The sequence below is a fragment of the Perognathus longimembris genome, chromosome 14 (genome assembly GCF_023159225.1).
Source record: "Perognathus longimembris pacificus isolate PPM17 chromosome 14, ASM2315922v1, whole genome shotgun sequence".
Lineage (NCBI taxonomy): Eukaryota > Metazoa > Chordata > Mammalia > Rodentia > Heteromyidae > Perognathus > Perognathus longimembris.
In genome coordinates, this window is record NC_063174.1 from 56,131,624 (window position 1) to 56,274,895 (window position 143,272).

Sequence of the window (143,272 nt, forward strand, 5' to 3'; positions counted from 1 at the left end):
AGCTCTCATCCCCTGTGTGAAGGTTCCTTTCCTGTTCTAACCTTCTTCTTGTCCTTACTGAACCAGCCCTTCCTGAAGACATGCCCCGAGTGCGAATCCCACCCCCTCCCTGCCCCCCCCCCCCCCGCCCCCAGGGGCCTTGCCATAGCAGGTGACTGCAGGAAGACTGGGAGCCCGGCTTGAGGGAGCGAAGCCCCGGCCAGCTGGGGCCTGCGCAGCTGTGGCTTCTGTGCTGGCCTGGCACCTGCTGCGGCGGGGCGGGGCCGGTTATCACTCCACTGGGGATGCGGGGCTGAGCCACGGACATGTGGGGTCACCCTGGGGACCTGCCTGGGATCCAGCCGTCCCCCGGGGACCCGGAGGCCCAGCGCTCCAGGTGGGCAGCGCCTCCCACGTGTCGGCGGCTTCAGCTGTGCGGAGCTGAGTGACAGACACAACCGCAAGCCGGAAGCGCAGCTCGTGGAGGGTGAACCGGCCCTGCACAACAGAGCAAACCCGCCTGGACCTGGGCTGCCACCCCCCCCCCCCCCCGTGTGCCCTCCCGCCTGGAACAGCACAATCGCATGCTAAGAGCGATGCCCCGCCTGCCCCATTTGCCCAAGGAGCCTCTGGGGAGACCGCGAGGAAAGTGCTGCCCACAACACTTGGGGTGACTCTCGGGCTGGGGCCTGGCTGCCCCGGGACAGATCATGATCTGCCCAGAAGGACGCCAACCTCCTGACGCAGATTCGCCTCGAACCCAGTCGCGGAGCGTCGAGTCCACGCCGGCCGAGGCTCCCGGGCCTCGGTGACGGGAGAGAGGGACTGCGGGCCGGCTGCTCACACCGGACAGGGACAGAGGTGGCCGCGTGCGCTGTTGACAGGGCCGAAGGTCGGCCGCGGGGAGAGGCACGGGCGCTGGCTACGGAGGAGACGAAGCAGCTTTTTCTCTCCACGCAGCAGGTGGACGAGCCTCGCCATTCCCAACTCGCTGCAGTGGCGCCGTACCTCGCAGCAGATGCTGCATGATGCACAGCGGTAAAGGGTCTGATGTTGCCTTCCACAGGGACCGTGGAGCAGGAAGGGGAAGCGGACATGAACGAGAACTCTTGCTCTTTGCTGGACCGGGCAGGGTGTTGATTCAAGGCTTATCTTAGCAAGGCTGGCCTTGAACCAACAGCCCCTTTCCCCAGATGAATCAAGGCTCCTCCTCGTCAGGATGAAGACAGGGAGTGGAGACGGGTTAAGCGGCCCTCCACCCCGTGCTGGGAGCCGGGCCATCCGGCTCCTCCTCCTCTTAGCTGGTCCCAGGCACCTCCGGAAACAACAGGGCTGCTCTTCAGCCCCATGTTCCAGGCAGGGCTTAGCCGCGGTGGACAAAGGAACATGTCACCCGTGGCCAGGGCTCGGGGCCCCGTCATGCGGCCGGAGGCAGGCCCAGAGCCCTCCTCCCCACGCGGAACACGCCTGGCACGCCGGCGAGCGCCAAGGCCGTGGGCGCTGACCGCTCCGCGTTATCCTCCCAGGTCGCCAGCGAGGAAGCAGACCAAGAGAGTCCTGCCTGCCAGGCCTTCCCGCAGTCCCTCCACTGCCCTTCTGCCCCCTGCACGCAGGTGTGAGTGGCTTGCCCAGGTCACCCGGCCCGGGGGACAGTGACGAGCGGGCTCCGGGCAGAGCAGTGCCCAGCCTTCGTGCTGGGGCCATCTGGGGCGGGGCCGCCATGGCTGATGTCCCGTGGGATCGATGTTAAACAGGTCACTCTGGCCACAGAGCAGATCAAGCACGGCCGGTGCCTCACCCCTAGAACCCCGGCGGGCAGGCTGACAGCTGAGCATCACGGTTCAAAGCCAGCCCCACCAAAAAGCTGTACGTGGAGCTGTCGTTCAAGCAGTAAAGCCTTGAACAGAAAAGCTCAGGAACAGCACTCAGGCCCCGAGTTGAAGCCACAGGGCTGGCACACACACATCAAAGGGGGAATCACCGTGTGACCCAGCAGTTCAAGGGGTGGGGGTCAGAGTTTAAGACCACCGAATGTCAGTGTAAGACGCTTTGGAGCCAGAGGGTGCCAACATCGTGCAATAATGTGAGCATACGTCATTCACCGCAGAACAGTTAAATGAGCAACGTTTATGTATTTCTACCACAGAAAGAAAGAAAACAGAGATCTACTACACGTGATCGGTAGCAGCACAGGCAAGTTAGGAGAGCTTGTCTCAGCCATCTTTGCCGAAGGAACAGTACACACCGGAGCTGGCTGGGCCGCAGACAGTAATTCCATCTCAAGCCTGAGTCACGCGTACGGAGCTGTATCCGTGGAACCTTCTAGTTCCATCTGGACTCTTCAGGCACCCCAATCCAATCTGCAAGCGGATTCCAGACGAGGCTATGTTGGTCCCTGCTGGCCTTGGGAGGCTAAGAGAACAGGCTGGACTTGGAGGTGGGATCAATGGCCCCGAGGCCTGGCCTGGACTAAGCAGTGACACCTAGGCAGGCAGCACGCGCCCAGATACGCAGGATTAAAATGCACGCACCTTTCCCCCTGTTTAATTTGAAACAATCAGGAGGGGGGGAAAGGAAGGGACTCGCTTTCACTTACAAAGGAGAGCTTCCATTTCTTCCTCATTGTCAGAGTTCAGCTGGGGGATTCCTCTTAGTGCTTTGTTTACTGACTTAAAAGAAGGGTGGGTGAAGAACTTGAATTCTGGAATAACATACTGGAAATGTGGCCTAAAAGTCTGCCAATGAACTTGCTGTCCACAGTTTCAAAACAAGGCAATTCACGTCAAGCACCTCCCGCACCTCCCGGGGAGCTGACGCCCAGCGTCGCGCGTGAGCACCCACGGGCCCTGCTCGAGTCTGGACGAAGATGGCTGTTCCCAGGCAGGCGGACAGGAGGCAGGACCCGGGAAACAAGATGCTACTAAAGTAACGTGCTGGTGGCTCACTGAATCCTGGCTAGTCCGGAAGCGGGGACCTGAGCGTCTCCACGGGAACCAGCCCAGCCAGGAAAGTCGATGAGATTCCTAGTTCCCACTAAGCACCAAAAAAGGCCCCAAGTGGAGCTAAGGTTCAAGTGGTAGAGAGCCGAACAAAAAGCTCAGGGAAGAAAAAGCATTCCGCCCCAAAGCCTTGCAGCCCCAAGTTCAGACACCAACACTGGCACCCCCTTCCCCCCCCCAAAACAACCATTTTCACATGCCTTGCCACGGAATTAAAGCATTCCAAAGATGCTATCGTGATTTACACGTCACTGCCCTCTTGATTAAAGAAGAAAGAAGTACATGCCAAGTGAACAGACCATACTTTATTGGAGATTTGCTTGGCTACAATTATTACAAAACAAAAACCAAAACCCAAGAAGCCCCCCCGCGGAGGGGGCTGAGACCCCTAAGGTGCAGGCTGCAGCTTGCCCGTGTGCTGGTGGGGAGCCCGGCTGCGTGGGCTCTGTGATCTCCGTCCCCCCCCCCCCCCCCCAAGAGCAGAGCAGGCGGCCTCTCTCCCTCTTCATCTCCATCTGCACTTTGGCTGTGCAACCTGCGGCCACCTCGAACCAAGTGCATCTGCAGAGTTTCAATCATCAAGCACAAACAGTGGTTAGAAAACACTCACAAGCCGGCTGGGAAAAGTCGCCCTCGCGGCCGGCGGACAAGACAACGGCCCCAATGCCGACGCCTCCATTTTATTACGAGCAGAAAAATCATCTGCTTACTCTCGGTCTTAAACGTGTCTTTAAAACTTCTCACGTACCATAGAAAATAAAGGGATTTTATTTGGAAATAATTCAACTCCAGAAAAGCAGTTGGAAAAATATACCTATGTGGGTGTCATTAAAATAACCAGAGGTGACACTCGCGGCCTGAGTCCGAGGACTCAGACACAGCTCCAGGCTGCACGAGGACGCTCAAGTCCCAGGCCGCCCGCGGGCTCCAGTTGTGTGCAAAAGGCTTAGATGCCCTGGCCGAGCAAGAAGGGGAGTGGAAACGAGCAGGGCCTGGGGGCCCGCGAGGCGGCCGTGGGAACAGTGGTGGCGAGAAGCAAACCCGCAGACCCAAGCGGCCGCCGGGGAGCAGCCACGGGGAGAAAGGAAAGGGAGCAGTCTTAGGGGGTCATTACACGAGTGTGAGAGGTCACCCTCCACTTAATCGTTTCACAGAAAGCAAAAGGAGAAATGTAACATTTAAACACATCATTAAGAATTCAGTTCACAAATCTCTGCCATCGTTTCACACATAGTACAAATGCCACAGACAGAAACGACCTATTTCGGTTGTGCAAGTATCCGACACATGGCAGGCGTGACGACGATCTTTTGCAATTCCGGAAGATCAAAACAGCAGCAAGGCCAAACCCCACCCCCCCCCCGCCCCCCGCTCTCAGGTATAATAAGAACTTGTTTTGTTTTCTTGAAATGAGGTAAAGAGTGGAAGCAAGTGCAAGGCCGACCGGTGCCACGTGAACAGAAGAGCGAGGAAAGGCGATGTCAGAGGCAGGAGCGAGGACTGCGGGCAAGGTCATCCAAGACACAAAAGACATTCGCAACGAAGGCTCAAGCCAAGGAGCTGCGCGCGGCCAGCACAAGGAATCCCTGCAGTTGCTTTTTCAGGTTGTGTCCCACCAGTCCTTACACACGGCGGGGCGGGGGGGGGGGGGGGAACCTCAGCGATGGCTCCCCCCTTACATTCTGCCTCCCGCTGGGAGAGGGGCATGCTGAGCGGGGGAGGGGAGATCACACTGCCCTAAAGGAGGGCTCTTCCAGAGAGGGCCATTTCTTTTTTTTCTTAACGGAACCCAGGGAAAAGTCCACAGCATTAACAGCACAACAGAAGCGCTCCGAACCATTTCCTATGTCTAACTCCAACTTGTTATTTTTTAACTTGGTCACCAGGGGATCAGAGAATGTTTCAAACTGTGAGTCAAATTAATTTCAGCTATTTTTTTCTCTGACAAAATACAAGCGTGAAAGAGCTGAAACGTGCAGCTGATAAGACCCTCTGAATGGTAGCAGGAAATTTGCACCACCGAGGATGGATGACCTAATCACATCCGAGTCTGAACTTTTTAATATTAACAACAAAAATTGCTCTTCTTAAAGGTTACAAAATAGATGGAGGCATTTTTCTCCTGCCAGAAATCGTAACTGTGAAACAATCTGATTTTGGTGCCAAGAAGCAAGAGACTCCCTTCCCAGTGAGATAAACGCAGACACAATGCCAAGCCCTTGGCTCCTGGCCTCTGGGGGCTTCTAAATCAAGACCTGTGATGGGCCCACAAGCCCCCCTCACCCACAAAGCCACGTACGTCCTGCCCCTGCGAAACGAGACAGTTATGCAGGTCAAGAATCACTTGGTTTTAACTTGCCGTGATCTCTCATGCTAATGTTGTTTTAAAAATATTTAGACATCTAAAGTTCAAAATTAAAATATTTAAACAATGAATCAGTTATTAATTTGCTAAAAAAGAATCATTTAGTCACTGAGATCTCCACTTAGGTGTCGGATGGGGGACCCCGACCGATCCCCGAGAAGCCCCCCCTCTTCCCGTCCCTCAGGGCAGCCTCGTGTCTCTGCAGGTGCAGAGGCCGCGTGTCGCGGAACACAGAAACGCAGCATCCGTCTCAACTCCAGAAGGGCGCGCGGGCAAACAAGGCCTCGTGGGCTCAGCCCTGCGCTTGCTCCTGGGCTCAGCTTCCTTACACTTCAAGCACAACGAACAGGGCAAATTGCAGCAAGCCTCCACCGGCACAGCTTTCAGAGGGTAAATTAAGAGGTATTATAGTTACAGTGCAAAAAAAAAAAAAAATGAAAATTTCAAGCACAATACATAAACATAGCACCAAACAGGGAAAATGCATGCAAAAGGAAAGAAAAACTGAGGTATTTAAGTGAAGAGTGCCTATGAGTCTAATGAAAGAAACTTAGGCAAAAGCCTAATTTTTGTTTCCTTTTTCTCAAGATGGAAGTAATGAGCTAGTTTAAGTTAGTGACTAAAATCACAGATGTATCAAAATGATGGCAGTTTATGGCAAAGGTTAAAGTTCGTGTCGCTGACCGCACGGCCTGGCTAGCTGAGGTGTGCACGCAGCCTGGCAGAAGCTGGGGGTGAGGGTGGGCCCCCCAGCACAGGCAGGGCAGGGCTCCCCGCTGCGGTCCAGAGAAAGTCTGCAGCATTCTGAGGGGTGATATGTCTACGGGGTACGTGTTAGGGCAACAGCTTACAGGCAAAATTCTTTGCCACAGAAATTCCAGCAGTGGAATTCTCTAGCAGGAATTTTTTGTTTTTTGTAACATAGAATATTTAGCCCAAATTACTTTTTCTATTATGATATCTGCTTTTTAAAATGTCTTCGGTCCACGTGACACATTCTAGCACGATCCCGCAGTATGTTACAAGTGTACAGTGAACTGTCCATCTCGGTCTCAACATCCCAGGCTTAATAAAATCAAGGAGATAGAAAACAACTTGTTCCAAAACTGATCAGAATTAAACAGCCATGAAGTTTTCACTTTTAAGGCAAGGACCTTTTTAGGACTATGTGGCATCAGAAACTCAGTGTCGACTCACCGACTCACCAGGCAGTGGTGGTTCAAGTGTCCCTACTACTACGCCACAGCGACTCACGGGCACAGCCTGGGGGCAGAGGCGACACGGGCCCCGTCTCGCTCCCGGGGCGCGGTGAGCACCGCTCCACAAACTCAGCACGGTCAGGGCTCTGTGGGAGTCTAGGAAGGCGGAGCATTGCGCTCCATGGTCTTCTAACACGAAGCAAAAGCTGACAGAGACAGACGCAAAAGAGAACTAAAAGCAACCCGAGAAACCTGTCCACCAGTCCTTCCAGCACTAGCTAAATGTCATGATTAAAGCACTCTTGTGATTTCAACAAAGCAGGAGTGAGGAAAGAAGACAAGATTGTGTTTGCGCAAAAAACTAAAACTACAATTAGTTCCAAAAATTTTATACATTACGTTAAATGTTTTTATTCTGTTATCTATCCTGTTATCAAACAAGCTTTCGAGTCTGCCTCGGGCTCTCTCCGGTCCGGCCCCTCCTCCGGCGCCCCCGGTCAGCTGGGAAGCTGAGGCTGGTTCGCTTTGAGGCTGCGGAGGGCTCTTCTCGCCGCGGCAGATTTGGCAATCCTGTAACTCCGGCCGACACCTTTAAATTTCCCCTTTCCTACGACTTCCACGGTGACTCTGACCTTCCCGTCGTAAGTTCTCTCGGCCGGGCTGTAAAAAGTCCAGACAGCTTGAATTAGCAGTCAGAAGTATTTATTATGATTGTCAGTCAGCGCGGGGCGGGCGCTCGGGGCCGGAGCCCCACACTCGAGCAGCCGCGGCACAAAGGAAGCGGGCCTCGGGACTAAAGCACGTCACCCACGGGCCCCGGTTTTGTCCCAAACACAGCTCTGCTTTATGAAAACAAAAAGAAGAAACAGAGCAGTCAATCCGAATGAGGGTGGAAATTGGATAAGAGTGTGCCCCAGTGTAAATACTGTTCACAATCACTGCTTGGTGGTACCTTTGAGAACTTCCCGCTTTTGTGCAGGTGGCCCCTCCCCTCCCCTCCCCTCCCCCAATTTTCTCCTTACCTAAATTTGGCCGTTTCTGGTTCCATTTCAAGCAGTTCTCTCACTGGAGAACGAGGCACATTTGCAGAGAACTTTTCTGTAATCAAAATGGAAGAGCGGTGTGAGTGATGGGCGCGGGGCGTCTGGGCTGCGCGGGCCGCGCGGAGCCGCCGTACCTATGAGCGGGCGCATCATGGGGTAGTACACCTGCCACACCGTCTCCAGCGACATGCCGCTGTCCATGTAGATGGCGCCGGCCAGGGACTCGAAGATGTCCCCCATGGCCTTTGGAACTTCAATGTCTTCTTCCTTCTCCTCGTCCTCCTCGGATCTCCTGAGCTGTCACAGAGAGCATGACGTGTAAACACACAGCTCATTTCGAATGACTTTTAACCAATTATTCGTCATTTCTTTAACCATGACAACAATACCAGAATTTGGGGCACCCCTGCTATTCACAAAGAAGAAAAAGTCTCCACTCCCAGTGGTCTAAACCTAGAAAAGGGGAAACAAATGCTTCTAAGTTAAAACACAAGCTAGTGTAAGCCCACTGGAGAGAGAGCGCAACCCGTGTGTGGAAAGCCCCCTTTCCCCTGCACTCCTAACCCGAGGCTCCCAGCACAGCACGGCGCTGCTCTGTTCACGCCTGTGACTGAGCAGTTCCTTCTGGAAGGGTTCCCACCAGGCTTCCTTTTCATTAAATCGCTTAACACATGTTCACTACAATAAAGTGTCTGACACATAATGAACATCCGAATGAGTAGGCTAAAATCTTATGTGGACATCCGTACATAGGAAAAACACTTTTAAAAGTCCACAATTGGTTGAGACTGAAATTCTGTCCCCCAAAACTTCTCTTAGAAAGGTAACTGGATATAGCAATCTACCCAGCACACCTGTACTGGCGGTCACCCATGCCAGCAGTCGTGCCGTCGGGACAGCACACGTAGGAAAAGGGCAGACCGCTGCCCGACACAATTCCCCTCCGCGCCTCGCCTCCCGGCAGCAGCGCCATACATCCCAAGTGCTCAACGTGCTTATTCCTGAGCAAGCCTAATTTGACAACTTCAGTTCATGTGCTGGTTTACTTGTATTTTCTAGCTGAATAACCAGTCTTTGGGAAAGGGATATATAGAGTAGAGGAACATGTTAGCTTTCAACGAATTGCTTAGGCACACCAAGTTGCAATGCTGCCTTAGTGCTCACATCTCACGGTTGGGGAACAGAAAGGAATTCTAGAACTTAAAAAGTGGAATTCTCTCACTTCACAGCTGAGGAATTGAAGACCTGCAACAGAGAGACTTCCTCAAGATCAAATATTGAACTAGGAAAGCCAGACCATGACATTTCCATACATTTTTATAACTTCTACACATCTGTTTATACGAACAAAGAGAAGGAATGAACAAAAGCTCGCAGGCTCAGTATGGCCCCTGGCATCCGAAGAGAACTTAAACCTAATTGTACCAAATCCCTCCCATCCAGAGCTTGGGCTCCCAGAGCCTGACGCCAGCAATGGACAGCGTGAGGGTGGAGTTCCCGGGGGCCTGACCGCTGGCTGTGGAGGAGCGCGAGCTGTGCCCTTCAGTGACATCTGCCCCGCGGTGAAACTCCAAGACCCACAAAAGCCAAAGGACTCCACCACCCCCAGCAACACTTGGGGTACTTAGAGAGAAGTCACAAAGGAACACAAGAGCCATCAGGAATCAATTCTTGAACTCTTTGAAAGAAATCTACAAAAACAAGAAAATAACCTGAGTGCCGTCCTAGTGCCACGAAGGCAGATGAGCACTGAGGAGACCCCCTACCCCCTTCCCTACAAAGCAAAGCGGAGCCCGGGGCACACGCCCACATTAGCTGCTCACCAAAGAACCTTCGGCTCAACTCTCAAGAGATGCCTCTCCGGTTCCAATGGTTTCGAAATGCCATTTCCCCACTTCTAGCAAAGCAGACGGCACACCTGTGATGCTTACCAGAGACACCAGCCAGACTCCAACCCGTCAAACACACGGAGACGGCACACCAGCCAAGGAGGTGCAACGGCCCCATGGGCAAGCGGAGGTGCGCCCATGTGGCTTACCTCTACCCTGGAAGCCTAGCGAGGGCCAAGGACGGGAAGGAACTCAGAAGCCCACTCTTCCTCCTGCCTGAAGGGCCTCGTGGGCCATGGAGTGGGCAGGCAGGTCTCAAGGCCACCTGGGCCCCACACGCGCCTCTCTGTTCCTGACAGCGTGTGAGCTGCAGTCACCGGCCCTGGCCTTCGGTCGTCCCTCTGGTCAGTCATGAAGTCAGAGCTCAGATTACTGAGGCTTCTGGCTGGCTGGCTTCCTTCAACACAGTATTCGGCGTATTTTCAAACAGTACTGACCTCAGAATCCATGCCCTGCATCTCATTCTTCTCCAGCTGGAACTGCACGAAGTCATCGATGACGTGGAAGAGCTCGGGGGAGACGGCTTTGAAGTACTTGTGGTAGTCATACTTCACAGCCAGCGAAGCGAAGATGGTGTTGTTGACCAGAGCGGAGCGCAGGTCGGTCAGGACCCCTGGGGAGTGCTGTCGAGGGTCTTCATAAAGGTGCTTGGTTATGAGGTAGTCCAAAATCGCATCTCCCAGGAATTCTAAGCGCTGGTAACAATCTGCACAGGAGCAGAGACATTACTCAGCCTCGGCAGCCCAGCCTCTCACCCCATCTTCCTCCGTGAGATCACACTCAACAGCTTACTAAAGCCTCTGGAAATCAGGTTCTGCTGTCAACTTATGGACACGCGCATGCATACAAACTAGGGTCAAAAAGCTTCAAGTGACTATTAGGAAAGAAATGATTTTCCAGGTGCCATCTCGACCACACCTCCAGGCAGGCACTGAGAACCACTGGCACGCTGTCACCTTAGTTTACACCACACATGGCACACATGTGGCACACACTCTGCTCTGCTGCTGTCACTACACGGCGTTGTGCTTTGGAATGTGTGGATAAATGATACCATTTCTCACCATGCCTGGCCACACGGGTCACACACAGTGACAGCTGGAAGAAGAGGACCCACTTCCCAGCATGAGCTGAAATACCGACTCTGATACAAACCAAGACACTAAGAAGAGTCACAGAACTCAGCAAGGACCTTGGCAAAAATGGCTGTCAAAATGTGAGAGACTCTCAGAGCTAAGCAACATCTTGCATTTTTCACAGTGATTAGAGGAGGAAACCAAAGCAGGCAGGAAGAGGCTGGGCTCCAGGACTCCAGCAAGGGTAGAGAAGAGGGATGGAAGTTGTGTGCCTGTTCTTCTCCATGAAGAAAAGTAGCCTTTATTTACTCAGTAAGCCGGTTTCCTAACCAGAATCAGAGTCACAGACTTTTGGTTTTATATTTTACAGATCATCTTAGCCTACACTGCTTTTATTCCAGAAACAACAACTCTAGACTTGTTTTGGCATTCTAGATTCAAACATGTACCATCCACATACAGAAAACAAAACCTAGTCACAAGCTGAGGGTAATTTTCAATTGAGGGACTTAGTGCTTCTTGTAATCCTTATGGGTTAGGAGCATATTTAAATGAAGGAAGAAAAGAGAGCACAACAAAAACCTAAACATGAGAGCAGAGCCAGCCTTCCTGTGAAACAGTGTCTACTAACCTTTCCATTTTTAGGTTTACAAACCTCAAAGAGGGACTCTGACTCATCTAGGAGGAACGGAGAGCTGGGGATCGGTGAAGACCCCTGAGCAGCGCTGAATACGCAGGAAGAAGGCATGGGTGGGAGCGCACAGCAAACGTGTGAAATGCCACGGCTTACGTTCCTCCATGGGGCACATCAAATGAAGTCAGGGCAAGCACGCCACATCCCCACACTGCCTAAGCTTCTAAGCAGTTTTTCTCCCCCAAAAGATAGGAAAATAAAGATTTCTCTTTTCTTTAGCTCTCTCCCAACACGCTTGAATTTAGCACTCAGACTGTCCCCACACAAATCATTTTTTCTAAGACCCAAATAATGCGTCTGGCAGCATTTCCGGGTCAGGGCGGGCGTGGCGTGGGCTCCTTACCTGTGATGGTGTTGTAGTGGTACGAGGCGTGTGTGAAGGCCTGCAGAAGGTAAGCCTTGTTCTTGAATCTGTAGCTGATCTTCGTCTCGAAGTTCTCGAAGCCCGATATCAGGTGGTTCAGGGTTTTATCTGCATCTGGGTGGTCAAACATACACCTGGGTGGGATCTTCAGAGAGCCGTACTCCAGGCCCATGCGCCCTGCGGAGCGGGGGCCGGCCGCTGGGGCTGCGGCGGCGGGGCTCCCTGAAGGGCTCCTTTGTTGGCTGCCGCCGAGGTCCCGGGCAGTCTTTTTCATGACCGGGAGCACCTTCAGCCCCAGGGAGCAGAGGAAAAGCTGCGCGGCCCGCTCCCCGCAGCTGGTCAGGTAGCAGCCCAGCAGGGCCTCCACGCAGTCTGCGATGCTCTTGTCGGCGATGCACTGCTCCGTGTGCAGGTCGTAGGAGATCGACTGCTTCCCCGTGTCCACCCCACAGTTCTCTTCGGATGGATTCCAGAACCCCACCACGAAGTCGTCCTCTTCAACAACTTTGCTAGGGTCCAGATAGCACATTGCATCCCAGGAGCTGTAGTCGAAATCCTCCAGGTCGGGGGCAAACGGCATGCTGCCACTCCCTAAGGAGGATTTCTTGGGCATTTTCCATTCATATGCAGAATCCGTGGTGGAAAAGGGAGAGAGAGAAATTTTCTTTACAAAAGCTCCTGACCCCATCAACATGTTGTCTATGAACTGAATATGCTCTTGGTCGTACTCCAGGAAGTCGTCTTCATACTCGGCCTCCTCCTTGGGAGCCCTCCAGGGCAGGTCCTCCTCCTCTTCCTCCTCTTCCTCCTCCTCCTCTTCCTCCTCCTCACAGTCCTCATCCAATTTGCCATTTGCCAGCAGGCGGTCTTTTGTCTGAAATGGGGGGTGAAGAAGGAGGGGAAACATAGCTGCTGTTTTTAAAAGGGTTTGAAACTCAATAAAAGCAAGGGTTATGGATAATTTCAAATGACAACCACAAATACTGAAAGGCAACTTTAAAATCATGACCATTTGTTTTCAATTAACATAAAATAAGTTATTTAATCATATAAACAAAAGTAAAACATGTTCTTTGAATGTTCATTTTCTAGGTTATAAAATGACCTCTGGGCAGTAGAAAGCTGTAAGTTACGAGTCCTGAACAAGGACATAAAGTTCAAATGGACGCCCACGAGGGCAAGTCTCTGGGGGAGTCTGACTCAGGCCCACGCACCGAGGGACCCACAGGTCCCCCACCCACAATCTCCTAAAACCCAGTGGCCTGACTTCCAGAAAGATTTTCAAATGAACAGAATGAAATTCCAGGCAAAGGAGTATTAAATTTTCAAGTAAGAATATAATATTAAAGCAGATGAAATTATCTTCAAAACTTTGTAACACTAAGAATGTGCAGAAGGATTTTATAATAAAAGCTTTCTCTCTCTATTGCCATTGCAAATCACAGGACATTTGCTACATCATAAAACTAAACTATTTTGCCTAAAAATAAAAGTGATCACGGAAGTAAAGCACTGAACTGAGAAGTCACCTTTTCCCTCTGCTCTGAGCTGTAGTGATCAGGGAAGCCCCTTACAGCATAACTGACAAAAACAGGAGAAAACTTACCCTTACATGAAACACGACAACTCAGTTTCTGCCAAAAGATCTTTGCTAATTCCAATTACTTTGACAAAAGCTTATTCATGAATGACAACTTTAATAATGGAGGAGGCTACAGTAATGATAGAACTTTTGTGCAGTTAGAAAGATGCCCAATTTCTGTTACACAGTAAACATATCCTAGGACATGTGTGTGCACATTCAAACACACATCCACAGAGAATACACAATACCACTTTACTTTGGGGAAAAAGCGGGAGAGTATACTTTCAATTTTAACTGTAACAACTTTCCAGAGTATTTGGAAAAAATTATTTTCAAACTTTTTTTCAAGCATTTAAAAAATGGAAAAGTTAATTTTAAACCAGATTCAAAAGAGATTGAAACACTATATTTCTTTGAAAAGAAAATTATAGCAGTGAGGCTAGCCATATAACTATGTATCGTGCACTGTTTTTTAATTAAAAATGAAACTTTTGACGAATAAAGAGGAATACTAAAAGAAACGACAGTGGCAGACCTCAAGGAACTATTTCCTGTCAACCCTCTGTATTTTTCCAAGGTAACATGAGATGGTTTTGACTATTGTTTGGACCTTAAGACCAAATAGGCCAAGTTGCAATTTAAAACCTCAAGCTGTATACTTTATAAAAATTTTAAAAATCCTTAAAAAAATCTCTAGTAAGGTGTGACCAAAACATTTAATGCTGACACAAAGGGATGGTTTTATTGCAAATAAACAGCCTGACCATGGGCAAAGATTTATAAAGCCTAGTTTTCAGAGTCTTCATCCACTAAGGAGTGGGTTCAACCTCACAAAATGAGGTTCTTTCTCCCAGGAGAACTTCATATGCCAAGGTGCCACCAGTATCAATCGCTGAGGAGATAAGCCAGAACAGAAAGGGCACATCAAAACCACTATGGCTTTCCAACAAAATGCAAAGGACCACTGCAGAACCTGTGGCTCCCTAAGTCAGAGTCTGAGCTGTGTTTTCAGTGCATCAAACCAAAGTGCCAAGTCATAGGAACATTAAGAAAAGCAAGAACTCTATACTGCATCTGTACAAATCCACATAAAACCAAACCACATGGCAGTATCACTTTTATGTGATTAATATTTTTGAAGAGTCAACAATATCATGAAATGACATTCATAGATTATTACTGTTATTGGAGTTTTGCTTCAGAGAAATGCAGTAATGTTCAAAATTGACACATTTTCTGAGGTTTTATATATTCTAAATCAATAGCTAATGCCAGTTTTCCAATTTAACTTGCATTTAAATATTATCTTAATGCTTTTCCACGTAAGTTCCATTTCTGTGATAAGTCAAATATGACATGAATTCTATGTTCAACAAGCCAGGCATGGTGGGGTACAACTGGAATCCCACTCAGGAGACTGAGGCAGGAGGATCTCGACTTCAATGTCAGCCAGAGTTACACAGTGGAACTCGGTCTCCAATAACAACAAAAAGGACTAGAGGTAAGGCTCAAGTGGTAGAGGCCCCCTACTCCAAACCCAAGCACTGTCAAACAAGAACAAAAAAGTAAACACGCAAAACACACAAGAACCAGAAAAAACACTCGACAAGCCGGCAGAAGTCAGAATAGAATAGAGTAAGTTACCTGCAAATATTTAAGATTTATCTAGGAGAAGCATGTCAGAAACAAAGGAAATACTATTTAGAAAAGACAACATTTCTTTGGAACTGAAGTAGCACAAGCCAATTTTTCATGCGCTCCAAGTGAACCCGGGCAAGCAAGCTGCCAGAAGGATGGCTGCGAGCTCGTTCTACCTCAGGACGGCGGGTCAGCGAGGCAGAGGCCTCCCGGCTGCCCCCTGGCGGCCTCCGGACAAGACGAAGGGAAGCAGCGCTGCTAATACGCTAAGTCTTCCCAAGCCATTAGCAAGGCTGAAGTTATTTCCACGAGACTACAACAGAGGAGAGGCGGTTCCTTCAGATCATAGGAGGAGAAGCAGTCCCCAGAAAGCCCTGAACTAGCAAAGCTGGCTGGTACTGAAATGAATTATTTTAGCCATGGCCTGGCAATAACAAGTCAGGGAAAAGTCGTTTCATTCAACAGAACTAATAGGAAAAGAAAGGAAACTGGGGGAGGTTGGCTTTTCTTTTTAAATCAAAACATAACATCTGCCTCTGAAAAAGGACGGTAACAAAAGAAATCATCCTCTACCAAAATGATACTAAATCTAAATTCAAAGAAAAGACAGTCTACTTAAATTATTCAATATACCAAACATCTTCTGTATTGTAAACATACCATGGAAGGGAGACAACCAAAAAAAAAAAAATCAAACAAAACAAGTTATCTTTAGTTACCCCCAAACCTACTATTTCATCTTTTCCCCACTTATCTGTATTACTTTTGTCTTGATTTACAATGCAACTAGGGAAAACTTACCATCTCATCTTTCCCCCACTTATCAGAGTTACTTCTGTCTTGATTTACCACATAGCCAGGGGGAAGCCAATTCACAGGGGGGTCAAATATGGACACCACCATGCGGCTGGGCAGTCCCTTCTTCTTGCCAAGGCGATACAGGTTACAGTTGCTGACCTTTAGCAGAAAAAAAAAATGCACAAGACACTTAGCCATAATCGGTCTAGCAGACCATGCATGGCCACTTAGTGTAGTCTAAATGTTCTTCATTATAATGGCCATGCTGTTTTTCTACATATGTGTGATGGGGTAAGAAGTTCAAATTCCCAAGTATTCTATATCTTATAGTGTTTCTGAATATAAAATGTAGTCCATAAAACTCTATTACACACAGATATATAATAAGTAATTTAGAAGGAACAATTCAATTTCAAAGTCTGCAAACAACTTGATGATGTATGATACAAACTGCTAGCTGAAACTACCAAAGAAGACAGGAAGAATCCACACCAATAAAATTGAGATATCACAATATTATCAATGAAAGGAGGGGTAATCTCTACTTACAAATTTCTAGTTATAAATGCTATCAACTCTAATTACAGATTTTCTAGGAAAAATTGGCAATGCACAGAACTACAACAATTTCATTACCCTAGAATCTACGACACAAATGCAATTTTAATTGTAACATTCTCTCTAAAACTATTCTTTTGTTTTGGACAGCTTTTTATGACATTGTTGTTGAACCATTTTTAAATGGAACAAAAGCTAATAAAGAGCATTTGTTTATTCACATCAATGAAACAGTCTTATTGTGTATCCTCTGGTAATTTCAATTTTCTTTTCCTAAGCCTCTATCCCTTCCCTAATTTTCTCCAAACACTGTATTTCTGTCTAGTGTTTTTCTAGGAGACTCCGGTCTAGAACTGTTGACCTCATTTCCATTTTCTCAGACTTGCTATTGAAGTATTCATGAGTTCTCTTCCCCGGAACTCAGCGGCTGCCTGCTGGGGGGGGGGGGATGGGGGGGTGAGCACATGCTGGTGGGTGGCCCTAGGCTAGGAATCCCAGCAGGAACCAGTCAGAGGTGTAGAGGAGCACATAGTGGGCTGTCAGAAAGAGAGCCTGTGGGAATCAGCACTCAGTGCTAAAGCACTCTCCTAGCTGCCTAAAGAGGAACTGACCCAAGGAAGTGCTGGGTTCCCTCATGCTATGAGAACAAAGCACCCCAAGGAAGAAAAGCAGGTTCAAAGCTGGTGGAAATGGGGCAGAACAGAGAGTGTAGGGGCTTGGTAATAGACAAAACTCACAGCAGGCAGAAAGAATCTAGCAGGTGAGAGATGAGCATCAGCGAAGGCAGTGGGCTGGGCGTGGACAGGGCAAAGCAGAGAGTGGGTGTTTAACTAAGTAAGGGGAGCAGGCAGAGTGTGGTCAGAGCCTGCCCGCGGGACGAGCCCTCAGAAGGGCAGAGGCAGGCCCAGTTATTCTGCAGAAAAGCAGGCAGGCTGGCCAGATGAATGAACAAACTTTGTCAATGAAAGGTACTGCCTTTCTAACCAAACAGACTATTCCTACTGAACAGTGTTGTTTCTATCTTTGTACTCCTGCAACCAGCTCCGTGAAAACAAACTCACCTAAGTTAAGGAGACCTACCTTCCAAAACCAAACTGACTCCTAAATTCGCAATTACCTGAATGGCTAACACGATATTCCCAGAGGTCTAAAACCGCCAACCCTAAACAATTTCCCAATTCCTCCCACTGTTGCTGTCCCCAGCTTTCCAGCACCACACAGAATCCTGGGCAGCCCCAGCCCCAGCCTGTCCTGGCTTCTCTGGGGTGAAAGTGCACTGCAGCCTCTGGCCCGGGCCAGCGCCTGCCCTCCCATAAGCTCAGCACACTTCGCAGGAAGCCATCACCATCTGTGTAAAATGGGGCTGTGGTATCAGCCCCTCGGAGCCCAGCTTGGAGGAAGTCACAGAGGACGCTTGTACAGGGCCCCGAGCTATGCCTGGGGCTGGACAGAACCAGAAGTGAACATGAAGCTCTTCACAGCAGCACTGGGCTGGGTCCCAGCCCTGCCCCCGGCTGGCCATGCGCCCTGGGGCCGGGCAGGGCAAGTCTCCAACCTCACCGTCCAGTCTCTGCCCTGGGGTAATGAAAGCATACAGCTCTCCAAACGGTTAGCTCAAGTTGTTTTTGCTGTGGCCACCACATACCTCTGCCCCTTCCTCATTTACAGAATTTACATTCTGCCTCTGCCTCTGCCTCTGCCTGGTGTGTTCCGGTGTCCAATCTGATACCACACTAATATTTCAAGAGATCATTTCACTAATATTTACAGTTCTGTGTTCAAACGTCCTTCAGGAGTGCCACAGCATTCACCCTAGGTACAAGTCCTCGCATGGCCCCACTCAGTCCACATGCTCCGGGTCTACACTCAGCTCCCATAGGGTGGGGGTCCCACCGAAAACTCTAAGCCTTCATCCTCCATGGCCCTCTGTGACTCTCAGGTAACGCTCCTTCCTCTATGTGATGGGTGGGTAGTGTTGGCTAAGGGGGCTCCAGCACCTCTTTTATTCATTATTCTGCCATACTAGGTTTAAGAGCACAGCTTTCTTTGGAACTACCAGCAATTGCTCCACTGTGGCTTCTTCCTCTGCTCCCAACACCAGGTAACTGTACTCTCTGAAGCCTGGGACTCCCCCTTGCAGGAATCTTGGAACGTGGTAGAGCTTTGCCAAAAAAGATGGCGTCTTACTACTGAGTCTACCTGGCCTTTCTCCCCGCTCCCCAGTTTACTTCTGTGCCCCAGGATCCGGGCACCACAAGCACTTGTACCATGAACTACAAGTCCATTGAAGTGAACTCCTGTCAATAAGTAAGCTGTAAACATAAATATTTACAGTAAGAAATAAGTATCTGTAAATATATCAGCTAGCCTCCAAGCCCGAGCTGTTATCAGCAGAAAGCACTCATCCCCTGGGGGAGGCTTAACTTCAACTGGTCTGGTGGAAGGGCAGCACAGCGCACGCACGTGGCCTGAGCAATCTCTGTGGGTGGCAGCACACCCCCCAACCCCCTTCTTGGGAAGTTCCTCAACCCTTCCAACCACTTTCAGGCCCATGAAGAATTACCTGCTCAGGCAGAGAGCACCATGTCTTACCTTTTTGCTTCTCATGTATGAAAGGCGGCCCTCGTGAGCATCGGGGTAAGTGCAAAAGAGATAGGTGGTGATGGCGTGCTTTAAGAAGGAGTCACCAAGCATTTCAAGCCGCTCCAGGTTGAACCCATCACTGGCGTTTGACAGAGTCAAAGCCTGAAGAATAAGCCCAGGATTGGGGCCAAGCGTCCTCGAGGAGAGCCCAGCAGGCGGGCCCTGCTCCCGGTCCATCCTATCCTTGAGTGCATCAACAGCGTCAGGCGTACCAGTGCCAGGCCTCGCGGCCCCCGCGGGACTTCCATCTGAGGTAGATTTGTTAGCATTTCCACCAAGGTATTTATTACTCAGTAGAGGACATTCATCGCTGGGCTTGGGCTGGTTCTCATAATTGTATAAATTCTGAATGGGATATGAGGTAGTTGGTTGTACAGGTATTTCCTGCTTGTAGTAATTCAGCTGATTTCCTTGGCAAAAGTCTCTGTTAGCTAAATCATAATTGCCATTGGCAAGGTTTTTATTGTAAGAAAGACCATTAATTGCTGTCAGATCTGTGGAGACTTCAATCTGGAGCTTACCAGGTGACCCACCGAGTAGCGCTCTGCAGGGCACAGACATTTGGTCGTGGTTTCCTAAGGAGGTTCTATTAGCACCTTGATGTGCAGCATTTCCAGGGACTATAATTGTGCTGTGCTTACAGTAATTATCGTTTTCAGCCGAAGAGGAGTTAGAAATTGAGATGAAGGATTTGCTGTCGATCGATTTTTTCCACCCAAAGTCTAAGTTGGGGTACCTGCAAAGACATTTTTATAACTTTTCAAAAGGGCTAGGGTTAGAAAGTGATAGCATTTTGAACTAAAAAACAACTCTATGAGAGATACTCCCTAGTTCAGAAAAGAAAACGAATTCCAAGTCAGAACAGGACATCGTTTGGAATTCTGCACTAGGTCAATTGTAATAAGCAGGGCTTTGCTGCTTTAATGGCTGCCCCAGAGCACAGCACAGTGGTTGAGCAGATCAGGCTTGAAGGTAGCCAGCAGGACCCGGAGGCACGGACTTTACGGTGGAATCCAGGCCTCTGTCAATCAGATGAGCAATTCTGGGCAACTCTCATTGCTACTTGGCCTCAGCCTCTGCTTGTATAAAGCAGCCAGCAGCAACTACCACACCGGACTATTCTGAGAAGTCAATGAGTTAATACAGGAATGTTATTTGAACTGGTGTTTCACACGGTATCAAGTACAAATAACAGACCTGTGATTATTCACATTGTGTTCAAAGTCCCTTCAATCCCTAGAGCCATCTGGTTTTTCTACTGGGTAAATGAAGTTAATCTGAATGGAAAAGCAAAAAAATTCCCAAAATAAGAGTCTACTAATGGGAAGAAAACAATGAAGACAAAAATAGACACGACACACTGTTTTATTTTCTTTAACTATATATATATATTTTTTGCCTTTTCTTTTTTGGTACTGGGGATCGAACCCAGGATGTTGTATTTGCTATGCAAGCAAAGCAAGCACCCTGACAGTGAGCTACATCCCAGCCAAACCCAAGTGGTGTGTATATATTTAGAAGAGAAAGGCAGTCTTAACTGTTTGCACTCTCATTTCAATATCACCAGTGAAGAAAGAAATTCATTTTGCCTACCTCTCACTTTCAAGAACAGAGGGCCCAGTGACCCAGTATGCTGGTGTTTACAACATGCCAAAGAATGTGTTCTTCCATGTATTAGACATCTGGTGTTTTCTTTCAGTAATTTAGGACAACAGAAAAGTAAAATTTGCACTTAATTCCATTCTGTTGCAAACAGGATTTCACAACCCATGGTCTTTCTGACTGCAGCACGCGCATACCTGAAATCCGCAGGAAGGGATCTGACTCCCACGCCAGCGTCGCTGGCTGTCTGCGCTCTTAGCTCCTCTGCAGTGAGAAGGCAGTGAAGGCGGTACAGGATGCTGGGGAGACAAACTGCTTTTCTCCACAGTGATGCTGGAATTGGATGTATAGCACAGAGTTCTGGAACCAGGATCTTTGAGTAAGGAAACAAGTGAGTAGATAAATACAAAGTGTGATCACACATGATCAAGTGTGTGGACACAAAAATAAAAGAAAATTAAGGTTATTTCACACAAATTGATAAAGATAAAAATAATAAATGCTATAAAAGCTAATTTTAGAAAGAATTTTAAAATAGTAATCCTTCCTCCAAATGGAACTTAGCCTAGGATTTATGGGGAATGGTCCAAGGATAAAGCAAAACTTTCAAAACTTAACTGAAGATGGCATGAAATAAAGTCTAAGGGTTGGGCAGCTTCCCCCAAATTGTAAATCACCCAGATAATTTGATAGTGTATCACTGAAACAGGTCTTTAAAAATCTTAGTAAGCAAGCTGAGCAGCAGTGGCTCTCACTGTAATCCTGGCTACTTGGGAAGCTGGCACAGGGAGGATCGTAGTTCATGAGACGCTTGTCAGCCAAGCACTAGGCCCAATGGCATGTGTGTGTTGTTCTAGCTACGGAAGGAAGCTGCAAATAGGCAGATCACCACCCTGCCCCTGGCATGTGTTGGACAAGCAAGTAGCCAGCACAAAAGGGGCTGGACGTGTGGCTCACCAGAAGAGTGCCCGAGTTCAAACCCTCAGCCCCAGTACCAACACAAAAAAAAAAAAAAAAGCATGCCAGTAAAAATTCATTACCTGTTTATTCTGCAGACTTTCCCATTTGGCTTTCCTCTTTTCAGCGCTGCTTAGAGGAAGTGCTTTTCCCTTCTGATTCAAATGCCGAGGTGTCAAGAGATTAAGTCTGTAAAGGTCAAAGTGAATTCATCAAGACAGATAGAAAATAAGTCAATCTATCTAACTATCTATCTTCTCTCACAGCTTTCCAGCTGTGCCTACAAATCACAGCTAGCATAATGGCAGACTCCCTGGACTAGTTTGGACAAAGGCACTCTGCGAAGAACACCTCAAGCACAGTGGAAATGGTGCTCCTGGAGCTCTTACCTGGAAGATGTGTGGTCCACATCCAACAGTGGCTGGTTGAGATTGGTCAGGTCAAGGTTATACTTTGTTTTATAATATTCTGCAAAAGTTTCATATTCGGGGGAAGGAAATTTACTGAGAGGGGTAAGATCAGTGTACACATCAGCTACATAAAATCGGTGAGGCTGATCAAAATTGCGGTATCTAAAAGAGAAAATCAATCGGTTGCTTTTTCCTTTAAATCAGCTATTCCTAAAACAAAACTGTTTTAACATGGAAACACAAATCATGATTGAGAATTTAACAAAAGGTTAAATAAAAAGAGCACTAGTAAAAACTTCAATTCCAAAGGTGGTATTTTAAGCGTATCTGAGACAATAAAAACTGTATATGAATCAGGTAAAAACTGACTTGCATTCTCCCCTACTCTATTCTCCTTCTTCGAAATACCTATACTTTGCTAACACATGAAAGCTAAATGGTATCTTAACATGTCTGACCATCAAAACAAAGCAATACAGAAGGCTTAGAATATCCAAATATTTGAGTAAATACTTTGAATGTTACTAATGCTAAACATGAGGCACTGAATACTTGCCACATAAGATGTATTAAAGCATCTGTAACAATGACAGTCTAGTGATAATTAATGTCTGAAACAATTGAAGAAAGATCCTACTGCACCCACTACTCTAATGCTTGGAAAAGTGCTTGTATTTAATTTTATGGCTCAAACCCCGAAAGTTTTATTGCCTTTTTTTTTTTTTTAGAAAATAAGATAGTATTATTATCCCTATTGAGTTCAGTAACATTATTTCTTATAGAAACTTTAAGAAACAAAATTATTACTCATGATCGAATTCTATAATAGTTTAGGGATTAAAAGGAGAAGATTTTAAGAAGAAAGACTGAGTATTATTTTGCTGATCTGACCCGTACCTTCAAGGTTCTGGGTTTGTTTCTTAGGTGAGTAAATCACAGAGAACAGCCCAGCAGGAATCATGCCAATGTCTATCAATGCTGCCCTAGGAAAGCTGAAGTCACCACTCACCTACAGGCCCCCATCAACAAAGTAGCTTTGAAAACACAATGTCAACACCATGTTCCTTCCTGTTTAAGCACCTACCTGAGGTGTGGATGGCTGGAGGCTTGGCTCAAGTGGTAGAGCGCCTGTCCAGCAAGCACGGAGGCCCTGAGTTCAATACTCAATAGCACCAACATAATAATCTTGGTAATCATGGTAATACAGACCTACCTTGGAATGATAACTGCATCTTGGTAATCTTCCAATTTAAAAACAAAAGGTGTTTCTTTTGAATACTTTGTACTGGGAATGCCTATTCGTGCTTCAGATTTCTCAATATCTTCCATGAATTTAAAGTCAATATCCAAAGTGCTGGAGTCATTAACTTAGGGGGGAAAAAAAGACTCTTTAACTGGTTAAAATACAATAAGGATAAGATTCCTATTTAGGGTACACTGACACGTGTCTGATTTAGTTATCACAGGAGGAGACTTTCCTAGTGTACACTGTAAGATGGCGTGTGCTCTGTGACTACTATGAAGGGACACTGGACCGCCGGACACTTCTTACCGACATTGAGAGGTAGAACACAGTATGCTGAGTCGGCATCTGTAGGCTTAAATTCTAGTGCGGGTTTTTCAAGCCGAAGAATATGCGAGAATATATACTGGTGAAGCCTTGTAATAAGCTCAAGCATTTGGAGAGACAGTGTGAAACCAGACTTCTTCAGCTCGATGGATATGGTCACCTCTCCAGAGCGTGTATACACAGGAAAGTGAGGAATCTTGGACAAAAGAAAAAGAAAGCAGCCATCAGTCAGCAGGCATCTTATTTCTATCAACACAGTAAACTTGAGAAGACAAGGATGACCGCTTCTTGGCCTTTTGGCTGAGATCAAATGCAGAGAGCAAGCTGTTTTCTACCAGGATAGAAGAGAAGCTGCATGGACTCAGGTGACCGATGGAGGTGAGAGGCCTCCGGAGTAGGCAGGGCCTACCTGAGGTATAGGCTTGGCAGTAAGTATCCCAAAACATCTTGTGGTATCTTCCGGGGGATAGAGCTTCCGCCTTCTGAAGTTGAGCTCATCAGGTAAGGGGGTAGTTAACACCATTCCAATCACGTACAAGTAGCAGGGCTCATCAGGTTTAGGGTAACTATCCCTCAAGCACTCAGGAATCTACAGTTGAAAAGAAAAATTAAGCATCATGCTCAACTACAAATAGCCTCTAAGGCAAATTTTTGCAAGAAAAGAAAGGAAATGTATTCCTAGTCATATAAAAGGTAAGAATGTACAGGGGCGGGGGGGGGGGGCGGGGAGAAGAACTCTCAATTATGTCACTCGGCCATCTGCTGCCAAAGTCTGAGTTTCTCACGTTCACTTTGCCTATTTCTTCTGATTAGGAAACTCTTCTGCCTTGGATTTAATTTATTTTCTCACTATAAAATAACAGACTTTATACAAAGATGAACACATTTTTTAAAAATCACTGCACTCAAAGAGAACCTCACTAATGTTTTAATATATTGTACAATCTCTTCACCTTTTCATCCTATATAAATGTATGTAGACATTACATACACAATCACACAGGACAGACTAGTATATATCTGTGTGTGTCTCTGTATTTGAGGTAAGTGGAATTTTATCTCTGGTTACTTTAATAAGACTATCTTTCACTGACTTGATACCATCATTTTTATTGACTGTCACATTACCTGAGTAGTTACATGATCTCAAGTTGTTTCTATGCTTTCAATATTAATACACCCTACAGCTTAGGGACCTGCAGTTTCTAAGAGGCAATGACAAATCACAGCATCCAGAGCACTGGGCCCGAGGCAGCTTTGATTAGCAGTCTACCAAGGAAGCCAGAATGCGTGAGCAGGAGGTGGGCAGCCTGGGTTTCTCCCAACACTGGCTGGCAGCAGTGGTGCTGGTCCTTTAAAAACAGTTGAATAGGAACACTGAATAGGAAGGAAAGAAGCATTTCACCAAAAAAGTCATTTCTTTTTTTTAACAGAGAGCTTGGGACTCAGCTCAAATGGTAGAGCACCTGCCTGGCAAGTACATGGTCCTAAATTCAACCCCCAGCACTGCAAGGAGAAAAGCACGAGAGAGAGAGAGAGAGAGAGAGAGACAGAGAGACAGAGAGACAGAGAGACAGAGAGAGACAGACAGACAGACAGACAGAGAGAGACAGACAGACAGAGAGAGACAGAGAGAGGAGTGAGAGAGAGACAGAAAGAAGGAGGAGGAGGAAGAGGAGGGAGGGAGAGAGAGGCAAGGAGCAGGGAGGGAGGGAGGGGGATTTGAATACTGAAAATGCTTAGCTTGGTGCATTATTTTAAAAGAAACAACTGAGAAAGACAAAGCCCCCGCATTTATGCTAAGGGCACAGCAAAATCTTGCCTTTGGGGTTCTTATTGGTAGAAAATATTAACAAATTGTTTGAAAACAAATTCTTAAGCCAAGTATGACTAGGACTGAAGAGAGATTCAGAGGTGTTCTGTTTTGACTTGCAGCATGGGATGGGCCTATCTCCAGGGCTGGGGGGACAGGCATACCCACCACCGAGAGCATCTTCCACACCCACACAAAGGCTCCTGTCCTAGCCACTGGTAAAATGAATGGAAGAAAAACTATCTATTCAAGTGAAATAAACCCATTTTGTGTGGAATCTGATAGATGAGTCCACAACTCCTATGGGGGAAGGGAGGGCGAGAGGGGAGAAAGTAAACAACATTTGAAATGTGAGTGAAAGGGCAGATGTGGGAGGAGTTGTGGACCGGAGAGCTGACTGCGGCCCAGGCAGGAATCTGGAAAGCACCCAGGCAGAGAGCCAGGCTGGACTTGCACTCCGCTCTAAGCAATACTAACGGCTTTGGGGTAGCACTGCCTCCGCTTGGTGGAGCCCGGTCTTCCAGGCACACTGGTCTCTTCCTCGTCGTGCAAATCCAGCTCTTCTTCATACTTAACTGTCTCTTTCCCAACGGGCATTAAATGTTCATCCAGCTCACCTAACAGACACAGAATGACAATTACTATAAACAACCCTAATTTTGTCTCTCAAATTAGTAAGTACTCTAGAGAGCACCAAGTTTGAAGCAGAGAAGAGTAATGCAACCTACAGCACTTCCGCCTGCAATACTGCAAGAGTGCACATAGTCTACTCTGGCATTTATATTGTCAATATGAACAAGAATGCAATTTTTTTTTCTTTTGTCAGGCAAGGGGCTTGAACTCAGGACCTGAGTGTTGTCCCTGAGCTCTTCTGCTCAAGACTAGCACCCTACCACTTTGAGCCACAATATCAATTCCAGTTTTCTGTTGTTAAATTGGAGATAAGAGTCTCACAGACTTTCCTGCCTGGGCTGGCTTTGAACCATGACCCTCAGATCTCAGCCTCCTGAGTAGCTAGGATGACAGGCATGAGCCACTAGCACCCGGTGGAATGCAAATTCTGGTCTAAGATTAAAAATTTTGGGCTGGGGATATAGCCTAGTGGCAAGAGTGCCTGCCTCGGATACACGAGGCCCTAGGTTCGATTCCCCAGCACCACATATACAGAAAACGGCCAGAAGCGGCGCTGTGGCTCAAGTGGCAGAGTGCTAGCCTTGAGCGGGAAGAAGCCAGGGACAGTGCTCAGGCCCTTAATCCAAGGCCCAGGACTGGCAAAAAAAAAAAAAAAATTTTATTTAAATCTCAAGAGCATATAGCATATATCCCTTCTAAACAAGAAGGCAGAAAGAAAGCCTTCTCATACACACACATACATATGTGTGTGTGCATATGTACATGATATAGACACACATATTGCATAAATACACACTATTAGAGACTAACCTGACAAACTAATACATCAAAAGGAAATGTTTAGGACCTGACCTAACTCATGGTGGGACCCTTCAGTTATACAATGTTTACATCTGAATGCACTAAAAGACAACAACAACAGCACATTTCCAGCCCTACAAAACCCCTCAGAACCTGGAAAGTCCTTGAGATACTACTGTTTTATCTACAAGTGTTTCCCAAACCCATTTACTTACCAATTTTATGCAGTTTTTCACAGCAAATCAGAGCCACAACTCTTTCAGCCAGGCGTACACAGCTCATCGGTGGGCCCTGAAACAAAGCCTTCAATCACAGGCCTGCAGCTTCAGACCACAGCACATCATCTCTGAGCCTCGACTTTAGAGTCTTTAAAGCTCAATTCACCAAGACCAAGATCGATCCTGATTTAAGATTTTTAAAAATCCAACCTTCCATATTTGAAACAGTCCTCCTTCTTTTCCGTGGTGGTGCTGGGGTGGAAGTCAGGCCTCAAACCTGCTAGGGAAGTGTTGTCACTGAGCTGCATCCTAGGCCCTGAGTCCCGCCTTTAAAAACCCTGCCCAGAAAGTTGGGCACCAGTGGCTCGTGTCTATAATCCTAGCTACTCTGGAGGATGAATCTGAGGATCAAGGTTCAAAGCCTGTCCAGGGCAGGAAAGTTCTAAGAGTCTATCTCCAATTAACCACCAAAAAGCCAGACATGAAACTGTGCCTCAGTGGTAGAGCATTAGCCTTGAGCAAAAGAAGCTCAGGGACAGCACCCAGGCCTTGAGTCAAAGCCACAGGTCCGACACACACACACACACACACACACACACACACACACACACACACACACACACACACACGGCCCAGCAAAGAACTAAGCTATAAAGAAGAGTTTACAATTTTGATAAATATATATTTCAGCAAGATTTTAAAGAATTTTATTCTCATTAATCCACAGACATACAACAAAAAAGATGCTTTACTGGTCGATAACTAACTCAGACTCAAATACTGAGCAGCTTTCTATGCACCACAGAAACTGCTCATCTGCAGAAATGCAGGTTAGTGCTGGGATCAAAGAAAGGACAAGAGCTACAAAAGCAATGTTTGATTTGTCAATAATGCAGTGAGAACAGTTCAATTATATGTAATGACTTCTTTTTATTTTGCCAGTCCTGGGGCCTGAACTCAGGGCCTGAAAACTGTCGCTGGCTTCTTTTTGCTCAAGGCTAGCACTCTACCACTTGAGCCACAGCGCCACTTCTGGCCTTTTCTGTTTATGTGGTGCTGAGGAATCAAACCTAGGGCTTCATGCATGCCAGGCAAGTACTCTACTGCTAAGCCATATTCCCAGCCCACGTGTAATGACTTTTATGTTATTATTTATGTATCAAAGCCACAACTGAATGAGAAATGTCAGGTCATTCAGCCCTATTACAAGAGTGTGAAAAATTACACAGTCTATTAAAATCTGAACATGTAGCTGATTACAAGATAAAAATCTAGTTTCTAAAATAGATTTCAAAATCAACTTTATAATTTGCATGTACTAGAAAAAATGATAACAATCCATAAGTAATAAACTAAGATGCACAATCATTTCTTTTCCACACTTACAACAATGGAGGCGCGAAGGGGCGAGTTAATGGGCAGATAAAGGGTTGAGCAGAATGTACCATCGAGCAACTCCTGGGTTCTACATTTGGGAGCTAGGTGAGTGAATGGATCACTTGGTAGTCTAGCACAGTATCTATGAAGAAAAAAAGAAAAATATGGGACCCAAGTGAAGGAAGGGGTGACAGTGTCCAAGAAAAGAAATATATTCATTACTTGACTTATGAAATGGCAAGCCCTCTGTACAATATCATCATCATCATAATAATAATAATAATAATATATAACAGTCATCAATTAGGTAAGAACCACCAATGGCTATGTGGCAGTGGTCACCCTGGGAAAAGGAGTACATCTTACATAGTCCCAGTCTCTCCTTACAGCATAAGGAAATGGTCACTTCAGAATAGCAAGTTTTCAGACCTTACTCAAGTGGCATAGAAGGGCATAAGCCCCATGGTAGGACAGGCTAAGAACAAAGCATCACTCAGCCACGTGTTAGCCTGAACTGTAGAACCTAGACTCACATAAGGTTGACAACCTCGTATAAACTCCAGTGAAGAGGCAGACCACAAACTAACTAACCCACAGCTTTCACAAGTTTCAAGTCAGAGCCAAATGTGTCTGGTGATTCATTCTTGTAATCTCAGCACTCAGGAGGAGGGAGGAAGACCTCAAGTTTGAGGCCAGCTTGGTCTACACAGAAAGATTCCATCTCAAAATAACCAATTAAAACAACAACAACAACAACAACAACAAAAACCCCTTTCAAGGTGAAGGCTGAAGAGTGGCTCCTGGCTGAAGGAGACCAGGGAGGTAGACCACAGTACTGGGGTTTCCTACACCAAGTTGAAGATTGCTGTCATTACATCAGTTTTTCTGTGCCCATTTGGCCATGTACTTGTGTTTTGTTGATATTTTCATCTTATTTAGACTGACCTTAGAGATACAGCCCAGCAAGCGGGTATGAGCCAGAAATGACCATTGTTAATAATTTATGTAATATTGCTTTTTTTGGGGAAGATTTCTTAGGATTGCTATTCTTGATGAATATTTTTCAGGTACTTAGGAAGTTTCAAGACAAGGTTAAAGAAAATCCTATACTAGCTCTATGAGTTTGCCCCTGAATAAAATTCATCTTGATATACAAACTAGATATGTAAATGTCTTTTCTTCTATGAAATGTTAGCTCAGAACAAAATAAATTAGAACATAATAAAAATACAAATTAATTTATAATCATCTTAGTTCATTTGCTAATAAAAATTCAGTATTATCCAAAATTTATGGAGCAAATAAAAAACACCACCATTTGGGGTTGTAAAAATAAGTCGAACTACAAGAAGGATGAGGACATCATGCCAGCTTTGTCAGTAAGTACCAGACATTGGCTACTGCCCAAATGCTACGTCTCATGAAAAATGCCACTTTTCTTTCATCAAAATAAAGAGTGGTGACAGTGTAATGTAAGCAACAACACTGACAAGTTTTGCAATACCAGTCTTTCCACAGCAGTTCCAGCTACTTTACCTATTGATATGCCCAATGGCTGTGTTGATTGTGACCCTCGGGCCCCCGTCATCAGGCCTCAGCACGTACGGTGGGAAAATGTCATCATCGTCCACAATGGGGTCCACATCATTCTCGCCAGTATCCACTGACTTGGAACACTTGTTTCTCAAAATCTGGAAGTATGAAAACAGAGCTTTAGATGAGAATAAATCCCTGCTTTGCCATACATTAGCTGTACCTACAGAAAAAGCTCTTTCAGCTAGGCGCGGTGGTGCACACCTGTAATCCCAGCACTGGGAAGGCTGAGGCAGGAAGATGCAAAGTTCAAAGCTACACAGTGAGACCCAGTGTCAAAAAAGAAATGGAAGTTCTTTTGACAGGACGTACCTACTTCTCCTAAACACACTTTTGGAACTCCACAGTCACCTGCTGCAGAAAACTGCAAGCACAGAATCCTCCCGGCTCCTGTCACGTGGAGACACCTGGCGTACAGTTCAAGGTATACACTGCCTTGCACATGTGCATGCACACATACACACACCCTTCAGTCCTGCCCAAGTATAACAATGTCACCACACTCCCTCCACAACACAAGCACATCAATAGCCACTCCACCACCCAAACTTAGGGGCCCTTCTCACAATCCCTGTGGCTATTTACACACTACTATATCAACAGTGCAAGCATTTTGCAAACTGTTGTTGGGCTCTGTGACACACCTCAGCATCCTGACGAAAGTCTGTGATGCACATTTATTGGGACTCCTATGTGGGAAAAGTGTTCCTATCTATTTCCACGCACACAAACAACAATGAAGAGTGTACCTTTTCAATAGCTTTGTAGGTTTTCAGGTCTTCTTCAAAACTTTTGATTTTGTCTGTGTCTGCTAACATTATGTAATTAGAGATCGGGGCCCTTGCTCTTCCTTTAGACTGAACATAGGATCGATATTCTGTGGGCAAATCAAAACGAACCACCAAGTTGCATTTTGGTATATCAACACCCTCTTCTACAATACTTGTTGCAATAAGCAGGTTGGTCTCATGTGCTCGAAACTTCCTAAGTACCTGAAAAATATTCATCAAGAATAGCAATCCTAAGAAATCTGCCAAAAAAAAAGCAATATTATATAAATTATTAACAATGGTCATTTCTGGCTCATACCTGCTTGCTGGGCTGTATCTCTAAGGTCAGCCTAAATAAGATGAAAATATCAACAAAACACAAGTACATGGCCAAATGGGCACAGAAAAACTGATGTAATGACAGCAATCTTCAACTCGGTGTAGGAAACCCCAGTACTTCTACTTTACAGAGGCGCCATAGCCCACATCACAGAAAGCCACATGCTCAAAGGGCTGTATAACATCCAACCAAGCAGGTGAGCAAACAAAGCCACTCCTGGGGGCCTATCCCTTCAATGATGCCAAAACTCTATCACTAACATCCCCAAGGCACGTGAAATTAAAAATAACAAGCAGAACGTTGCTTGGGCCTCGAAACTTCAGAAATTTTCAAAAAGCCAGAATTCAAACAAAATAAAAGCTTTCAACACAAAAATCTAAGGTCACGTTATTCCACAATACAGAGTACTTTTTTAGACAGTCACATCTTCTAGAGCAGTTTACCCCAAAGCTGGAATACTATCAAAACACTGTAGAAAATTCCTTTACCAGGAATTAATTTTGCCAATTTTAAGTTAAATAACCAACTTCCAACAGAAGGTTTTACATGCAAGTCAGAACATTATTTTAGCTCTGAGCATTTTTATAATGCTATAATGTATAAGCTTTAAAAAGCAAGGGAAAATGGCAAAATTAGGCTAGGTGTAGTGGCACACACCTTTAATCCTAGCCACTTGGGAGGCAGAGATTGAGAATATTGCAGTTCAAGGCTAGCCTAGGCAAAAACAAAAATTAGCAATACTCAACCAATAAACCAGCTGTGGTGGTATATATCTATAATCTCAACTATTTAGGAGACAGGACAGAAGGACTGTGGTCTAAGGCTAGCCCTAAACAAAAATATGACAACTTATTGTTAAAATAAAGAAAAAAGGGCTGACGGCAGGGCTCAAGTGGTAGGGTTCCTATCAAGCAAGAATGGGGCTCTGAATTTCAATTCTAATTCTGCTATCTGACCCTCGTAAAACAAACCTTACAAACCATAGTATTTTCAAGAAGTATCCGACCAATGAGGGCCTTTAAAGAAAAAAAATTCTAAGAAGAGATTTCAGCACGTTGGTCTGTAGCCACACGGTCCTATTTTTCTATGAGATATAGTTGTATGACACAGGGAAATCAACTGCTTAAAAATCAAATCCATTTATCTAATAGCCACTTTAATTCTGAGCTTCTATAACTACAGTCACCTCATGAGACAGCCAGTCTATACATGAACAAGTACCTTAGAGAGGGAGAGAGAGAGGGAGGGAGGGAGGGAGGGAGGGAGGGAGGGAGGGAGGGAGGGAGGGAGGGGAGTAGGGAGGGAGGAAGGAGAGGGGAGAGGAGGATAGAGGTCTGAGGAGATTAACTGCTAGGTCCCAAGAGTAGAGTCTGGTCCCCCGGGGCAGCTAGTCAGTTCACGTTCGGGAGACGGCGATCCCAGTCACTGAGAATTGAGTTACCTCTTCCTGTTTTCTGAACTCTGCTTCCATCTGTTTGTTACGAGGCTGATTCTTTCCAATGCCATGTCCAGTTATAAAGTTGCTGCTGATATAAGCCAGCTCTGGATCCTGTTTGCCAGCTTCCTTTATCAATCTAGGAAAATTATACACATTGGGAAGTTAAATGCTGTGAAGGGAAACACATTTATTAAACTGTTTTTAAGGTCTCTATTTAAAATTCAAATACATGTACAGTGGGTTTTTTGGTTGTTCTTGTTGTCTTGGGTTTTGTTGTTGTTTTGCCTATATCTATATACCTAACGAAGGCCTTGGTCTCTTTTTTCTTCCCTATCACGCTCCAAAAGAAATCACAGCTTTGTTTTGGCAAACAGATCTTACCAAATACAATCTTGCCAAATATAAGGCCGAGTGACACTGTGCAGTGAAATGTTTGCATTGCCTCCAACTCTTGAGGTGGCAATGGGGACCTAGAAACGTGGCCCAGGATGGGAGCACGTGAGCTACAAGCGCGGTCCTCACTCACCTTGGCCTCAGAAACCACTACAATCTCTTACATGGTCACACTGACACAGAAAAGGAGGGATGATCCTGATGCCCAGGGGAACATCTGCCCCCATCCACAGGGAAGAAAGCAGGCCAGCTGCTTGTGACACACAGCAGCTGTTTCTCTCACCTCACCCAGCACCTTGTATCACGGGGTACAAGCAGAGCCCTTGGGAAAGAAGTGCAGTACTAATACTTTCTGCTCCAGGCTGCTAACCAGAGTTCAGCAGAGTATGGATTTCAGCACTACAGTGTCACAAAATTCCCACCAATCCAGTCATGAGAAAAGTTACCCAGGGCTGCAGCCCCTTCCTGCCTGCTCCTCTGTATTAACCCAGGGTGCCAGAAAACCTAGCATGGCCTTCTGGCTGAGACATGGAAAAGAGCTACAGGACAGGATCACATTACACGGAGGCCGAAGGGTAACAGTTAGCGCTGCCATTACAGCTATTTTGGAAAGCCCCTCAGTGGAGAACTCAGCACACAGGATAAATGGTTCCACACCTGACTTAAATGATCCCACATGGTTTCTCTGAAGTCACGCCACACCGTATAAATTCCTAATGGAAAATTGCATTCTTAAGTCAAACCACTTTTTCCTTTTGAATACATGAAACAGGCTAATATCAAAGCACCAGGTCTCTGCTGCCCTTAAATCGGCAGAACACTGGCGTATCCAGGCTTGCTGGCGAGTACTCACCCTGTCAGAACCAGACAGCGCCTCATGTCCCTGGTCTTTCATTATCACAGTGGATGTGTGATGTCAGTAACAGAAAACGGAATTACATGCAAACAAATAATATGCCCTAATGCCTAAAACCCAAAACAGATCACCTTAGAAACAAGATGGACTTCCAAATTTAAATATGCATTAATTTGAATGTAAAAGAGGGTTTTTTTTAAACAGATTTCAAATTACTTGTAACTAAAGCAAAGACTTCACCAAAACGTTCTATCTTGTCCTTCCAAGTAGCTGAGAAATGGAAACAGGTTCCAGTGCTGGTGTGTTTCTCCTGCACAACACAGGTCTCACACGACAAGGCAGACACATCACAGAGGACAGTGGAAGTGACTAAGTTGAATGCCTGCCCCATCATTTCCTTACCGGATGGATTCAGGGGGTACATAGCCATGCCCCAAGACAAAGCCACAGGCGGTGGTGGAAGTGAAGTCTGTGCCTACCACCGCAAGGAATTTTACAAAACAAATACAAATACGGGCACATTCCTGGTACCATGAAATGGCTCAAAGAAAACCTTGTCTCCTGATAGAGGAATTATTCCACAGAAAGCTGTTTGGTACATTGTCCTGCTCCCTAATGTACAGTGCTTCTCATCCTATCTACAGACAACCAAGTTACAAAACAACAACAACAACAACAACAACAAACCTTCCATGCATCAGAAACCAATTGTAAACTTTTACAAAAATGTGAAATGCCCAGATCAGTGCTCATCAAAACCAAGCAAAGACAGAGAAACTCTTAGAGGGAAGCGGAGACTGAGGGGCAGGAGAGCAATGAGATGTGATCCCTGGGATCAAAGAGCGGACAGGAAAAACAGAAAAGGGAGCAGCAGAATCGAGCATGGTAATCCTAGCACAAGGGAGCTGTAGCAGGACCACCATAAGTTCAAAACCAGCCTGGGCTATACAGCAAGACTCTTGTTTCCAAAACAACTAGGAAATAGGAGTGGGGGAGAAAAAAATGGCAAATTGATATAAGGGCTGGAGTGTAGTCAGTGCATTATGCGATGCTAAGGTTTCTTAGCTGACTTACAGAGTGACATGATGTAAGCCATAGGGGGGCTGGGGAAGGACCTATGGCAAGGCTGGGCTATCTTTCCAGCTTATCCAAAAGTCTGAAGTTATTCCAGAAGAAAATGATATTTAGGAGAAGAATATCTTTTAGATAGAGACAGGAAGTGAACTCAGGCTTGCTCAACATCAATTTCAAACACCACTAATAAATCACCCAGTGATAAGACAAGGTGTCTGGGAGCCTTTTCTGACACCTGACATCTGCAAATCTGGCTGGGTCACAGACTGAGTGCATCCCTGTCTGTCTGCACGCATACCTGAGCTTCCGATAACCCCATGGGGTGAAGGGTGCGGCAAACATGAGCACACAACCCACACTACACTACACACACACACACACACACACACACGCGCGCGCGCGCGCGCGCGCACACACACACTGCAATTGATCCTTTATTTCATCAGGAGAGGAGAGAACAGCCATGCACTGTAAGGCTTACACCCCCACAAAACTGCCCCTTTAACTAAGGGAAGGAAAGAATGTGGATTTCAGGAAGTTTTTCTAAGCTTATTAGAAAGCTTACTGGAACAGGACTTCTATTGTATGTGTAATTAGCTGCCCATAAAGTCAACCCTTAGACTGCTCTAGATTCGTTCTGGAACACTAAATGCCAGACACATTTATGAAAGCTGATCACAATTAATCTGATCCTTAAAGTCAATAGGAAGTAGCTGATTGATTTTAGATAAACCTTTTTGGGCTAATAACCCTGCTATGAAAACTGAAACGACTCTCCATCCACATGCATAAAGATCAACCCCCAGAATGGAGGGGAGCATTCAGAAACCTGGAGGAAAGAAAGAAAATCAACTCTTATACTCCCCAAATGCCTGAATATTCGGATCCTTATGCCATCCTTTATGCCCATAGCTGGACTTAGAACTATGCTGTTTTTTAAGTGTTTGTGTTATTATAAAGACGGTGTACAGACTGTGCCAAGTTTTCCAACCTCTGAAATGCCTTTCTCCTTCTAAGAAACAAGGCCTCTGCTGCCCTAGCTCCTGGCCTCCACTGGCAGCTTCCCAAGGCAAAGCACTGCCTTCCAGCGCTCAGAGATGCCCGAGGGTATTGTGAGAACAAAAAGAAATGGACACTGGGGGTTAGGATGTTGTTAGGATTCTAGAACTATCCCTGACACTAACTAGTAATTCAACTCAGAGCAAACCATTTTGTGTCCACGGCACTCTCTCTTTTTGTTATAAAAATAAGTGGCTTGGACTAGACAGTCTTTAGGGTTCCCTTCCAACTTCCAATTTGATTTGAAGGTCATTCCGCACCTGACGTTATTTTATATCATAGTCGTCAGAAGGTTCAGGCTCAATGACTATGAAAATTACCAGACTGAAAACTGCCAGACCACTACCCTCGAGTCTAATTTCCCCTTACTCAAAAAAAAAAAAAAATGTTGAAACTACTAAACATTCAAAAGCAGTTAAGGAGGATAAAAATTACCCAGGAAACAAAGCTTAATTTCCTCAGAGATCACTATTTTCAGAAAAGGCTCTTAGAGATCAACTTTGACCAATTAACAGATCTCACTGAAAAGTACATCGTCTGTAAGTATAAAATATGGACCCTTTCTCGGCAAAAAGTAATAGGACATCCAACCCACAAACCCAAAGGACTATACATTAAGTGATAATTTGCTACAAACTGAAAGTATAGCTCCTTGGCTAGGACTACAGTCAGGGAAAAATAAGCCTTTATTGAAGATGTGGACCATCACCTCTGCAAATGCTCTCTTCCCATTCAGCAAGTGGTAATATACAGTCTATGAACCAATCAAATGCAAGCCTTGTAGCTCCTAAGATTTTTCCCATTCAGCCTTGACAACGTGAATTCAGTAACAAGGATGCTGGAAAATCCTTCCTCTGCACTGGAACCACAACAATCACCTCAGAAGACTTCTGTGACTTGGAAAGGTCTCAGGATTTCCTGCAGCAAGCAAGCAAACCAGCCTGTACCTGCTGGATGTTTTCTAGTTTAAACAATTCTAACGCTATCTACATGGAGATTATGAGATCTCAAAGGTCAATCAATCCACTTTCTTGTGCCAACTGCTACTTCCTGAGATGCTTGCTCACCAGATGCCAATCACAAACCCTAAGTGAAATCAGGCTTCCCAGACCTGCTTCTCAGGTTTCCTTAAGTTGCCAGAGTGGCCCCAGTCCTGTGGGCTAACCATGGTTGATTCAGACATACTGATTTCTGATAATCAACTCACCTTCAGCCTCCTCCCCTCTTCTAATTCTGTCCTAATCGGTCCAGTGACCCAACAACCCATCCAGAAGCAATCCAGTGGTTACTAGCCACAAATTGACTCATTAACACACAAAAGACATCACCTTGAGGAATCTAAGGATTTTAGGAGTGTGATGCTAGACATAAAAACAAATAGACAATTCACAATATCACAATTTGGAGAAAAATTGCAAAAGAAATTAGCTACAATACTCAAGATAAAATGTATCTAATAAGGAAAAAGCTTTGTGTAAAATGCTTATAGCACAATACCTAACATATAAAGGCTAATAAATACTTGAGTCGAATCTAGTGACAGAATACAAAACAAGCAATGCTTCACTTGAATGTAACTTAATGTTTCTATACTTGTTCTCTATTTTAGAACAAATAAAATGGATCCGTGTCCTTCTGAGGTAAAAATGTTAGTCATGTCAAAATTTGCCTTAGGGAGAGTACATGTTTCCATAGCCTCCCTTGTCATAAGCCTCAGTTCACTGAGGAAGGAACCATGTAAATGACACGGACGGGCACGCGCCCCCCTACGGCGGCGGCTTTTATAGCCTACTGCTTCACAACAAAAGCTGCCTTGTTCCCAGTGCAAACAGACATTAACCTCAGACACTTACCTGTTTAGGACAACTGCTGTGTATCTTCTCTCCACAAAAATAATTCCACAGAGAATATTGGTAAATGGAGAAGGAAAATTAGTCTCTGGCTTTTCTTTTTCTTCAATTTCTTCATCTTCATCGTCATCCTCGGAGTCACTCCAAGAAACGTAATTATCCTGATTCCTATTATTATACCACTCAACACTTTCAAACTGCTGCCGCTCATATGGTTTATATTTGCGCAAGATCTCAAGCAGTTTTATTACTTTAGGGGTTACGAATTTCAGGTCAAGGGAGGCAGGTGAGAAGTGCTCTTCACACAGTGCATGGATTTTCCTCAGGAAAGTGTCTGTAAACAGCAAGAATTTCCGGTGCAGTTCTTCCTGTTCATGTTTGATATACTTCTGAAGCTCTCTTACCATCATCCCAGCCACTTTATCTGCACACCAGGGTCCCAGAACCACCAGCACTTCGCGGCAGTCTGACAGTATCTACAAAGAAAAGTGGAGGAAAGCCAGTGCTCGCTGACAGCTCACTCCACATGCTTTAGCTGCTGCTCCAGCTGTGCTCTAACTGCCCCTTCCCAATCAATTCCACCCCCAATAACTACCAACACTGAGGTCCATTCCCCAGCTTGGTAGGGAGGAGGCAGTTTTTCTCAACCTTTTCTGTTCCATGGATCTATACCTGGAACAAGATCTTTTTCTAGCAAAAATAATGAAATAGAAATTACAAGATGCAAGGTTAATAAGGCTAATAGAATCTAGTAAACGTAATGTTAGATCTCTGCTTAGCTAGAACCACCGCTGAATCATACCCTTCCTGTCAAATAACTCCAAGAACTGGGCAGGGAGACTTTTCACTCTTAGATCTAGGCTTTCAAAAAAGCCTCACAGGGGCTGGGAATGTGGCTTAGTGGCAGAGTGCTTGCCTAGCACATATGAAGCCCTGGGTTTGACTTCTCATAAACAAACAAAAAAATAGTAATTTTTTTTAAAGACCACAATTTTCCTTGCACTATCTGGTCTTAAATATTCCATTACAGTGAGTACTATGCAGGGAAATGTCAAGCGCTCTGGACGAATGCTGGTAGGACACCTGCCAGCCCTTCCAGTTGCAAAGGTATACTAGAGCACCCTAAACCCACCCAGCACTGTCCTCTGCCCACCCCGAGGGTGGGGCTCATCCTTAAGGATCAGCTAAACCAGATTCTGAGCTTGGAGCCTGCCCAGAGTATCCTACCCTCCTACACACATACAACTTTAGATCAGAGCCAGGTTTCAACAGAGAACTGCTAGTTCTGCATGACAATGGAAGATACAGTGACTTGAACATGGACCAAGCAAGAAATGCGAGGGTGAAAAAGTCTAGCCATTGCTGCTCTAGGAATAATCAGCATAGGAGAAATGAAGACTGCATAGAACATCACCCTTCAACAATGGGTGAGGTTCTCAGGCCTCCGTGCCATCATGATCACTGAGGTCTCCTCAGACCCCACCCCAGAACTTCTGACTCATCAGGTCTGAGTGGGTCCCGTGATTAGTATTTCTAACAAGTTGAGGGGGGGAACCCTGTGCCCTACAGGGTTTCTTCTCAAGCAATACCACAGGGACAACAGGCTCATGTGCACTTACACACAGCAGAAAATGGCAAAGGGCTCAATTAACCTAAGGGTCTGGACAAGAACTCATTTACCTGGCCAAAAGCAAGCCAGAAAACACTGGAACTACTCTTTACACTTACATAACTAACCCCTAATTCGTGTCCTTAAGGCCTACCCTTAAGATATAAGATCGGATGGCTAAACCCAACCTTCAACCTAATATGATCTGCTCAATGAAAGTGTCCAAGGAGACAAGAAGATGTATAGAAAATAGCATCATTAGAAGCATATTTCATTTCAGTATTAAAAGAAACAATTTTATTCTATTGACTACATTTTGTATTGCTTACCTGTTTTGAAATTAAAGTAGAATCTCTTTCTTTTGAATGTACAGATATATTACAGTCATTGATAAAATTAAGTGCTTCTTCTAGTTCCTTGAGCAGTCTGTCATAGAGCCCACTTCGATCGGTGAACGGTCCGCAATCTACAACGATCTCGCATGGCTGGGAAGTGTACCTGCAAGTGTGTCAGGATCACAATGGTGAAAGACAAAGAACAAGGACAAGAAAACAGAATCAAGCACATTCCAAAAATAGTAGCGTTTTCTTTATTACTTTTCTACCTTATTGAATTTCTCCACAGAAAATATGTTGTTGTTGTTTCCTGTAAGCCAGAAAAGTACTATTTATTAGAGAAAGGAGAAAAAGGGCAAAGAAGAGAACACAGTCCGGTACTGGTGGCTCATGTCTGTAATCCTAGCTGCTCAGGAGGCTAAGACCTGAGGATTGCAGCTCAAAGCCAGGAAAATCCATAAGGATCTTATCTCCAATTAACCACTACCGAGCCAGAAGAAGAGCTATGGCTCAAGTGATAGAACACTAGCCAGAAGAAAGGGGACAGGGGAATACAAATTGGGCATCTAATATACTGAAAGAGAGAAGGGGGGAGAAGGAGGAAGATGAGGAGGAGGAGGAGAGGAGGAGGAGGAGGAGGAGGAGGAGGAGGAGGGGGAGGGGGAGGAGGAGGAGGAGACAAATAGGGCATCTACTACACTCCAAGTATCACAGTAGGAACCTCACGTGGCCTCAAGTTAGTCCTCACACAGGGAGGCTTCTGAAGGAAATGACAGTCCAAACACATTAAGTGATGATTCTACCTAACAAAGCTTGGGACGGTCTTCTTCTGAAGGCTCTTTCAGATAACCTCTACTGTACCCGCTGCCTCCCTTGACACCTTGTTGTTGTTTTTTTTTTTTAGTTTTTTTTTTAGTTCAAGGCATGGAGCTGGGTATCAGTGGCTCATACCTGTAATCCTAACTACTCAGGAGGCTGTGATCTGAAGACTGAGGGTCATAGCCAGCTCTGACAGACAAATCTAAGACTCTTACCTCCAAATAACCAGCAAAGAGCTGGAACTGGGGACATGAGTCAGACAATGTGGCCCTGAGTGGGAAGTTTGAGTGCACTTATCTCCAATAAACTACTCAGAAGAGGCTAAAAGTGATGCTGTGGCTTAAATGGTAGGGCACTAGCCTTGAGCACAGAGAGGCTCAGGGCCAGAGCTCAGGCCCTGAGTTCAAGCCCCAGGACTGGCAAAAGAAAAAAATATGTAGCTAGCCATTTCCTTATACAGGCTCCCATCTACCAACTTTAGCAGATCAAGAAGGTTGCAGAGGCATATGTATGTTTGTCTCTAAACTACTGAAGGTCGAAAACATAACCTCCAAAAGAGCCAAATCTACAAACAGAAGAACTTATTTCTCAGAAGTCTGCAAGCTATATTAAAAAAAAAAAAAGCATTTCCAAATATTTTCAAGTAAGTTAGCATTGTGTGGGACATCAGGTCAGAATAACAAAGCACACAAACACACATTAGCAGGAAAGTGTCCAGTGCCAGAAGCATCAGAAACCAGGAAGAACTGACTGTTAGGCAGTGCAAGGGCTCCAAACAAAGATGATTCTGCAAGGGGCAACCTGAGAGATTCATTGAAAGCTGGCGTTCAGCCCCACCCTTCCTTAGCATCTGTGGCCTTTGACCTGAGCCAGTCTCTGTTTCAGTCACTGAGCAACTATCTAGGAAGTGGAGTTGAGGTTCAAATGGAGAGTGCCTGCCTTGATCAAATGAGCCCAGGGACAGGCCTGAGTTCAAGTCCCAGTACCAGCATTCATGCACGCGCACAGAAACACACACAGAGCAGAGACTTAGGGCAGGGATGTAGCTCAGTGGCAGTGTTTGCAAGTCTAGGTGCAATGTCCTGGGTTCAATCCCCAGTACCAAAAAGAAAAAAAAATCATCTAGGGCTTTAGGAATGACTGGGTTCACCCAAAGCATCTGTATCATTCAAGGGCAATGCCTTCTTATCTTGTTTAAGAAGCCAGCCAAAAGCTACAAACCACCCCGCCAGGCCTTCGGAGTCAAAGACAAAGCTAGCAGTCCACCACTGTCCTTGTGATCCTGTGATAGAAATCATGCTCACGCTGCTCACCTTTCTCAGGCCTGGCCCTCCTCCTCCCCTCCCCCCCCCCCCAATTTAATATGAGGCCCTTGGCTGGAAGACTCCAAGGTCTTCCTCATATTTATTTGTTTTTATTTATTTATTTATTTATTTATTTATGTATTTATGTATTTATTTATTTTTGCCAATCCTGGGCCTTGGACTCAGGGACTGAGCACTGTCCCTGGCTTCTTTGTGCTCAAGGCTAGCACTCTGCCACTTGAGCCACAGCACCACTTCTGGCCATTTTTCTATGTATGTGGTGCTGAGGAATCGAACCCAGGGCTTCCTGCATGCAAAGCGAGCACTCTACTGCTAAGCCATATTCCCAGCCCCCCACCTCCCAATTTAACCTGAAGCCAATGTGGGTAGCTCAGAAGACAGCCGGAAGTGTATTAAAAAGTGCTATCTTCCCATGGCTGCTGTGTAATAAATCTCCCTTCTCTGCCTTTCACCTTGTCTCTACATAGGGGTGAGTGGGAGACCTAACCTGGGACTCCGGAGGTCTATCTCCATCCGTTCTTTGTGGGCTTCTGTCTAGAATTCTGTCTCAATCATCCCACTTAACACAGTGAATTCAATTCAATGGCTCCTCCCTGCAAGGCACTACAGAAGGCACCTGTGACCGGGGCACGAGCAGGCTCAGCAAAGCCAGCAATCACAAGCACTTACCTGTCTAAGACCACCAGGTCAGTTGCCGTCTCAGCATTACTCTTAAGAATTTTCTCCAGTTTCTGAATCTTTTCTTCTAATTCCTCTGGATCACATTTCCCATTTAAAATGGAAGCAGTTAGTCCCAAAATGCGAGGACATGATGGACAATTTTCACAGAGCTAACATAATAAAAGATACTGACAGTAAAGACTTCATTTTGAAGGCCATGACTGGAAATGTTAACATATTTTTAAAAATACTATAACCACTGACAAACACTAAAAATCAGCTTATTCAGTGGAAACATCCATATGGCAAGGATAGCATATTATAGAACTCAGTAGTTTGTTTAAAAGATCTGCTTTCCAAATGAACACATTTGGATAGTCTAAAAGATTATTATAAGCAAATTAATTTATATTACAATGCTTAAAAACAACGTAGCTTTAATTTTAATATTCACTCATTCGTATGCCGGAATTAAGTTTCTAACAGTGGTAACTAGTAATATTTTCGTGTGTGTGTGTGTGTGTGTGTGTGTGTGTATGTGTGTGTGTGTGTGTTTTCCCTCCCAACCCTCCCACCCCCCAGGTCCTGGCGCTTGAACTCAAGGCCTGGACACTGTCCCTGAGCCTCTTTGTGCTCAAGGCTAGTGCTCTATCATTTGAGCCACTTCCAGCTTTTTCTGAGTATTGGGCCTAAGATTCATGGACTTTCCTGCCTGAGCTGGCTTCAAACCACAATCCTCAGATCTCAGCCTCCTCCTGAGTAGCTACGATTCCTGGCATGAGCCACCAACACCCAGCTTGTTTTGCATATCTTTAAAAAATCTGCATATATTCAGTCATTTGATTGTGAATTATTAAATTTGAAAGAGTCTTAAAAAAAAAAAACCTACCTTCATGATTTCTCGGTATGGGTGATCTAGAATTGCCAGATGACACTCATCAAACACCAAAAGGTTAATGTCTGACAGTGACAAGTAACCATTTTTCAAAACATTCAAAGCAACGTAGCATGTCATAATGAGAACCTAAAAAAAAGTGGGCATCAGTACATAAACAAGCTGTGCTCTGCCTGGATATACTTAGATAAGAACAGATCATGAAGCTATCATATCAAAGGTGAGATTAAGAAATACATCAGACATAATGAAAACAAAGGCTGCACATGTGTACAACTTCACACATTTGAACCAAGAAATAAATCAAGAAACCATGGGGAAAAAATTATAAGAAAAAAAATCTTGATAAAGGAGACCATGTCTTTATGGTAAAGCAACTAAAATGACTTCCGGTTTGTCAATAGCTAATCTTTTGACTGATAGTACTTGCCAACTTAGCCAAATCATAAGACAATTCACACAGTTTAAAATTTCCCCCCTACTGAAGTCTAGAAGACTAAGTGTTCTTTTCCTAGCCTGTCATTCTGTGGACATTTAAGTGCTTTATCTGGGGCAGGGGGGGAGGGGGTCACTCCAGCAAGTGAGAAGCATGGTGCAGTAGGGGGAGGCAAAAGTGAGTTAAGAAGCAGCTCTTAATCATTTTCTGTCTCCCAGCACCACACACATGCTGGTTACAGGAAAACACGGAGGTACAGGGAGCCTGCTGCCAGGAACTTAACTAACCAACTTCTCTTCTTTCAGTACATTAATTAAAGAGAAAATTTTCTGAAAGCAGATTATTTGCAAGTTAGAAATATGTTTTGCTTTTGTTTTTGAGACAAAGTCTCACTGTGTATGACAAGAAGGCCTGGAACTTGAGGTCTGCCTGCCAATGCTTCCTATTTGCTGGGATTACACGCGTTTACCACCATACCAGCAATTCTGCATGCAAATAAGATCAGTGAGAGCCATTTCTTTCCAATGACTAATTTACTTAGTTTTCAGATGAACTGTACAATAAGAGAGCACATAAAGGCTACTCCCTAAGCTGAGAAAGAACAAGAAAGGAAAATCTTCAAACCTAACTCAGATAACTAAGTCAAGGACTTGTAGGAGTCACAAAGCAGAATTTCTCTACAAGTCTTACCTGGTGCTTAGTAAACTCTTGGTTCCATCTCTCTTTTGTCCAAGATGCAATTACTTCTAGGTTTGAGTATTCCCCAACCTTGAGATCTGAGTGAGTTCTGACAGCTGACACTTGCTGAGCAACCTGGTTTGCTGATGACAAACATAATACCTTGTGTAAATGACAAATCTTGCCTAGTTGGCTCTCTGGACTACTAATGATTAAATATAGCTATGACCTTCTTTATTATTACTATTATATCTAACCACCAGTTCTTTTTTAAATAGCCAATTTAAAGTCACAGTTCCAAGGTCATCCTCCAAGATGCACTTAGTTTTTTGTTGTTTTTGTTTTTGATGCACTTAGTTTTGTCACTGTGCCTTCTGTCGCTCAATCCAGAGACTCTCACATCACCTGTTCCCCATTCCAGTTGGCTTGCTCCAACCTAAGAGGGTCCCTTCCGGCTGGATGACTCAGTCCATATCCACCCCTCCTGATCTCTTCAATAAAACCACACTGTCCACCACAAAGTCAGAAAGTCCCATGTAACAAAGCCCAGAGCCATGCTCAGAAAATCTTTAAGGAAGGGAGAGGAGACTATGGCTATATTGGAACCCTACAGCTCAGGCTAAGAGCTCACATTTTTTATTTTTTATATATAGCCCCAAATCTATAAAAATCAGTAAATCTCACTCAGCATCGAACTTCTAAGAAATATCTAATTTCCTTTCTACAAATGGAGCAGCACAATCATAAATCCAAAAGGCATCTATCTCAAAACCAAGTTCTGACAGTATGAGACTACAGAATCAAGAGCAAACATGACTCTTGGTCAATGTATTTCATTTGAGAGAAATACAGATCAAAACAATGGGAAGAGTACTGTAAGGAAGTAAAATGGTACTTCTAGTAGTAAGAGCTTCAACTCTCTTTACATTTGATGATTTAATATTAAAAAAAATCTGCTGGGGCTGGGGATATGGCCTAGTGGCAAGAGTGTTGGGGATTATTATGGCCTGGGAAAGGCTGCCCTTCCACCAGCCTTGGGACAATAGAAGTCCCTCCCACCTTCTGGCCTCCACCCCTTGGGAGGTGAACACGTGCGTGCCACCATGATGGGGTTGTCCCGCCCACAAAGGGAAGTTTCGTGATGTCACTTGATGAACGTGACCCCTAGCCTATGACTGACCCTTTGGCCAGCCCCCTTTCTTTCCCGCCATTACCTCTATATAAGTGCCCTTCCATATTAAAGTCTTTGAGACGCTTTTCACCACCGCAGCGTGTCCCTGATGCCTTCCTTTTCGCCTCCGCCCTCGGTAACATGTGGGGGGGCTGGGGGGAGGGGAAGCTTCAGCAACCCGTCTTCAACTTAGCGCTTGCCCATGTGAGCACGCCTTTGGCCTTCCGCTGGCGGAGGGCCAGGCTGAGTGCTCTTTCATAGAGTTTGTGGTTACCATTCTCCCCGTGGGGGGAGAAAGGGATCGTCCAGATCCCAACAAAGAGTACCTGCTTCATATACACGAGGCCCTGGGTTCAATTCCCCAGCACCAGATATACAGAAAATGGCCAGAAGTGTCACTGTGGCTCAAGTGGCAGAGTGCTAGACTTGAGCAAAAAGAAGCCAGGGACAGTGCTCAGGCCCTGAGTCCAAGGCCCAGGACTGGCCAAAAAACAAAAACAAAAAATCTGCTTAAGTATAAAGTCACATCCAATTTCCTCCACAGAATTTGAGAAAATAATTTTTTATTACCAGAGTTGACCAAGAACACAGTCCTTTTTCCTTTTCGGTTGAAGTCTCCCCTGATCTGATAGGACAGCTCTTTAGTGAGTAGTACTGCGATAAATGTCTTCCCTGAGCCAGTGTTTAGACACACGATGGTATTGTGATCCAGAGCTGCTTCGAGCAGTTCAACCTAGAGATACGGTGAAGAAAGACATACATTTCTTACCTAAGTACAACACTGAGGATACGAAATTTGGTTTAAATTAGAAAAGTGCACTGTTTTCTAAAATGTTTAGCCAGTAACAAACCAAGAAACAGACAAAGAACAATTTTCTACATCTTTACAGGAGAATATCACGCAGAGGAATAAATGCCTGCTGTAGCAGCTATGCAGGAAGAGTATTTTCACAGAGCATCTACAAGTTCTTCTTTAATTTAAGAATGACTTCTCTCCGTAGCAGGAAGGACTAAACTCATACTAACTGTGGTTCTGCCAGAATATTTTCAAAGCAAACCCAAGTCCTACCCAAATCATTAGAACAGACACACCCAAATTGGATAAGAATGTCACAATACACCTATCAATTACCCAGCAGATGTTAGGAAAGACAAGGACTATTAAAGAACAAGATTTTGAAGGAGAAAACCAAAGAGGGAGGCTGGAAAGGGTAAATGAGTTTTATAAGCTGAGTCAACTATATGCTTCTTTATTCCGTTTTAGTGAAAAATGCTCCAGTATTAGTATTTCCATTAGTACCTGATATTTTCTTGGCGTATAAATGTTATCATGAATTGCTTCTTGTTGCCATGGCAGTCCAAAGAAAGGACCCATTGGTGAGGAAGCAGGGGTCATGAGCTGCAGGCCTGCCATGCTGAGGGGTTGCAAAGCAGGGCTTTTCATTCATCCAGTGTTTCTTTCATTGCATTTTTGTTCTAGCACAGCTTACTACAAAGGGAAAAAGAATACCATTACACAACCATGCAGGGTTAAAACAAAAGAAAGTACAGAAATAAGAGAAACATCAGAATATCATTCCTAGGGGCTTTTCAAATGCTTCTCACAGTCCTTTTAGCTTTCTCTTGATCTAAAAGGACTGCTTTAAAAGTCAAAAATACGGTATCTAACCAGTAACTGTGTACCTGAAATCTTGCCTACAAGAATGAATCAGACCATCGCATGAAGAGGAATGTATATGAAACATGTTGCCGCATTATTATTTAGAAACAACTAAAAAAAAATCAGTAGAAAAATCAGCTAAATAGTTTATAGTATACTTTAAATAAGTTATGGGATATTTAAAATCCATTAAGATTACAATACCTATCTATATTTTCTGACAGAACAGTGTCTATAATATACCTTTAAGATATGTACAATATGCCTTCCTAAACATGTATGTATATATAAGGTATGTAAATATATACATAAATTCCTTGTGAATTCTATATTATTATCGATAATGATACAACATGTGGAAATCACTTAACATGGCGCCTTCACATAATGAAAGATTGGAACACCCAACCTAACTACGAAATTTCATCAAAGGCCATAAACATAAGGTGCTTTACTCAATTGGCAATCCACCAAACTGCATAACCCACCAATCATTTCGATATGTAACTCTGAAATTATACAAAACATGCTACTCAGAAAATGTAATTTGGGGGCTGGGAATGTAGCTTAGTGGTAGAGTGCTTGCCTAGCATGCATGAAGCCCTGGGTTCGATTCCTGAGTACCACATAAACAGAAAAAGCCAGAAGTGGCGCTGTGACTCAAGTAGTAGAGTGCTACCTTGAGCAAAAGAAGCTTTGCTGTACATCCAACTATTACTCTGTAAAACTGGAAAGAATCCAGCTCTTTGTTCCCTGAAAACCAAAAGATTGGACTCTTCCTGACATGCTGAATTTACAAACCAGCTACAAAATGGGGTTAAGTTGTGGTATCTAATCCAACAAACAGTCTCAAGAAGAGTCTCTTTATGCAAGTCCAACACCAATTTCAAAGATTACTTCACTGGAGTAGAAGCTGGCATCCAGCTCCTTCCAAATGCAGTGGCGTGGCGATCATCCCACCCCTCCACCCCCACAACTGAGCATCTCAGCAGGACAGCAAACCATTATTCTTATGGCCCTTCTCAGAGGAAGGATACACACAAAGTATGGCAGAATACTTCATGAGAAATGATGAGCCATTATTTTCCCTGGATCAAAGAACCCGTGTTCCTCATGAGAAGTAATCTCCTCATTTCAACACAACCAAAGCCTTTCACCCCACACCTGGCATCCACATTTCCCAGTTTCTCAGGACTGGTAGGCTCACAGCACCGGCTGCTCTTTCTCACCACAGCTGCCAGGAAGCTCTGTGGGGAAGTCCAGCTCATGCTGACTTCAGATTCAGTCAAGAGGCTGACTTCAGATTCAGTCAAGAGGCGGCCCTGAAGGTCCAGGACTAAGGCAGGCCAGCCATTCACTGCCTGGGGCCACCCTGCACCATTCTCTAGGTGCTGATCTACTTCTTCATGACCACAGCGGCTTGCTGACTGGAACTGTTTGCCCTCAGGCCTGACCGCCCCCTGGCTTCTCATTCAGCACTCACTCTAGGATGGACTGGAAGCCTGAGCCCTGGAGAATGAGCCTAGAAAGGAGGGAGAAGAGAGGGCCGTGATGCAGATGGCTGTGGCCATGATGCAGATGGCTGCACATCTGCCCGCATGCCACATCCCAGGACACCCAGGCCCCAGAGCACCCCTCCTGTTACAACTGTCGCCTTTTCTTTTCAGGTAAGGACAAGAATTAATTCCAGAAAAATACTCTACAAAATCAAAGTGAAGAAAATGCTATGGTTTTAAAGAGGAGGGACTGTATTTGTTAGAATTTCAATGTCATAAAGTGCAAACAACAACAACAAAAAAAGTATGAAAATGTTCCAGATTTAAAAAGACCTTAAGAGGCATGCGCCTGGGAATTACACCTAATACTTAACCTCAGTCTGGATTTTGCATTGCAGGGAAGAACACTATCATAAAAGGAGATTTTTTTTTTTAGGTGACATTGGCTGTCTTAAAGGTGAAGAGAGCGATGTTTTGATGTAGACATGCACAGGAAACATCTCTGCACGCAGCTTCCATTTTCTGGTGTGGGGTGGGTGATGAATCCACATATGCAACACACACGGCATTAGTAAGCAGGGCCCACATATTTTATGGTAGACCTCTGGAATTAACTCATATGTAACTCAAATTTTGAACCCTTTGATCGATATCACCCCACTTCCCTGCCCCTGGTAACTGTCACTCTACTCTGCAGGTAAGAATGCTCATTTTAGATTCCACACAGGATCAAGACCTTACAGTATGGTCTTTCTGTGTTTAGCTTATCTCACCTCCATGCTCATCTATGTCCTTTCTTTCCAGGAACTATATTCCAGAGTGCATTTATCTGTCTTATTGACAGATACTTTTGTTGTTTCGTTATCTTGGCTACTGTGAATAATGCTACATTATACATGCAAATGCAAGTACTTGTTAGCATGCCAATGTAAGTACTTGTTAAGATACCAATCTCATCCATGAAGGATATTACTGAAAACATTTTAAAAACTAGGTGTGGGGTATGGGTCAAGTGGTAGAGTGGCTACCTAGCAAGATCAAGACCCTGAGTTTGAATCCCAGTACAAGAGGAAGACAAAAAGCCCTGTTGCAGGGCTGGAGATATGGCCTAGTGGCAAAGAGTGCTTATCTCGTATACATGAGGCCCTGGGTTCAATTCCCCAGCACCATATATACAGAAAAATAGCCAGAAGTGGCACTGTGGCTCAAGTAGCAGAGTGGTTTAGGCCCTGAGTCCAAGCCCCAGGACTGGCAAAAAAAAAACAACAACAACAAATAAACAAAAAGCCCTGTTGGTAAAAGTGCACCAGTAATAGAACTGAATCTAAGTCGAAACTGAATCTAAGTCAAAGAATATCCTTATTCCTAGGAGATATACACTAGAGTGTTTAGAATAAAGAGCCAAGTTATGGAACGTACTCTCAATAATTCAGAAAAATAAACTACATGCAGAATTACTTAGAGCTAGAAAGAAAAGTGGAGACAGAAGAGAAGGGAAGGAAGGAATAGGCAAGGAGAGGAAGAGAGAAGGGGAGGAAAAGGAAGATAAGGAGAGAGATACTGGAGAAGCAAATTAGGTCACATGGACAAAGCACGTATTTGTTGTCCTATTCTAATTCTTACAACATAAATCTACTATTTTCACTTTTATTCTTGTGCTTGTATACACTGTTGATAAAAACATGCTATTGTTTGAATATCCTGAGGCTATTATGAGCAATACTGAACTGAACATCCATGTAACAACTTCCCTTTGAGATCTGATCTTATGCACAAAGGATTATTTAGTTCCCTGTTCAAATCTGTATTGTCACAGAAATAACCACTCATCACTGGGCACTGGTGGCTCACATTTGTAATGCTACTGTTCATAAAACTGAGATCTGAGGGTTGTGGTTCAAAGCCATCCCTGGCCAAAAAAAAAAAAAAAAAAAAAGTCTGTGAGATTCTTATCTCCAATCAATTGCCAAAAAGTGGGAAGTGGAGTTGTGACTCAAGTGGTAGAGTGCCAGCCTTGAGCACAAACACTCAGGGACAGTGCCCAGGCCCTGAGTTAAAGTCCCAAATCCGACACCAGAAAAAAAAAAAAAAAAAAAAGGAAGAAAGAGAGAGGAGAGGAAAGAGAAAGGGAGAGAGAAAGAGAGAAAAACAATTTACGTCTTACACATCCAGAGGCACCACCTCAGTTGACTTTGTGGCTTCTTTGTACTTCTTCCAAAGTAGGAGTAATTCCCTACCCTGTGTATTCTCAGTTCAAAAGCAACCTGCTAAAATTGCCAAGGACCCAGTTTCTAGATTTTTGCTATCTGCCAGTCACCCAGCCCTAAGTCCATGGGCAAAGGACTCTCCCTTGGCTAGAGGAATTGGTTCGTGCTAATCCAATGGCCAAATGCACAGGACTTTGATTTGATGGATGAGAAAAAAACTTTTTCCTTATGACCAGAGATCAGGAAATAGCTCCATTTGTTGTTGAAATTACTCTACCCTCATGAAAAGACCCAGGCTTAGGATGAAACTAGCACTACAGATAGCATAAATAAAGAAACTGGGTGGGGCTGGGAATATGGCCTAGTGGCAAGAGTGCTTGCCTCCTACACATGAAGCTCTTGGTTCGATTCCCCAGTACCACATATATGGAATACGGCCAGAAGGGGCGCTGTGGCTCAGGTGGCAGAGTGCTAGCCTTGAGCAAAAAGAAGCCAGGGACAGTGCTCAGGCCCTGAGTCCAAGGCCCAGGACTGGCCAAGAAAAAAAAACAAACTGGGTTACTGGTAACAAACCATGAACTGCTACTAGATCTACCAACCTCCAAGTCCAGCCTAACACTGGCCTTGAAAATGACATGAGCTAATAAATTCCCTTACTACCCAAGCTAAGTTGAAATTTCTGCAACTCAAGAACAAATGTAATCCAATTGATATTCCTGTAAGAGGTTTGAGGTTGAAAAAGGAGAGAAAAGAAGGAAATAGAAAAAAAAAAAAACCATAGGGATGGAGGAAAAGAAAAAGGGAAGCCAGGGATGGGACAAAAACAAAGTCTATCAGACCAGAAAAAAAAGAGATAAATACAGTATGACCGCTTCCTCTGTAGAACATTCCCAGCCCAGTGCCACCCACACAGCTAGAGGCTGATTTGGCCTGATGAGGGTGGTTTTTTGTTTTGTTTTCCCACTTTCTGCTCTAGGTAAATCCTTTTATTTATTTTTTTTAAGGGCAAAGGATCAAAGGCTTATTTCGGAAATAAATGGGGGCAATCTGCACAGTTTTTCCTCTCTAGTGAATCAAGAGAAGAAATAATTCTAATTTGAAAACAAAATAATAAGAGCACAAAAGAAAACAGGCTGACCAGGGAAGCTGGTCCAAATTCTAGAGATAAACAACAAGCCCTACTGCTCCTCGGGCCCAGCAGAACCCAAACACCAACGTCACCCCCATATGACCGTCCTATGACCGTCCTATTGCTGGGCTCCTAGTGCGGGCCTATAAGCCAGCAGGTTCAGGGCAGTGCAGGCTAACTTACTGACTGCCCAAGTACGCGGCCTGAGAATAGAGAAGTGCAAATTAACTTGCTGACTGCCCAAACTCTGCTACTTGTATCTCAAAACACACAAGTCATTTCCCCACTTAGGAACAAGACATTTCTCCTACTCTTCCTCACCCCACCATCAGCAGAGTTTGGAGGAGAGGGCAGGTGGCTGGCTACTAAGAATCAATTTGAAAATGAAAGTGACAAAACATCAAACAGCAATGAAAGTATACATTTATCAGCATTTAGGCTCTACATAAAGGAAACAGAAACAATGTTGTACAAGGAAATGTCAACATAGCAAAACAGAAAGGAAACATGTAAGTTACAATCAAAAGTCAACAATTCTATCAGGTTTTTAAAAATGCATGAGCAGCAAAACAAACTATTAGAAAGGAATTTATATATATATATACACATATATATGAATGCTATTAAAATAGGGAATTCAAACACATCCATTTGTAACGGTCCCAAGGATGCCTTGAACACTACCATGTCCTGCTCACAATTACATAACCCCGGCAATCTGTAGCCTCTCCTGAGATCATCTGCCCAGTTTACCAGACTATCCTTGCTACAGCACCATTCAACTCTACCTCACAAATCATCTCTGTCAGCTAGAGGCCTAATACTCCCTAACTGATCACCTAAACATGTTCATACCTGTATTTTAAATCCTATGTGCCCAACCCTATTCACCAACCTATAAACTGAAATATACATCTATAATGTTACAATTCTCACTCAGATAACTTCTCTTAAATTCCTACTCTTTTTTTTTTTTTTTTTTTGGCCAGTCCTGGGGCTTGGACTCAGGGCCTGAGCACTGTTCCTGGCCTCTTTTTGCTCAAGGCTAGCACTCTGCCACCTGAGCCACAGCGCCACTTCTGGCCATTTTCTGTATATGTGGTGCTGGGGAATTGAACTCAGGGCCCCATGTATAGGAGGCAAGCACTCTTGCCACTAGGCCATATCCCCAGCCCCCAAATTCCTACTCTTGCTTTAAAACAATCCATTACACTAGGACATCCTTGCAGGAGCTATGTCTTACATTTAGCCTATCACCCACTATACTGAACCAGCTGGAACATGATAAACAAAAAAATGCAGGTTTAGGTTGAGTGCAGTGGCTCATGCAGCTAATCCAAGCTTGTTGGAAGGTGGAGATAGAAAGATCATGGTTTGAGGTGGGTCTGGGCAAAAAAATACGTCAGCAAAACTTCTTAAATAACAAGTTAGACATAGTATTGCACACCTTTAATCCCAGCTAAATGGGAGTTGCGGGTTGGAGGATCAGTCTGAGGCTGACTCTCAGCAAAATGCATAAGACTCTATCTAAAACAATACCTAAATCAGGAAAGGCTAGAGACATGGTAACTCAAACTCCAGTACCAAAAAAATAAATAAATAAATAAGCAGGCATATAGAAAGAAAACATCACCTGAATGACAGAAGTAGCTTCTACTTGCCTTTCATAGTTACATCGCTTTACATATATTCACACTGACCCACATATATACACACATTATTGGAACACAGGCTTCCAGAGAAAAAGGCATAGACCTCATTCTTCTATCTCAAGTTTCCCATTGTAATGCTCCATATATACATGTAAATTAAACGGATAGGTGAATATCTACACAGTAATGTACTGTGCAGACTCACTAGACAGCTCAATATGTATTTCTAATTGGTCTGGAAATACACATTTACCTCCCTCCTATCAACCCTGACGGGTGGATACCGAAAAGAGGATTTTTATAAGGAAATGAAAGACAACAGTTTAACACTCCCAATTATATTTTCCACAAGGTCATAATATTTAAATTAATTTTCACTCACTTCACATAGGGTATGTAGTCTCAGTATATGTACTTTCGGTCGAGAGAAAGCAAATTCAAAATGTTTAAATCAATAGGTAATCTAATAATGTAAACATAGAAATTTATGATATTTCCAATTCCATGATCTTTTGGAACTTTTAACAGATCTCTTTGAACTTGGCCTTTGTGAAAAGCCCTGAATCCCTGCTGGTAGTAAAAGTTCTACAGTTTCACCGATGAACTGACGATCGTGAACTGCTCTGGTAGTCACTCCTGGTGACTGTTTTTCCATTGCAGGTTTTAAGTTTCTGGTCAAGTAATTTCTAATCAGGAAACCGATGAGGCTGTCTCATAGCTTCCAGTGACTGTCCACTCAGAAATACATGGCAGAGCAACTGTCTAGCATGTGCAAGGCCCTGGTATACATCCTCGGTGCCACAAAAACAAGACAAAACAAACAAAAAGAGGAACAACTTCACACACACACAAATAAACTCTTTCTCCTTCTACATGGTAAAACGCAGCTTTACCGTTTTAGGGTTTGAGGGCTCTGTGTTGCTGTTGTCTGAACTGCATTTTGACATTGTGATAGCAGATTATTGGAAAATCACAGCATGCCCAAGCTTCTGCTCTAAAAATAAATGCAAAAATAGTCAAGTATAAGACTCCTTGTAAACTGAATACACACACCAAAGAACCCACTGAGATGAATAGCTGAATAAAAGGCCATTATTGGTATCAAATTTTAAACAAAAGACACCATATCTTACCCTAACACAAAGAACAAGAGAATAAGCTGCAACAATAGCATGCCAAACTTCCAGAGAAGGCTGGAGAAGCCATCAAGGGAGGATTTCAAATACAATACAAAGAACTCAAAACAGTAGCTTTATTGAGCTTTAGAAATAGAAAAAAGTTCAAAGTATTATGCACTGTTCCTATATTTATATTTACAAACAAAATAAAGAAGGCAACCAGTAGGGGTACATGGCTGAAAATCCAAATAATCTGTTAATAATCTCATACATGCATGAAATTCGACAGCAATCCTAATTTCCCAAAACAAAGTCAAAAACAAATTCAAAGAAAAAATGATTTAAATCTACTGTAGAGGCTCTCCTACAGAATTATTAGTTTGTGAATCAAAGTTCAAGAACACAGTTAACAATGTTAAGGTTGGGGAGCAATTTCAATTGGGAATGCCTCTCCTGGGTGAGATTAGAGAGTATTCCTATGAAAAAAGCAGTGGTCTGTTGGCCACGAGGCAGACTTTTGCCACTGCTCACTGGCTTCCTGTCCTCGCTGACCCACCGGAAGTTCAAGAGGACACACACATAGGCAGTGGTCTCCTCTCACACCTGGCTACTCCCAGCCCTTTACAGAATTACAGATGGAAGGTTTTCACTTCACACACCAAGTGTTCTCCTACGATCTTAACAGATCGACTGGGATACCCTTTACACTACTTTAGTATATACATATTTACCTCAAAATGCTGATTCTAAGTTCTTTCAGAGTTTCCAAGTCTGTATTAATTCATACCCTAGGTAACCTAAAAACAATCAGAGAGAATATTTTAGAAGAGAAAATTCATTCTTTAAAACCCAACCTTCAGAAATTGAATACTTAATCAAACTTTCATATTCACTTAATCAGGATTAAGACCTCTTATAAAATAATTTATCTACTGGGGACAAGAAGATAGTACATTTCTGGAAGGGCAGTTGTTTAAAACGAGTATTGCATTGTAATAAACTGAGGGGAAAAAAAACTTGTTAGCACAATCCAGTTAGATACACAGGAGAACTCTTGGCTTTAGAAATACTTAGCAAACACTCCAGTATGCCGCCGGTGTGCTTTACATACCTTCCCATCTCCAGCATGTCCGCCTGCATCTCCCAAGTTAACTACCTCATCAAGAGTCAAATGACTTCATTCTGTATTGTCCCTTGGTAAGAGGCAAAGAACATGCGCACCAACGAGGCCTGGTGTGTCTTACTATGGATTATTTGATAACTACTGCTAATCATCCAATTGTTTCCCTAAGCAGTAGAGTTTATACATTAGAAAGATAATATAGCAAGTATAACAGTGACCGATGTTGATAATACAAAGCCAATACATGATTTTCTAACCTTTATTCATGACCATGCCTTAAATTAAAAATGTGCCAGATCTTGTTTCGTAGGCTCCTTTAAGATAACTCTGAAATAGACAAGCTACCTATCTAATGCTAAGTTTTAGGCTAAGTTTCGATACAAGCCATGAGAAAACTCATTTAGCACCTAAATGCAGTAGTATCATGTATCTCCTAAAGACCAGTAACAAGACCTTCCAGTGTAGAACTGAAAAGCAGACAGCTTCCTAGAATGAATGTTCAATATGAATTAGCAAAAACTTCTAACTCAATCATTTCAGCATGTGTCAGATTCTGACAAAATTAATTTCCAGATACTATAATCAGATTTCAGCCTATCCTCAAAAAGTCCCATGGTAAGAGAAACACACACACACACACACACACACACACACACACACACACACACACACAAAATGAACACTATGCTTTCACTAAAAATCTTTGAAGGGCTTAAGTTACTAGGACCAAAAGTGTCCTGGGAGATCCGAAGCATTCTTTTAACTGCGACCAAGTGTAGTCACCGCAGGCATCATGGCTATAGACAGGTTATGTGGCAGAAGGGCAAATACAAGGTAAAAAATAAAAGCAAACCCCTCCCTGTTGGAAGTGAGAGGAAGAAAACTCTGCCTTTTCCTTTTCCGGAATTTCTTTCTCCACCTTTGGTGGAACTATAAAGCTCTGGAGTCACAATTCTAGAAGGTATCTTCAAGTATCAGGAAGGTGATACTGCATTTCCCACTTTGCTAGCACAGGATGGGCCTAATCTGTCACCTGACTCCAAACTATGAAGCCTTCCACTGAAGAAGGTCCACAGTGAGAATTAAGGGAAAATTATGTAAGAGCCTTTCAAATTAAGGTGGGGAGGTGAAGGGAGAACTTAGCTCCAATGCCAGCTTGCTGCTAAGGCATGAAAAGAGCAGGACATTTTTATTACAGTGAGACCATGAAAAGGTCTTAGTTCAACTCTAAAGAAAAGGTCTGGGGGTGTGGATCAGTAGTAGAGGAAGAACATTCACCCAATTTATGTTCAATTCCTGTGTCCAGTAATTTCATTTTCCTTAAATCTTTATGCATTTTAAGTTATCCTACAATTCAGAAATGTATTATTTTTAGAACTGAGGAATAAACTTTCAACTTCCTGCGGAAGTTGAAAGTGGCTTAAGTAGTAAGAGTGCCCGCTGAGTAAGTATGAGTTCAAATCCATATTGCCAAAAAAAAGAAAAGACCATTTAAAAAGAAAGCTCCCCTCCTAAACCATTAAATGGTAAACTATTCAACATATGTCATGTAAACCACTGATCCTCAGATCCTCAGCCCTTCTGTCCACACATTCCTCTATGAACCCAATGAACTTCGGGGGTTTTCTAAATCTGTAACATAAATGTTATTGTGTTTACATTTCAACATAATCATGCCTAAAATTAGATTTGTCCAAAAGTGAAGATGAACATAAGTCAAATACCACTTTAACAAATTCCATCCATCTAATTCTCCACATGGAAAAGATCTCCATACGGACATACTTTATCAAGATAAATTAAAAAATTATTTAAGAAAAATGGGCCCAACGCTGATGGCTTAGCTCACACCTGTAATCTTAGCTACTCAGGAGGCTGAGATCTGAGGATCACAGTTCAAAGACAGCCCAGGCAGAAAAGTCCATAAGACTCATGTCTAATTAACCACCAGAAACCTGGAAGTGGCGCTGTGGCTCAAAATGGAGAGTGCTAGCCTTGAGCACAAGAGTTCAGGGACAGCACCCAGGCCTTGAGTTCAAGGGTCATGACCACCACCAACAACAAATACACCAATACCCTCCACCTCCCTCCACTAACCCACAAAGACACAGACTGGCCAGTTTTGTTTCGAGAGAGGTTAAGTACCTAATGCATCACCAGCTTTCATGGTAGGTTTTAGGGTTAACACAATTCCACATCTCTCTACCTCACTCTTCAGCAACAAGTTGTAGATTTGTTTTATTCAATGTGACTATCCTGTGCTCATCTTTTACACCAAACAAATACCCACATGGAAAATGAGTTTCATTTTCTGTACATTAAGATAGTGTAATGAGAAAAATACTAACAAGGATTGATCATGAAAGAACAGGAACCTAGAGACCACCTAAACATTTCCCATGTCCAGGCAATAACCTCACAGCTGCTGGGCCACCTGCTGTCGGCCCTCCTCAGGATACCACAAGTGACCCCCAAGAGATAGGCACTCCATCCCGACCCCAACACTCCACAGTCCATGTTCACTCCCCATAAAACCTCCACCACTTGACTCCCCATGTGGGCTGTCTACAACCACCCAAGTCAGGGCTTAATGACATCCACTGCTCTATCTATAGTCACTATTATCACCATCTCTCCCCAAAGACTGTGAAGATCTTTACTTATATGCACACTGGCTACCACAGTTAGGAGTTTCACTTGTTTGATTTTTATCTTACTGTAAATTTATGAAGACATGGTTTGGAATATAGAAGAAATATATTATTACAGATTAACTCTAACATCTACTAAGTTAAAACAGCTTTTTGTAATTAAAATACTAAACTCGATTTAGTATTGAAAAGAACTTAGAACAACTGTAACAGTTTATCAAGTTTATGTATGTCCTCATCCTTAGTCCAAGCCCAAAGAAGGGCTAGCTAAAAATGGCCAAACCTGGGGAGGCACGGTCTATGGAAGGATCCTCTTTCTAGCTGGATGTTATCTCACACCTGTAATTTAGCTTCTCAGGAGGATGGGAACTGAGGATCCCAGTTCAAAGCCAGCCCAGGCAGGAAATGTCCAAGACTCTTACCTCCAGCTAAGGTCAGAAGTGGAGCCATGGCTTAAGTGGTGGAGTGCTAGTCTTCAGCAAAGAAAGCTAAGGGACAACATCCAGCTTCCAGTCCAAGCCCCAGTACTAGCACCAGAAAATAATAAAAAGAGGATCTTCTTTCTAGTCTTCCTCAGAAAGCACCTAACCACTAAAGTTTCTCTTCTCTATTAGTGCAAAGGGTCCTGATTCAAACCTTAAAGATGCTTCAAAAAGCAATTTAAAGTTCTTAAATGTTACAAGTGTAACTGAGAAACCAAGTAGTCAGAAAACATTTCAACTTCTAGCTACTTGGGAGGTTGAGAAGGATCAGAAAAGGTCACCAGACCTCTCTTCTCAACCCATAGCTGGTACAAACCTGTCACTCCAAGTTTCACAGAAGCTGAAATAGGGAGGATCAGATAGGAAGTCTGAAAGATTCTCCATAGAAGGAAAGCTAGATGCAGTGGTTCACACCTGTGATCCCATTAGCACAGGAGACCTAAAGCAGGCTCATCACAGCTCAGACGCAAACTATTTTCTAAGTAAACCTTATCCTAAAAATAACCAGCAAAACCCAGCATAGTTCAATGGGATCACAACAGCCTAGCAGGCTCAAGACCCTGAGTTCAAATCCTAGTACTGACAAATTAATTATTTCTGGTAAAATTATCGATGTGCAATTAAATGTAACCAAAACCACGTGCAATTAAATGTAACCAAAATGACAGAACAATCACCATCACACTAGTAACTAAGGCAAGCATCATTAACAGACACCAAAACTAACGGATAAAGATGACCAAAAAAGTAACCTAGTTTGAAAGTCTCCCTGCACAGATTATATGAACAATTACAACGAGAACTGCTGTTTTCCCACTGTTTTACACAGTAGAAAAACCTGGAAACTCTAAGGTCAAAGTGACAAAGAGCCTCTGTATTAAGACAAAATGGCATATGTTCCATGCAACCTTCCTACCACTCATGTAAAATGTAACCATAAGGAAATGTAAAAAACAAATCTAAGGTTCACTTCACAAAACAGGTGGCTTATACTCTTCCAAAATGTCAGTATTACAAAAGACAAAAACTGAGAAACTTCCAGACTAAGTCAGGTGACCTGACAGTGAAATGAATGCACAATCCTGGACTAAGTCTGCACAACACCTTCTTTCTCCAGTGAAATAAGAAGTATTATTTTAAGAGAAATTATTATTATAAAAGGCTCCCACACACAGTAAAATAACATAGATAAACTTATAGAAACTACAACCGACCATTCATAAGCACTTTTGACAGAGCATTTGTTGTTTAAAGTATAACTTGTATAGCGTGTGTGTGTGTGTGTGTGTGTGTGTGTGTGTGTGTATTCTCTAGGGTTACAAGTTGAGAACATTTCTTTGTCATCTAAAATATATCAAATTAGTTTTTAAATACATAATTTGTATATATTATATATTTATATATTATTTTTGTGTATTTACCTCTATTATGCACACATATTTTAACAACTAATGATAAAGAGCACTTAAGAAAATTACTTACGTCCCAGTTCTTAGCCCAAGTATGGTCTCAACAGGTCCTAGAACCCTCAGATGTTCAGTAACAGAAAGCTAGTGGTTTACATAAACTTAGTAAACTCTCCTTCAAGAGGCCTGTCGTATGTCAGTGGAAATTGTGTCTTATAAACATACCACAAAGGAAAGCACTGTTCAATGCCTTCACCTATTTGTTTGAAGAAGGTTGGAAACTAAAGAGCACATAGTACATAGCAGTACAGAATCAGTCCTACTAGTTCTACTGGTCAGACATTCCCGTTGCTTGAAATCCAGTTCAGTGTTACTTCTCGCTCCACATGGCACTTCTGTGCCATCTTAGGTTGTTCTGTTATTTTTAATCCACAGAATTCTGCCTTGTCCTTAAAGCACTCCAATTCTGATTCATCTAAGATGACTTGAGAGTGTTATATAACACACAGCAATGAAGAATTCGAATTTAGGGTTTCCATTTTTTTAAATTCCTCCTTTTAATGTCTAGTTATACAATAGGCATAACCCTGAAAAATGGGCATGTGTATACAGTAGTATATACATAATGTATGTGTATACAGTAGTATACACATAATGTAATAAACATTTAAAAGGATAGTCCAAGGCGCCTACCCGATGGCTCTCTCGGTGGGTTCCTTTCCCTTTGCCATACTGACCAGCTGGAAAGTTTGAAAGGTTCTGTCAGACTCTCATAAGCTAACAAACACAACACTGATCTAGGAGTGGAGACAGAAAATTTACTTGTTGCTCCCAGACCCGATCACCCCCAGGCAAGCCTTACTTCCCAGGGGTTTCCCCCACATTTTCCTGCCCAGAATTCCACTCCTGCTCAGGACTCCATCCTGCTCACTATTTTCAAACCTCAGTGCTTGAAAAGGCAATGACAGCTGCATGTTTACACACTCAGACTACTTTCTGTGCATGAAACAGAGGTGTCCCTGAACTATACAGGCTTTCCAGAAATGACTGACAGTAAGACATTTTTCTCATTATACTTCTGAGAAAATTAAAACCAAGTCTAGAAAAGTGCAGGGTAAATTGTCCTTAGTCATAAATTGAGTTCACTGAAGTTAAGTTCAAACCAAAATGAAACCTAGGTTTCTTTCCGGGGGGAGGGAGAAGTCTGGGTCTCACTACAAAACCGAAGCTGGTCTTGAACTAGTGATCCTCCAGCTTTAGCCTCCTAAGTGCTAGAATTATCACCAAGCTCAACTTGAACATAGGTATCTTAATCACAGCTTATTTTATGCCATTGGTTCAGTTCCATTAATGACTTGTACCTCTGGATTATCTGGAACTTTTTTTATTTTATACTGCTAGGATCAAACCCAGGATTAGGCAAGGATCTACCGCTAAACTATATCCACAGCCCCCAAAAGGCAATTTTTAAACTGAGATCCTTCTTATTATGAGTCAAACATTTTCCAAAACTCTAGATGAATTAACTGGTTTATTTCCTAACCACAAGAGAACTTTTTCCAAATATGTTTTTTGTAACTCATTTGCTTTTATTATATATTTAAGTGATACTGAACTGTCACTTAAGAAGCAATTGGAAGCTAGGAGCCAGTGACTCCTGCCTGTAATCCTAGCTGCTAAGGAGGCTGAGACCTGAGGGTCCAAAGCCAGCCTGCAACTAACTACCAAAAGGCCAAAATGGGGCTGTGACTCAAAGTTGTAGAGCACTAGCCTACCCCTCAGGAACAGTGATAGCTCAGGGACAGTGCCCAGGCCCTGAGTTCAAGCCCCAGGGGGTCACGCACGTGTGACCCCACACACACAAAATTGGGGCTAGGCCACATGAACCGCAAAAGTCTACAATACCAATAAATCTCCAATTGTCACAGCAACTGTGCCCCGTGATTCATCACCTCTTTGTAACGTTTCTACACAGTCATACGTACATCCCAAATGGAGGAGCAAGTGACAACTCAGAGTAGTAGTACTCTTTCTACACATGCTAATATGTAAGCAATTTTATTCCACACAACTCTGTGAAGCCCCAAAAACTTCAAAAAGTATTACACAAAGATATCTAATGTATTTACCCAACAATACTAGGTACCTCCTATAGGCCAGGCCCTGTCCTGGCAGAGGCCATGCAGGGACACCTTATTCTCAGTCTTCTATACTGTCCCAGCCAAGAGCACTAATGTCACTGCAAACCCAAAACCCAGAACCCCAAGGCCCAACTTGAGTCTGTCACATTTTATTTCTGGTAACAGTCATGCTGACATTCTCAGACAATGTTTTGTGGCATACACTCTAATAGTGTGTAAGTGGTGGTTAGCTGAGTACTAACAACTTTAGGTAAATGGGAAAGCCATTTTGTACTTGGAATTTAACAAATTCAAGGGCTGGGGATGTGGCTTAGTGGTAGAGCGCTTGCCTAGCATGCATGAAGCCCTGGGTTCGATTCCTCAGCACCACATAAACAGAAAAAGCCAGAAGAGGCGCTGTGGCTCAAGAGGAAGAGTGCTAGCCTTAAGCAAAAGGAAGCCAGGGACAGTGCTCAGGCCCTGAGTCCCAAGCCCCAGGACTGGCAAGAGAGAGAGAAAGAGAGAGAGTGCGAGAGAGAGAGAGAGCACTCATTCCACTAGAACCAAGTACATCTACCTCATTATGCTTTTTCATTAAGCCTGAAGATTTTATCCAGTTTCTCTACAACTGCATGTGAAATGTATTTCTGTCATCTATAAGATGACCATACACTCTCCACATTGCTGTTATTTTAAGCGGACATTAATTATTCTTCCTAACAAAGAGATGTCTCCTCTTAATTGGTACACTTCCTTTCATTAATCAATGCCAATTAGAGTTAATCCCATTTCCTCTTTAACTCTGGCAAATTAAAACAAAAGGAAGTTTAATTACATGTGGGTCCTGAGCTATCCCTTCCCTAAGCTCCTCACCTAGTTCTCTCCCTCCACACCCCTTGTCACCAACCCTTATTGGTATTTTTTTTTTTTTTTTTTGGCCAGTCCTGGGCCTTGGACTCAGGGCCTGAGCACTGTCCCTGGCTTCCTTTTGCTCAAGGCTAGCACTCTGCCACTTGAGCCACAGCACCACTTCTGGCCGTTTTCTATATATGTGGTGCTTGGGAATCGAACCCAGTGCTTCATGTATATGAGGCAAGCACTTTTGCCACTAGGCCATATTCCCAGCCCTTTTCGTGGTCTTCTAAAACATGATTCTCTCATGATAAGGGCAGGTTATCAAGTATTAAATAGTTGTCTCTGCAGAGAAAGTTCAAATGTTAGCCAGAAACTGTTAAGAAATGAAAATTGGGTTTGGTAAATATCAACTAATCAGAAAATAAGAACGAAAAGGTCCACCCATAGGCGTGAGAGGGAGAATATTAAAGAAGTAAAGCTACCAACTGAAGATTACACTGTACTTAAGAAAGTCTGCAGAGAGCCCTGTCCATCAGAGCTATAATAGTATACATGCCAGCATGTAGGAGGAACTAAACTCTAGAGTGCCCAATAATGCAGAGGAAAAGGTAAAATAAATCACGCGGATCCAATCTTCTATTTTTAAAAAAAATTAAAAAGAGACCTCACCAGTTCCTTCCTATGGTGTTCGCCAGAGCACATCACTCTATGTTTGATCAAGTGAAAGAATTCAGCCATATGCACACCAAGGCATGTGATAGAAACCAAGACCATTTTTTAAAAAAGAGAAATTCCTAGTTTTCAAAAGGGTTTTAGTCTTTTATTAACACATAGGAACTGTTTGCAGCATTAAAAACCAGAAGAATCCTAAGAAAACTTACACTGCAGTAAGTCCTGAGTCCAGTGTTTTGAGGACCAAGAACCAATGCGGGGTCTATTACCAAAGAGGAAAAGCAGGGACACGAATAGAAACTATTTGTGTATCTATGTTCCCAGGAGTATTGTTCAGATCAGTCAAAAGAGAGGTCAAGTGGCCACTAACACATGAATGATGAACGGAGAAGGCACCTACAGAAGCTCTTCCACCAGGTCAGGAGTCAAGAAGCCCATGGTACACTAAGTGGAAAATGTATGTGACAGACCTATCCTACCAAACTCCCTAGCTTAGCTAGTATGGTTTGTAGACCCTTGTGATCATGTGAGTGACTAGGACACATCATTCCTTCCAGTGTAGGCCAGGAAAGGATCAAATTGGAGGGATCCAAATCTGAAGTTCAGGTTCTACAGAATATGTATTGCTAAAACTTTTTAAGTCATCATACACTAGGGATCAGATAGAATATCATTCAGTCTTCAAAAGAAGAAAGTAACATGCTATGAATTACTGTACCCTCAAGGCAAGTTGGGTAGGAAAGGACAATTACTGTATGATTCCATTTAGATGACATTACCAGAGCAGTAAGATTCATAAAGAAGTAGAATAGAGGTTGCCTAAGGGTGGAGCACAGTGACAGCGGAGCTTAATGTTAATGGGTAGACTTTCAATTAGGGAAGAAGAAAAAATGGTGTCAATTCACTCAATTTTAAGTGTACTGAATTGTAGGTTAAAACAGCTAAAGGCATAAGGTATTTACATTAAAAATAAAAAAGAATGTGAAGTAGTGAGGAGAACACCTGAGGTTAGACAGAGCTTCCCGCACTTCCCAGGAACTTGAGCACCCGCACCCGCCACGGGTTTTCTCTGAGATACCACGCAGTGCAAAGACCATGAAGCCACGCTTCAGACTAGCTCTGCCACATCCACATTCCCAACTCAGGGAGGACCATGATCTTGGTGTCCTACTTTATTTGTCGGTCACATTTAGGAGGTGATGGAGTGAGAATGTATAGATGGGCCTGACACGTCTTTACACACAATAAGGAAGCACTAACCGTTTCTCTTATCTCTCTGCTCAGGTGAGCATGTTAAGATCACAGAGAGACGTTCTACGAAAACCTGTTTCCTCAAATGAAACAAGCATCTTCCACGACAGACAAAAGCAGAGAATAAAATATCCTAATGCAGTAAGTCCACTGCAAGTACCACCTGTCACATAATGCCACAGTGTCACTCCCAAATAAGAATCGTGAGCCCCTAAATGTCTTCTAGGACCATGTCAATCAACATCAACAACAGCAGAACCACCAATCTGCACAGCAAACACACAGAGCCACAGGCACAATCCATCTTAAGACCTGATCTACAGTGATGATAGTGACATGGGAAGGAAACCCTTACTGAAGCCATTTCAAGAACAAGTCTCTTGACCCCCAAGTTAAATGGACTACTTCGGCTTTTCCTAAAACATGTTAGTGACATGAGTAAATATATAAACTTTGCATTACCTGGCAACCACATTAAAAGCAACGTTGCTATTGAGTTTTACATAATGTGCTCTAAATGAGGTTTGAAAGTAATTATATATGTATGGATGTATGTATACTTTATCGGTAATATACAGAGTGCCACAGGGAGTAAAACAGACTGATTATTCCAGAACTCATTTTCCAAAGACTAATGATGTCAACAGTTACAATTTGTTAGAAGAATTTCTCTTTCAATGAATTACATGAACTCTTGGTAAAGGTAGGTATTTTTCCTTAGAAGATTTAATATTTACACCAATACACGCCCAGCTTACTTAACCCTTTTTTAGAGCACGGTTGGGGTGGGAGGGTGGGCTAGCTCAAGTGGTGGGCCACCTGACAGGCAAGCAAGAGGCTGAGTTCAAACCCCAGCACCATTCCCCCTAAAAGACGCATTTTCTGAAACCTTTTTGTCCAAGTTGCCAAACTCTTAACCTGAGCCCCCTTCCATTGTCTCGACAACTGCCAATCACAACTGTAAGGATTCGGAAATACCTTCTTCTCAGATAAAGGTTTTTTAAAGCCTGACCATCCAGAGAACAAGACATGTCATGTCTGACAGTAACTAATTACTTGAACCACCGCAGACGGGGAAGCCCCAATGCATCCAATTTTTTGCAAATTTTCAAGATACAAGTTCTGTCCTGCAGGCAAAATCCTGAGCGCGGCTCGGCTTTGCGAGACAGTCCACATTCTTCCGACGGGCCAACCTAAAACGCACTGGTTTTGTTTTGTTGTGGTGGTTGTTCTGTTGTTTTACCACTCACCCCCCCCCCCCCCCGCCCGAGATTTAAAAGCACCGCAAAGCCTCCTCTTGCAAGGTCCCGGCACAAAAACATCCGAGGGGAGGGGCAAAAGATGGCCTCGGCCACCCGCCCCGCCGGGGCCAGATCTGGTCACCTGCCAAGAAACACATGGTCCTTCCAGCGAGGGCCCCGGGGCCAGCGCTGTGCCGCCGGCCCCGCGCCCGCCTCGGCCTTCCGCGGGGGTCCTGGGCAGGCCCGGATCGCTCTCGGGACTCCGGTCCGGCGCGGTCACGCCGGGTGTTCGGCACCAGCTTCGTGCGCAGAGCCCGATCTGTCAAAAACCCGGGTCCGGTCGGGGTGGGGTGGCGGTGAGGACGCGGCTGCCTCGGTGCGGGAGGCATCGGCGCCGGCGCCGGGAACCGCGGGATCGGAGGAGCCGGGGTCGGCCGGCGCCGGTCCCGCAGGCCGCGCGCGGCGCTGCCCCGGCCCCGCAGGCCGCGCCATCCGCGCTCCGGGGCTCCGCGAGTCCGGGGTCCGCGTCGCGGCCTGCGGCGGGCTCCGCGCAGCCCGGACCCGGGCGCCCACGCGGGCCTGGCGCGGAGGCGGAGCCGCCCCCGCCCCGGACACAAAGCCGGCCCCGCGGGGAACCCGCCTCACCTGCAGCACGAGCGCCGCGGGCCTTCCAGAACCATCCGGACCCCGCTCCGGCGCGCGCGTCACAGCCCAGGCCTCCCGGTGCCGCCCGGCGCCGCCGCCGCCGCCGCCATTTCCTGCCGCTCGCCGTCGCCACGCTCCCGCTGTCAGGTTACTCCATTCACCTGGGCCCGGGAGCAGCCCGCGCCGCGCCGCGCCGCGCCTCGACCCCTCCCGCCGGAGCCTGCGGAGACTGCGCAGCGCCCGGCTCGCCCGCAGCCCGCGCTCGGCCCGCGGCGACGGCGCACACGCGCTTGGAGAATCCCACCGAGTCGCTCCGCCGCTCCGCGCCCCCCACGCTCCGCTCAGCCCCGCGGCCGCATGAGAGCGGGCCTGCGATTGGACGGCGCGCCGCGGTGAAAGGTTAACCCCGGCTCGCTGGCCACTGAGGAGCCGGGACACAGCGGGCGTGGGACGGAGGCCGCTGAGGCGGCGTTTGCGGCCCAGCGCGGAGACACGGCGGCCCGGACGACCCGGCGTCCGGGCCGGCGGTGCCTGCTCGGCCTGGCGCGCTCGGCCGGGGCTCTTGGAGCCTGCCCGCCTCCATTACGGCACCTCCTGGCGCCCAGCCCGGGCCGTGACCGTGCTCCGCCGCGTCGGGCCCCGCGGTCTCCCCCCGCGGGGAGGAGCCCAACTGCGGCCTGGTCGCGCAGGTCGCTCGGCCCCCGGCCGCCTGGGGCCCCGTGGCCGGCCGGGGATGAAATGCTCGGTGGGTGTGGAGTGGCGGCCCCGGGCCAGCCGCAGGCGTCGCTTCCAGAAGGATCTGAGCGGCGAAGGACGGTAACAGGTGCCGGCGTGGTCCGGTGAAAGCCAGCCCCGAGGGGGCTTTTTTCCGTTTTGTTTGTTTTTTTCCCCCTCCAGGGGAGGCCGAGTTATCTGATCGCTCCCCCAGGTTGGACGTGGAAGGGAGGTTTTCCACACCCGGGGGGCTCAGCGCCGGTCACTGTCGTTTATGTTGCCCGGGTGAATCTTGGGCTCCGTGTGGGGGACAGGCCGGCCCGCCAGCGGGTGTCCCCGGGGCTGCCATCCTTACCCGCCCCCTCTCCCTCCCCCAGGTGGGTGCTGAAACTGCTCCCCATCTTAACACAAGGAACTGGAGCACTTGGAAAATAAACGCGGCCCGACAACTGAGATTTGAGCCCCAATCTGACTGACTGTGCTTGGATTTGGGTCGTCTATGTATTATAATATGCGATAAGGCTCATCTAAATAGGAAAGAAGCCGGGTGCCCCTGGCTCGCGCCTGTAATCCCACCTACTCGGGAGGCTGAGATCTGAGGAGCACGGTTCGATGCCAGCCTAGGCAGGAAAATCCTTGAGACTCTTAACCGTCAGTGGAAAAAACAACAACAACAACAACAACAAAAAACCGAAACAGTGCTGTGGCTCAAGTGGTAGAGTGCTAAGCCTTGAGCACAAAGAGGCTCAAGGATAGCTCCCAGGCCCCTGAGTTCAAGCCCCAGGGCTGGCAAAAAGTTAATTAGCTAAAGTAGGAAAGAATTAGAATGCTTTTGACACGTGCCTTGTATATCAAGCATTGGTGGGCAACAGCTCTCTCTCCCCGGTAAATATGCAGAGGGTCTTTGGTGATGGTTCTTTTATGAGCAGAGTTTGATCTTCACCGATTACTTTCAAAATCAGGAATATGTAAATATCAACAAAGGATTTAAAACATTCAGTCATCATCCCCAAAGACACAATCACTAATACATAATCCTGAATGTTGAAATGACAAAAGAGCAAAATTACCTAGTGTCTAAAATCCCAAAAGATCAAAATCTCAGAAATATGATTTGAGGAAGGATAATTTTTTAAACATAAAGGCACTTATTTAGTTTTTAAAGGGAATTTGTCTGATAAACATGAGTCTACTTCGAAGTCTACTGTGCAAAATAGGCAATAATCATTTCTGCAAGCATAAACCCTCAAATACTGGCAGCACTTGCATAGCTTAACATTTTATGAACCATCCTATAAAATGAACATTATAGTGGTTGGCAAATGTGTGCATATAACCGGTCATCTGATCCACCAAAAGGGCAACCTAAGTCTCTTGATGATTTATTTAGGGTCAGTCAAAACCTGTAGCACATAGGCATGGTGGTTTATACCTGAGTCCCAATACCGAGAAGGCTGAAGCAGGAGAATCACAAGGTAGAGGTCAGTCACCACCACATAGCTACATAATGAGGCTGAGGCCAAGCTGAGCTACATAAGGAGAACCTGTCAGAAAGAAAGCCTAGCACTGGTGGCTGGTGACTATAATCCATGCCTGTAATCCTATGAACTAATCCCAGGAGGGTGAGATCTGAGGATTGTGATTTGAAGCCAGCCTGGGAAAGAAAGTCTGTGAGATTCTTACACATTAACTGTACCTTTTTAGGAAAATATATCTAGAAAAATACAAATATAGAAATGTGTTCAAAGCATCTCACTAACTTGTGTGTCTGTGTCTATGGATCCTGGGGCTTGAACTCTGGGCCTAGGTGCTGTCCCTGAGCCACTTCTGGCTATTTTGGTGGTTTAGTGGAGATAAAAGTCTCAGACTTTCTTACTCAGGCTGGCTTTCAACCACAATCCTCAGATCTCAGCCTTCTGAGTACCTAGGATTATAGGTATGAGCCATTGGAGCCTGGCTTCCTCACTGACTTTTGTCTAACCCTCATTTTGTTAAGAATATACCATAATTTTCCAATCCTCTATTGATAGAAATGTAGACTTTCAGTCCTTTATAATTATTTTTTAAACTTGTTTGAAAATTTGCATTCCAATTTGATTCAGTGTACAGAATGAGGCCTGGTTCCAAATCATTTTTTTCCAGAATCTTACAGAGTTTCCCATTTATTACCCATTTGTTGGATAGTTCATTTCGAGACTCTTCCAACTATTTATCTGCATCAGCTCCAACAGTGGTTTAAGTCTGGACATGTAAAATCTTGTAAGAGAGTTTCACACATTGTTTGGATCACAATTCTGTGTGGTATGCATTTTCCTTCAGCTAATTTTCATTTTCTCTTAGAAATTCATGAGTCTATATATTAACGTAAAAATAAATAGCCAGGTCCTGGTACACACCTATAATCCTTTTTACTCAGGAGGCTGAGCTCTTAGGATCACAGTTCAAAGCCAGCAGGAAAGTCTGTGAGACTTTTATCTCCAATAAACTACCTAAAAGCTGGAAGCAGAGCAGTGGTTCAAGTGGTACAGTGCTAACCTTTGAGCAAAAGAAGCTCAGGGACAGTGCCCATGCCCTGAGTTCAAACCCCAGGGCCAGCAAAAATAACAACAAAAGTAGGAAGAAAAGGCTAATCCTTAGAATAGAATGTGTTTGTAATTTTAAAATGAGTAATATAATAATCATTTAGCAATCATCAGACACGAAATATCAAGTGTTTGAGAGATAGGGGAGAAAGGTGGAAGAGATGACATTAATCAAGATTCATTTTATTCAGAAGCTGACATGTTAAAACCCCTTTGCACAACTACTTAAAGATCATAAAAAATTAAGACTTAGAATTTAAAAATAATAGGAAAAAATTGAACAAGGAATGAGATCTAGCCATCTTCAAAATGCTTCTGCCCATGAAATTATTTAGGAAAATCAAGAACTTGACAAAAGAGAAATCTAGCAGATACCACCAGTTTACTCACATAATCAAAATTAACCCTCCTGTGTTGCAGTCACACACACTCCACTGGTGTCATATCCTCCAGCTTGTCAACTTACAAATTTTTGAGTGGCATGTTAGAATTGCAGATACTGTGCAGGTTTTATTGGAAGTAAACTTACATGCAGGAGAATGGCAGATGCATGCTACGTTATTACTCAGCATTGACTGTGCACATTGTGTGTACATTGTGGCTTCAGCCAGAGGTACAACTGATAGAACTATAACTGGACATAGAAAATAAGTCCCCCCTGCCACACTGTGTTATATATTTGTATATTGGCCTAATTGGGGTTAAGAAATTCCTAGTTTCTCTGAGTAATAAGAAATACATCAAGGGGCTGGGGATATGGCCTAGTGGCGAGAGAGCTTGCCTCGTATACATGAGGCCCTGGGTTCGATTCCCCAGCACCACATATACAGAAAACGGCCAGAAGTGGCGCTGTGGCTCAAGTGGCAGAGTGCTAGCCTTGAGCAAAAAGGAAGCCAGGGACAGTGCTCAGGCCCTGAGCCCAAGGCCCAGGACTGGCCAAAAAAAAAAAAAAAAGAAATACATCAAGAGAACCTGTATGCCCCTTTCTGGGGACAGTTATACCAAAGGCCATGGTCGATCCAGAGAGGGCCCTGGAAACAGACTTAGCCACAGAAATGTATACTTGGACTTAAGGTCTTGTCTCTCTACAGATCTGCTTGTCACAGGTAAATACCATGGTTTATGATTTAAGAGTAGATTAGGACCATCAAAAATTTTTGATACAAAGGTCAAAGAAAGGCAAAAACTGAATTCAGGATAATGGACAGTAAAAATTCATGGCAACAAAGTAAAATGCAAAATCATGATTTGAATCTTTTGTTCTAAACCATAGTCTAGGTATAATTGGCAAAAATGAATAGGATTTGGGGTTGAAGGGCTGAATGGGAGTTCTTTACTCTTATTTTTGCAACTTTTGTGTTTATTTTCAAGTAAAATAAAGTATTGTCCACAGTAGCCTTGGTACCTCGCACATATGGTACCTGCCAGCCACAGGATGAAGGTGTCCCTGTATGGCAGTAGCTGTAGGACTCTAGCCTCAGCTCACTGTCTGTCCTGGTCCTTGAGTGTCTGGCGCACTCTACGAGGTGACACAATGAAATGGCAGTATAGTGGGATGTTGAAGATCAAGTAACTTCAGACAGGAAAACTACTTTTGCTCCATGAACATGGTATATCTCTTCATTCATTTAAGTCTTCTTTATTTTCTCTTTATCATCTGCCTGTGTTGGTGATTTTGGATAGCTGGCGAATGACGTTATAAATACGGGAATGGCCCTTGGTAGAAAAAAGTTCCTGACCTGCATAATAATTATAGTGCTAATTGTAATAGCACTAATGATAGCTGATGTGAGCAGAGCATTTGTATTCTGTGTGCCATTTACTCTGTCAGCACTCCTCTCAAATATCCTGGCTTGTTAAAGGTACCACCCAAGTTCATCTAGAGGCCCAGAGCTATGCATGCCATAGGTGAACTTGAACTCCCTTGTGCAGTTCTGTTCCCTCTTCAGTACGCTATCAGGACTTTGAGCTCTACACTATCCCAACCAGCATCAGTCACTCTGCTAGGACCCACCCTCCATGCTTCCAGGTAATCCTTATCTTTTCTCTGCCCCACTTCAAAGCTCTGAATGACTCCCTAGTGTATACAGTCCTTTTCCCTAGAGTTCAATGTTTGTAGAAATCTGTCTCTGCTTGTGTAACCTCTTTCCCTGAGACCTTACTAGGCTTTAGGCACACTCGGTTACACTGTTTTCTACACCTGTGATGTAATTTCCTACCTCTATGCCGTGATTAATGTGTCTCTTCCCTGAGATGCCCCTCTTTTCTTTCTGTGCCCTGGATATTCGGAATTTTTCAGTGTTCCTTGGTGAGGTTGTCCCATTCTGCCACCTGATGCCCACTGCTCCACACCCTCCTCTTCCTTTCTATGACTTCCAGGACACATTGCAAAAAGAAGCCAGGGACAGTGCTCAGGCCCTGAGTTCAAGCCCCAAGACTGGCCCCCCTCCCAAAAAAAAAAGGACAGAAAATGCACAAATAAAAAGAAATGAGAAAAGTATTTTTTCATGTGCACTGTCTCTGAGCTTTTGTGCTCAAGGCTAGCACTCTACTACTTGAGCCATAGCTCCACTTCTGGCTTTTTAGTTGTTAATTGGAGATAAGAGTCTCTTGGTTATTCCTACTTGGACTAGCATGGAACCACAATCCTCAGATCTCAGCCTCCTGAGTAGCTATGATTACAGGAACAAGCCACCAGTACTCAGCTATAGGTATATTGTCTAAATTAGCCAGAACTGTAACTGATAATACCTGAATCTGACAAACTTCAACTGGAAGGTTTACATTCTCTGTCATGATCATTTATTTTTTTTAAATCAATCTGGTAGGAAAGATAAGAATTCATCTTTTGAATGGGTGATTATGTTCCTGAGTTCTTTTGTCAAGAAATTAGCCAAAAAAATCATAAAATAGTTTATTGTAGAGTTTTTATCATCATAAAAAATTTTACACCAAAAGAGTAAGCAGGGCACCCGTGGCTTACACATGTAATCTTAGCTATTCAAAAGGTTGAGATCTGAGGATTGTCATTTGACACCAACCCAGCAGGCAAGTCTATGATACTTCAATTTCCAATTAACTACCAAAAGCCTGGAGGCGGATCTGTGGCTCAGATGGTAGAGTGCTAGCCTCAAGGAAAAAGCTCAGGGACAGTGCCCAGGCCCTGATTTTAAGCACAAGGACTGGCAGGTGGGGGAAACCTAAATAGTGAACACCAAATGACTAAAATAGTGGAATATTATATGGACATTAAAATACATAAGCACTCTATATAAAGACACTGAAAAATGCTTGAATAAGGTGAGGGTTAGGCTTCAGAATATGATCTTATAACTGCTCTCTGGTTTTACTTTATAATACTTGTACATAAATATAGAAAAGAACTCAGAAAAATAAAAGCACTATGTTGAATGATTACAAGTAGAATTTTCTTTTAAAATATTGATGTTATCATGTTTCTACAGTTAAAATTAGAATATTTACTCCACTCTCTTGCTTAGTTCATTAAACTAAAACACAAATATGTTGAAACTCGAAATCCTATATAGTCTTGGACTCAAGGCAGCTCTGCTGTTTTTTCCATCAACAATGCACAAGTTACTGTCTTCAGTCTGGTATAAGTTAAATGACTAGACTACAAGACCTTTAAAAAGGGGGATAAACAATATCTTACTCCTCTGTTTTCTCCAGCCCCAGGACAGAGGTTGGCACATAGTAGATACTCAATATCAGCTTCCATAATTTTAGGGGAGCAACTGGCTAAAAAAAAAAAGCCCTAAACCAGTCATTGCCAAAGGCTCCTGGTTTGTGTCTGTGAAGCTTACAGATTGCTCCTGATGGTCAGACTTAAACTCAGGAGAGACTCCGTGCAAGGAACAGCTTTGAAATTAACACTTCAATCATAAAAATTGGCCCTAAAATAGGACAAGAGGCATGTAGTAATTTTCAGTCTAACTTTTATGCATTAAGAATAAACTTCAGGGTACAGAGCAACGGAGGGGTCACAGTACTTTGATTGTTCTGACCCAAGCAGAATGGAGGTGGGAAGGCAGCAAGAACCAACAGATCCCACCTACAGTGATTTCATGGGGAAGAACCATGAGTGCTTAAGGCATGGCTCCTTTACATGAATCTTATTGGTTAGAGCTTAGTCACATGACTGCACTTATGTGCAAGGAATGCTGGGATGCAAGCAACCAGGGCAGAGTTGAACAACAGATAGTAACTCCCAGTGAGTAGGCGGCTATAAGATGTTTTATGATGTTTTTTATGTGTTTCAAGTATATAGGAATATAAGATGAACTGCATTGTACTGACCAAAGTGTCCCTGATAATGACTTTTAGAGCATAGTCATCTGCCATTTACACAAATAACATAGTTGTTAATATAATCTAATTTCCAGGCCACAGAGACATCTTAATCCTATGTTCAAAGGAATTTTTCTATAGCTACTTCTCCATAGTAGGCCTATCCAGAATCTAAATATTGCATTTAGTTTTTACACCTTATCTTACATGGATCTCCCCAGCTCTCCTTTTAAAATATCACCCATTTATTAGACAGACTATACACTATTCTTCCTGAACAATACTTGATGATTGTTTTTAACATCCGTCCATTTTGGTCCTGGGAAGCTTCTTGGGTTTCATGTTGTTTTGCAGACCAGGTCTGGCTATGGAGCCCCTACTGGCTTTGAACCTACTGTACTCACATGTACTCAGCGTGCAGGAGTACATGTGAGCTGCCATGGTCGGCTTCTCAGGAGACTTTTTTTTTTTTTTAAAGAATAACTGTATAACTGTATAAGATTATCTAGACAAAGAACACAAGCTGTGGCTCTCGTTCACCACTCTGACAAGCGGAAGCGTTTGTCACGTCTGCCACCGCCACCAGCTGGTGCCATCACACCTCATCCTCTCGGCTTGGTGAGTGCCAGATGGCAGGCTCTCCAGTGGGGTGCTAATTTGGCATGTGCGGAAACACTTCTTCACTCTATGTTTTGTTAATTTAAGACGTGTGAAGTGGTATTGCTGACTTCCACTTCTTCCCCTTCCTCGGGCCACTGTTACCCTCGTTTATCCATTTCACATGACTGGCTGCTCGTAACTCCTGACTGGGCACAAGTGCAGCCCTCAAGCTCCTAGTCTCTGCATTCATGTCCTGTTACAACCATGATTCTCTCTGCTTCAAAAACATTCAACTCAGCCAGGCACAGTGCTGTACACCTATAGTTCCAGATACTTGGGAGGCTGAGGCAGGAGGATCACTTGAGCCCAGGACTTCAAGGCCGGAAGCCTAGGCTACATAGCAAAATCCTCTCTCTCAAAAAAAAAAATTCATTTTAGAGTTAACAAAAATTGGATCCTGAAGTATGAAGAGCTCTAATGTACTTCCCCACTCTTACTTACAAATTCCCCTAGTGTTAACACTTTCTTCTTGGTTTTCATTTGCTTTTGCAACACTAGGGATTTATGGCTTCACACACTCTACCACCGAGCCACATACACACACTAATCCTTTTGCTTGCCTTTCCATTCTCTTACCAGTGTCATTCATGACTAAATTTTTTATCTGAGATGGCTGGAGATTTGTATTTCTCTTAAAAAGTAATTCAGAGACCCGGAAAATGATTTATCGAGTTTCCTTCCATAGTAACAACTCACACAGTTACAGTGCTGAATCACACAGCCCTGACGGGGCTATAGTCAGGGAGAAAGTACAAGAATCCCTCGGACCATGTGAAGACTGTTTTGAGTAGTCTTCCTGTAGTTTGAGATTCCTGCACGTGGGCTCCTAATAGAAGGATAAAAACTTGAACTGAAGCTAGAACACAGGCCTTCAAGGTAGATTTGGAAGGAGGCAGAATGAGAACAAGGCCCCTTTGGCTCTTGTGTTTTTGCTGTCCTGGTAGTGGGAGAGATGTGTCTTTGGAGGTGGGAGCGCCTTGAATTTGCCAGGTTGAGTTCCCAGTCTTGGCAGGTGGTGCGCAGCCCCCCCCCCCCCCCCTTGTCTCATCTGATTTGTGTTGCAAACCACCACGAGTGCCTTACCCCCCGGCCATGGCCGGAGCAAGGCAGTGACAGAAACCGGACCGTGAAACTGGTTTTGGGGCACCAGGGAGCCTGTGTTTCTCACCAGCAACAGAAGCCCAAGGTCCTGTTAACAGGGTCTTTATTGATTATCAGTAAGGTAGCAATCTTTGAAGTTAGAGACACTGGGATGGGAAACAATCTTAGGATGTGACTTCCTTGTCTTAGGAAACGGAGGTAAGCAGCAACCAACCACAATTTGTATAGGCCTTTACCTAACCCCAAGGTCCAAGGAAGCTTCTTGAGGCTCACTTGGAGAAAGAACCCAAGGGCAGACACAGAAGAGATTTCTCTGGGCGCAGGTTTATAAATGCAAAGTGAATGCGAAACGCTCCCTCCATGTAGGATCCCTGCCAGGCTCCAAAAAGAATGTACATTGCTAATCCCAGGATCTTGAGCTTTGATTGGGTCCTGGTGGATGGATGTGGGGGTAGCAAGTCCTGGAAAATTGGGGAACATGTCCTGAACTTGGGAGACGGGGTTATGGGTCATCAGCTCCTCCCATGTGGGACGGGTCATGACCTGGGACGGTCCTAACGGGGCTGTGGGTCCTGTGGTCAGCCAGCCTCTACTGTACATCACAGGTCTTCCCTTCCGTTCACATCAGGAGTCCAGGATGTGATTCCTTCGCAATATCCCGGCCACCCCTCTCAACCCCCAGCTTCCCTAACTCTCCCTGACTCTTGTATGGAGTCAGGTAACCATTCTCCCCAGTGAGTAAGAGACCAGAGCAGATACCACTAGCCCATCTCCATTCCTTTCTAGCTACAGGACTGTTTCCCAACATCCCTTGCGGCCCAGACGTTGTCATGCTACAGCCCTGACCAGTGGGACTTGTAGGAGTCTACTGGACTTTATCCTTTTCTCCTCTAGCTTCCTCTACTCTCCCGGCCAGCAATGTGGTGTGTGTGGCGGCGGGGGGGGGGGGGGGGGGTGGGCGCTAGAGGTTCTTTCCACCAGAATAGACCCTGAAGGGGAAGGCAGAGGTAGAAAAATCAAAGGAATCTGGGGTACCGTGGTGAGTGACAGAGCCGTTGCCCCTCAGCACTAGGAACTTGTTACTTGGTTAGAACATGATCCCATATGTGGTAAGGTGCTGTGGTCTCATTTCTATCATTTGCGGCCGGGTCTGCCAGGCCCAGGCACCCAGTGATGAAGTGACTGCTGCTGCTGGCCTTGTAATAGGAAGGCTAGCATGTGCTGGGAAAGGAGAGGGCAGCCTTGACTTTCACCCCCATTTGATCACAGGGACAGTAAAGTGAAAATGAGGATTCGGAGAAGCAGAGTGGCTTCCCGCAGCTCCGCTGGGATGGCTGTCTGTCCTGGAGCCGAGGCGTGCAGCACTTGGCCCTTGGAAGGCGACTCGAGCCCCCAGCACACGCCCTGTATGTAGCCGGTGGTGGTTAGGGATTCCGCTCCCTGATGTGTGCCCGGGGCTCCTGGCGCATCGACAGAGTGGGGACAGGTCTGGCTTCTGTCCTGTCTGGGCCCCGGCAATGCTGGAGGACGCCAGCTTCCTGAACGAATGCCAGGTGTCCATCACGACCGCTGGGCAGTCTCCTGCACCCTCACTTACTGCAGCTGGTGCGGACCGGATTGAGGCTAAGTGCTTTCAGCAATGACTCCACGGTGAAGCCAGAGGTAGGAGGGGCCTGTGTGTCCCCAGCCCCTCCGAGCGGCACGAGCGTGCGGTGAGGGCGTCCCCCCCCCCCCCCCCCCCGTCTCGCCGCCTCCTCCCCACCACCAGCAGCAGCAGCCCCTTTCTGACCACTAGTAAAGACATAGCGATTGCCTTTGAACCATACAGGGTTATCATCAAAACAGAGTTGGACCATGTTTGTTTGCAAGTATTTTCTACCTTTTGAGAGGAAGCAAAATCAGAAAACAGGCCAGTGAGCTAAGACATGGATGTTCGATAAATAGTAGCGAATCTGTAATCGAATTCATATTACCCTACTGGCCTTAAACCAGAAATCGACGCTGTTTCTTTTAGAAGGTAAAAACTCTAGAGGGTTCCAGAGTATGACTCCGAGAACGTAGCTTCCCCCTACTGTGCTCTGAGCCTCCAGGAGAAGTTCAGTATTAAGATGCCTTTCCAGGAGGCTCAGGGTGTGATGAGGTCCACAGGGGCCTGAGCATCGTGGACCATGAAATGAGGGAGAGTCATGACTGTGTAAATCGCTCCCCCCGGCACCCGGGAGATGCCTCACACTGTCAGTGTGGGCCCCTGTGTACACCTTCCCAGGTGCTTGGCTGAGCTCCTACCCTGAAGGCACTGCCCCTCCTTCTCACCAGTCACCAGGGCAGAGGTCGAGCACACAGCAGGCACACAGGTGTGGCTGAGTGAACGCTGGCTCAATCCAACAAGCAGGACATGGTCAAGTGTCACCCACGTGGCTAACTGCTCTCCCAACTGACACCCTCTTCTCCTGTGTAAGCTGTTTAGCACCATGCCCCACCCAAGTTCATTTCCATTTTAACATCCTGGCTGGTGGGTTAGCTCAAATAATGAGATGAGTGCTCCCAGGTTGGGTGGCTCTCTCTGGCTAGTTTCCAAGGAAGAGGTTGCCCAGTACTGCCACCTCCTCCATTCCACACAGCCTACAGCTCCCAAACCGTCTGAACATGAATTTAGAACTTGTATGTGTCATCTGGACCAGCAATCTGACCACACGGGGACAAAGAGAGTCTGCAGGTGACGCAACTGGAAAGGTAGGAAGGACAGAGCGTCACACCACCAAGCCTAAGTGTCAATCCCTCTCTCTCTCTGATGAGTGAAAAATAGAATTCTAACGTGTTTAAGTCATAGCTGTTCTGGGGCTTCTGTCACGTGCAGCCGAAGCTAATCCTAAATATTACAGTGATCAATAAAAAAGTCTCAACCAGTCTTTATACCTGAAGTTGTTAAGATTGACTCCACCAAGCTAAAACATGATTAACACGACTGCCTGCAGGCTCTGGAAACCTCTAAAAGCAGTGCCCATCTTCCCATGATGTCACCCCCTTCCTTCCCCCCATCAGGTGCCAGATCTTCTGGCATGTTCTCTATCCCTTTTCTTTTTCTCCACCAATGCAATGTGGAGGCTCAGAACAGGATCAAGGCAGCTTTGTGAGAAGCTCCTAGCACCGTGCTAGAAAGGTTGAAAATAGGAAGATGGCAGGCCTGGGTGGACCCTTTTTGGGACAGGGCTCACAAGTCGAGGGGGGACAGTGGCCCCCCTGATTGGTATAAACACAAACACACAAGGAAATAAAAGGTTACCAATGAGATAGTAAGTTCAAGAAATTTGTATTTCAAAGTTTTCTTAAGAATGCATGTCCTTTTACAAGCTCATTCATCATAGCACCACGCCCAGTAGAAAACAGTCAGAATAACAAATACTCCAGTGAGCTTCCCACAGGTATAAATTATGCAAATAGCCATTTATATCCTCATTTACAACAATCAATAAATAAGTGCACAGTCATACAATATATTTTACAAAGATCCCTTTTGAACAAAGCTACAGATCTATTAAATAGACAAAATAGTCCTTGTACTACAAAATAACATTTCATTTTTTCCCTCGATAGTTCTCCTGATATGCTCAGTTAGAAAAAAAATCAGACATCGCTCATTAAGTCCTGCCATGATATTAAAGAAACAAAATCTGCTAAATATATCAGAGGCTCTAAAAAATGAAACACCTATTACCATCCAATACTCTGAATAAACTCGTCTTTAGGTTTAATAACTTGTCTCAAGAGCACATGGTAAGGAATAACCATTTTCCCATTTTTTTCCTATTTGTCTTTGGTTGATATTCTCAGTACCAAAGTCAGCGATGCAAGCAGCATCCTCTGACCCGTTATCTCTCCCTCGCCAGGGGTGGGCTGCACAAATCTACCAGCCTTTGGCTTGAGGAATCCCAGGTTGGACTGCAAAGAGCTCATCTCTGAGCAGAATTGCTGTGTCTCTATTATGAGTCATTGCTGAGGTCAGGCGAAAAGATGGAGAAGAAGAAAGGGCCAGACAGGTATAACTCTATATTTCTGCAGCTACACTTCTGAGTTTTAAGGAAATCCCTTGGTCAACTGTCTCTCCCTGATGCCGACTTAAGAAGACCAGCTTAATTTGTGGGACCCTAAAAGAAGGTCTCCCAGTCTTTCTCTCAGTGGGACTCAGTCTCACGTGACTCCCCCTCGAAGTCCACTTTCTCAGGCACTAAGCAGGAAGCAGTGTTCTAGCTTTGGGTTCAATTGCGTACAGAAGTGCATTGATGTTGAGCAACAGGCCACTTACTAAGATAAACAAAAACACACCATGAACCATCTTGTTAACCTTTGGATTTCTGAACCCAGGAAGGGTCTTCCCCCCTCCCACCCCCCCACCCCCGCCAAGAGGTTTTGCATCTTGCAACTCAGAATGATAAAAATGCCCTGGCAAGGATGTGGGTCTCTGGTGCTCAGAACACTGCTGTCCTACTTTTGGTAGTTCCAGCCCTGTAGACTGCATGCATTCCCAGTTCCCTTCAAAGAAGTGTCTCACGCCTCACCTGCTGACCTCCAGCAGGTTCTGCACTATTTGTTCTTCCTCATGCATGGTCTTTGAGACAATATGCTCCTGTTGATTTTGGTGATTTTTTTTTTTAAAGTAGCTGTTACAAATAACCTAGCAAAATGCCATTCTTCTGTTTTTTGTTTTTTTTAAGTAACAACACAAGTATGAAGACTCAAGGAAAAAATAATGATCCCTATCTGAAAGATGAAACCAATTACAACTCTATGCAAGTAATTAATTCATGGTCTCCAGCCCCCTTTTTGGCAATACTTAGGTTTGAACAAAGGGCTTTGTACCTGCCAGGCAGGAAGGAGCTCTACTGCTTGAACCATACCTCCAGTTCTTTTGCTCTGGCTACTGTGCCTAGGGCCTGCACCCCCCTAGTTATGCTTCCCATGCAGCTGGGATAAACAGGCACACCCCCCCCCACACACACACCCAGGCTTTACTGTGGAGAAGGGGCCTCGGGAACTTCGTGCTCAGGCTGACCTCAAACCACAATCCTCCCCATTTCTGCCTCCCTAAGTAGGATCATAAAGATGTACCACCATTGTTCAGCACTAGTCCCATTTTAATGGTGCTCTCCTCGGGCCTTCCCAGAGTGCCTGTTGCCAAGAGAAAGCCAGCTTCTTACTCTGTGAGAAGCTTGTGGGAGAGATGGAGAGAGAACAGGTAGGGGCAGGATCTAGAGTTAAGTTGCAGAACAATGCTTGATATTAGACACTGAGATGTAACTGCTAAAGTCATTTTATTTTTGTGACAGTACTGGGCTTGAACTCAGGGCTTGGGCAAGGTCCACTTCCTGCTTTTTCGGTGGTTAACTGGAGATAAGCGTCTCACCCATTTTCCTGATTAGGCTGGCTTTGAACTCCTCAGATCTCAGCCTCCTGAGTAGCTAGGATTAAGGGGTGAGCCTCCAGCATCCACCCTAAGGTCCTTTCAGAGGCAGAATTTTTTATTTTGATTTTTTGCAAATATTCAACTGTCGGCTAAACACCAATCACTTGTTCTTATGAAGGAGGAACTTAAGCAGTTCTGAGAGGGGACTGGGAGTCCAAGGGTGTGGCACTGGAAGGGTGAGGAGGATGCACGGAAGCGGTCTGGAACGTGACTCAACCCCCTGCCCCCTTTCCAAGCTCACAGAATCTCTCCCCATAACTTGTCAACCAGGCCAGGGCAAGCCGGCATCAGGATATCACCGGGGAGTCACTGTACTTCCTACTTAGACAAAGCCTAAAGAAAAAGTGCAAGTCTGAACAGTAGCCCTGGGTTCTCCCCCTGGGGAAGCTGGAGGACGTGACCTTGAAAGCTTTCAGGCCGGTGCTTTCACTTCCTTCCCAGAAGTAAACGCCTCCACCATTGTTGCAATGTCCATTAAGTGAAGGAGCACACAGCGTGCAGGTTTGTGACAGAGCAGTTGGCACTGAGTGGCACTGTGGAAGGGAGGGGACCGGAGCACCAAGGGCCACAGGGTGGCTCTGTGTGGCAAGAGTGTGCTGAGTGTCTACCCTGCCAAGAAGCCTAGAAAACTTCATCTTCCCAAGATGGCACGCAGGTGTTAGGACGGGGCTGATCCCTACCCTACAGATTCCTTCCTCCCAGAGGAGGAGACCCCTGTGGGAAGAAGCTGGGTGGGACATCAGAGTGCCACAGGGGTAAACAAGTGAGCAGTGCACTGGGGTCCCAGATTGACAGCAGCACCCCTGGTTATCTTCCCAAGAGGAGGTGGTTTCTGGCCTGGTGCTGCTCCGGCCTGCCTGCCCGCCCCGCAAGGCCTGTGGACCTGCTCTTGTCACCCAGGATCTCAGAATCCGGTGTGTTCTAAACACCTCCAAGCCAGTCCTCCCAAATCCCACCTAGGCTCTGGTAACCCCAGAAGAGCCAGCTCAGGAGCTCCTGCCAACCAGGACTTCCAGGGATGTGCCATTCTGGCCCAAGCTCACCAGAAGCCCTGTCTTGCACGCGGCGAGACATGGTGAGCCCCAGTATCACTCTGGGTCTCTTACAGATCCGAATAGGTGGAGCTGAGGACCCCGAGGATGCACGCGTCAGCATGGGAGGAGAGTGGAAGAGCCGGCGTGTAACTTGTGCAAAGCCCGGGGCCCCGAGCGCTGGCTCGGCTTCCAGACCGAGCCTGAGGAGAGGCCGGGGCACGGACAGCCCTGGCACTCCGGGCAGGCGGAGGCGCCGCCTTCCCCACATCTCCTCTGTCCAGGAAATGCGAGCAGCATTTTAAAAAGCAAATCTGAGAGAGAATAACACCAGCACCAACTTTCTGCCTCTAGCTACCTACGCTAGGTCCTGGATATTTAACCCTCTGCTGCAGCTGACACACAACAGCTCAACAGCGTCGATGTCGCTCTTACCCCGGCTGGACTCCGGGCAGGTTCATAAGTGAGTTGGCAGAGCAGCAAGACACCTACCCAGCCAGCAAGGAAACTCAAGGGGATTTATGGGTCAAGATGGTCGATGGAAGTTGATGCTGGGGGCTCATGCCTGTCATCCTAGCTACTCAGGAGGCTGAGATCTGAGGAACACGGTTCAAAGCCAGCCCAGGCAGGAAAGTTCATAAGGCTCTTATCTCCAATTAAAACAAGCTGGAAATGGAGCTATGGCTCAAGTAGTAGAGCATTAGTCTTGAGCAAAAGAGGAAAGTTCATAAGACTCTTATCTCCAATTAAAACAAGCTGGAAGTAGAGCTATGGCTCAAGTAGTAGAGCATTAGTCTTGAGGAAAAGAGCTTGGGGGCAGTGCCCAGGCCTTGAGTTCAAGCCTCAAGACACACACACACACACACACAGATGGTTTATGAAAGCTGGGATTGATGGAGCATTCCACAGGCAGGGTAATCATGAGTTCAAGATCAGCATGGACAACTTGGTGAGTTTGAGGCAATTCTGGGCTACACAGGAAGATCCAGTCTCAACCCTTATCCCTCAAAAAATGAGAGCATGTAGAGCGCAAGAGGCTCCAGACACTCTATACTGCCATCATAAACCCACATGGAAGTAAGAGCAAAGGAATGAAAGTTATACCACCACGTAGACAGAGGATGGGGAAAAGGCAACAGCGGGCAAGAGACCCCATTCCATTTGTAGCAGGAACAGAGCGGATGGAGAACTGAGCCCGGTGGAAGGGGGTGGGGGTGGGGGGAGCCTCATGCCATGTGCCTGCAGGGGGCAGCACTGAGCCGTCTCAGGCTGTGGCATCCAAGAAAGGCTTGGGAATCCGGATGGGGAAGGTGGGCTAAGAGCTAAAAACATGGGCATTCGGTCCATTTTCTCTCGCCCTTCCTATGAAGTTGGATGATTATGCTACTCCATGGAGAGCAACAGAGAAGCTGCAATCCAGAGACGGCGCGCACACAGCAAGGCAGGCGCCGCCTCATGGGAGTTTAGATTCCAACTCTCAGAATTCTCCACCAGGGTCTCCGGGTCCGGCCATACAGCTGCTGCATTGCACCAAGGCACCTGGACAAGATGGCGAATGGGAGTTCGGATCAGGCATCTGCTCTGTTCCTCCAGCTTTGCCTGAGCTCTGAGCTGAATGGGGCACTGGGCAGTCAAACCGCGTGCTCATGGAGTGGATTCTGCCCAGAAGGAACACTCTTATTGAAATCGCACAAGACGGTGCGTGGACAGCAGCAAGGAGCGGTGGAAAGATTGCCACAGCAATAGGACTCCAGAGAAAAGAGGTGCCAATGCTGGTGCGAGACTCCCATAGGTAAGTCCAAAATCTTACTGACACCCCCAGCTTCCGCTTTATTAACTCTTAAACATGAACAGCTACACACCATCACCCAGTACTTGAGGAAAGCTTGCAACAGGAAACAGACTTGAGACCAACCAAGAGAAATGTAAACCGGACTAAACAAAGGCACCACAGGGAGTGATTTCCTCAAATCCTCATCGGGAACATCCACAGAGAATAAGACCTGAATCAAGGAATCAAAAGCAGGACAGTTCTGGGGACTCAATAAATCATTCCTATTGGGGAAATATCACCAAATGAGTTTCCTAAAAGCAGGTAAAAAGAGATAAGGAATTATTAGCGGATTAGTCAGAGAAGTCCAGCATTGGAACAGTGGCCCACAAGAAAGAATGTGATTACAAGAAAATGGAAGAAATTTCCTATGAGGCAACGCGCAAGTCCAATAGCAAGGACACGGCCACCAAGAGTAAAGCCAGGAAGCTTCCTCAGGGAGGGAGAGAAACCAAGTCACACACAAAGGCCCTGGAAGTGGAGCAGTGTCAGAAATCTCAACCACCACCACCGGGGAAAATGTAATTCTACCTCAACCACATTCGGTCTGGGCAGAAGACTTTTTCTTCTGTTTTCTTCTTCTTCTCTTGTTTTTGGTGGTACTGGAAATTGAACTCAGGACTTTCGCTTGCTAGACAGGACTCTACTACCTTAAGCAACGCTACCAGTCCCTTTCTATGTTGGTTATTTTCTAGGTAAGGTCATATTTTATGCCTGCACCAGCAGCTGGGATAACAGGCAAATATCACCACGCCCAGCCATGGGTTGAGATGAAGTCTCCCCAACTTTTCTGCTTAGGCTTGTCCTGAAATTGTCATCACCTAACCTCCACCCCCTAGCTCGCTAGGATTATAGGCTTGAGCCACAGTGCCCCAACCTGAGAGACATTTAAGACATACAAAAAAAAATCTCAAAATATTTATAATACTACTTATGTCCAATGCTGCCTCTCAGGAAGTTCCTAAACAATGTGGAAAGAAAAAAAAAGGGAGGGGGGGACAAACAGTATACTACTTAGCCAAGGGTACTTAGCCAAGAGTACCTAGCCCGGACATGCACAAGGCAGCATCCAGGAAGTCAGTGGATGTTTGGCAACTCATTAGAAAGCATATAGAAACACAATGGGAAATATTAGAAGAAACAGCTACAGGGCTGGGGATATGGCCTAGTGGCAAGAGAACTTGCCTCGTATACGTGAGGCCCTGGGTTCGATTCCCCAGCACCACATATACAGAAAACGGCCAGAAGTGGGGCTGTGGTTCAAGTGGCAGAGTGCTAGCCTTGAGCAAAAGGAAGCCAGGGACAGTGCTCAGGCCATGAGTCCAAGGTCCAGGACTGGCCAAAAAAAAAAAAAGAAAGAAACAGCTACAAGTATTGAATTGCTTCTGGTGAGTAAGACTCGAGGTTGGCTAGTTCTCATTAAAATCGTGCAGCATTTGATTTAAAAGACATCAAGCGAGAGGGTTGTTCACCTAACAGCCTTCTGTATCCAGCCTCTTCTCTATAAGCCTGTATTCAAATGAGACTTGCTTTTTCCTTAAGAAAAGAAAAAGTCCATTTTCTGAACCAAATGAGTCTTAGGCATCTTGCCAGTAGATGTTTTATTAAAAACATTACAAATTATAATAGGGAAGAGAAGCCTGGCAGATTTTTCTGGAGAAGGTCTAGACCTGTAAAATGAAGTCATGGCCACTCGGGTCAGGTCTTCTTTGGTCTCTAAGTTGGGCAAGGACTACACGGTATCCAGGGTTACAAAGTGTTATGTGGATGATCTGTACCCTGGTGCTTCCGGTCCTGCCCTGGAGCTCTGCAATTAGCTCATTTTCCCTGGGGTTCTTGGCACTCAGTGTGGACTCCAAGTTCCCTTGGCCTTGGGAGGCTGAGATTCTTGCTGGGAGGGGAAGGCAGCCTAGAATCACAATGGCTGAACGGACAATACACTGTGTAAATGCTTTTGGCTCGGCGCGCAATCCTGTCTGTTGCTCAAAATTCACAAGACCTTGGCTTACTGATAGGAAGGAGCAGAGAGTCCAGGAGTAAGAACAGTACAGATGTCAAATCACAAGCTCTACAGCAATGAATAACAATCCAGAAGGAGTGGAAGGAGAGGCTGAAAGCAAGTAAAAACTACTGCAAAACAACAACAAAAAACCCTCACACACAGGCCAGAATCAACCAAAGGCTGAACAACGTTGGCCTAACATTTTTAGGTTTGAGGAGGTCATTGTATCCTTTTTTTTTTAATGCATATATGGCTAGTGGAAGATTATTTCTCACAAAAATGACAGCTTTGGGCTAGGTGTCAAGGGGCTCGAGGGGTCATGGGAAATTTGCTCCTGGTGCTCGAGGGCAACCTGCTCTGCCTTTCTGGGCTGCCTCCGCCGCTCAGGGTTTATCAGAGCTGCCAGCTACGCGCGCTCTGGGGGGGAGGAAGGGGAGGAGCCAATCCACAGTCTTCACTGCTGAGTCTTTTAATGGGAACCGAAAGAGCTGGGGCGGAGGAAGGTGGGAGAGTGGGAGATATACCTCTTTCCTCTCTCAGAAACCTTCTGCTCTGGTCCACTCACCATGCCATGATATGCAGAAAGCCTTGGTAAGAAATCCTCTATGACCTACTGCAAAGGATGCCGGTGCCAAGAGGTGCAGCTCGGGGCCTCGGGGCCTGAGAGCACCGGTGGACCCCGTCCCGCTCCAGCACCAAGCTAGGCGCCTTAATCTTGGTCCAGCCGCTTCTCCTCAGGGCTCATCTCAGTGCCCTGAGCGGGGGCAGGGGGAGGAGGGTGTCCAGGTCTGTACAGGAAGCTCAGAAAAGTGAGAGTGTCTTGGGTCAGAGCTCTGATTTTTTTTTTTAAAGTTATAATTCTTTTTTGCCAGTATCAGGGCTTGAACTCAGGGTCTGGGTACTGTCCCTTATCTTTTTCACACAAAGCTGGCACTCGACCACTTGAGCCGCAGCTCCACTTCAGGTTCTGCAGATTAACTGGAAGTCTCAGCTGACTCTCCTTCCCAGGGCTGGCTTTGAACTGCCATCCTCAGATCTCATCCTCCTGAATAGCTAGGATTACAGGCACCAGCCCCTCTCAGGTTCCATTTGACAGAAGGGTCCCACGGGTGGAAAAGGCCTTGCCTCAATCCAATCAGAGCAAAAGTGAATTAGATATGCAACCCACACCCCCAAGAAAACACAAGGATCTGTGCTACACCACAAAGCCCCCTCCCCCACCTCGGCGGGAGTCACCCATTCCAGTCACACACTGGGATTTGGAGTTTCTCCAGGTAACTCCTTGCTAGGCTTTAAACAAATCCCCTCCCACCCTTACCTGCCCTACCCACCCACCCCTCCCCCTTCACCGGAACAGCCCAGCTCCAGGGACAATGCCACAGCTTTCTGGGTCATGAGGATTGTGTATGGGTGACCACATTTTCTCTTCTGGGAGAAACACCTCTCCCCCCCTCCCCCCGAAACACAAGTCTCCAGTTCCTCCAGAACCTCCAAGAGCTACATGGTTCATAAGCTAAGACCCAAGCATAGGCTCCATATTAATAAAAATGCTAACCGTCTAACCGAGCAAGGCACACAGAGGCAAAACCCACCTAAGGGTCCAACTGCAAACCTGAGTTCAGAGTACACAGCCAACAAAGGAAAAGAGGTTCCAAGTCTTCCGGGAGAAAGAGGGAAAGGAGATACAGCAAGACCCAACAGGGGAGTGGAAGGAGGGCTTCACCTATCCACAACTCTAAACAGAAAATAAAATGAAGGTGGAGAGAGAGAGAGAAAGAGAGAGAGAGAGAGGAGAAAAAAATAAAAAGATCCCACCCCCTGCTTGGGGTCCTGTCTTTTTATTCTCCAGACACGCACATCAGAGCCGGTTCATATCGAGCTGTGGGAAGAGCAGCAGGCAGTACACCAGGAGCCAGAGGAAGAGAATGAAATACATCACATCTGGCTGCTGGACCAGCTGGGTCAAAGAGTCACTCTGCGGGCTGGGGCTCCCCTGCGTGGCTTCTCCAGAGTGGTTGGCCTTCCTGCAGGGAGGAGGGAAAGACGGGACACTGCAGTTACCAGCAGGGTCCAGGGATGGCGGACCATACCCTGCACCACTGGACAGCTCCGCCCACTGGACAGCTCCGCCCACTGGACAGCTCCACCCACCTCTCACCTACCGAGTGGGGCTTCCTGTGATGCGGTGTGGGGAGGGGAGGCCTCCCCCACACCCCCACGCCATCTAGGCTGAGGAGCAACCGAAGCTGCCAGCTCCATTTCAGACACAGGGTATCCTGACACTCCTGGCCATGCAATTTAAGGCAGAGTGGACACCTGAGCCAGGGCCCTGAGGACACCCCCTTGACACCCCCAAAGCTCACCATAAGGAGACATTGGCCACCGAGGGCTCTGTCATCCTGGGATCAGGGAGAGGACTTTGCAAGCCATTGGGAGGAACACAGGGCAACCCAATGACAGGTAAGGCAATTTCACAACAGCCACAGCTTTGTGGACACAAAGCCATCCTTTCCAGTCTGGTCTATGCGATTTGGGCCAGATTTACCTTCCATTTCACAGGAAGCAACTGACTTTGAAAGGGTATTTTGCTTTTGCCTTGGTGGATAACAAGAGTGCTGGCAGAAGAGTGTGGAACGGGATGGGGTCAGAAACGGAACCACAGACCCAAAGGTCTTAGATGAGGAGGGGGAGGAGGAAGGAAAGGGAGAGGGGCAATTGTAGCAAAGCCTGGTGTGTTAGCATCTTAGGGCCACTTCTGGACTACACTCTCCCTGAGCCATCTGCTGCCCACTGAGGGGTGAGGAGGGAGCTTCGCCATCTACAAGTACAGGAAGACATGCGCGTAACAGCCAACGGATGCGGCTTTCCTGTCTTCAAAAATATCTATAGGAAAAGTGTCATGTTGTATTGCCAAAGTAATATATACTCAGTGCAGAAAAAAAATGCTCACATTTGTCAAGGTCATGGGGGGTTCAATTTGCAACATCTCTCATAAAAGCTAAACATGCAATTTCCCTAAAATTGTATTCTGCTTAGGTGGAAACTTGAATTCTCACTTGCATTTGGGGCCAGGAAGGAACGTTATCTTTTTTTTTGCACCAGTCCTGGGGCTTGAACTAAGGGCCTGGGTGCTATCTCTTAGCTTTTCCACCCAAAGCTGGTGGCGCTACCACTTGAGCCACAGCTCCAATTGCAATCCTTTGGTAGTTAATTGGAGATGAGAGTCTCCCAGATTTTCTTGCCCAGGCTGGCTTTGAACCACAATCCTCAGATCTGTCTCATGAGTAAGTAGGAGTCTAGGTGTGAGTCCTGGATGCCTCACTTTATCTTGCTTCTTACTTAAAGAGCCAGAGTGGGTGAAGTTCTAAGGACCACTCTCCTGGGTACTGGGCAGCATTCAGATTCAGGCCTATAACTCCAGCAATCGAAATCCTTCCAAGCCAATTCAAGTCCATGGCAAAGGAAGAGAGGCATTAAAGAAGGGAGAGAAGGAGAGAGGGAAGGTGGAAGAAAGGGAGGGAGGGAGGGAAGGAAGGAAGGAAGAAAGGTAGGAAGGAAGGAAGGAAGGACAAATTAAGCAACACCATGATTTGGGCAGGGGCAGGGGCTTCTGGGTATATGAGATGCTTTTCTGGTTTCCCACTGTCTAATCAGGCTGTGTTACAGCAACTCAGCCATCTAGTTGTCCAACGGTAAGAAATACTTTCATAGACATCCTGGTATGTTTGCATTCCCTCTTCATGTCTGCTCTGATGCCATAGAACTGTAAAATGAGCTCAGTGAGCTTCTGAGCATTGTACCTGCAGTGGGACAGAAGAGACACAGGTGTCAGGGATTATAGGACACCACCGCGGGACTCCCCCTCCTCCCCCATCTCCTGCCTGGCTCCATGTTTCCCAAGTCTACTGCTGTGAGTTAAATGTGGTAGCAGGCTCCAGAACCAGACTCCCCCCCCCCACCCGGCTGCCGCCCGGCACACCCACGCTGTGGGTCCATTGGCATGACCTCTTGTCCTTCCTCCCAGTCCCCCACACTGAGTCTCTTTTCATTTTCCCTACAACCCCTTTCATTCTCCCAGGTCATTCCTCCTGACATCCCACAAAGCCTAGCTGACAACACCTCCCCCCCCAACCTCGGCAAGCAGGCCCAGGGCACCAACCTGTTTAACATTCGATTCCTCCTGTCATCCAGATCTGCTGCATTCCTCAATTGGACATAGCTAAAATGGTCCTACAGTGAAATTTATAAACAAAACCCCGCAACCCAATTAGTAAAGATGAAATCTCTGAAACAGAAAACAAGATGATTTTTAAACACACAAAGCCGAGCATGCCATTCTGTTCTTGACACTGTAAACAGCTAGTCCCAACATTAAAACACTAAGAGATTGACATTCCCCGCCCTCCCAGCTACTGGAGATTGGGACAGGCCCACCCGCCACCCAGATCTAGCCAGTGCTGGGATGCCAGCCGGCCCCAGCACACACGTGAGGGTCTAGAGGACCCTCGGGATGCAGTCTAGGCATGAGTGTCGGGGCGGAGGGAGGTGTCTTGCGCTCATCTATGTAATGAAGAGGCTTTTGGGCTTTAAAATCAACACTTTATTTACATCCCTTATTGCCCGAACTGGGGCATCCGAGTGGACTGAACTTAATGACAAGGTTTCAATGTGTTTGTCTTCTATCCAAAAGTACAGGTGTTGCACTTCAGCTCTAGGCTGGGGAGGAGGAAGGATGGAAAAGGCATTGGTTAGCAGGGCCCACAAAGGGGGAGAAATTCACATACTAACCGTTTCCAAAGACCTATTACTGTGCCGCCGAATGTAAATGCTGGAATCACTGTGGCTAGTCCTGAAAGACAAAGACACACGCCCCCGTCAGCACTAGCCAGGGCTTCCCCAGACCCACGACGCGGTTACCCTTGCCAGAACCTTCCACAAACACACTGAGTAGAGCCACTGACGTCAGACCCAGGCACTGGCACCTGATGTGTCCCGCTCCGTTGGATTGTACACGGAGAGGAGTTGGGTCTCCATTTTGAATTCCCAGTATGTGGCTTTCTGGGGTCTGGATTTCCCAAAGACTTGGGTATTCTTCAATCCCTAAGTGTGGCTGACTGCTTCGAGCTGCAATCACAGCACCCACACGAAGCAACACCATCCCTCGTGGACAGAAGGGGCCCTGGTGCCTTATAGGAGTGCACCTTCTGTAGCGTTTCCTAACTGAGCAGCACTTCCTTCTGGGTGGGGGCCCCGTGCTTCCCTCCCCCTCCTCAATACGAAACTGGGGGCTTTCAGTGTGAGCGTGGCTGTGGGTGTGAATTCCCACCTTCATTCTTCTAGACGATTATCAAGAATCTCCCACGTGTCAGGAACCAGGCTAGGTGCTCGAGCTCATCTCCTGCCATCATTCATTCATTCCTTCATTCCTCTACCCAATAGCCACTGAATGCCATGTGCCAAGCAGAGCTGTGCTCAAGGCGGGGCTATGGTGGAGAGCCCTCCATGGTCCCTGCCTTCCCAGCCCGGGTCCAGAGGAGAGCGTAGGATGGATACCCCCACTCGACCCGTGCTGGGAAAAGGCAGGGACCATGGAGGGCTCTGTCCGCTCTTCCTCTGCCTCCTTCCACCCGGGGCCATCTCTGCCGGCGGTTGCCACACACCTCAGCCATTTCTCTTTGCAGCCAGTGAGGCCCACTGCAGGCCGAGAGGGGCCAGAGAAAGCATGGGGACTGTGGAGTCCGCTGGGAGGCCCCGGGGCAGTGCCCTGGGCCCCCTTGGCCCTGCTCATTGACCCTCACAAGGCACAGTGCCACCTCCATGCCTCTGGGGCGAGCGTGGAAATGGGTGGGGAAGGGGTGAAGAGTGATTGCTGGAGGACTAGGGAGAGTGGGGCCACCAGGGTCTCGTGACACGCGTGGCACCTCTGGGGGCTTTGGTGTGGCCGGCTGGGGGCGTGCTACCGACTGCCAAACAAGCCAGCACTCCACTTCCTCAGAGCCAGATTGCAGACGAAGGTAGGACTCCTCAAGCCAGGTCTCACCTATCTCCCAGGACCAGAGCCGCCCATCGGCTCAAAGTCAGAGAGACGCTTACCAACCGCCAAACCTGGCTCCTCCTGGCTCAACCCACAGTGCTGGGGTGGGCAGGGGCCAAGTGCAAGTCTACGAATCTTTCTTCCCCACCCAGGTCCTGCCATCCGGTGCTCCCTTCGAATTCCCACCCATAGGCCCGTGGGGTGGGATGGGCGTGGGGGGGGGAGGTAAGTTCCAGATCCTTCCAGGTTTGGTCAGGTGACTGTGACATCAGAGAATGAGGACACATATGACTCTTGTCTTCTCCCCGTCGTCCCACACCCCTCCACTTGGTCAGAGCGACTCTGTCGCCACCTCTGGGGCGACGGCCACCCGTGCCGTACCTGGAAGGGACTCTGTGCTCCCCAGAGTCATCTTCAAGGTCATCCGAGGACCGCACGGTCCCAGGCGCTACAAAGAAGGAAGTTTCTACGTGGTCCACGTGCTTTCTTTTCTCTTTCTTTTTACTGCTGGTGGACTCGCCTGCTACTTTGGTTTCTAACGGGCTCGCTATGTTTCCAGACTTGGTGGAGTCTTGGGCCTAGAAGACAAAACAAAGAAAAGTCAAATATCCTGCTGGCCAAGCCAACATGGCCCAGCACGGCCCAGCACGGCCCAGCACGGCTCCTGGTTCTTCTGAGACACGTGGACTGCAGCACAGCCCGCCTCAACGCGCCCCCCACCCCTGCCGTGACGCGGGCGCTAGGGTCAGGAAGCTCTGCTTTCAAATCCTGACTGACTCAGCTAGGGGCCCTCCAACTTCCTTGCTTCTCACCCTCTTCCTACTGCGTCCCGGGGCGGGGGGTGGGGGTTGGAATCGGAGATGCCTAAGGGGTACAAAGGTGGACACACACAGAGGCAAGTGGCCCAGAACGATCTCGACAGTCACCCCAGCTGTCACCAGCCTGGTCTCGCCAAAGGCCACGTCCAACCCTGCTGGCCGAGGGGCTCCTTTGGGAAGCACGGTTGTGGCAGGCCTGGCTTCTGATAGGTCAGTCTACAATGTGGGAGCACCAACCCTCTTTGCTCAGCCCCTCACAGGGTGACAGGCACCACCACCACCGCCGCCACCCTGCCCCCACAGCCGCCAAGCCCGCCTCTCCACCCGAGTCCTCCCTGAGAATCCAGCTCCTCCCGCAGCCCCGGGCTGCCACACAAAACCAAAGCCGCCACCCTTGTGGCAGCTTTCAATCTAGCTCTCAAGTGGCTCTTAAGGACCCTTGAGCCCCCTTTTTCCTGCAGCCATGGGGCGTTTGCCTTCCCGTGTCTCCCCACCCCACCTGAGAGGCAGAGGCCTGAGTTGTCTATCTCCCTGGCCCCCTCCCGGCCCTCGCCCTGCTTGTCACGCACCCACCGTGGCAGGGGGACTGTGCAGGCCCTGCCGGGCACCAGGCTGGTCTCTAGGGGCCCTGCAGGCCTGGCTCCCTCCTGCATCTCTCCAGTCCCTCTTGAGCTGCTGGCTTGACGGATGGAGTGGGCACACAAGTGGCAGACAAGTGTGTGTTCAGCGGCTCACGCTTGCAGTGAGTGTGTTTGCACAGCCATTGGCCGCCGCAGGATGAGTGTGCGGCCTTGCAGAAGGATTGCGGCCGTGCGTTCCCATGTGGCTCAGTGAGCTGGCGCCACAGTCGCCGACACAGGCTGCCTGCCAGCCACCACTCCTGTGCCCGGCCGGCCACACAGGCTTCAACCCCTGGGTCTAGCAAGACGCCATGTGGGCTGGGGTAGGGCCCGTGAGGTGTCTGGCCACGTTTCAGGAGGGCATCTATTTGGAGTGCCCATCCTGCGGTGGGCACTCTGAACTCTGGGTTGTGGGGTGCCTGAGAGGGAAGCTTTCTCACCCCTGTCCTTTTTATTTTTTTGCCAGTCCTGGGACTTCAACTCAGGGCCTGAGCACTGTCCCTGAGATTCCTTTGCTCAAGGCTAGCACTCTACCCCTTAAGCCACAACGCCACTCTCCTCCTTTTCTGTTTACGTGGCACTGAGGAATGGAACCCAGGGCTTCCTGCATGCTAGGGAAGCGCTCTACCGCGAGGCCACATTCCAGCGCCTCGGCCCTGTCTTATCAAGGGGGAAATCCTGAGGGGAGGGGGAGGGAGGGTAGCCTCATGCTCTTGCCTGGCTGGTGCTCTACCACTTGAGCCTCACCTCCACCACTTCTGGAGATAAGAATCTCATGGACTTTTCTGCCTGGACTGGCTTCATAACCATGATCCTCAGATCTCAGCCTTCTGAGTAGCTAGGATGACAGGTGTAAATCACCAGTGCCTGGCTCCTCAGGATTCTTAAACCCCACCATCGAGTACCTGATGGCTCTCCTTAGGGCCACTCTCTTTGGTCTCCCGTGGCTGGTGGTCCTCGTGGGGAGCTCGGGGGACGGGTAGGATGCCCGCAGTGGTAGCCCCATCGTCAGCCCTGTCGGCACAGGGCACGAGGCGGCTGGCACTGGGCTGGCCCTCGTCGGGCGATGAGAAGCTGTAGCTGCTCTGGGAGCTGTAGGCCTCCTCCCTGGAGTCCAGACCGTGCAGATACCCCTCGGGCTCGTCCAGATCCATGTCCTCTTCGTTCTTCAGCCCCTCCGGGCCTTCCACATACGCTTCCAGCACGGCCTCGAGGGGCACCTCGTAGTGCGGGTAGTAGAAGAGGTCGTGGGGGATGACGGAGATCTTCGAGAGGGGCGGGGAAGGCTTGAAGTTCAGGCCTTCTTCACTGTGGCTCCTCAGGGTCTCCAAGCTGATGTTGGCGCTCGGGGGATTGGACAGCAGTTCTGCGCCGAGCCCCACCAGGGCTTCCGCTTCTGCATCGTCCTCGCTCCCACGCCGTGTGGACTTCTTCTTGGCCTTTTCATAGACCTCCGGCTTTTTATCTGCGGGGGCCTCTTCCCCAGCCACGCCATGGCGGCCCTGAGCTTCCGGGCCTGAGTCCTTGGGGGGTTTGTCCTCATTGCTGCTCTCCTGGGGTGCTGGTGACTCTAGCTTGGCGTGAGCAGCCTTGGCTCTCCTCTTCTTCAGCTTCTCAGCGTAACTCTCAGTCCCTTCCTCCTCCTCTTCCTCCTCCCTCTCGCCAGGTGACTGGTCGCGGGGCAAAGGGCACTCACTGAAAGCCTGGCTGGTGGAAGCCAAGTCCACCAGGTCGCTGTTAAATTTCGAGGCCTTCAACGGAATGCCTTCAAAGTAATCGTCCTTGTTCATGGCCTCCACCGTCAGCAGCTTCACCTTGATCTCCAAGGACTCGGCCATGATGGTGTCCAGGGGCAGGCGAGAACTTTCCTCCCCATAGCCGGGTGGACTTTCTAAGGTGCCGTTACAGAACGGGGAGCCCTGGGGAGCCGGAGAGGTTGGAGCGTCTGGCAGAGCCGTGTCCCGGGGGGCTTTGTCGGAGGGGGCCTCTGGGATGGGACTGGCTTCCGGGTCTGGCTTCTTCTCCTCGGTCGGCCCCGCAAAGAAGCCACGTCCATCGGGTTTCGGCAGCTCCTTGGAGGCTCGCTGGTTCCCTTCCAAGCGTGAGTCTGGGTTGTAGTTGCTGCAGGACGCATCCCTGTAAGTGTCGGCCTCGAAGTGGACACTCTTCTTGATGGGCAGGGAGGTGGCCCTCCGGCTCTCCTTCCTAGTGGACAGGATGGAGGAATCTGGCGCTGGCTCGCTGGTGGCATCCGCCCGGCCGGGGACATCCTGGAGGACTTGGTCGACGATCTGGTGCATGAAGTCGGTGTTGCTGTTGGCACGTTCCAGCTGGGACACGGTGCCCAGGCCGAAGTCCTTCACGCTCTCAGGCTGGTCAGAGACGAACACTTTAGCCGGCGGCGGGTGGCTGGACTCGTGGTTGACGGTGTACGCACGCTCCCCGTTCTCAGCCAGGAGGAGGATCTTGCTCTCCTGTTCGGAAGGGGTCTCTGTGATGCGGACAAAGGTGGACTCTATGGGCGCTTCTCTATCAGCATCCACAAAGTCTTCCTGTAGAACACACACGGCACCAGGAATTAGCAAGCACAGTCGCTGAGTACATCCCCTGATCAAAACTCACACAAGGGTCAGGGGGAGCGGCTCACGCCCGTAATCCCAGCTGCTTGGGAGGTGGAGACAGGAGGAAGGAGGCTGGCTCATGGTTAGCCCAGGCCAACGCGCTAACAAGACCCAATCTTGAAGAATAAGCCAAGAGTGGTAGAACACAACTATAATCCAATCCCAGGTACTCAGGAAGCAGGGACAGAAGGCACAAGTTCAAGGCCAGCCTCCAACAAAAAAGCAAGACATCCTTTCTTTGTAAATAAATAAATAACCGTAAACAAAGAGCTGAGGGCACGGCTAAAGTAGTAGAATGAAACCATGACTCCCTAGTATATGCGAAGCAAGGAGTTCAAACCCTAGTGCCACCAGAAAAGAATAATATAGTCAAAGAAAACCACACACAAAAGGCCACTTAAAAACAAGCACACAGTACTCCAATTAAGAGATGGTTATGAAAGATATGCATTCCTGCAGAGATGGGAAAATACCAGATACATAATACAAAAACCAGATACATAATATGATGTTGGGTTTTTTTTTTTCCTCCCCAAAATTTGTGGATGCAAAATCAAGTGTCCCTGATGCAAGAGAATTTTCAGCCATGCCTCTGACCCCATTTTTTGTCTGGTTGGGCTGGGGGGCAGGCAGTGGGGCGGGGGGGCAGGAGCAGAGTTACCTGAGAAGGCAGGACCAGCCCACCCTGGCTCCCTGAATCACTGCCACCCCCCCCCCCCCCCGCCCTCACTGCCGTCTGGGGGCTGAGCACAGGCCTGTGTGAGGGTACCAGGGTAAGTTCCCAAAAGGTCTGGTCCCTTCCACTCTTCCCCCCAAGTCTAGTCTGGGATTGCAAAATGGAAAGCAAGCTTTGAATGGCCACTGATGGAATCGGACAGGTTGGGACAATGGTTCCACTGGCCAACTAAAGGATCAAGAAAGCCAACACAGGGGCTGGGGATATAGCCTAGTGGCAAGAGTGCCTGCCTCGGATACACGAGGCCCTAGGTTCGATTCCCCAGCACCACATATACAGAAAACGGCCAGAAGCGGCGCTGTGGCTCAAGCGGCAGAGTGCTAGCCTTGAGCGGGAAGAAGCCAGGGACAGTGCTCAGGCCCTGAGTCCAAGGCCCAGGACTGGCAAAAAAAAAAAAAAAAAAAGAAAGCCAACACACAGCCCTTATAACCTTGATGGAGCTCAAAGAGGAAGACAAGGTGGGGGAGACCCCCTAACTTCCTGTCATGCCGTAGCATTTCATCTACATTCTATTTGACTGTGGCAAGGCATGAGATCAGCTTGCGACGGCCCCTGCCGTCCACCCGGGGCGGGGGGAGGGGGTCCAGCTCGAAGCCCGCCATGGCTGGAGGCTGGCCAGGTTCTACACGGAAGGTAAGAAAGGCAAACATACGGGTTCCAGCTCTGGAAAGCGCTCTAGGAACTGGGCCACGTAAGTCACCACAGACTGCTCATCTGGCGTGTCGACCATGATGTCTGTGGAGAGACACGGGAGTTAGCGGACCACACGTCGCACAACTCCTCCACAGGAACGCAGGGTGTCGTTGAAGGAGCCCCACGCCAACGGCAAGGGCTTCCTTCTTTGTTTCTACTTGAGGAAATATAGGCTCCGGGAGGGTGAAGCCCTCAATGTCTGAGGAACCAAACCCCCAAATGGAGAATCTGGGGCTCCTCCCCCAGGGTCCCATCCGTCCTTCCCCATGCCCTAGTCAGGTCCTGCTGGCTCCCACTGTGTGTCTGGCGGGCTCCGCAGCCTATCCTGCCACAGACTAGCCAGACAAACCCGCATGGAAAGCCACGGGACAGGTGCCGGGGCGCTGACACTTGCTGCGTCTGCTCAGTGAGATGTCCCGCCCCACGGTTGTCTACGAAAGCAATCGCTTCTGAAACAAGCTCGGGGATGCCAGGATATTAGAGCTGAGCAAATCTCAGTCCATCCTACCAGATGGACCATTACGCAGCCAATTGAAATATACGAGGATATCATAGACGTGTAAAACATGTCAGGTGTTAAGTAAAAAGGTTAAGTTATACATACATGGGACATACTAATTCTGTACAAAGGTTATAATTAGATGCCCGGGGATACAGATGATAGAAAACTTTCTTCATTCCTTTTTCTTTTTCTTTCTATTTTCTAAATTTCTAAACTGAAATGGAAGGTGGCCCATGTGTCATGAAAGGAAAGGCGGGGGGGGGGGGGCGGGGGGGGGGGGGAGAGAGCCAGGTCACCTTCCGGCTCCAGAAGCCTGGGGATGTGCAGGGCATCATGGGCAATGCTGAATGCCTTCTCGAGATTTTCCCGCATGGACTCCTCCAGGGCCTGCTTCATGTCCACCAGGCTGGGGTCGATGGCCTTGATCACAGCCAGGAAAGCCAGCCCGCTTCTCCAGCTGCCGGCAAAATCCTGCACCGCCACGCCATACCTGAGGAAGACAGACAGCAGCCACGTGAGCGCGAGGAGGCCACGCAGACCCGACCGGAGGTCAGCGTGGGGGCCTGGGGACCCCTGGCTAGAGAAGAAGCCTCAAGCTCTGCGCTCCGATGAATGGTCACACTGCTACTTCTGGGTGAACGGTCACACTTCCGGATGAAGGGGACCGGAAGCATACATCCCGGGTCTACACAGGCCCAGATGAACACTGGGTTCACCTGCCAGTATGCGTGAAAAGTGAGGCCTGTTTGGCAACCCAGCTGCCTCCTTCCCTGTTCTGCCACTGGAGCCTCAAGAAGGCCACACTCTCTGAGCCTCCACCCTTCAACCGCTAAGACAGAGATCACCGCGTGGGAATCTTGCTGGTCCCCACCAGAACGGCTGAGTTTTACTGTCAACCCGACGTACAAGGCAAAGAGCACCCAGAAGCCACTCACTCAGAGGCAGCTAGGTCAGGATTCATGGAAATAGGGTTGTAATTTTGTTGTTGCTGTTGTGGGACTTGCTCTTTTGCTCAAGGTTAGCCCTCTACCACTTTAAGCCACAGCTCCACTTCCCGTTTTCTGGTGGTTCATTGAAGATAAGAGTCTCACGGCCTCCTGGCTGGGCTGGCTTTGAACCATGATTCTCAGATCTCAGCCTCCTGAGGAACTAGGATTACAGGTATGAGCCACTGGCTTAGGGTTGTAATTTTTTTTTTTTGGCCAGTCCTGGGCCTTGGACTCAGGGCCTGAGCACTGTCCCTGGCTTCTTCCCGCTCAAGGCTAGCACTCTGCCACCTGAGCCACAGCGCCCCCTCTGGCCATTTTCCATATATGTGGTGCTGGGGAATCGAACCCAGAGCTTCATGTGTAGGAGGCAAGCGCTCTTGCCACTAGGCCATATTCCCAGACCTAGGGTTGTAATTTTTAAAGAAAGGGACAAAGAGGGAGAATCCCGACCAGGCCCATATCCAGACCCCACAACAGCCCCATTTTCTCAACTGTCATCACAGCTGAACTTTTTAATTTCTTTTTTGCTGGTCCTGGGGCTTGAATTCTGGGCCTGGCTGCTGCCCTTGAGCTTCTTTTGTCAAGATTAGTGCTCTACCACTTAAGCCACAGTGCCACTTCTAACTTTTTTGGTAGTTTAAAGAGTCTCATAGACTTTCCTGCCCAGGCTGCCTTTGATGACAATCCACAGATCTCAGCCTCCTGAGTAGCTGGGATTGCAGGCGTGAGCCTTTAGCAACCAGCACAACTGACCTTTAAGAATAAAAATAAAGTAAAATAAACATCAGTGTCCTAGAAGGTTGCAGGGCTGGTGAATGGCCTGCACCTTCCCCTCTGCGGCTGGCACTGGTGCACAAGAGGCCGGGACTCAAGCCTGAGTCTCAGACAGCCTTGATCACTACACGTTATTTTCTGTATGCTGACTTGAACTCAAGGCCGGAGTGCTTTCCCTTTGCCTTTTCACTCAGGGCTGGCACTCTACCACTTGAGCCACAGCTCCACTTCCAGCTTTTTGGTGGTTGATTGTAGGTAAGAGTCGCACAGACTTTCCTGCCACAGCTGGCCTCAAATTGCAATCCTCAGATCTCAGACTCCTGAGTCGCTTGGATTGCAGGTGTGAGCCACCGGCACCCAGCTCCTTTATTACGATTTTAAAGGTGCAAGTGTGAAAGCCGCTGAGGTCTAGTTATCGAGGCGCACACACTTGTAGCACGTAAGGTCATGGCCATCGAAGGGTACACCTGACGGAGCTCCCTCGTCTTCCTCTCTCATCAGCTTTGGGCCAACGTCTGGGCGCAAAGACGGTGAGGTGCCCGCATTTGGGCTCTGCTCGTCTCCGTGAAGCACTGGGCACGTGGTCAGGTGAGCCCCTCCCTCCCGCCCACCACACCTACAAACCGCAGGCCTGCACTTACTTCCTGGTTTTCCTCTGCACCCATGCCAGCAGGGTCTTGATGGCCTTCCTCTGGTCTTTCACGGAGAGCGCCGCGTTCCTCTCGGTGGTGGGGGTCGGTGGATAGGAGGAGTCTGAATCTGTGCCCGCCGAGCCAGGTGACAGGCTGGAAGATGGGGAGCTTCTGCTGAGGTTGCCCGTGAGCTCCTTGATCTGGAAGGAGAAGGGAGCTTCAGATCCCAGAAGCCCGGGGGCTCACGCCTGTCATCCTAGCTACGCGGGAGGCTGAGATCTGAGGACTGCTATTTGAGGCCAGCCCAGGTAGGAAAGTCTGTGAGAGTCTTATCTCCAGGGAAGCCACAAAAAGCCCCAAAGTGGAGGTGGGGCTCAAGTGGTAGAGTACTAGCTTGAGTGAAAATGCAAAGGGAGGGCACTCAGGCCCTGAGTTCAAGCCCCAGTACAGGCATATGGGCATACAGACACACACGCGCGCGCGCACACGCATCCACTCAGGAGAGAGTCAGAGCCTCCTATCAAGCGGATGTCTGACCCACAGCCACACGACTGTGGCAGGAGGGGCCAGCTCATGCAGAACCATCCTCTGGACCGAGAACACCCCTGCCTGGTGCCAGGCGGGCATCCTGCAGCTCTTCCTGACCCTGCTGCTCTGCCCATTTGCCCCCTACTCCTGCTGCCCCCACTGCCAGGATGCTAATGAGAAATGCAGAACCCTAGGCCCTGCCCTGGGGCCTCCATCTACTCAGCATCTGCATCTCAACACCTTCCCACCAGCCCCAGCTGAGTTGGGGTGAGGGGGCTGCTCACACCTCAATCCTGGCCTGTACTCTGGAGTGCTCTAACGTGGGACTTGCTTGCCTGTGGTCCCACAGGGTCAGGAGGAAAGGGCTTGGTCCGTCCAGGCCCTGCCACACTGGAGAAATTCAGCAGACATTTCCCAGGTGGGTGAAGGCACACACCCGCGATCTCCCGCGGGCCTGGACGTGCCCAGCATCCTTCAGGAAGCTCACTGCCTGTCAGCCCCCGAGTCCCGCCCAGCCCAGCCCCCACGCGGCAGACGCAGGAGCTAGCTCGCACGGCTTCGCTGTCTATCACCTTACACCCACCGCTCCCATTTCACAGAGGTGGAAACTGAGGCTTACAGAAAGGCAGCGCGGGAGCAGAAAGAGGACCCAGACAGAGAGAAACAGACGGTTAGAGAGACTTGCTGTTTTAAGTCCAGGACTCAGACAGAGTGAGACGCGTGGGTAAAAAAATCTGGTGCAGTGAGGAGGTAGCGGGAGAGCAGGCCCTGGTGCTGTGTTTGCAGAACCCCCAGTTCAGCAGACAGAAAAGCCAGAAGCGCAGCCCCGGGTCTCTCTCACTGTCAGCCTGACCCATGCCCCACTCTCCTGACCCACGCTCCTTACCGTGCGTCCGGAGGGGGAAAGATTCACCTGGAAGAAGAGGATGATGTTCCATATGAGCCCGAGCACCAGGGAGGGGTTGCCGTCGGCGATCTCCGCTGCATCAATGCTGACCAGCCTCACCTGCGGAGGAAGGCGCACGCTGAGCGCGCAGGCCTGAAGCCCCGGCCCGGGCCCCTGCCTCCCCAACCTGTTTGCCAGGCTCACCTCCTGCCCTCAATCACCTCCGGGGGGGACACCCTGTGCACACACGTGTATGTACCAAACACACAAGCCCTGACTCACTCAGTTTATCCTCACACCAAACCCACAATGGCGCTATTGCGATGACCCACACACACCTCGGGAGGGAACTGAGAGACGTCTGAATCTGTGCCTAGGACATACAGCGCCAAGATTTCTGTCATGGTCACCCAAGGAGAGGTGGTGACAGCCCGGTAGGTCTGTCTGCAGGCTACACTAACACCAATCAATTGCCAGGGTTAGCACTTATGAGACACATGGCAGCCATATATACCAGCAACCACAGACGGTGGAAGGGTAAACCCACGGCTGACCAGAACACTGAGCTGATGTAAGCCTACAGATGCCCAGAGACCGTGTGGTTACAAAATCTCTGCCCACAGGTTACAATGTGCCTAGCACAGAGGCCCCCTGAAAGCTCATCTAAGTATGCTCTGACCACAGAACGATGCTTTTGAATCCCCAAGGCCATGCGTGACCCCTGGACCAGAGGCATGACCATCACGTGGCCATTATCCTTATATATGACCAAGTACAAGGATCCTGGTGCTGGCTAGGATGCAGGCTGGGGGCAGGGGAGGGGGGAGGGGAGGTCACTGCCCAAACCATAATTCTACCCTACAAATGAGGCTGGAAAGGGCCAGAGGGAGGGTCAGGCCTTGCAGGCCACGTGGCCCTTCTCGCCAAACTACACTTTATACATGTAAACCCCATTTTCCAGATGGAAGAGAGGAAAAACAAGATCATCCAAGACAAACATGGAATTCCACCCTGCAAAATTTGGCCTGGGACATTTGGTGGGGGGGTGGGGTGGGGGGAATACGAAGAGGATATTTCCTACAAAATGGTTTCCTTCCTTCTCTATCTCGCCCCTCCACCCTCCTCCATTACAGCGCTCTGTAAATCTTTTGACTTTGGCCTCTGATCCTAACCGCTGTCAGTTTCTGACAACACCAGTTAGGCTCCTGTGAACCTAACTGAGGCAGACTTGGAACTCTCTGGGCGAAGTCAGTTTGAGCTGGTGCCAAGAACCTAATTCAGACAACACCGGCTCATCACTGGCAAGAGCGGGGCTGGGTGGGGGGGGGGGCAGGAAGGAAGTTGTCAATACCGTGAATAACACAGCTGATCAAATTCAGGTCCAATATCCAGCCCACATTCCTCACGGGCGCTCAGCCCATATGACAAATCACATGTGAGATTTCCCTGCATGTTTCAAGGCCCTGAACCTGACAGCTCCACCCCAGCCCGGCGCTGCAGCTTTTACAACATATCCTGGGCCACCCTGCAAGGGAGACAGGAGGGCCCAGCAGGCTGGCCTTCGGCGAAGTGCTTCTGGCTCCTTACTGAGACTCTTGCTAGGCTGAAAACTATAAGGGAGCAATGCTGCCACATCTCCTCTGGGCCGTCACCCGCAGGGTGATAACAAGAGGACTGGCAGGACAGTGGCTTCTCTGTGGAGCACTGACCATCCCCCAGTGGCTTTCCTGGGTTAGCTCCTTTCGTGTTCACCCATTTCACAGATAAGAACACCGCGGCTCTAAGTGTCTCCCATTCTGATGGGCAGCCCCATCTCTGTGGTATACAGCAGTGGGGGAGAGGGGGCAGCAGCCAGCACAGCCCCCAGTGGCAGCCTCAGCCCGGAGCAGCAAGGCCTGGCTGCCGGCACCCCTCCCCCACCCCAGCTCTGGGCACCGGAACTAAGGCCCTCTGTGCAGCTCCTGGCTTGCTGAGGCTGAGGCTCTGCCGAGTGGGTCTTGCGTCGACCACCTCTCTGTGGACAGCTGTGGCTTGTCCCACAGTTCCTCAGCGTAAATGGGGAGGCAAGGACTAGAAACTGAGTCACATTCCAGGACCGGGGCTGGTCCATCAGACCTCTGTGGTGTGGCTAGTGACACCATACCTGACTTCACAGCAAAGGGGGTCTTTCAAGAAATTGAGGGTGTGCTTCCAGTCGATTCCCCACCCAAAGTAGACAGCCTGGCGTTTGTGAGTGAACTCACGGACAACAAGTGCAAGCATCAGTAGCCTATTTCACTGCATGTTCGTCGCTTCTAAAAGAAGCCCGACGGGTCTGCCCTCCGTCACCTGGCTGAGAATGTTTAAGGCTTACCCGCAATGTAGCACACATCAGTGTCTCTTTCCTTTTCACGGCTGTATAATATTAAACAGCATGGAGGGACATGCAAGGCCTGATCAAAAACACAGAGGACGGCTCATTCCTAGTGGGGCGGGGGCTCCTCACAGTGGGGGCAGGGCAGCAGGCCCCCACCACGCATCCCGGAGACTCCAGGATGACCCCAGCACCTGCCGTCCCTGGCCTCCGCCGAGTCTCCCAGGTCATTCCTGGACTACCAGACACTGCTTTTAACAAATCCCTTTTCTACTAAAAGATCAGGCCCTGTCAACCCCTATCACTGACCATGAAGCACCTCGAGTGATTCCCACAACAGGGGGGCCCCTGAAACCTAATATAACTGGGGCCCTGGAATCTTACCCCTTGCTTAGGCTAGCCCGGCAGTTTCGGTGGGGTGCCCTCTGTGCATTTCTTAAGACCGGCACTGAATGTTAGCCGACATATTTTGTGACAGGACAAGCTCGCGTTACCTAGACGGGCATCGGACACTTACATTGCTGTCTTCCAAAAACTTCAGTGCTTTCGCTATGTTGTTCAAACGAAAAATACGATGCGATGAGGATTTGTACTCGTGCAGCTGTGAAACAGAGCAGAACAAGACGGCTGAGCAGGCCGCGGTGCTTGAAAATGCCCCAAGGGCGACACAGGGGCCATTTCTATTTTTCTTTACCTCCACTTCTGGAGGAAGCCAGGGGCTCGCGGCTAAAACCCACCTGGACTGCATTCAAACCAGAACCCGTGCACCTCAGGCCGCATGGCTGGAGCACCAGGAGTGCTGGGAGACCAGCCTCACAGTCCCGGGACTCAGCTCAGCGGAGCTGGGGGATGGGTGGGCCCCAGTGCTACCCAGGGGCGAGGGGCAGCTTCGTCCATCTTTTGTGTCTCCTGGCTTGTTAGCCTCCACTCCCCATCTGCAAAGTCCTGCAGCAATACGCTCTCCTTGCTGAACTAACAACGCCTGCTTGGGGCAATGCGCACTAGCTGTCCTCATGGCCACTCAGCTGCACGGCCACCCAGCAGACACGGTCCTGAGTGGCACCAGAGGCCAAGAGCTTTTATAGATAGTTAGCTCCGTGAGGGAGGGGCTTGGTTGTCTGGTGTTATTGGGAGGTGGGGCCTTGGGGGAAGAAGTTAGGCCTTTGGGGCTGTGCCCTTCAAGGGAAGACTAGAATACTGGCCTCTCCTGCTTTCTTTTCTTCTCCTCTCTTTCTTCCTCCCCTCCCCTCTGCCCCCCCCCCCCATCTCTCTCTCTTTTGCCAACCGTGGGGCTTGAGCTCAAGCACTTGGCACTGTCCCTGAGAATTAGTACTCTTACCATTTGAACCACTGCCCCGCTTGTAGCTTTTTGCTGGTTAATTGGAGTCTCATGGATTTTGCTACTCTGGCTGGCTTTGAACCGGGGATCCTCGGATCTCCGATCTCAGCCTCCTGAGTAGCTAGGACTGTAGGCGTGGGCCGCCAACACCTGGCTCCCCTTCGCTCTACTCACCTGCTGCTCTCGCCTGGTTCACCTCAGGCTCAAAGCGACAGAGCCAAGTAATCATGGACTGAAACCCTCCTCCAATACGAGCCCCAAAGGAACCTCTCCTCTCCGCTCTTCATTGGCCTTAAGTATTCTGTCATAGTGGCAGAAGCTAACCTCTCCGTACAGAAGAGAAACTCTCAGGGATTCTTCCCTCCCCCTTTCTTCCTAACCCTCCAGTGATATACATACCAGATTTTGCCCAGACAGGACTTCTAACAATGCCATTAGGATTTTGCCATCTTGTATATCAACAAATAGGTCTGTAACTTCTAGAGGTGGGTCGCACTGCGGGAACGGGAGGAAAAGAGTCGAACCGTCATAAAGCAATTTCAAAGACGCAGGCTTCCGCTCTGGAGAGACCGTCCAGACAGCAGCTCGGGCCACACACAGAGAGACCATCCAAGGAGGCAGAAGGCCGTCACCCTGGGGTGACCCCTGGGCAGCAGGTGCCTGGCCATGTGGCAGGACAATTGTGCCAAGAGACCCAGCACAAGGGACTGATTGAATATGTGACCTTGAGGAACCCTCCTACCCCAAGATCTCACCCTCCAAGACTGGGTCACAGCCACCCTTCTGCTTTATGAAGACAAACGGGGGGTGTCTCCACGGAACTCCACAGAATGAAAGAATTCTACTGGGGGGCGATAGAAAACGCCGCCGCCTGTGCTGTGTCGTTTGGGGAAACTGCAGCTCAACGGGGCTGGACGATATTTCTGGGGTTTAGTCAGGAAGCCCTTTTGCATCAGGTGAGCCTGGGGGAACCCAGCACAAGATGGCGGCCCTGGCCCTGTGATGGCCTGTGTCTGTTACTCTTGGTGCAGTCTGGGCACGGGTGGGGTCCCCCCTCTCCGGCCCTGAAAGTGCCAAAGCCTGAGCTTCTGTTGACCAACCAAGCTTGCTGATGGCCCTTTGTCATGAAAGCATCACGTCCAGGTTTACTGAAATTCAACCTCGGGGCCTTGCAATCTCAGTGAGGAATTCCCTTTGGGTTGGGGGCTGGGCAGGGCGGGGCGCTCGGCCATGGGGAGCCCAGATTCTTGCCTCTCAGTGTTCCAGGTCAGACACCCCCCCCCCCCAACCAGCCAGAGACTTAGGGGTATGGGGAAATCTCAGAACCCTGTGCAGGCTTGGCCAGCTGCTGTTTCCTCTGGGAAAGCCTTCTTCCTTCCCCGGAGAGCCTGAGTCTAACTTTATTAAGGAAGGGGGCATTTCCTTACCCTTTAAACAAGCCCCCGAATCCCCCCTTAGTCAAGATCCAGGGCGACTGGGCCCACAGGTGCAGAGAAAGGGGCTTTGCTTCAAGGACAACAGCGACTTGGAACCAAAGGGCAACTTATTTTCCTTGCAAACCCTGCCGCTCCCTGGGCCGGGGCCAGGCCTGTGGCACGGAGGCATCGAGTTACCAGGCTCTTACGGAGATGTTATTTCTGCTAATCCCAGGCAGAAAATGAGAGGCCGGAACGAAAGCCCCTGCGAAGTGTTCTAACAAGATTCCCAGCCCCCAACCTGACCGGAGCCCAGCCTGACTCCGCAGTTAGACCTGAAGAATAATTTCCACTGTCAGTTCCTGTAAGAGCTGCTCCCAGCCAGCACCAAACCAGGCTTTGGCTGGGGTCCATCCTGCGAGATGGGGGGGGGGGGGGGAGGCGGGAGAGGGAGGAGATTGAAACAGCTCCAGCCCAAACACTGCCCGCCAAAATATTCCATGGACTTCAGGCGATTGGTATGACCGAGTCAACAGCACCCCTAGGGCTTTCTGCATGATCTAACTCCTTTGGTCAATTAGGGAATTTTTCCAGAAGCCAGAGGCTCAGTAAATATTCCTGACAGCCTTCAAATTGCAGTTAAGCCCAATTCACCAAGGAGTTCCTGGGTTTCCTTCTCATGAAAGGCTGCTCTTGCAACTCTCAGAGCTGGAAACGTGGCTGTTAATTTTGCCGTTATATTCCATATCGGTTTCAGGTGCTGTCTGATTTACCCTGGGAGCTGCCCACCTGTCTCCCTCTGTCTGCTCCCCCCACCACCCCCAAGAAAAGGGGTAGATGCTCCACCAACAGAGGAGCAAGGAAGAATGCCGTTCACAGGTGGGGGGTACTTGTTCCCCAACCCTCCGTTCTCTTCTATATTTATTTTCTCAATTAAAAGAAAAAAGAAAGGCAGATGCCATGGCTCCCCCGGGGCCCCTGAGAGGAATTGCTTGCCACCGCCTGACGTACTCCAGGCATTCATTGAGGAGTGATCAACTGCTCCGGGTCAGGGACCGGTGTCCTTTTGCTCCACAATGTGCTATTTCACCTATGAACAATCCTGAAGATACATCCAACATCAAAACAACAGGGATGGACGTACGATGCACCCTGGGGACACCGTCTTTCGCACAAAGGGTGCTCGCACAGGACTAACGACGGCACTGTGTCGCCCGTTCTGCAGCAGGGAGAGAGGCCAGGGAAACCCGATTCCAGGTGCGAGCCACCGGCACCCAGAAAAGAGAACGAGAGCCTCCCCCTGTGGCCCCAGGGCTGTGACAGTCCTGGGGCTCCAACCTGGTAGGAAAGAGGGCATGGGTTCCTTTTTTCCCGGTCGCTCCTCCTTCGTTCTGAAACTGGTCCCACGCTTTGGTACGGAGGCTACCTGGGCGCCTTACAGACGTGAGGCAAGCCCAGAGCGCAGGGGCGTAAGAAACAAGATAAACGGGGGAAGGGGGGGCACAAAGTTAAATACGCAGGAGAGGCCACGGACTTCGGGGGGAAGTCTACATCCTGTGGGTGCCTCTGCCTCCTAATTCTAACAGAAAAGGGATCCGGGCTGTTAGGAGTCGGGAAACCTGGCGCCTGCACAGGGGCTGGGCAGGATGTGCGGAGTGGGGTGCGACACTTCAGAGGGGCTGTTGACATTACTCATTAGTAGCCATGGGGTCAGATTAACTAGAGAATGTGGCTTTGTTTAAAAAAAAAATCTATAAGCCAGGCACTGGTGGCTCACGCCTGTCATCCTAGCTACTCGGGAGGCTGAGATCTGAGGATGGCGGTTTGAAGCCAGCCCAGGCAGGAAAGTCTGTGGGCGACTCTTGTCTCCAAATAAACCACCCAGAAAAAAAGCCAGAAGTGATGCTGTGGCTCAAGGGGTAGAGCCCTTGTCTTGAGCAAAAGCAGCTCAGTGACAGCATCCAAACCCTGAGGAGTTCACACACACACACACACACACACACACACACACACACACACACACACACTCCAGCAGCGGTAAGAGCGAGTGAGAACACACAAAAAAGCCACAGAGCCGCAACCCCCACCCCCACCCCCCGCCCCCGCCATCTCAGAGACAAGTGAATCTTATCTCCCCACAACCCCGCCAGGCTCCCGCTTACCTTTTCCAGATGTAGATTTATCCACCGAGTAAAAGTCCTCTTCTGTACATTCTCCCTTTCCACTGAAAACAAGGAAATACACCATGAGCCAGAAAGGAACATCCTGCCACTCCGCACCCAGGAAGAGCCACGGGGAAGGAGCCGGGGATCACCATTCAAAGCCAGGTCCAGCCACAAGCTCACGGAGACTCCATCTCAATCAGTGGCTGAGCATCATGGTGCCTACCTGGCACCCCAGCTACAGGGAAGCACAAGTAGGCAGGGCACGACCCAGGGGAAGTGGGGCACAAAGTCAGACGCTACCTTGACAAGAAGCAATGCAAGAACGAGAGACGTGGCTCAAGTGGGAGACCACCTGCCTAGCAAGTGGTGTCGGGGGGGGGGGGGGCTGAGTTCAATCCACAGTATTTCCGGCTGGGGGGGGGGGTTGGGGACCCAGAGGTCATTTCTAGCAGGTGCTTCTCAGCAGCCCGGTGGTAGAGATGGGTAGAAGCTGAGATGGGGGAAGGCAGGCTGGAGAGATCAGTGATTGGGAGCGGGAATGTTCCAGAGCATGGGGGGGGGGGGGAAGAATCTGACAGTCTTCAGTCATATTTAGTCTTACTTATCCGTTGTTGTTTGTTTTTTTGGGGGGGAGGAGCTTGAACTCAGGGCGTGGGTGCTGTCCCTGAGCTCTGTCACTTGAGTCACGTCCCTGCCTCTTGCTCTTTGCTGGTTAATGGGAGATGAAGTCTCTCCTACTTTTCCACCTGGCCCAGCTGACACACGGGGGATGAGGAACCGTGCCCAGGCTAAGAAAGGGTACTGGGGACCCCATGTGCCAAGTGCAATGGAGTCCCTGGCCCAAAAGCTGCCTCTCTGTCCCTTCTGGCTGGGCTTCAGGGGCACAGGGAGACCCTCGGCTCACCCAGGTCACAGGTCCGTGAGGATGCACGGGGCCAGGGGTCAGCATGCAGACAAGCCGGAATTCTCTCGATCCTAAGCATGTGCCTGTGTGCACGCATGGACGGACACACACACACACACACACACACACACACACACTCTGGGCACCCCACGGCCCGGGCCTTCTCTGTACCCTCAAGGACGTGGGTGGGGCGGCCACGGAGGGTCACCAGGTCGGCACGTGGTTCTTGGCACACAGTGACCTTTGGCAGTGGCCTCTGTGGCACGTGGTGCCCTTGCTGACAACCCGACACCCCTAAGCTCTGGTGGTCAGCACACTGGAAGAACACATCACACATGCCTAAAACCATGTCACACTGCTTTAGCAATAGTTTGTTTTTTTAATTAGAGCCAATTTTTCTCCCAGAGGAGTCCAAAAAAAAAAAAAAAAAGCTAGGGTTTTCTGTAATGGCCATGGCACATTTTCCTCTTGGCCTCATTATTAGGTAGACAGTGACATCATAAATCAAGTTTTAATTTTGTACCTTTCCATCTTTTTAACCGAAGAGTCAGCAGACAGCACGTAGACCCTCAACAGCCTTGCTCTTATTTTCCTCCTTTTTTTTTTTTTTTTTTCCTGTAAGGGAGTGTCACTGGCGAGTAGTCAGGAGGATTAACGTTCTAATTCTGGTATACCAGGCTTCACAGGGAGGGAGGAGGAGAAAGGGAAAGAAGCTGTCGGAAACGAGAGGCAGGTAGAGGCGGGATATGGCTGAGATGGGTGGGCCGAGTCCTGGGGGCTTGTGGGAGCTTGGAGAATGTCCGGTCCCAAGAGCCAGCTGAGCGTTCTCCCTCTACCCACATGGATCTGCCTCCGCGGCTCTCGTTCGCCATGCTGCTGGGGGCCCATAGCGTAATCACGATCCCCCGCTCCACAGACAGGAAGGCTACTTGGAATTTCCCACTGCCACAAGCCACCGGGCAGCGGCGTTCCCCACCAGCAGCCGGGCACATGGTTTTCTGCACTCAAACCCATGAATGTATTTCTTGCCCTTGACAGCTACAAGTGGAGCTGCTGGGTCTTAGTGGTGGGCACATTTAAAATTTTAATAGCCACTTCCAAATTGCCCTCCCCAAAGGCTGCCCAAGTTTATACATTCACCCTCACTCGTCTTTAAACAAGTTTATGGGGACTGTAAAATATTTACACACACATTCAAACACGCAGCCTGGTTTCTCCATCTGGCCTGAGAGAAAGCAAAGTAGAGCCCCTGAAACAGAAGTGCATTTAGAAAAAGACTTCGAGAACCTGGGCCAGGCTGCTAGTTTAACTGCACTCAAGGGTATAAATGCAGAGGTGCGTGTCTGCTGGTCTCAATATACGTCATCCATCCATCCATGCAGTCCATCTATCCACTTCCCATCCATCCATCCATCCACTCAACTATCCATGCCATTTACTTACTCATCCATTCATTCAGTTACCCATCCATCTACCTACCTGTTGACCCACTCAGCCATCTACTCATTCACCTATCCATCCACCCAACCAACCATCCATCTACTCAACCATCCATCCATCCATCTACCCACCCATATATATAATACATATATTATCCATCCACCCATCCACTCATCCACCCATCCATCCACCCATCTGTCAGCCATCCACCCATCCATTCACCCAGCCAGCCAGCCAGCCAACCACCCTCCCAGTTAATATTTATGCAGTGATTACTACATACTGGGAACTATGCCAGGCTCTGTGGGCAAAATCAGCAATGAAGAATTAAGCACTCATGGAATCTGCACTCCAAGAATTCACAGCCAAGCAGCCAAGTAGGGGAGAGAAAACATCGATGTCACAGGGCACATATGCAAGAAGAAATGAATTTGAAATGCCAAGGGTGACAGGGATGGGAGGGGTGATTCCCCTCCCTGTGGCATTCTCCTCCAAGGCCCTGAGAGGAGCCCCGCGAGATGCTCCTGAACCCAAAGACCATGTGCTGAGACAGACCCCATCCTGGCTCACAGCCAGTCACAGGTGGGCGTCACTTCTCTTCCTCCTGGGCCAGTGGGCACACCTGAGGGTGAGAGGAAACTCAGCTGACAAAGCCGGGCATCCCGCAGCAGAGGAGGTGATGGCCCAGGGATACAGGGCAAGGCGAGACTCACTCACAAGTAGCAGACAAGTCCCTAATGGCTAGATTCTTTCTCATCACTTAAAACTGGGATGTACAGCTCAATACTCAACAGACCCGGGGGGGGTGGGGGGTGGGGAGCGAGACTGAGAAGTCATGGCTGCCAAAACATCATTTCGTTTCAGGGTCATACTACGTGACCCTGGTCAGTTGGAATACTTTTGCCTCAGTATCCCCTTGCAGAGCGAGAACAGCCCAGGCACCTTCGCAGAACCACTGCCGAGAACACAGGAGGTTACCCAGCCAGGGGACCCACAGCCGCTCCCTCCGGGTGGCTTCCCCAGCCCCCAGGGTCACCCCGGAGACTTGGAGACTCGGTCTGGGGTTTCCACAGAGGCCCACGGCTCTCGCAGACCCTTCGCCATTTGAAAAACCCACCCCTACCCCGCAGACCTTCCTACTTCTGCCTGCCAAGACTCCATAAACGTTATATAGTTTCCATAAACCCAACGGCCCCTTTTTTCCTATCACATTGTAAAGGTGTAGGAAACCATTTCTCTGGAAGGGTCTGGCCTTCTCGTGAAGTGCTTGCAGCGCTCCACGGAATTCTAATGGTGCAGTAAAATCGCCATCCCTGTTCTGCCTGACCAGCAGGGGTGAAAGAGAACTGGGTAAGGGGGGGGGGTAAGGAGGGGACTGAGATGGGGTGGTAAGGAGTTGGCCAAGCCCAGGACCCCAAGAATACAGGCAGACGGGAGGGGAGACCTTGCCTTCCAGCTCAACATGGCCTGCCCAACTTCCCAGGTGTGGGTTCTGCTCTGGCCTTTCAAGAACAGAGTAGTGAAAAGTGAGAGGTGTGATGTTTCTCTCTTCTGAAAGCCACCAACTCGGACCCTGGAGACCACAGAGAAAGGGCCACGAGCTCCGGCGTGTAAGTATCTAGCTTGTATCTACCGCCATGCCTCCCCATACTTCCTATGGGGAAGATACTACAGATACAGTATAGATACTACTATACTAGTGCTGTTCTTCATGCCTAGCACTGATGGATTTTGCAGCTGATATTAAAAAAAAACCTATACGCTCATTAGGATGGATTTTGCGGCTTATACAAACACTATATGCTCATTATCTTTAAAAAAAATTAAAAGAATATAGAAACATACGGGAAAATCTAAAATCTCTGAAATTGAAAAACATATACACAACACATTCACACACACCTAATGCATGTACTCATGCATACAAATTTTGTGCAGATTTTGTATGTATGTGTGCGCTAGTACTGGGACTTGAACTCATGGCCTTGTGTTCCCACCTGGTTTTTTTCTGTTCACGCCTGGCACTCTACCACTTGAGTTATGTCTCCACTTCTGGCATTTTGCTGTTTCACTGAAGATAAGAGTCTCTCAGATTTGCCTGTCCGGGCTGGCTTTGAACCATGGTCCTTATATCTCTGCCTCCTGTGTAGCTATAGGATTACAGATGTGAGCCACTGGCATGCAGCATGATTTTGTGTTAGAATTTCGATTGGTGTCTATTGATTATATAACATGGGGGTTGCTTTTTCCATCCACACATCTACTCTGCGCTTTGATCACATTCACCCACCCCATTATTCCTCCTCAGCTCCTGTCCTCTAAGGCGCCTCCTCTTGTCTAAACTCCCTGGTAAAAGATGGAATGGGTTTCCCTACGGCTTCTCCCTCAAGCGTCATGCGTATGCTTTGCACGGGAACAGTGAAGACTCGGTCTCTCGGTGTGGTCACCGTAGGGATCGCTGACATCACGAGATTCTGGGGTAAAAGCAAAAGTTAGTTCCTGGGCTGCATCTGAGACCACGGGTGAATCAAGGGCAGCGCCCGGGAATCTGCACACGTTTCTCCCGGCAGTCGATGGCAGCCCCAGGACCTGCATCTCAGGAGGAGAGTAAGGTGATTTCTTGGTCATTTCCAGGGTGGCGAGGGGCATGTCGGCCTGGCATGGGAGAAAGACCTGGCTGTCTGCAGCCAGACCAGGGCGGCACGTGTGGTCCCCGAGGCTGTATCAGGTGTCAGGTTTAATTGTTACATAAGCCAATTCAGAGACTCCCCGCTGGGCTTCCATGGACCATCCTGGTCTTTGCTTGGCCTTTTCCATCCTCTGGGAAATTCTCCTCCCTGTCTCAGACCCTCTCCTGGGCCACAGGGAGGGGGCCTGGCGGGGCTCCCTGCCACCAGATGGCACAATGGCCCCTTCCACCCGTGGAAGGGCACGAGACATCGGACCCCGGTGCCTCGGGGGAGAAGAGCCTGGGCCCTGCTGGGGGCCACCCAGCCCTGCTCGCTCCCTCGCTCCCTTGCTCGGTGGTTTTCCTCCTCTCTCCATCTTTCAACACCTCCCAGAAACACAGCCTCATTACATGGCCCCATGCTGGTTCACTTGAGAAATAAAACTCAGAAACAAATTAAATGGCAATTTCTGTTTTAAACAGGAGAGGGACCAGGCTTCAGGAATACCAAGCCAACACTCCTTCGGTTCCGCCTCCTGGGGACCCACTTCCCCCCCGGCGGCTCTGGCGGTATTAAAGCCAAGGCCTCCGTGTGGGTTTTCGCCAGCCATGAGCTTGCATTTCATTTCCTTTGTTTTTCCTCCCTGACTATTTTCTCTGACCCAAGTCCCTTTTATCGAGACTTTAGTAATAAAATGTAAAACCCGCCTTGGGACCCCAGGCCTGAGCAGCCGCGTGTGGCTCCCTTACATCAGGATGCGGGGCTAGGCCAGCCCTGGTGGGGCTCTGTCACCCCTTCAGGGGGCTCCTCTGTACCTCCCTCTCTGTCCCTGGTGCAGGCTGGGGCTGAGCCCGTGGCATGAAAGCAAAGCCTAAGGAAAAGGCGTGAGCCGGTACAAAGCGGTGGTCTCCCCCATACATGCCCACAGAGACCCGAATAAAACTGCCAAGCTCCTTCTAACTGGGGACTTAGCTCCAATTCGCTCCCGGGTCCCAGAGGCCACCAATTAACATACCACGTCCTGCCCCACTGCGACCCTTCTCCGAGGCTGCTCCAAAACACATAACCCAGGGCTCCAAAGAGCTAGTCCCAATTACACACCAAATTAAGTTTTAGGATACGTGTGTGTGTGTGTGTGTGTGTGTGTGTGTGCATGTGTGTGTGTATGGCTGGTGCCTATGATTCAAATAAAAAAGGAAACCTGCTCCAGTTTTTCCTAAGAGTGATGCTGGGGAGCCTCAGTGTGCTAAACCTCAGCCCACGGTGATTTATGGCTGATGACGCCAGCGGGCAATAAAAACCCAAGCTGAGGAACAGAGCTTTTTCACGTGTGCCCAGCTGGGCAGGCCAAGGCAACAGGCCCAATCCAGGCAGAACTGCCCTCAACGGGACTGGACGGGACTATACAAACCCCTCACTCTTAGTCAGTGACTATTCTCAATCATCAATAGTAAGGCACAGACATTGTCCTCGTGGGCATCCTTGGTGAGGTTTGAGAAGGGAGGACGGAGAGATGGAGGAAGGGAGATAGAAACAAAAAGGAGGCTAGGAAGGAGGCAGAGAGAAGGGGAAGGACAAGAGAGTGGGGAGGGAGATAGGAAAGAATTCCTTCTTCACAATCCAGGAACAGTCCCCTTCCAGGCCTCAACCATCCCTGACTATAACTCACAAAGTTCGGTGGTCTTTCTAATTTTTTCATAGAAGTCTGCTGGCTTCGGCTTCTGAAGCAATGCTCTCCCAACTATACTCTGCAGAAGGACAAATCTACAAAGGAGTCTGCTGACCTGCAGCGCAGTACTCTATCCCCTTGCATAGATGTTTATGATCAGTCTATTTAAGACCTTGGTAAGTCCTGTAATAAGTGGTTTAACGTCATTTGAACAAAAATTCACTTGAAGTCAGAGCCCTTTTCTGTGTAAAACAAACCACAACATTCCTGGGGGGTGGGGGGGAAATCCTGCTTCAGAACTACAGAGAAGTGTTGATTAACTGGGGAAAGAGATGTCTGCACTGGGTCTGCACAGATGGCAAAGGACATCCACGGCCCGGTGACAAACAGAGATTACGTCCATACTTGAGTGTTTGCCAGACTCAGTTACTGTTCACCCTTAAACACAGAGCCGTACTACATTTCCCAGCTTCCCTTGCAGGCAGGTGGAATCACGTGGCTGACCTCTGCCCAATGGCATGTAGGGGAACTCCAGATGTGTCAAACAAAGCTCCTCCCCCAAGGCCAGGTCCTGTGACCGCTCTGTGGAGGAGACCCACAGGAGTGCAGAACCACAGAAGGAAGGATTCTAGGCTTTCCACTCGCCCCCCTGGCAAGGCTTCCCAGTGGAGTCACCAAAGAGAAGTCCCTGTGGGGCTACTGAATGAGCAGGGAGTTTTCATATCAAATTCCAGTGCCGGGAAGAGGCAGCGAGGGAGGGAGCCAGAAATCTGTGCGGCCTGCCTGTCTACCCAACAACCACAGGGCGGGTCTGGGTGCTCCTGTGGGGGTGAGCACGCTGGGTTCTCGGAGCTGAGAGGTGATACCCAGCAGAGGGCAGCCTTGTTGCTAGGAGCCAGCTGCTCCTGGGCACCAGCCCCGCTGCTGGGAGCCCTTCAAAGCAGGTATCTCAGTGAAGGCCTTCCTAGTGAGTCTGTTTCATGCAGGTCACAACAAAGGCAGACTTGCTGCGCTGTCCCTCCCGGAACAGAGCACCTCGGACCCAGCAAGAACAAGCCCCGCCTCCCGCATGCAGGTGTTTTTAAGGAGGAGATTTAACAGCCCAAATTTCACATGCCCAACCTTGATTTGCATCTGTCTTGTGTGTGTAAGGGGAGAGAGACAGAGATAGAAACAGACAGTGTATCTGGAGCTTGAACTCAGGGCTTGAGTGCTGTCCCTTAGCTTTTTGAGACACAGCTCTGCTTCGGGCTTTTTGCTGGTTAACTGAAGATCAGTCTCACAGACTTTCCTGCTCTGGCTGGCTTCAAAGCATGGTCCTCAGATCCCAGACTCCTGAGTAGCTACGATTAAGGCCTGAGCTACCCGGTGCCTTGATGTATAATGGTCTACACTGAAAGCCCCCTTTCAGGCACCAGTGTTCTGGTGTATGGGAGACCAGGCAACTGCAAGGTTCACCAGCTGCAGAGACACCCAGTGCCCTGGGCCAGGACTAAAGGGATTTCCCTCCAGACAGTCAGTGCTGTCCAGGTACACTAGGAGGAGTCTGGGGTCAGAAGCTGTGTCCAAGCAAAAAAGGCCCCAGGGACAGCAGGTTGGACACACAGAACAGGAGCACCTGGGACAAGGCTGTCAGAAGACAAGGAAGCTAGTATCTGCTTCCAACGACAGGGGCAAGCGAAGCCTGAAAGTCCCACTTGAAGCTTCTGCCTGCCAACAAAAAGTGTCACCGGTGAGACTTTACAGACACAATCTGTGACGGGGAAAGGCGGAGGTGTCCCATTCTCCCTGGCTGGAAGTGTCACCAAGATTTCACGTGAGTGAGTCCAAGCACCATGAAGCTGTCTGAGAGCCAGAGCCAGGGACCGGGCCGTGACACGGGGCAGACACCTGCACTCACACCTCTGGATCCTTTCTGCAGTGCGGTGCCCTCCTCCCCTTTGGTGCTCCCACACTGCTTCCGGGGCAGGTGACGTAAGTCGAGCGTGGATGTATGGATGCTCAGGCTTTGGCAGAGGCCCAGCTCCGCCTTCCAGCGCCCAGGGAGGCCTCTGATCACCTGTCTGAAGATGGGGGATCACAGTGGCTACATCCCAGGCCCAAGGTCTCTTCCAATGTGGTTCAGCGCAGGCTTCCTCGCCAGCCAGCCACATCCCCGGCTCAGGAACCAGGACTCCAGGCCTGACACCACAGGCCCGCCCTGTGGCACCCAAGTGCAGGCCTGGCCCAGGCTCTCGCGTCTGCTCCCGGGCTTAACTAGACGGGTACTCCTCCAGGAGCAAAGGGGCACCCTGCCCACCGTGCACGAAGCAAGCTCCCTGACTCCAGAAGAGATCCTGGGTGCGCTGGGTTGCTAAAGCTGCCACGTACTTGGGGTTTGCTCTGGGCACCGCATCCTCCTGTACGGGGTGCCCCTCCCCTGCTGGCCCAAGTCCTTCCGGGGTACCGTGGGGCCCCCCAGGGACTCATGGGGCTGTGATCCAGCCTCTGGCGGGCTGGTCCTGACCTCCGCATTTCCAGCAGGGCTAATCGAGTCAGGGAGAAAGGAGGAGTCCCTTGTAGCGAGTGACAGAGCTGGTTTTCAGGCTGAGCTCGGCCCGAAGCTCACTGGGCCCCCAAATAGAACACCTTTCTGCCTTCGGCCTCCCCCTCCCCTGCCCAGACACTAGACCCTCACGGCTCCAATCCCAGATCCCCCAGCACGACAGCACGGAAATCATTAGCAGAACAATTCTAAGTCTTGCCAAATTAGGTCACCACCCCCTGGAAGGCCGCCTGCCTCCCTGGCCGGTCCCTTGGCAGGTGCAAGCCTGCTTTCCACGGCTGTTGTCGGCCATTTGAGATACTTCAGTCAGGCAGAGGCCCCCTGCCTTCAGAGGCTAACAGCTACCCAGGGTGCCTGGCAAGCAGGCCTGAAGCAGGGACTACATTAGGGTAGAAGACAACTGCTTTCGCTACAAGCTTGTCTTACCTGCTTCATTTCAACCATGTGCACATATCTGAAAGAAATTTATTTTTCCAGAAATAGGGATTGAACCCAGGGCTAGGTAAGGGTTCTACTGCTTAAGGCACAACCCAAATCCTTTTGTTTTTGTTTTTATTTTAGTGTTTGAGATAAAAACCTAGGTAACTCAGCCTAGGCTGGCCCTGAACACAGGATCCTCTTTGCCTCTGCTTCCTAAAAAAACTGGGATTACAGAAATGTGAGCCACCACATCCAAAGGGAAATTCTAAGTTCTGTTTTAAAAAAAAATGTTTTTACATAGTCAGCTTTATTCTTTGATGCCCTATTTCTTTTGTCACCTTTGTGAAAATATCTGCGTATGTAACATCTGACAAAGGAATTTTCTCTTCATAAAACTGCCAGACATCTACAACAGAAAATCCTAGAAAAATAGAAAGAAAAAAAGAGCCACGTGGATTAAGTTACACTACACTGCCTCTTCTCTTCATCTCTTCCTTCTCTATGGCATTAGTTTTCCGCTAGCTTTTGTTTTAAGTTTTGTGTTTGTGTGTGTGCACATGCACATGTATACACTTGAACTCACTTGGCCTTTTTGCTCTACCACTTGAGCATTTATTTATTCTAGTTCCAGCCTTTATTTATTTATTGGCAGTTGTGGGGCTTGAACTTGGGGCCTGGGCACTGTCCCTGAGCCTCTTTGTGCTCAAGGCTAGCACTCTACCCCTCGAGCTACAGCACCACTTCCAGTTTTTGAGTGGTTAATTGGAGACAGGAGTCTCTTGAGGACTTTCCTGCCCGGGCTGGCTTCAAATCGCAATCCTCAGATCTCAGCCTCCTGAGTAGCTAGGATTCCAGGCGTGAGCCACCAGCTCCCGGCTCACTTCTAGCCTTTTGCTGGCTAGATGGAAATCGGAATCTCTTGGATTTGTCTGGCTTCCAAGCAGGATCCTCAGATCTCCACCTCTGTGTAGCTAGGATTACAGGCCTGGATTACCAGCACCAACGTTGTTAAGTTTTGAGTGTATTCTGACCACATGGTATAGACGGTGGTACCAGCTCCATGGCTGCCAACTCTGCACCTTTCCTCATCCTCTCCGAATGGCAGTTGCCGACTTTGCTATCACACTGTGAGCTGACTGTGCTACAACCTGCCCTTGACTTGGTGAGCACAAGCGATTGCTTCTCAGCCTTTCAGCTAAAATCTATCTCACAAACACCAGGGATCAGACTCATCTCCACGTGGTGGGCGCCGGCGCGGTCCTTCCTGAGCCTGCATGGAGTCCCGGCTACAGCAGCAGAACAAGGCCTTGAGCTTTCCTCCAAAAACAAAAGAGGGGGGAAAGCCAATACGTCTGTGTCCAGGATGTTGGGGGGGACCACCCTGATGCGGATCTCTACTTCCTTTCTAACAACCCCCATTTTGAGGGAGCCAATCTTCCTAGTTTAAGAACAAGCATTTCCCAGCCTTCCTTGCAGCAAGGTCCGGGCTGGGTGAAAGAGTTGGACCAATAAAGTCCAGGGGAATCTGGGCCGTGGGGCTTCCCAGAAGGTTCCTTGCAAAGGAGTAGAGAACCCTGGTGTGGCTCCATCTTCGAACCCTCTGCTTTTCTAGAACAGAGCCACGAGGTTGGATAGTAGTAGTCATGAGAAGAACTGAGCGGGAAGAAGCGACCATTGCCCACGGCCCCGCTGGGCTCACAAACAGTCGGGCTGCCAGTTTCTGAGTGTGCATTGTGTGCAGTGAATAAATCTTCTGTGAAGAAGGCGCTGCAAGTGGGGCTCTTGTTGCTCATGTGTGAACACAATCCGAATGCAAGAGAAACTGTCTTGATTACAAACACATCATTTGTGATGGAGAACAGAACATTAACCAGCATGTTTCTGATGCGGGATACCTAGACTAGTTCCAGTTATTTCCTGCTGCTACAAATACTGCAGAAAGAAGTATTTTATTCATTTCTCTAACACCTTACAATCCACAATTCTGTGTGTGTGTGTGTGTCTATGTGGATGTGTGTGTGCGCACGCGCATGCATGTACACGCTGGTTCTGGGGTTGAAACTTAGGGCCACGGCACTGTCCCTGAGGTTTGTTGCTCAAGGCTAACTAATGTGCTACCACGTGAGCCACGGGTCTACTTCTGGATTTTGGTGGTTAAATGGGAGATAAAGAGTCTCACAGACATTTCTGTCCCGGCTGACTTTGAACCTCGGGATCTCAGCTTCCTAAATAGGTAGGATACAGACGTGAACCACCCACGCCGGGCCTAACACACAATTCCTTTCCCTCTGCGCAGAGAAAAACAACCCAGGATGGCACAGAAGCTCAACTACAGGCACCAGGCAGGTAGTGACATTTTCGCTCTCCTTTTCTCTCCCACAACACCGAAGTTAGGCTAAAACACAAACAACACACCAGCAAGCTCAGTGAATAGTGAAAGTCAGAAGCACAAAGCATGGCGTCATTCTGGAGAGCGAGGCTCTCCGGGTTCCAAACACACAGATGGAGTCGACCGGCCAGCTCCCTCGCTGTTAAGCCCAGACGCCTGTCTCTAAGCTCAGGGGCCAAAGAATAATGAATGCAGGAGATGAAGCTCACACGAGGGCTCATAACGCTCCATACCGCTTTGGGCCTGGAGGAACCTGGAGGGGCTGGACACAAGTCTGGCCAATGTTGGCGTGTGGCGTAGGGGCTGAGCAGGTGCGGGGTGGGATGGAAAGGACAGGGGCCCTGGGAAAGGTGGCAAGGATCCAGAGAGCTTGGAAAGGCGTTAGGAGGGGCTGGGCCTTAACGACAGAACAGGAAATCTGTTTCTGGGAACCCCAGGAGCCAAGCGGCACCTCTAACCTCTGGATTCTTGCCTGTGTCCTTATTTCCCACGTGGCGAGGTGCAAACACTTGGCGTCTGCACTCAGTGATCTCACTGGGTCTAAAGACAACGTGTGCCTTCGTCCTTTTCCAGACAAGGAAACTGAGGCGTACAGACCTCAGGAGGGGATGGACGTGGTGCTCGGGGCCGCGGGGGGGGGGGGTCCTGCACCCCTTAGGCACGTGGGCTCTGAACCATGCAGGGGATCTTGGGTCTTGGTTAAAGGACAGCTTCTCCCTCCCACTCTTCCGTCCCTTCCCGCAGCTGGAGCCGCTGGGCCTATCACATCTTCTGAGACACATTCCTTCGCTGTGCGGGTTCTCAACTCAGAGGCCAGGCTGGACCCAGGCCCGGGCTATCTCCCTACTGGGGAGATGGGGAGAGTGTTCTGCCTGGGGCCCCCACAGAGGAAAGGGATTAGCAAAGTAAAGCCTCACTTGATTGAAAAATAACTTCCCTCCGGGTTGCCATCTGCTTTTGAGTCTCTTCCTCCCAGTGTTCGTTCACCAAATCTGGCCCCGAGACCCACCGACCCAGGGTGGTCCTTCCTGCTCCAAGGGGCCGGAAATTGCCGCAGGACCGCCAGGAGGTACTGAGCACGCCAGGAGAAGTAGGCAGGCCGCTCATTAATGTTTTGAAACGTGTATAAAGCAAAGCAAAGTGTGAGGAAGGGGTCAAGAGCTGGCATTCCACAGCCAGGCGGCCCGGCCCACACCCCTTGCTGACTCCAGACGCGGAGGAAGAGTTGCTCTTACCATCCGTGTCTACCGGGGGGGCCTCAACAGCAGCCCTGAGGACCAGACAACACTGCTGCCTGCCAGGGCTTCGGAAGAGTACCTGGGCTGGGGACCTGTCCCGTGCCTGCAATCCTGGTTACTCAGGATGAGATTGGAGGATCTCAGTTCAAAGACAGCCCAGACAGAAGTCTGTGAGTCTGTGGACATCTCCAATTAATGAGCAAAAAGCCAGGAAGTGTGTGGTTCAAGTGGTAGAGCAGCGGCGCTGAGTTCAGGCCCCCCGGTACCGAAAAAAGCGGGGGGAGGAAAGAGAAAGAGAGAGAGAGAGCACGCTTGGTGGAGCAGGTGAATGGCTGTCCTGTCCTGGCCCTTTACTAATTTCCTCAGTTATCAGATATCAAAGCCAGTCCTGCCAGCAACTCAGAGTAGCTAACGAGTCAGCCTTGCTTTAAGAGAGGTCTGGCCTCTCTCTGCCCTTGGCTTCTGGAAGCTAATCCGTGGCCAATCTTACCGTGGGCCCGGCCACACCAGAAAGACCAGTCACATGACTGAGAATGGGGGCCTTGGGTCACAGTGGACAAGGAGACCAAGGTCAGCTTCATCTCTCCATGGCGTCCATCCCATCTGAGAAAGGCACTCTGGAGCCGGGCCCCGGGGGGCTCCCGCCTGTCATCCTAGCTACTCAGGGGACTGAGATCTCAGGACTGCGGCTGGAAGCCAGCCCAGGCAGGAAAGTTCGTGAGACTCTCCAATTAAGCCCCCCCCCCCCACAAAAGCTGGACGTGGAGATGTAGCTCAACTGGTGGAACAGTAACCTTAAACAACAACAACAACAAAAAGCTCAGGGACAGCGCCCAAGCCCTGAGTTCAAATCCCAGAATTAGCACCAACACACACACACACACACACACACACACACACACACACACACACACACACACACACACACACACACACCCTGGTGGTCGCTAATGCCCAGGGTCGCACATCAGCAGGAGAGGGTAGCACGCCTGCCCCCGGGGAAGGAGACGGGCGATTCTGTTGGGGTCCCTCCCTGTCTCTGCTCTCTGCACCCCTCGCTCTGGCTCATGTGCAGCGCACCCCCCCGCCCCCCATAGTCAACTGACATGGTGAGCGTGACGGCAGTCAGTGGCGCTATGAGTTCCAGCAAGTCGTGAACGAAGGGGGACTGGAGGGGCCCCTAGACTCATCGCGGGTGTCAGGAATGAGGGTGGTGTGTGCAGGGAGACTCCCTCCTCGGCCCCGCCCCCATCAGCTCCTTCCCCTTCTCCCTCCCCACCCCCTCCAGCAGTGTCCCCACAACGCCAGCAGGAAAGGACCTGAGGAACGAGGAAGAGAATCTGCCCGCTCTAGCTCAAGTCCTTCCCAGACATGGCCTCGGGTGCCTCAATTTCCCCTCTTCGGAAGGAGGGCTCCTCCGCACAGGAAACCGCTCACCTATTTTAGTCACCACAGCCGCCTGTGTCACTGACAGTCCCCCAGCACCGCCGGGGCGCACGGTAAAACCACCCGGGGGCTCACACAGCTGGCAAGGCCCCACCAAGGCCCCACGCAGTGCCGCCCGGAGAGCTCGGGGCCAGGGCACCGAGGCCCGCTGGCAGGGTGGAGAGGGCGTGGGCTAGCCCTCCTTCCTGGCAGGATCCCCATCCGGCGGGTCCCAGGCCTGACCCTTCGTCCCATCCCCGCAGTGGGGCGGGGGAGCCGGCTCTCCCTTCCCGCTCAGAGCGCAGCAGGAGGAAGGAGGGCACTGCCCGCGGGCGCCACGGTCACGTGGGGACCCTCAGTCCTCAGCCCTGTGGAGTCACGGGGGCCACACACTGGCTTCCACGCAGTAAGCATGTGTATGTATGCCTGGGACTTGAATTCAGGACCTTGGCACCGTCCCTTAGCTTTTTCTTTTCTTTTTTTGCTCAAGGCTAGTGCTCTACCACTTGAGCCATAGCTCCACTTCTGGCTTTTCTGTTTATTTGTTTTGTTTTTGTTGCCAGTCCTGGGGCGTGGACTCAGGGCCTGAGCACCGTCCTTGGCTTCTTTTTGCTCAAGGCTAGCACTCTACCACTTGAGCCACAGCGCCACTTCTGGCTTTTTTCTACATATGTGGTGCTGAGGAATCGAACCCAGGGCTTCATGGATAGGAGGCGAGCACTTTACCACTAGGCCATATTCCCAGCCCAACTTCTGGCTTTTCTGGCGCTTGTAATCCTAGCTGCTCAGGAGGCTGAGGTCGGAGGAAAGATCACACTTCACAGCCAGCAGACCCTGACCTCCACCCGAGCAGCAAAAAAGCCGGAGCTAGAGACACAGCTCAAGCGGTTGGGGGGCCGGTGTTGAACTTAAAGAAGCTGGTTCGGGGCTGGGGATATGGCCTAGTGGCAAGAGAGCTTGCCTCGTATACATGAGGCCCTGGGTTCGATTCCCCAACACCATATATACAGAAAATGGCCAGAAGTGGCGCTGTGGCTCAAGTTGGCAGAGTGCTAGCCTTGAGCAAAAAGGAAGCCAGGAACGGTGCTCAGGCCCTGAGTTCAAGGCCCAGGACTGGCCAAAAAAAAAAAGAAAGAAAGAAGCTGGTAGCTCACGCCTGTCATCCTAGCTACCCAGGAAGCTAAGATCCAAGGATCCTAGTTCAAAGCCAGACCAGGCAGGAAAGTCCATGAGACTCTTATCTCCAATAAACCACCCCAAAAACCAGAAGTGGAGCTGTGGCTCAAAGTGATGAGCGCTAGCCTCGAGTGAGAAGAGCTCAGCCCCGGGGTCAGCCAAAGGAAGAAGAAGAAGAAGAAAAGCCAGTCAAGAGTATGAGGCCCGGAGGTCAGGCTCCAGTAAGAGTGCTTACACGCAGGCGCACATGCACACACACACACACACACACACACACACACACACACAGAGCCTGGGGTGTCCTAAGTGGCCACAGGCATCTGGGTCCTCAGTGGGCCAGGAGGTGGTGCACATGGCAGGAGACGGAAGCCCACAGCCTGACATCACCACATCGAGACCTGGGCACCATCACCGGCTTCTCGCGGCCCCGCTGGCTTCCCGGCACGCCCATCAACCTCCATCACAGAGGAATGGTTTCTGACAGAAGGGGGCTCCGGAGCAGACGCCTTCCCAGAGCCGGGAGCAGGAGCCCAGCTCCGCAGGGGCAGGGGAAGCAGGATGATAGGCGGCGGGGCCTGGCCAGCATCTATCTGCACTCCCTAAAGCTCCAACATCCTGGCAAATCCACCTGACCCCTCCACGTGTCTCTCACAACGCACGGCGGGCCAGCCACAGACATCGTCACCTGCTCCAAAGCCGCACAGCTGTCCTCAGAGCCCAGCTGCAGGCCCCCGGCTCCGCAGGCTTCCTCCCAGCTCCGCACCTGCCCTGGGCTCCACCCAGTTGCTGGTCTGACTACTGGAAACATACCTTTTCCCCAGCTGTTCTGCTCAACGGGAGACAATGACCTCGTGCACAAAAGCCAAACAAAATCAACACATCGCCAGGGGCCAGAGCACAGGACAGTGAATCAAGAACCTGGAAAATAATCCAGAACGGCAGAGGCTGGCCAGAAAGACCCACCTGGTGGAGATTCAATGCCTGAGAAAGGAGAGGATGCGCGTGCGTGTGTGTGTGTGTGTGTGTGTGTGTGTGTGTGTGTGTGTGTGTGTATGTGTGTATGTATTAACTGGAAATGAGAGAATCAGGGACTTTTCTGCCTGGACTGGCTTCACGCCATGGTCCTCAGATCTCAGTATCCTGAGTGGCTAGGATGACACCAGGCACCCCCCCACACACACACAGGTCTGCGTGGTTCCGTTGCTAATGACAGGACAGAGTCAGGAAAAAGAGAGGGTGCCTACTCCCCTCACATTCATCATGGGAGCCCAGGGCCCGGCCTCAGAGGGCAGTCCCTCCGAGCTCTGCCTCCTAGAGCAGGGATTACAGGCATGTGTCACTCCCTGGAACACCCTGAAGTGACTCTCTGGAGAACCACAAATCTCCACAGGGAGAGCGCACAAGGCACTGGAGGTTCACAGAGGTCCAGGCCCCACTCCCCGGACGCTGAGAGGGAAAGGCTGACCGCCAGATGTCTCGGGACAGCTACCACCACCACCACGAACGCACTTAGTACAAACACAGGGAGACGAACCATGGCATCTGTCTACCTGACAAGGCCGTGGCCCCCACATACGTAGCCAGACATTGTTCTAGATGTTTCCATGAAGCCACTTGTAGAGGGATTAACAATGAAAACACAGACTTGGGGGTAAAATGGATTGCCTCCTCTAATGGGGATGAGCTTTATCGAATGAGCTGAAGGAATGAAAAGGCCAAATATTGAGCTCCTGAGCAAGAAGGCATCTGGCCAGCAGGTGGCCTCCCCTCTGAACCTCTGTTAGGCTGGCCCCGCCTCCTCATTTGCATAAACCCACCCCTTCAACCCTCCTCTCTCTAGCCTGGCCCCGACACCTGACACCTGCTTGCAGAGCAAGGCCGGGCTCCTCCCCACAGGGGAGGGGAGGGGAGGGAGGGGGGAGCTCTCCCTGTGAGTCAGACTTTCTGTGAAGATTTGCAGTCACCCAAGCAAGCAAGCATATCAATTTTTCATTTTGGATTCCTTCGTGAATCAGTCTTTGAGCAACCGGCTGGAACCGGGAGGAACAAAGGAAATCTTTCCATGACCTGACAGAGCTGTTTTAACATTGACCTCCAAGCCGCTGAGGTGGTAGCAAGGGCTCACTGTGACACTGGCCTGCCCCTGAGCTCCCCACACAGGCCCGGACAGGCAGGTAGGTGCAGCCCTCTCCTGGGGCGGCTGACACCGCTTCTCCTCCCCTTCCCACCCCCCCCCCAGAGCGGGCCCCTGCCGAATCCACAGGGCCTTGCCTGCTGGGGACAACCACGGCTGGTCCTCTCAGCTTCAGACCAGAGGTCCAGGGGAGCGAGCCGGGGGGAGTTCCGGTCACCACCAGGCTACGTGTTCACATCCTGCCTTTCGGATCTTCTGAAGACCACACAGAGTGGTGGGACCCACCTGAGTCTCTGCTGCACTCCCTTCGGCATCCCAACCCAGAGGCCCACCCCCAGCCTCTACAAGGCATCACGTGACAGCAGCCGGCCAGCGGATTGGTGGAAGGGATGCCTATCAACCTCCCACAGCCAAGCTCCCGCCCCAGCAGGTCCCACAGACTGGCCCAGGTGCTCTCAGCAGGCCCTGGCAGTGTCTCTCCACTCTGCCTGCCACTGCGACTCTGAGGCTCACCTGTCACCGCAGTTAGCTGTGACACGCTGGCCTCTGATGAGCCCTGAGTCCAGTGGGGTGGCCTGGTAGAGAATGACACTTGGGTTCAGACCCAGGAGGATGGAAGGGACAGAGGCAGACTGGCCTCATTATGCACACACAGATACACATACCAACACTCAGATACACGCGGCACACACGCCAGCAAACACTTCCTATGCAGACAGTCCCCAGCGTACCGCCAACATGGGGTTTCTCAGCTTTATGAACTCAAGAGAAGCCACGGTTTGAACTTTGGATTTCCCATTGCCCACCAACAGAACAGATCCGTTACAGTACTACAGCACAGTCACGTGGAGGAATACCATAAGCAATGCGAAAGAATGAACGCCTCCCAACTTGGGTGAATCTCATAGACATAATGCCATGCAAAAGAATCCAAGACACAAAAGAACCCACGCTGCATAGCTCCATTCACACTGAGTTCCAAAATAAGCCAGATGCGCACAGCCACAGGAATCAGAGCGGCCATGGTGGCCCTGAGACGGGTGCAGGAAGCCGCTGGGCTTCCAGAAGTGCCTTCCACCTGGACCTCGGCATGGGTGCTTGGTGCACACGTGTTGACACCGAGTGAGCTGCGGGCTGAAGGCCACAACACTTGGCATACTGCACGTAATAAAATCCACGGTTCTCCTTGTGATAAGGGCACTCGCCGTGTGCGCGTGACACCTCAAGCGCAAAGACGCTAAACACGGGCAATGCCCGGGGTTCAGAGAGAAGGCGATGAGGGGCCGCCGAAGGCTCTGGGGAAGATCGGACCACAGTGCTTCAGCCGCGGTGGCCCCACGGGGTGCTGGAAGCCACGGCTGCTTGTACTTTGTGGCCCGGCCACATGCCGCACGCAGCTCCCCAAGATGCCCAGAATCCTGGAGGTCTGCGAATGTCACCCCTACATGACTAAAGGGGACCGTGCATATATAATGAGGTTAAGGATCTGAGAGGGAGACCTTTGCCCCGTTCCCGCAGGGCTTTGTAAGTCATCACAGGGACCTTTGCCCGGGGGGGGGGGGGAGGCAGGGGAGGCAGAGGAAAAGCAGGTTACAGTGGTGGTAGCAGCAGGGACAGAAGACAAAGATGGAAGACTGGGCCAGGGCCAAGAAATCCCTGAAGACCTCCGCGGGCTGAAGAACGCAAAGAAGCATTTCCCTCCTTGGCCTGCAGAGGGCAGCAGACGGCTGCACTCCGGCTCCCGGGGTCACGCAAGGGGGGGTGATGCGTTACAGCAGCCACAGGGAACTCATACCCACGGCGGCCCGCCGCCCAGGGTTGGAACAGCCTCTTGCACGGCACGGTCCACACTGCCTTGGTGCCCGGCATGCAATAGATGCTGGGCCGGAGCCGGTGCGGTGCTGGCGGCAGCATAGGCGTAAGGGCAGTGGGGGAAGCAGAAGCAGGTAGCTCACAGACGACAGCAGGCACGCTGCCAGGGTACAGGGTACAGGCCGGCCCCCCTGAAGTACCGGCTGGTGTCGTCAAACGCGTGTCCTCCAGACGGCCACCTGAGCAAGCGCCTCCCTAGATTCTCAGTTCCTTTCGGAGAACAGCGGACCATTTCGAAAGGAACCACGCTGGCAAAGGCTTTGGCCGAGACCAGGCGGGTGGGGGAGCGGTGCCGGCAGAGCTGGTCCCAGGTCCCAGGTCCCCGGTCCCCGGGGACAACAACTCCCCGGGCTGAGCACGGGCGCGGCGCTTCCTGTCTGCCAGGAAACCACCTGTTACAAGCTGCAGTGAAACGGGAGCCAAGATCCTGGCGATGGCTCTGGCAACCACAGACTCCTCCACCCCCGCCAACCCGCCTGTTCCAGGCTCCTGTCCTTCTCGGAGCTGACTAATATCTGAGATGGTGCGATGTCTGAGGGGGGAGGGGGAGGCATTTTTCTTGGCGGCGACGTCGGCCAGTAGCTGGCCCTTACCCGCTCCCCAGGGCAGGAGGTACTGATGAGAACCACTTCCGCCAACACCAGCTGGACCAGGATGCTGCCGAGGAGGGGGGGCCGGCCCGGTCCTGATCTAACCTGACTCGCCCGGATGCCTACCGCACCCCTCCGCCCCCTGAATGCAGCCTGGCCGTGGGCCAGAGCCCCAGAAACCAATTCCCATAGCCCGTGGCCCAGTATCTCTCCATCTAGGTATGCATCCTGAGAGACTTCCAGAAACGGGGACAAGAGTGGGTGTGCAGGGGTGGAGCGGCCGGAGCCGGCGGCAAAGCCCATCGCGGGCAGGACGGGAGCACGGCGTGATGCGGGCCAAGCGTGGGCAACGGGGGGGGGGGGCGGCGGGGGGGGGACACCCAGAGGTCATCAGGGCACAAAGGGAAAAGGCCGGGCCCCATGCCGTACGGATGGCAGATGGAAAAAGGTTAAGGGCACGGACACACACGGATCCTACGGTGTTCGAGCTGGGGCTTGTGGCACACGCCTGTGGCCTAGCCCTGTGTGGCTGGAGGCGAGCTGGTGGGCGGGGTTGACTGGAGGCGGGAGAGAACTTAAAACATACTGGGGGGGGGAGGGCGCATTTTTTCTAGCACGGCCATTTGAATATTCATGACATCATTTACGTGCCATAGGAAATGATGGGTGCAGGTGGGCGTGGACAGCCAAGGAGAAGCACACGCAGCCCTGTCTCGCGGACCAAATGATGCTGAGGGCCTTATACAGCCACAGCCCACGGGCGGAGGCTAAAATCCCACGCCAGAAGAGACCTGAGCCACCTCCGAAGGTCCCCGGGGGCCGAGTGGGATGAGTCTTACTAGGTCTGCCTGGCTAGTTGTGATCTTTTCCCATCGTTTAGGCAGTGGATGTGGGCTACTTTTAAAAGCAGGAAAGTCGGCTATTTTTGGAAGTCTCCAGGGAGTTCGTAACCTCCCCGAGAAAGCTTTAAAATACCACCGGCAAGCCAAGCCAGTGACGCCGGGAGCTCCGCCCCTGGGCCCAGGGGAGGGGGGGTAACTCAAGTTCCCCCCCCCCACCCTCTCCCCCCTTTCCACACATTAACCAGCTTCACTTCAAAGCCCAAAGACAGCTTGTTCCTCACCACCCTCGGGGGACAACAGGACACCCCCAAACTTCACCTGGAAGCCCGTTCTTCCTGCTCCGCTTCCCCATTAGTAACAACCCAGCATGTTGTTTACAGGAAAGCTTGAGGATAACGCAGTGGCACTCGCCCACAGGTCCACTCGGCGTCTGGGGAGGGGATGGGGGGGGAGGCGTGGGGCAGACATGAAGGAGGCCCTGGGGGCCCCCACCCCACCCACCCGAGGGCCTGGCTGCAGGGCTGCAGTGCTGACACCTGAGTAAGGACTCGGGGTGGGCGCAGCCCAGCTCCCGCCCGTACATGGAGGTAATGGGGCGTGGGGACCCCTGAGCACAGCCCAGGCTCTCGGGACCCTGGGGTGAAGAACACGAAGGAAGCCGAAGGAGGGCAGGAGGCACGCCACCACTCCCCGACACTGCAGAGACAACCCCCAAACCAACAGCTGGGGTGACACCGGGAACAAGTCAGCCAATGCCATGGCTCCTGCCTGCCACTGCGGCCTCCGGGGAGGCTGAGACCGAGGGGATCGAGTTTTGAGACCAGACTGGTCCAGAAAAATCCTCAGGGACTCCCCTCGTCCAGAATAAGCAGCCAAAAGCTAGGCTGGAGGCGTGGCGCAAGTGGTGAAACGCCGTCAGCAGAGCAAGAAAGAAAAGACGAAGACTGTACATACTGTTGTCCTTGTCACAAGAGTTCTGGAAACCACGGCCAGGCGTGGTCCTCTCTCTGCGCAGCCCTGGACAAGTCCCTTGTCCTCAAGCGCTAGAGAGTCCCCTCTGCCCGGCATGGCGAATGGCAGTATGGCGGGGGGGGGGGGGCGGGGGGGAGAACCTGAGCATCGAGCCCAGAGCACACAGGCAGGAGGCCCAGCCAGTGACGATGGCGCTTGCTTCACAACGACACATGAGACTGAATGAGCTCAGAAACTTCCCAAGGCCCCTCTGGAAAACCCTGCAAAGCGGGGTGCAGCCGGAGAGACACCGCCTGTCTCCCCCAGCCCAAAGAGCCATCGGTTCTTCCTGCACAGAGAGCCCCTCGCTCCTGCGGGGCCGCACGGGCTCCCTCCGCACCCCCCCTGCCTCGACTTCAACCAGCTTCTGGCCCATGAGATGAGCACGTGAACGCCAGAGGCAGTTTCTCGTCCTTTCCTCCATCCTGCTGCCTGCAACACAAACGTAATGGCCACAGCTCTGGCCGCCATCTTGGATCACGAGGTCAAAGGGGAGGGGGAAATGGGGGGGACAGGGTAATGACCTGGGAGGAGGCGGGGTCCCTGCACAATCACCACACAGCTTTGGATGGCAGCACACAAATTCTTTATCATCTTCCTTCCTTTCTTTCTGCTCAAGGCTAGCATTCTACCACATACCACTTCCAGCTTTTTCTTAGTTTATAGGAGGAAAGACTCTCACAGGCTTCGCTGGCTTCGAACCGCGATCCTCAGATCTCAGCCTGCCCGCAGACACTCACTTGAATTCACAGCCGTTACTTGGAGACGGGAGCAGCGTTACCCCTAGAGCCGGCGCTCCTGGGTCTCCCACCAGCAGTGATGTCACAGCCCATGGCCTTTTCTAGAAAGCGAGAGCACAAAGGGACGGCAGCTAGCGTCCTGTGCTCCGGGCTGGGGCTGCAGGAAGAATGGAGCTAGGCCCGGGGCAGGCAGCCTGTCACGCTCCCCAAGGCCCCATTTTCCGGGGCATGAAAGAGCTCTGTATAGTCTCACTTACGAGGTAAACCTACGCCTGGAGCCCAGTGGGCTTCCTGGAAAAGATGGCAGAGATGGGCTCACTGATTACATCCGCGGCCACAGAAGCACAAAGCGGCGGCCTCTCCTCCTATGTGGATCCCAGGACACCAAATCAGTGCAAGGATCTATGAAACCCCAAACACACAATCCTTGGAAGGAAGGAAGCAGCTCTCCCTCCCCACTCCTCCCACAAAGCCTGGGCCTGTGTGAGGGGCAGCTCAGAGCTTCCTGGAGGGTGGAGCCGGGCAGGAACAGAGGGCACGGCACAGCTGCCACCAGCTGCCACCACCATGCTCTGGGAGGGGGACTCGGGTGACACACCGGTGACATGTCAATTCTGCTAACTCTGAGTGGACTTCAAGAAAACATGTGAACAACTTCTGTGTTATACCACACTGTTACTCTGATGCCTCTCAGAAACCCACTTCTAGCATTTTCCACATCCACCCATCCATCCATCCATCTGTCCACCCATCCACCCATCCATCCACCTGTCCACCTCTCTACCCAACCATCTATCCACCCATCCATCCGCCTACCCATCCATCCACCTACCTACCCATCCATCCTCCATCTATCCACCCATCCATCCCACCTATCTAGCTATCTACTCATCCATCCATCCATCCTCCATCTGCCCACCCATCCACCAATTCACGCATCCATTCATCCATCCATCCTTCCACCCATTTACCTATCCATCCACCCATCCATCTATCTACCTATCCACTCATCCTTCCATCTATCTACCTATACATCTATCTACTCATTCATCTATCTACTCACCCACCTGTCCATCATCCATTCACCCACCCATCTATCCACTCATTGATCCATCCACCCACCCGTCCATCTATGCACTCATCCATCTAGCCCTCCATCTACCAACTCATCCACCTATTCCCCCGCCCCCATCTATTCACTCATCCATCCATTCACCCATCTATCCATTCACCCATCTATCCACTCATCCATCTATCCACCCGTCCATCCATCAAGCCATCCATCTCCGCACCACCCACCTACCTATCCAGAGGTATACAGAATGCCATTTCTGCGCCCAGCTCTGTCTCTGATATGGGGGTGAATCAGTGAAGGAATCCCGCCCCCCCTTTCTCCTTCACTGAAGCTGAGAGGCAGGACTGGGCCGCAGGAGGGTTGAGTCAGGAGAGCCCAGCCCTCTAGGAGGCGATGCAGCCTCCTCCCCCGAGCTCTATGGACACGCTACAGTGCAGCTGCTGCAGGCTCCCTGGGGACCTGCCACCCCGACATGCAAATCCTCAGGCCCCACTTAGGCCTACGGAACCAGAGCCACGGGGAGAGCCAGATGTCAGCAATGACTGCGACTCACCCTACAGGGGAGGCCTCTCGGTGGGGGGCCTGGGGCCCTGGGGACAGGGCAGTTCTTGGCTGTGGGTCAGCACCCAGCCTGCTCCCACCTGCTTACTCGGTGGGGCCGGGAACGTCCACTACTACGGAAGCCCAGGGCCCTGAGTGAACCCCCGAGGCCACCGAGAGGCGGGGTGGTCCTCACCCCTGCGCCTCCTCCTGCCTGGACTGGTTTTGCATTCCAAGGCCATGTCCCAGATCCACTCCCCCCACCCCACCTCTTCACCACAGTGACCCCTCGCCCTCTCCAAACAAAGCGGACCCATTGGCTTCTTCAGATTGGGCCAGCCTGGGTCTCCTGAACCCAAACTTTACTCTTCTGGTTTTGGGGGGGACTGTTTGGTCGGTCATGGAGCTTGAACTGAAGGACTTGGCGTTGTCCCCGAGCTTTGTGCTCAAGGCCAGGCCTCTACCACTTTGAGCTACAGCACCACTTCTGGTTTTCTGGTGGTTAATCAGAGGTAAGAGTCTCATGGCCTTTCCTGCCCAGGCTGGCTTTGAACTGCGATCCTCAGATCTCAGCCTCCTGAGTAGCTAGGATTACAGGTATGAGCCACTAGCGCCCGGCTCTGTTTGGTTTTTATTCTTGGTTTTCACTCCTTCCTTCCTGTGGGAGATGGTCTAACCATTCATCTTCTTCTTGCTCAAGTGCCAAGTGAAGGGCATTTGAGGGGCCCTCGAGCCCACCCTGCAAAATAGGGGGCGTGGTAACCCTAATTTTAAAATTCCCCCCTAATGTTGAGCAACAGCCATTATCAATATTCTGGGAACCTGAATACAATAGCACCCCACGGGGGGCGGGGGGGGCAGACGCTACCCCTGACCGCAGCACAGGAGGGTCACCCCACAGCTCACCGCTGGCGCTGGACAGGATGTGACGTCACACGTGAGGTAGGTGACAGGGCGGTGAGGACAGAGCAGAAGGGACGACAGAGAGGAACCCTCGGGGGGGGGGGGTGCGCCATGGAAGACAGGGGGCCCCCGAGGGTGGCCATGTGGCTCTCAGAACATGAAAGCAAAAGCGGCCATGGCCAGGGACGACTCACGGAGGGGGCGATTCCATGGTGACTGGACCACCAGACCCCGGCAGATGCGCGCACACGCACACACGCACGCACGCACACACACACACACACACGCGCGCGCTCACCTAGACCACAACTGCCGAACCCGGAAGCCGCCCAGGAGGCTGAGGCCGGCTCTCCACGTGACTGGGCACATGGGAGGACTCTAATTTAAGATGGGAGAATGTCCCTCTGTCCGTCCCTCCCTCCTGACTGTACCTCCACAGCGCTTCTAAGCAGAAGCCCCATCACGGCTCCGCCCACAGCCTCCGGGGGCGGGGGGGGGGGGGCAGGGGACAGGCCACGGCACCTGCCAGCTCCCCCTGGGATTTGGCTAATGAAGTGACACTGCACTGGGGACCCTGCCAAGCAGGCTGCGCGTCAGGGCTTTACATACATCATGTCATCTGAACCACCTGGGAAAGGGAAAGGCACACCCCACTTTGCAAACGGGGGTGGGGGTGGAGGGGGGGCCCTGCTGCCTCTGGGGTAGCACAAGATGGCTGGGGGGTGGGGAGGTCAGACTTAAGAGCACAAGCCCCGTCCGTGGGTAGAGAGCAACAGGCATACGTGTGGCAGGCCGTCAGGGCTCCAAAACACCACACTGAGACGGGGAAGGGAAACGCGAGCATGGTGGGCGACGAAGTTAAAGCACAACAAGGTCCTCTGAAATTGCAGCCGGCCCTCGACGCCCTAAAGACGCACCTGCACCTGAACATGCACACACTTCCTCGTCGTTAACCCCCCCCCCCCGACGGTGCAGCTCTAAATCACATCACGTTTACATTCCATCGGGCCCTGTGCCAGTGGCTCACGCCTGTAACCCCGACTGCTCAGAAGGCTGAGATCTGAAGACGGAGGCTGGAAGCCAGCTTGGGCTGCCCGCGAGGCTCTTATCTCTAGTTAGCCACCGGAGAGCCGGGAGAGGAGGTGCAGCCAGGGACGCCGCCCCTGCCGCCGCCTGACCCTGTCGCGACCCGGTCCTCCCTCCCTCCGCCAGGGGGGGCCCAGGCACGCAGCACACGCGGGCGGATGTCACTGAGCGTGAGGGCAGCTGGGAAGCTGGAAGGACTCTGGCCAGCCTGATGAGAAATCACACAGAGATGACAGAGTCTGCACCCAGCACACGGTGACTCCCGTGGCGTCAGCGCAGGGTCATGTGGTAGGGGGTGGCCATCTTGGACTCCTGCCCCAACTGGGCAGCCCCTGGGTGATAATGGATGAGATTCACAGGGCAGCAGTGACATCAACCCATGACTTTCCCAGAGCCTCCAGCTGCAGCTTGGGGTCAAAAAACCATTTGGAGGGGAGCAAGCCCCGCCCCCATGCTGAATGGCCCCTCCCCTCATTTGCATATCACCTGATTTCTTCCATGGGTGGAAATGATGGGGGCGGGCCTGATAACCCCGCCATTGGTGCTTTGTGGGCTCAATGGTGGATGGAAGAACTGCCACACGTCAGACACCCAGCCCCACACCATTCTGCCCTAAAGCCGGTCATGAGCTACCCGCTCCAGAGAGAGGAAGGCTGGCCTCAAGACAGAGGACTGGATGCAGGGAAAGAAAGACCCCCAAAAGTCACGGCTTTGCTAATGAGGCCTTACTCCCCCAGCCCGGGCCCTCTGCCCACCTGGGCCAGCTGTACCAGTCACCCACCGGGGCACGACCCTGTCTCCGAGCTCAAGACCCCTCATTCACTAACAGGCCATCTGTGCCGGGCGCCTCCAGTTTGAATCCCCGCCCTTCACAAGGTCCAGACAAGCAGCACCTCTCCAATCTCACACCCAAGACACCCCCACCCCCAGCCTCCACCACACAACGCCCTAAGTGCTGTCAGCCACTACCAAGTGGACTACTACCATCCCGCCACTGGCCCCAGAGTATAGACACCACTACCATCCTACAACAGGCCCCAAGCACAGACACCAAGTCTAATATAACACAGCACGCCATTCCCAAGCAATGGCTAAGTGACCAATATCAATACATTCACCTTGTTCAGTGGAATCCCTGCCAAACATCCACCATAGCTAGGCCTCTGGTGGCTCGTGTCTATAATCCTAGCTACTTAGGAGGCTGAGATGTGAGGATCGTGGTTCAAACCTAACCTGGAAGAAAAGATGCTTATCTCCAATGAACCACCAAAAAAGCTGGAAGTAGAAGTTTGGCTCAAGTGGCAGAGTGCCAGCCTTGAATGAAAAAGCGAGGAGACAAGCCCCCAGGCTCTGAGTTCAAGCCCCAGTACTGATGCGTGCACACACACGCACGCGAGCACGCGCGCACACACACACACACACACACACACACACACACACACAATTGGCCACAATACCAAAAGAAAACCTTCAAATCCCGTTCTCTTCCCACCAGAGATGGGCAGGCTGTCCTTGCTCGTGTTCCATTCTAATTGATCAACTGTGTTTATTTACTCAAGGAGAGCTAAAAAAATAATACACCCTTCAGCCAGCAGCCCTGGAGGGCCAAATATTGATTTGTTCTTTACCCGATACTCCAAGGGTTGCTTCTGCAGTGCTCTTTCTCTAGGGCGACCTGACCTCTCAAAGCCAGGCCAGCCTGGCGGCATCTGATGAAGACTCCAGGCAGTTAACCATCCGCCTCACCATAAGCAACGCTCACTTCCAAAACCTTGGCAGCCACCGACTGTCCCCCAAGCAGCCTGTGGCTTTGGGCTCAGGCAGGTGCCTAGGAGCCGGCAACACTCCAACACCAGACAATGTGTTACGCAAACAAGGGCTCCTTCAGCACCTTGGCTCTTGGCCCGGCCGTGCTCCTGGACCCTGGCACTGCCCACAGCAACAAGTACTCTCTGGGGACCGGCTGTCCCATCAAGATGCCTGCGGGCCACTCATTACAGGCTGGGTGACTTAAGAAAATAGCTGATTCTACTGGGTACCAGTGGCTCACACCTGTAATCCTAGCTACTCAGACTCTTTGAGGATCTCAGTTCAAAGCCAACCCAAGCAGAAAAATATGGAGAGTCTATCTCCAGTTAATCACCAAGAAGTCAGAAGTGGAGCTGTGGCTCAAGGGGCAAAGCACCAGCCCTACACAAAAAGAAGAAGGATGGAAGGAATTAAGGAGGGAGGGAGGGAGGGAGGGAGGGAGGGAGGGAGGGAGGGAGGGAGGGAAGGAGGGGCCATTTCTCCTGATCACCCATATTCAGCAGCACAGATTCCAACCAACAGCCCTTATGATCAAAGCTAAGTAACCATGGCCCCCACCTGTTACCTCCCTACCTGGTGGTTTGGAGACCCCCCCCGGGACCTCCCACCTCTGCCGCAGCAGGCAGAAGTCAAGGTCTTACTGTTGTGTCTTTAGGAGGGCAAGGGGGGGCACAGAAATGGAGGGACAAAGGGTGAACAAATGGGTGAACAAATGCAGCCGGGGTACTCACTAGACACTATGATGAAAATGAACTGTACAACCGTGGGTGGGGACGGGAGGAAAACACTGGGAGAGAGCAAGGGAAGGGGTGGCACTGTCCCCCCAAAAAAGGAATTAATTTACCTGATTTATGTGACTGTAACTCCTGCACATCACCTTCATGATAACAGTTAAAAAAACAAACAGCTCACCTGCTAAAGCAGTTGCATCTGAAGCCACCAGGAGGAGGACGACATGCCACTGGAGATGCTGGAGGAATGAAGAAGCTACAGAACATGCCCCAAGCCACAAAGCAAACCAATGGGGAGAGGGAGTGGGGAGCCCACTATCGGGGGCCCCCTGCTCCCCGGCTCCCTCCACGGCTAATGTAAGATGCCTGCCAAAGCCCTGGCCTGGCTGTCACCATTCTGTGCTCGTCCTCAGCCCGGAGGGGAAGCCGTCTCTAGGAATAAGAGATCCTGAAAATTAAAGATGCCGTGGATTAAAGTATGGAAGGGGGACGCTGATGAAATCTCCCAGGAAGTGGAGCAAAAAGCAATTGAGAGAGAAAATAGAAAAGATAAGAAAATCGGAGAATCAGTACAGGAGGTCAGATAGCCAAGGAGGAGCGTTCTAGAAGGTCGGAGAAAGCCGAAGAACAGAAATTATGGTGGAATAGTTTCCAGGCAGAAAGATCTCACTAAGCACTCGGCATAAGGGTCAAGAAAGTGAACACCGCGCCGAGGCAGGGGCCCCCGCACAGGCCCCAGCACAGGGACACACGGCTGACCTGAATGACACGGTGAGCTAGCAGAGGACGCAGCGCGGGCCCCACCGGGTAGAGAGGGAATGGCTTCACGCCTCCAACCACAGCCCTGGAAGGCAGAAGGCACTGGCGTAAGGCCTTGGAAAAGCTGAAGGAAACGGTCCCCAGCCTTGAACTTGAGGCTCAGCTAACATGACAGCCTAGGGCTGGGTTACAGGTGCATGCCTATAATCCTAGCTGCTCAGGAGGCTGCGATCTGAAGATCATGGTTCAATGCCAACCCAAACAGGAAAAGTCCATGAGACTCTTATGTCCTATTAACCAGGGAAAAAAAGGCCAGAAATGGAGCTGTGGCTCAAGGGGTAGAGTGGTATTCTTGAACATAAAAGCCTAGCAAGAGCTCAGGGCAACTGGGTTCAAGGCCCAGTACTGGCACATGCCAATAAATGATAAAGAATTGAAGGAGACTAAATTCATTTTGCTAGGTTCAAGTTCTCAAGAAGAATATGCTTCTGAAAACAAGGGAGGAAGTCACCCCAGGAAGAAGCAGAAGGATGGAAAGCAGGAAGACAGGAAGTGAGAGATTCGGCCCAGCCGAGGTTGGGAGGGCGGGCACGGGTAAAAGGCGAGGCTCTGGGTGTGCAGTCCAGCAATTACACGCCTCAGCCCCAGAATCACCGAGAACACACACACACACACACACACACACACACACACACACACACACACACAGGCTGACGAGACTCTCATTCCATTCTCTAGGAATAGAAGTCGCTGGTAACCTCCATGTCTAACCTTGGAGGTGCCATCTCCTGGGTGACGTAAACAGACACGAGAACGAGCTGAAGCCATTGCGCGGCGGTGCTCTCATTCTCTAAACATCTCGGTCTCTGACCTTTCACAGAAAACCGAAGACGGGTTGCCCAAAACAACCGGGACTCCTGCCTGTTCTGTGTGAACTGCATTCCCGGAGTTCAGGGACTTCTCAACCCCAAAAGAACATGGGGATTGCAACAGAGATGTTATTGTGGCCAAAGGCCATGCCATGGGGCCTGAGGGAGGGCACGAGGGAGGGCAGGAGGGAGGCATGGCCACAGATCTGTGGCCACAGAACGCTGACAGAGCGCCGTGGTCTGACACCTCCCCCCATCGCTGGATCCTCCCCGTGGGTCCTCCTCGGGAGGAGCCTCTGTAGCCCAGGCAGCCTCCGGTCCTGCTCCTCAGGCCTCCCCTCCCACCCTCCTCCCCCTCGATTGCCCAAGCCGCCTTCTAGATCCTCCACCCGGACAGGGGTGGCCTTGTGTCTGGCTCTGCACTCTCAGCTCAGGCTTGCTTTGGTCCCAAAGCAAGGGACAGTCCAGGGACTGTCCAAATCCCCGGGAGTGTCCGTCCATGCCAGGGAGGGGCAGCTGCTTGAGAAGGACCTGTCAATCGCTTGCGAGTGAATTTCCGATGACAGCGATGGCTTAACAACCACTCAAGCACAGTAACCGACACTCCTAAAGGCCAAAAGCCTCAAACAGGTTTTACAGGCAGCTATCAGCAGGAGGAATCGATCTCCAGCCCTTCCCCAGCTCGCCGGGCTGCCCACGCGCCTTGGCTCACGGCCCCTCCAGCCACGGCACCGCTCACCACCATCTCACTCCCTCTCACCCGAAGCTGTGGTTGGCCGGGCCCATTCAGATCACCCCGGGTCATTTCTCCATCACGCATCCTTCACTCCATCATGTCGCCCGAGTCCCCACTACCTAGTGAGGGAGCACCCTGGTTGTTTGGGGGAGCTGAGAAGTATACGCTTGCAGGTGGCGGTGGGGGGGGGGGGTCATAGTTCAGTCTACACAACAATTCAGTAAACAGTTCTAAGGACGTGCACTCAGTGGGGGACTGGCAGGGCCAAGGTGAGCTCCCCTGCTAGAGAGACCTTCCCCGAGGTGGGCTCAGAGGACACCCAGGGGACCTGAGAAGGTTCAGACATGAATGCTGCGCAGGCCACCCCGAAAGGGCACAGATGGCATCTCCAGAGTCCGTTCAAGAGGGACCGTGCGGACAGTGCGGGCGTGGGAAGGAGAAGGGCCTGTCAGGACCCACAGAGACCTGGGCACACCTCATTCTCTAGGGAGGGCAGGCGTGTGCGGTGCCCGCACCCCAAAAGCACACGACCGAGCGTCTCCGGGAGCAGGAAGAGGAGTCCTGTTAGAGGCAGATGTGGACTGAGCAAGAGCTCCATCCGGGTGCAGCGTTGAAGCCGGCCCTAGGGGCAGGAAAAGCGGGGGTGCCGGCAATTAACCGGCAGGATGCTGGGAAAGGCAGGTGCGATGCAGACCAGAGGGAGGCCTGGGAGCCAGCCGGACAGAAGGGAGGTGAGGGAGGAGGGAAGGGAAGAGGCCGCCCCAGTTCAAGTTCTTCCCCCACCCGGGCTCCAGGTCATCTCCGAGCCCCTCTCCACCTGCCGCCCCAGTTCTCAGCCAGCAGGGCTCAAAGAGCTGCAGTTTAAGTGTGTCATTGCACGGAGAAGTAAAAATAGTCCCAAAGAGGAGAGGGATATAAATACGCAAAGGCTCCAGCCGGCATGACAGGCCCCCCCCGCCCCCCAACCAGGGTATGATGTCATCAGAGCCCTAAAGGTCCTTTCAGCCGGACCCACGCCCTGCAGGCGCTGACGTTGGTACTGACGGCCCAAATGAGCAAACTCCCAGAATCCTCCCTTCTTACTCTTGCTCATTCTAGACTGGAATCTCGACTAGGGTTCTAGACTAGAATCTTATCTTCTCCAAGAGACAAATCCCAGTGCCAAAGAAGCAGGAAAATCCAAAGGGAATGCTCACTTCAGAGGTGACTCTGGGAGCCCCCCCCCCCGGGAGCACCCCCCCCCCCAACACACACACCTCCTCACTCCTGCCTATGCATTTACAGCCCATCTCGCCAGCAGGCATAGAACATAGCCTGGTATCCTGTCTACCAATAAGGCAAGGCTGTTTCACACAGAGCAAGCATTTCCCGCAGCTGTCTCCCCCTTGCCCCCCATGCTCCCAGCCTAGGTTTTGCAAATACAGCCCCTCATCCTACAGGAAGTCCTCCGAGATTCGCATCAGGGACAGGTGAGAACCATGTTTACAGTCCCGGAACATAAGCAACCACAGGCCATATGCAAATGACGGGCGTGGTGGCTATGTGCCAATAAAACTTCATTTATAATGATGGGCCGTGCTTCCAAGTCAGGGAGCCGAGTCGGACCGAGGACTGCAAATCCCAACTCTTGACGAAAGAAAACTCACAGAAGGAAAGGAAGCAGTAATGAGAAAGACAAACTGTCA

At 49.2% G+C, this 143,272-nt stretch overlaps 2 protein-coding genes across 10 annotated transcripts in view; both read right to left on the reverse strand.

The window, feature by feature from the left end:
• Positions 1-3,263: 3,263 nt before the first annotated feature.
• Positions 3,264-67,516, reverse strand: Dicer1 (dicer 1, ribonuclease III). 5 transcript variants are annotated; one of them, XM_048362936.1, is made up of 29 exons: positions 67,221-67,509; positions 55,506-55,571; positions 54,550-54,650; positions 46,813-47,001; positions 46,083-46,245; positions 44,354-44,484; positions 43,222-43,356; positions 42,342-42,502; positions 39,523-39,691; positions 37,588-38,060; positions 32,356-32,488; positions 30,554-30,796; positions 29,748-29,902; positions 28,221-28,353; positions 26,832-26,907; positions 25,660-25,799; positions 23,779-23,958; positions 23,352-23,565; positions 23,013-23,166; positions 21,779-21,961; positions 21,473-21,578; positions 20,630-20,805; positions 18,780-19,566; positions 15,633-15,788; positions 11,588-12,482; positions 9,912-10,180; positions 7,720-7,882; positions 7,565-7,640; positions 3,264-7,202 (listed from the first exon to the last, which is right to left on the reverse strand). In XM_048362936.1, the coding sequence occupies exons 4-29, from the start codon at positions 46,954-46,956 to the stop codon at positions 7,040-7,042; spliced, it is 5,778 nt and encodes a 1,925-aa protein (XP_048218893.1). In that variant the 5' UTR covers positions 46,957-47,001; positions 54,550-54,650; positions 55,506-55,571; positions 67,221-67,509; the 3' UTR covers positions 3,264-7,039. The 5 variants fall into 5 exon arrangements, 4 of the variants coding, with proteins under 4 accessions (XP_048218893.1, XP_048218894.1, XP_048218895.1 ...); XM_048362937.1 differs by lacking the exons at positions 54,550-54,650; positions 55,506-55,571; XM_048362938.1 differs by lacking the exons at positions 42,342-42,502; positions 44,354-44,484; positions 46,083-46,245; ... (2 more) ...; positions 55,506-55,571; positions 67,221-67,509 and having other exon boundaries at positions 43,222-43,358.
• A 21,198-nt stretch (positions 67,517-88,714) lies between these two features.
• Clmn (calmin) overlaps positions 88,715-143,272 on the reverse strand; it is a 59,922-nt gene continuing 5,364 nt past the window's right edge. The window contains exons 2-15 of one of the 5 annotated variants that reach the window (XM_048362929.1): positions 110,013-110,074; positions 106,835-106,930; positions 105,614-105,697; positions 102,771-102,863; positions 101,339-101,529; positions 99,231-99,424; positions 98,392-98,474; positions 95,288-96,934; positions 93,326-93,522; positions 91,699-91,759; positions 91,070-91,140; positions 90,614-90,710; positions 89,250-89,252; positions 88,715-88,930 (exon numbers count right to left, since the gene is read on the reverse strand). In XM_048362929.1, coding sequence (XP_048218886.1) covers positions 88,769-88,930; positions 89,250-89,252; positions 90,614-90,710; positions 91,070-91,140; positions 91,699-91,759; positions 93,326-93,522; positions 95,288-96,934; positions 98,392-98,474; positions 99,231-99,424; positions 101,339-101,529; positions 102,771-102,863; positions 105,614-105,697; positions 106,835-106,930; positions 110,013-110,074 — 3,041 coding nt within the window. In that variant the 3' untranslated portion in view covers positions 88,715-88,768. Of the gene's footprint in view, positions 88,935-89,249; positions 89,253-90,446; positions 90,711-91,069; positions 91,141-91,698; positions 91,760-93,325; positions 93,523-95,287; positions 96,935-98,391; positions 98,475-99,230; positions 99,425-101,338; positions 101,530-102,743; positions 102,864-105,613; positions 105,698-106,834; positions 106,931-110,012; positions 110,075-143,272 lie in introns of those variants that run through there. The other 4 variants (XM_048362928.1, XM_048362925.1, XM_048362926.1 and 1 more) reach the window with 4 other exon arrangements.

Coding starts and splice junctions, on each gene's coding strand:
- Dicer1 (XM_048362937.1), bottom strand. CDS start 46,956: ATGAAAAGCCCTGCTTTGCAACCCCTCAGCATGGCAGGCCTGCAGCTC. Junction 38,061..39,522: donor CTACTTTAATTTCAAAACAG/GTAAGCAATACA, acceptor TTTTCTTTGTAG/ATACTGTCAGACTGCCGCGA. Junction 7,641..7,719: donor CATGATGCGCCCGCTCATAG/GTACGGCGGCTC, acceptor TTTTGATTACAG/AAAAGTTCTCTGCAAATGTG.